At 43.3% G+C, this 106036-nt stretch overlaps 1 protein-coding gene and 1 pseudogene across 7 annotated transcripts; one reads left to right on the forward strand and one right to left on the reverse strand.

Annotated features, from left to right (window-relative positions):
• Window positions 1–42617: 42617 nt before the first annotated feature.
• LOC124004443 lies at window positions 42618–42667 on the reverse strand (annotated as a pseudogene).
• A 13751-nt stretch (window positions 42668–56418) lies between these two features.
• Window positions 56419–103974, forward strand: slc8a1a (solute carrier family 8 member 1a). Of its 7 annotated transcripts, none has more exons than XM_046310904.1 (11): window positions 56419–56548; window positions 65121–66973; window positions 90739–90845; window positions 93300–93320; window positions 93749–93766; window positions 93868–93882; window positions 97832–97900; window positions 98745–98872; window positions 99798–99897; window positions 101685–101957; window positions 102294–103974. In XM_046310904.1, exons 2-11 carry the CDS (start codon window positions 65160–65162, stop codon window positions 102668–102670), a joined length of 2922 nt encoding a protein of 973 aa, XP_046166860.1. In that variant the 5' UTR covers window positions 56419–56548; window positions 65121–65159; the 3' UTR covers window positions 102671–103974. The 7 variants fall into 7 exon arrangements, with proteins under 7 accessions (XP_046166860.1, XP_046166865.1, XP_046166866.1 ...); XM_046310907.1 differs by lacking the exon at window positions 56419–56548 and adding an exon at window positions 56564–56640; XM_046310908.1 differs by lacking the exon at window positions 56419–56548 and adding an exon at window positions 63244–63330.
• Window positions 103975–106036: the final 2062 nt, after the last annotated feature.

Here is a 106036-nt window from a genome sequence, read left to right on the forward strand (position 1 = left end):
ACACGAAATGTACATTAACCTGTATATTGCAGTGGTGGTTTTGTTGTATTGTGCGTCACACGTATCAGGTGCATTCTTATCTCTCTTAACAATCTTATCTCTCTGGTCCTCCCCATTTCTAATAACAGGTACACCACACCACCTAGTACTGTTTCCCACTGCAAGGCACTGGTATATGCAGTCAGAGTGAGACAGGTGTCATTACCTAAGATAGAATAACATTATTCACAAACATATTACATCCGCAATATCATTTGGTGATATTTACTACGGTAGTGTAACATATTGGATTTCAAAGTGTGACATACACCCACTGATAAAGGTTAACACATTCACTAAATTAAGTAATAACACATTTTTTTACCCTGGAGCTTGTTAAATTACATTGTGCACACAAACATCACAGGTGTTGTCCAGCGTTGCTTGCAAATCTTGTAACACTATTGTGTCAAAGACAAGTGGCTGTGGAACAAGAATAGGTGCTAAGTAGTGTTTTAGTCTAGATACAATCAGGTGGGGATCAGTATCTTTCTGTAAGAAGGCGGGGTGACTCATGGCCGGCTCTAGTATGAAACCAGAATAACCTGAATCCGAATGCCCTGGCAGAGGGCGTAAATAAAGTTTGGCCAGGGGCAGGGTGGCTGGGACACACATGTCATTGGGACCCATTGGAGCAAGCATGCCACACCCACACACACATAGATACACAAGCACACCAACATTTTTGAGTGGGCAGTAACTACTCCCATCAGTTAAAGAAATTAAAATCACCAAATGACTTGTTTATATTATACACCATGACTCAGGCTGTTGCCATGAATTAGCATTGCTATTTGGCTGAAATTTTGACTTTACTGATTGTATGCCCATGAAACACACAGGTTCACTTACATACAGTGAACCAGAGAGCTAGAAATTGTGAAAAACAATGAAAATGTATAACCATTGCTACTAGATTTTATACTTTCATCCATTTGTGACTCATTAATTTATTTTATCCATATGATACAGACAGGTTAATTTACATAGTGTGTCAGAGGACTAGAAAAGGTGAAATACAATGGAAAACAGTATTTAAATTAATAATCACTTATTGTACTGAAAGTGAACCACACACAAGGCATTGCTTCATCTGTCATCATGAAATGTCATTATTGATATATTAGTTCTTGTAAAATAACACTCAAGCACCACCATGTGTTAGCCCATCCACATTACATGAAAAAACAGACTCAGAGGAGAACTCTGCTTTGGGATTAGGTGAGTAAGCACATTAAGCCACACACATTTTTATTTGATTTATTTCACCTTTATTTAATCAGGTAGGCCAGTTGAGAACAAGTACTAATTTACAACTGTAACCTGGCCAAGATAAAGCAAAGCAGTGTGACAAAAACAACACAGAGTTATGTTTACATACTGTTTATAGCCCCCACGTCCACAAGCTTTGTAAAGGGAGAGATTGAATGGATGCCAGTGTAACATTTGACTTAATTGTTCATTTGCTAATTATTTTCGTTAAAAACAAATGTTTATAGAGTAATGTAAACCGAATCTACTCTTCCAATTCTATTTGTTACTTTAGAGGTCATTCAGGTCAAGAATGCACCAAAGCCTAAAAAAAAAGGCTACAATGAACATGTCAGTACAGTAACATTTTGAAACAGATTCATTTGAAAATAATATGCTCTGTGCTCCCCTCCCCCCAAAATATGATTTATTGACTCCTTCCGGCACTGGAAACAAACCACCACAAACCACAATTCCCAAAATATCTTTGGTGTCCAGAGAGTCAGTAGATAGGCTACAGTGGTTTGCGCCAGTGGGCGACTGATGATGAACTACATGAGCACGGCCATTTGTGCAATGTCATCTGCTGTGCTGTAACACCACATGAATACAAATGTACCATCCCCTCCCAGTTTCAGATGTACCGTCTCACACTGTCATTCAGTGAGAGTCCTGAGGTGCAACATCTGACAGCTGTATTTTATCCTTTGATGAGATGTAATATATAGTTGCCTACAGGGGTATTAAATCGAGCACACAGCCATGCAATCTTCATAGACAAATATTGGCAGTGGAATTGCCTTGCTGAAGAGCCCAGTGACTTTCAAAGTAGCACTGTAATAGGATGCCACATTTCCAGCAAGTCAATTCCTCAAATTTCTGCCCTGCTGGAGCTGCTGCGGTCATCTGTAAGTGTTGTTAATGTGAAGTGGCAATGTCTAGGAGCAACAATGGCTCAGCTGCGAAGTGGTAGGCCACACAAGCTCACAGAACTGGACATCAGAATGCTGAAGCGCCGAGCATGTTAAAATCTTTTGTCCTCAGTTGCAACACTCACTACCAAGTTTCAAATTGTCTTTGGAAGCAACATCAGCACAATAACTGTTCGTCGGGAGCTTCATGAAATGGGTTTCCATGGCCGAGCAGCCACACACAAGCCTAAGATCACCATGCGCAATACTAAGCGTCAGCTGGAGGGGTGTAAAGCTTGCCGCCATTGGCCTGGAGCAGTGGAAAAGCGTTCTCTGGAGTGATGAATCACGCTTGACCATCTGGCAGTCCGACAGATGAATCTGGGTTTGGTGGATGCCAGGAGAATGCCAACTGTAAAGTTTGGCAGAAGAGGAATAATGGTCTGGGGCTGTTTTTCATGGTTGGGGCTAGGCCCCTTAGTTCCAGTGAAGGGAAATCTTGAAGTTACAGCATACAATGACATTCTAGACATTTTAGTGCTTCTAACTTTCAGCAAGACTATGCCCCTGTGCACAAAGCCAGGTCCATACAGAAATGGTTTGTTGAGATCGGTGTGGAAGAACTTGATTGGGCGCACATAACTCTTACCTCAACCCCATCGAACACCTTTGGGATGAATTGGAACGCTGACTGCAAGCCAGGCCTAATCACCCAACATCAGTGTCCAACCTCACTAATGCTCTTGTGGCTGTAGTGGAAAGCCTCCCAGAAGAATGGAGGCTGTTAAAGCAGCAAAGGGGGGACCAACTCCATATGAATGCCCATCATTTTGGCGAGCAGGTTTGACGAGCAGGTGTTCACATACTTTGGTCATGTAGTGTATATCAACCCTAAATGAGAATGTTGCCCCAGTGATACCATTGTAATTCATTATTGCACACAGTTTGGCAATATCAGAAATGAACTTGGACCCAGGGTTTTAATAATAATAATAATAATAATATATGCCATTTAGCAGACGCTTTTATCCAAAGCGACTTACAGTCATGTGTGCATACATTCTACGTATGGGTGGTCCCGGGGATCGAACCCACTACCCTGGCGTTACAAGCGCCATGCTCTACCAACTGAGCTACAGAAGGACCACATATGATGTTCAACATTATGTTGAACAATTTGCCCTAACCAACATTTCTATATTTTTCAATAATTATAAAATATGTTTTTGAAATCCAAATACTACTCATATTAGAGAACAAGTAGAACAGCTACATTTGACACCCATTTAGTTGGTGTCTTAAAGGAGACCTGTGCCAGGCCAAAATGTCACAAATCTTCAAACTTCATTAAAAAAAAAGTTCAATTATGCTTGAAGATACATTTAACATTTAAGCCATTTAGCAGACGCTCTTATCCAGAGCGACTTAGATACATGTCAACAATGCTTCCTCCAAAGGACCCTTATATCGATTACATTTCATGAAAATCTAAAAAAAATATTTAAAAAAAAATATATTTAAAAAAAGAGTCATTTTTTCCCTAGTTTCGTGAGGAATCACCCTTTTGTGTAATATAGCATATATCCATTATAGCTACTCAGAAATACATGATTACATGCGCCTTACTTGAATGCCTCTCTAGAAAGGATGTCTGCACAAATCATTCTGTAAACCACTTTTAGATCAATGCAGAAACGCATGTTTTGCAACAACTATTGTACACATAAATTAGGCAACCTCCAAAGGCGTTAATGCAATGTCAGAGGACAAAAATTCATACCTATAAAATAAACTGGCGTAAGCAGCGATCAGGCCGTTTAAATTGAGCATAATGTCAGCCACAGCAAGGTTAAACACAAGAAAATTACTGGGAGTTCGCATTTGCTTTACGCTAATATAGGCCAATATTGAAATGGCGTTGAGGAAGAATCCAAGAAGACCTAAAACACACATAGGAAAGAAAGAAATCATCAAGGGAAACAACTTGTGACAGATTCCATGATATAAACAGACTAAATGGAGGTTTAACATTTCAGTCAAGTTACACGTATTGTACATGTCCGAAATTGTTGAATTTTAAGCACACATACTTTTATTTCACTTTCACATTTCAACCTTACAAAACATAATCTTACAATTCTAGCACATAATATCAATTATCACATTAACATACATGGAGGATTTGAAGTTGCCAAATGGCTGTCATTACTTGAAGAATCTTCAAAGCATTTCTCGGGCCAAATAATTTTTGTTTTGTCCGACTTTAAATTCTTTAGGCCTATCCATTTCAGATCCCTTTAAAAGCCCACAGGGCGCCATCCTCTGGCAGCCGTTTCTCTAGTGCAAATAAATAAAAACTTTCGTTTCAACATATTTGGCATAAAATATCTCACTTACCCCCAACAAGAAGAGCTGAACCGAATGCAAACATGTCAAAATCGGAGAATCCCTCCGGTAATGTGTATGCTGCCATTTTTTAATGGCTACTATAATTGTCGGGACACTACAGATAATTCCTCTACGTTTATTTTCGCTTCTAAAAGTGCCATTGTAGAGCTTGTAATTCAATATTAATCGCTCACATATATTGGAGAGAAAGAGAGAGAGACAGCTGCATGTGAGCTCTCACACTTTTCAGCATTTTTTTTACAAAATGATAGATTTGGAGTTATATAAACTTAGATTTTTCGGCAGGGGCGTATGCAGGATGCTACCCTCCACAGAATGTTCTTCATTCCAGATCAAAACTCCATACCTACAACCTAATTTTGGCCAAAATTAACCGGAGAGATTGCTGCTACCAAGGTTTCCTTTTCTCTAAGCTATACAGAGGGTGCTCTAACAAACAAACAGCAGAGACCTGAGGACAGCATCCAACATGGAACTGAGTAAGTAGTGTTTGATCTGATAAAAAAACATTTATTTGATGCCCCCTCCTGCTGTTCAGAGATCATCCACTGGCATTTTCTACAATAAATCTGCCTCCAGAAATAAATGCTTCTCCCAAGTTGGTGTGACATCTACTGCCGTTGCCTGCTGCACTGCTGCTTGGATTCCACCTGGCGATCTGTTCACCGTCTGCCCTGTCCTGTCTCCACATGTCTGGTACTACACACTCCCCCTTCTGTCCCGAGCTTTCACTTGCCTCTAGCACACACGCGCTGTTTGGGCGAGTGACTCTGAACTTACAATGACTAGCCCCAATGGCTTTCTTGATGTCTATAGTATTCTCTCTGGTACGCAATCTGGTTTCCGCTCAGGTGTCACTGCAATGTTAAAGGTCCTCAATGATGTCACCATTACCCTTGATTCTAAGTAACGTTGTTCTCAGTAATACTGCTATTTTGATTGACTTGGCCAATGCTCTTGATACATTAGACCATTCCATTCTTGTGGGCCGGCTAAGGAGTATTGGTGTCTCCGAGTGGTCTTTGGCCTGGTTTGCTAACTACCTCTCTCATAGAGTGTATAAAGTCAGAAAATCTGCTGTCTCAGCCTCTGCCTGTCACCAAGGGAGTACCCCAAGGCTCGGTCCTAGGCCCCACGATCTTCTCAATATTTATCAACAACATAGCTCAGGCAGTAGGAAGCTCTCTCATCCAATTATATGCAGATCGTACAGTCTTATACTCAGCTGGCCCCTCCCTGGATTTGTGTTAAATGCTCTACAACAAAGCTTTCTTAGTGTCCAACAAGCTTTCTTAACCTTGTTCTAAACACCTCCAATATAAAGGTTATGTGGTTTGGTAAGAAGAATGCCCCTCTTCCCAAATTTGTGATTGCTACCTCTGAGGGTTTAGAGCTTGAGGTAGTCACCTCATACAAATACGTGGGAGTATGGCTAGATGGTACACTGTCCTTCTCTCAGCACATATCAAAGCTGCACGCTAAAGTTAAATCTAGACTTGGTTTCCTCTATAGTAATCACTACTCTTTCACCACAGCTGCCAAACTAACCCAGATTCAGATGACCATCCTACCCATGTCAGATTATGGAGAAATAATTTATTGATCGACAGGTAAGGGTGCTCTCGAGTGGCTAGATGTTCTTTACTGTTTGGCCATCAATGCTCCTTATAGGACACATCACTGCAATCTATACTCCTCTGTAAACTAGTCATCTCTGTATACCCATCACAGGACCCACTGGTTGATGCTTATTTATAAAACCCTCTTAGGCCTCACTCCCCCTTATCTGAGATATCTACTGCAGCTCTCATCCTTCACACATACAACACTTGTTCTGCCAGTCACATTCTGTTAAAGGTCTTAAAGGTCCCCAAAGCACACACATTCCTGGTACACTTCTCTTTTCAGTTCGTGGCTGCTAGTGACTGGAATGAGCTGCAACAAACACTCAAACTGGACAGTTTCATCTCTCTCTTCATTCAAAGCCTCAATCATGGACACTTACTGACAGTTGTGGCTGCTTTGTGCGATGTATTATTGTCTCTACCATCTTGCCCTTTGGGCTGCTGTCTGTGCCCAATAATGTTTGTACCATGTTTTGTGCTGCTACCATGTTGTGTTGCTACCATGTTGTTGTCATGTGTTTTTTGCTACCATACTGTGTTTCATGTGTTGCTACCTTGCTATGTTGTTGTCTTAGGTCTCTCTTTATGGGGTGTTGTCTCTCTTGTCGTGATGTGTGTTTTGTCCTATATTTATATTTGATTTATTTTACATTTTTAATCCCATTCCCCATCCCCGCAGAAGGCCTTTTGCCTTTAGGTAGGCCGTCATTGTAAATAAGAATTTGACTTAAATAAAGGTTAAATATTTGTTTTTATGCTAAAGTTTACTATGGTGTACTACATAATTCTATAGAAAGTACTGTATTATTCTATCGTAAACTATGTTATTTTTAATGTGGGTATGAGGGTGTTAACCTTGATTTATTTCCACAAATTAAATGATCTTATTCATTATATGCGTTTTCAAAATGCAGTTGACCCCTGACCGGGAGTCCCATAGGGCGGCACGCAATTGGCCCAGCGACGTCCGTGTTAGGGGAGGGTTTGGCCGAGGGCGGGGGCTTTACTTGGCTCATCGCACTCTAGCGAATCCTTGTGGCGGGCCGGCACCTACAGGCTGGCCTTGGTCGTCAGTTTAAAGGTGTTTCCTCTGACACATTGGTGGGGCTGGCATCTGGGGTTAAGCGTGCTGGTGTTAAGTCGTGATTGGTGGGTCATGTTTCGGAGGATGCATGACTCGACCTTTGCCTCTCCCGAGCCCGTTGGGGAGTTTCAGCGACGAGACAAGACCGTAATTGGATCACAATTGGATATCACGAAATTGGAGAGAAAGAGCTGGTAAAAATGTTTGGCCTCTCAGTCCCACCTTTGATGCAACTGTACTCACCTTGCCTTCTGGATGGTAGGAGGGTAAACAGGCAGTGGCTCAGGTGGTTGTGGTCCTTGATCTTTTTGGCCTTCCTGTGACATCGGGTGCTGTAGGTGTTTTGGAGGGCAGGTAGTTTGCCCCTGGTGATGCGTTGTGCAGACCGCACCGCACCACCCTCTGGAGAGCCTTGCAGTTGAGGGCGGTGCAGCTGCCATACCAGGCGGTGATACAGCCTAACGTGATGCTCTCGATTGTGCATCTGTAAAAGTTTGTCAGGGTTTTAGGTGACAAGTCAAATTTCTTCAGCCTCCTGAGGTTGAAGAGGCGAAGTTACGCCTTCTTCACCACACTGTCTGTGTGGGTGGACCATTTCAGTTTGTCTGTGATGTGTATGCTGAGGAACTTAAAACTTTCCACCTTCTACACTACTGGCCCTTCGATGTGGATAGTGGGGTGCTCCCTCTGCTGTTTCCTGAAGTCCACGATCATCTCCTCTGTTTTATTTATTCCTCCCTGTAGGCTGTTGTGTCGTCTGCAAACTTGATGGTTGTTTTGGAGGCGTGCATGGCCACGCAGTTATGGGTGAACAGGGAGTACAGGAGAGGGCTGAGCACACACCCTTGTGGTGGATCAGCGATGTGGATATGTTGTTTCCTACCTTCACTACCTGGGGGTGGCCCATCAGAAAGTCCAGAACCAAATTGCATAGGGAGGGGTTGAGACCCAGGGCCTCCAGCTTAATGATGAGCTTGGAGGGTACTATGATGTTAAATGCTGAGCTGTAGTCAACGAACAGCAATCTTACATAGGTATTTCTCTTGTCCAGATAGGATAGGGCAGTTTGCAGTGTGATAGCGGTTGAATCGTTTGTGGACCTGTTGGTGTGGTATGCTAGCCCCCGAATAGCAACACTGCAGAAACTATTACACTCAACGGAACGACTTGATTAGTGTAGTGTCAACAACGCACCCACTGCCAGCTGGCCTACTTCAGCAGTACTGTATCATTTTAATCATTTTAGTCAATAAGATTCTTGCTACGTAGCTTAACTTTCTGAACATTCGAGACGTGTAGTCCACTTGTCATTCCAATCTCCTTTGCATTAGCGTAGCCTCTTCTGTAGCCTGTCAACTATGTGTCGGTTTATCCCTGTTCTCTCCTCTCTGCACAGACCATACAAACGCTCCTCACCGCGTGGCCGCGGCCACCCTACTCTGGTGGTCCCAGCGCGCACGACCCACGTGGAGTTCCAGGTCTCCGGTAGCCTCTGGAACTGCCAATCTGCGGTCAACAAGGCAGAGTTCATCTCAGCCCATGCCTCCCTCCAGTCCCTCGACTTCTTGGCCCTGACGGAAACATGGATCACCACAGACAACACTGCTACTCCTACTGCTCTCTCTTCGTCCGCCCACGTGTTCTCGCACACCCCGAGAGCGTCTGGTCAGCGGGGTGGTGGCACCGGGATCCTCATCTCTCCCAAGTGGTCATTCTCTCTTTCTCCCCTTACCCATCTGTCTATCGCCTCCTTTGAATTCCATGCTGTCACAGTTACTAGCCCTTTCAAGCTTAACATCCTTATCATTTATCGCCCTCCAGGTTCCTCGGAGAGTTCATCAATGAGCTTGATGCCTTGATAAGCTCCTTTCCTGAGGACGGCTCACCTCTCACAGTTCTGGGCGACTTTAACCTCCCCACGTCTACCTTTGACTCTTTCCTCTCTGCCTCCTTCTTTCCACTCCTCTCCTCTTTTGACCTCACCCTCTCACCTTCCCCCTACTCACAAGGCAGGCAATACGCTCGACCTCATCTTTACTAGATGCTGTTCTTCCACTAACCTCATTGCAACTCCTCCAAGTCTCCGACCACTGCCTTGTATCCTTTTCCCTCTCGCTCTCATCCAACACCTCCCACACTGCCCCTACTCGGATGGTATCGCGCCGTCCCAACCTTCGCTCTCTCTCCCCCGCTACTCTCTCCTCTTCCATCCTATCATCTCTTCCCTCCGCTCAAACCTTCTCCCACCTATCTCCTGATTCTGCCTCCTCAACCCTCCTCTCCTCCCTCTCTGCATCCCTTGACTCTCTATGTCCCCTATCCTCCAGGCCGGCTCGGTCCTCCCCTCCCGCTCCGTGGCTCGATGACTCATTGCGAGCTCACAGAACAGGGCTCCGGGCAGCCGAGCGGAAATGGAGGAAAACTCGCCTCCCTGCGGACCTGGCATCCTTTCACTCCCTCCTCTCTACATTTTCCTCCTCTGTCTCTGCTGCTAAAGCCACTTTCTACCACGCTAAATTCCAAGCTTCTGCTTCCAACCCTAGGAAGCTCTTTGCCACCTTCTCCTCCCTCCTGAATCCTCCGCCCCCTCCCCCTCCTCCCTCTCTGCAGATGACTTCGTCAACCATTTTGAAAAGAAGGTCGACGACATCCGATCCTCGTTTGCTAAGTCAAACGACACCGCTGGTTCTGCTCACACTGCCCTACCCTGTGCTCTGACCTCTTTCTCCCTCTCTCTCCAGATGAAATCTCGCGTCTTGTGACGGCCGGCCGCCCAACAACCTGCCCGCTCGACCCTATCCCCTCCTCTCTTCTCCAGACCATTTCCGGAGACCTTCTCCCTTACCTCACCTCGCTCATCAACTCATCCCTGACCGTTGGCTACGTCCCTTCCGTCTTCAAGAGAGCGAGAGTTGCACCCCTTCTGAAAAAACCTACACTCGATCCCTCCGATGTCAACAATTACAGACCAGTATCCCTTCTTTCTTTTCTCTCCAAAACTCTTGAACGTGCCGTCCTTGGCCAGCTCTCCCGCTATCTCTCTCTGAATGACCTTCTTGATCCAAATCAGTCAGGTTTCAAGACTAGTCACTCAACTGAGACTGCTCTCCTCTGTATCACGGAGGCGCTCCGCACTGCTAAAGCTAACTCTCTCTCCTCTGCTCTCATCCTTCTAGATCTATCGGCTGCCTTCGATACTGTGAACCATCAGATCCTCCTCTCCACCCTCTCCGAGTTGGGCATCTCCGGCGCGGCCCACGCTTGGATTGCGTCCTACCTGACAGGTCGCTCCTACCAGGTGGCGTGGCGAGAATCTGTCTCCTCACCACGCGCTCTCACCACTGGTGTCCCCCAGGGCTCTGTTCTTGGCCCTCTCCTATTCTCGCTATACACCAAGTCACTTGGCTCTGTCATAACCTCACATGGTCTCTCTTATCATTGCTATGCAGACGACACACAATTAATCTTCTCCTTTCCTCCTTCTGATGACCAGGTGGCGAATCGCATCTCTGCATGTCTGGCAGACATATCAGTGTGGATGACGGATCACCACCTCAAGCTGAACCTCGGCAAGACGGAGCTGCTCTTCCTCCCGGGAAGGACTGCCCGTTCCATGATCTCGCCATCACGGTTGACAACTCCATTGTGTCCTCCTCCCAGAGCGCCAAGAACCTTGGCGTGATCCTGGACAACACCCTGTCGTTCTCAACTAACATCAAGGCGGTGGCCCGTTCCTGTAGGTTCATGCTCTACAACATCCGCAGAGTACGACCCTGCCTCACACAGGAAGCGGCGCAGGTCCTAATCCAGGCACTTGTCATCTCCCGTCTGGATTACTGCAACTCGCTGTTGGCTGGGCTCCCTGCCTGTGCCATTAAACCCCTTCAACTCATCCAGAACGCCGCAGCCCGTCTGGTGTTCAACCTTCCCAAGTTCTCTCACGTCACCCCGCTCCTCCGTTCTCTCCACTGGCTTCCAGTTGAAGCTCGCATCCGCTACAAGACCATGGTGCTTGCCTACGGAGCTGTGAGGGGAACGGCACCTCAGTACCTCCAGGCTCTGATCAGGCCCTACACCCAAACAAGGGCACTGCGTTCATCCACCTCTGGCCTGCTCGCCTCCCTACCACTGAGGAAGTACAGCTCCCGCTCAGCCCAGTCAAAACTGTTCGCTGCCCTGGCCCCCCAATGGTGGAACAAACTCCCTCACGACGCCAGGACAGCGGAGTCAATCACCACCTTCCGGAGACACCTGAAACCCCACCTCTTTAAGGAATACCTAGGATAGGATAAGTAATCCCTCTCACCCCACCCCCCCTAAGTTTTAGATGCACTATTGTAAGTGACTGTCCCACTGGATGTCATAAGGTGATTGCACCAATTTGTAAGTCGCTCTGGATAAGAGCGTCTGCTAAATGACTTAAATGTAAATGTAAATGTAAATGTAATGTATGAAAACTGAAGTGGGTCTAGGGTGGCATGTAAGGTGGAGATGACATGATCCTTGACTAGTCTCTCAAAGCACTTCATGATGACAGAAGTGAGTGCTACGGGGCGGTAGTCATTTAGTTCAGTTATCTTTTCCTTCGTGGGTACAGGACCAATGGTGGCAGCAGACTGGGATGGGGAGTGATTGAATATGTCTGTAAACACACCAGCCAGCTAGTCTGCACATGCTCTGAGGACGCGGCTAGGGATGCCGTCTGGGCCAGCAGCATTGCAAGAGTTAACACGTTTAAATGTCTTACTCATGTCAGCCACGGAGAAGAAGGGGGGGGGGGTACAGTCCTTGTTAGAGGCCCTCGACGGTGGCACTGTATTATCCTCAAAGCGGGCAAAGAAGGAGTTTAGTTTGTCTGGAAGCGAGACATCGGTGTCCGCGACGTGGCTGGTTATCTTTTTGTAGTCCATGATTTCCTGTAGACCCTGCCACATACAGTGGGGGAAAAGTATTTAGTCAGCCACCAATTGTGCAAGTTTTCCACTTAAAAAGATGAGAGAGGCCTGTAATTTTCATCATAGGTACACTTCAACTATGACAGACAAAATGAGAAAAGAAATCTAGAAAATCACATTGTATGATTTTTAATGAATTTATTTGCAAATTATGGTGGAAAATAAGTATTTGGTCAATAACAAAAGTTTATCTCAATACTTTGTTATATGACCTTTGTTGACAATGACAGAGGTCAAACGTTTTCTGTAAGTCTTCACAAGGTTTTCACACACTGTTGCTGGTACTTTGGCCCATTCCTCCATGCAGATCTCCTCTAGAGTAGTGATGTTTTGGGGCTGTTGCTGGGCAACACGGACATTCAACTCCCTCCAAAGATTTTCTATGGGGTTGAGATCTGGAGACTGGCTAGGCCACTCCAGGACCTTGAAATGCTTCTTACGAAGCCACTCCTTTATATAAAAATAATAAATAAATGCCATTTAGCAGACGCTTTTATCCAAAGCGACTTACAGTCATGTGTGCATACATTCTACGTATGGGTGGTCCCGGAATCGAACCCACTACCCTGGCGTTACAAGCGCCATGCTCTACCAACTGAGCTACAGAAGGACTGGGCGGTGTGTTTGGGATCATTGTCATGCTGTCATGCTGAAAGACCCAGCCACGTTTCATCTTCAATGCCCTTGCTGATGGAAGGAGGTTTTCACTCAAAATCTCCCCATTCATTCTTTCCTTTACACGGATCAGTCGTCCTGGTCACATTAGTGATAATAGCTAATTGTCTTTAATATAGCTAGCTCTTTTCAATGACCCAAAGTGTTTGTAGCCTCATAGACCAAACAAACAATAAAATGGGTAACCAGTCTATCTTTAGTTTCGGAGTTGACAGCTGTTAATGACAAAATAGGGTCATGTTTCACCTCCAACAGGGTTCCATTTCAAGCCACAGGGGATGTCTGATATTGACACTTATACATGTTTCATCAGGCACAGTGTTTGGTGAATCAAGAACGCAGCTTCATTCTAATCTCTTTTTCCCCTGAGAGTGTCATGCAGGTGAAGGAGGACCCAAACGCGACTTAACAGAAACAGAGTTTATTAATGCTCAAAACCGAATAACTGAAATCCTCTAGATAGTAGAGGGGAAAACAACTGGAGAAGCGGCCACAGACTGCAGGTCGCTTCGGGTAGGCGCAGGCCGTAGTCAACTGAGACACCTGCTCACACGCAGCGTCTGAAGAAGGCACAAAACACGACAGGACAGGGTGATACACAATCACGGCAAAAACACGACAGGACAGGGCGAAACGCAATTACAGCATGGAATACAAAACAAGGAACCGACGGAACAGGAACGGATCACAAAGGAATAAATAGGGAGTCTAATCAGGGAAAGGATCGGGAACAGGTGTGGAAAGACTAAATGATGATTAGGGGAATAGGAACAGCTGGGAGCAGGAACGGAACGACAGAGAGAAGAGAGAGCGAGAGAGTGAGAGAGGGAGGGGGAGAGAGAAGGATAGAACCAAACAAGACCAGCAGAGGGAAACGAATAGCATGGGGAGCACAGGGACAAGACATGACAATGAATGACAAACATGACAGTACCCCCCACTCACCGAGCGCCTCCTGGCGCACTCGAGGAGGAATCCTGGCGGCAACGGAGGAAATCATCGATGAGCGAACGGTCCAGCACGTCCCGAGACGGAACCCAACTCCTCTCCTCAGGACCGTAACCCTCCCAATCCACTAGGTATTGGTGACCCCGTCCCCGAGAACGCATGTCCATAATCTTATGTACCTTGTAAATAGGTGCGCTCTCGACAAGGACGGGAGGGGGGAGGGAAGACGAACGGGGGTGCGAAGAAAGGGCTTAACACAGGAGACATGGAAGACAGGATGGACGCGACGAAGATGTCGCGGAAGAAGCAGTCGCACAGCGACAGGATTGACGACCTGGGAGACACGGAACGGACCAATGAACCGCGGAGTCAACTTACGAGAAGCTGTCGTAAGAGGAAGGTTGCGAGTGGAAAGCCACACTCTCTGGCCGCAACAATACCTTGGACTCTTAATCCTGCGTTTATTGGCGGCTCTCACCGTCTGTGCCCTGTAACGGCAAAGTGCAGACCTCACCCTCCTCCAGGTGCGCTCACAACGTTGGACAAACGCTTGAGCGGAGGGAACGCTGGACTCGGCAAGCTGGGATGAGAACAGAGGAGGCTGGTAACCCAGACTACTCTGAAACGGAGATAACCCGGTAGCAGACGAAGGAAGCGAATTGTGAGCGTATTCTGCCCAGGGGAGCTGTTCTGCCCAAGACGCAGGGTTCCTGAAAGAAAGGCTGCGTAGTATGCGACCAATCGTCTGATTGGCCCTCTCTGCTTGACCGTTAGACTGGGGATGAAACCCGGAAGAGAGACTGACGGACGCACCAATCAAACGACAGAACTCCCTCCAAAACTGTGACGTGAATTGCGGACCTCTGTCTGAAACGGCGTCTAACGGGAGGCCATGAATTCTGAATACATTCTCAATAATGATTTGTGCCGTCTCCTTAGCGGAAGGAAGTTTAGCGAGGGGAATGAAATGTGCCGCCTTAGAGAACCTATCGACAACCGTCAGAATCACAGTCTTCCCCGCAGACAAAGGCAGACCGGTAATGAAGTCTAAGGCAATGTGAGACCATGGTCGAGAAGGAATGGGGAGCGGTCTGAGACGACCGGCAGGAGGAGAGTTACCCGACTTAGTCTGCGCGCAGTCCGAACAGGCAGCCACGAAACGGCGCGTGTCACGCTCCTGAGTCGGCCACCAAAAGCGCTGGCGAATAGACGCAAGAGTGCCTCGAACACCGGGATGACCCGCTAACTTGGCAGAGTGAGCCCACTGAAGAACAGCCAGACGAGTGGAAACAGGGACGAAAAGGAGGTTACTAGGACAAGCGCGCGGCGACGCAGTGTGCGTGAGTGCTTGCTTAACCTGTCTTTCAATTCCCCAGACTGTTAACCCGACAACACGCCCATAAGGAAGAATCCCCTCGGGATCAGTAGAAGCCACAGAAGAACTAAACAGACGGGATAAGGCATCAGGCTTGGTGTTCTTGCTACCCGGACGGTAAGAAATCACAAACTCGAAACGAGCGAAAAACAACGCCCAACGAGCTTGACGGGCATTAAGTCGTTTGGCAGAACGGATGTACTCAAGGTTCTTATGGTCTGTCCAAACGACAAAAGGAACGGTCGCCCCCTCCAACCACTGTCGCCATTCGCCTAGGGCTAAGCGGATGGCGAGCAGTTCACGGTTACCCACATCATAGTTGCGCTCAGATGGCGACAGGCGATGAGAAAAATAAGCGCAAGGATGAACCTTATCGTCAGACTGGGAGCGCTGGGATAGAATGGCTCCCACGCCTACCTCTGAAGCGTCAACCTCGACAATGAATTGTCTAGTGACGTCAGGAGTAACGAGGATAGGAGCGGACGTAAAACGTTCTTTTAGAAGATCAAAAGCTCCCTGGGCGGAACCGGACCACTTAAAACACGTCTTGACAGAAGTAAGAGCTGTGAGAGGGGCAGCAACTTGACCGAAATTACGAATGAAACGCCGATAGAAATTAGCGAAACCTAAGAAGCGCTGCAACTCGACACGTGACCTTGGAACGGGCCAATCACTGACAGCTTGGACCTTAGCGGAATCCATCTGAATGCCTTCAGCGGAAATAACGGAACCGAGAAAAGTAACGGAGGAGACATGAAAAGAGCACTTCTCAGCCTTTACGTAGAGACAATTCTCTAAAAGGCGCTGTAGAACACGTCGAACGTGCTGAACATGAATCTCGAGTGACGGAGAAAAAATCAGGATATCGTCAAGATAGACAAAAACAAAAATGTTCAGCATGTCTCTCAGAACATCATTAACTAATGCCTGAAAAACAGCTGGCGCATTGGCGAGACCGAACGGCAGAACCCGGTACTCAAAATGCCCTAACGGAGTATTAAACGCCGTTTTCCACTCGTCCCCCTCTCTGATGCGCACGAGATGGTAAGCGTTACGAAGGTCCAACTTAGTAAAGCACCTGGCTCCCTGCAGAATCTCGAAGGCTGATGACATAAGGGGAAGCGGATAACGATTCTTAACCGTTATGTCATTCAGCCCTCGATAATCCACGCAGGGGCGCAGAGTACCTTCCTTCTTCTTAACAAAAAGAACCCCGCCCCGGCCGGAGAGGAAGAAGGCACTATGGTACCGGCGTCAAGAGACACAGACAAATAATCCTCGAGAGCCTTACGTTCGGGAGCCGACAGAGAGTATAGTCTACCTCGAGGAGGAGTGGTCCCCGGAAGGAGATCAATACTACAATCATACGACCGGTGAGGAGGAAGGGAGTTGGCTCGGGACCGACTGAAGACCGTGCGCAGATCATGATATTCCTCCGGCACTCCTGTCAAATCGCCAGGTTCCTCCTGAGAAGTAGGGACAGAAGAAATGGGAGGGATGGCAGACATTAAACACTTCACATGACAAGAAACGTTCCAGGATAGGATAGAATTACTAGACCAATTAATAGAAGGATTATGACATACAAGCCAGGGGTGACCCAAAACAACAGGTGTAAACGGTGAACGGAAAATCAAAAAAGACATAGTCTCACTGTGGTTACCAGATACTGTGAGAGTTAAAGGTAGTGTCTCAAATTTGATACTGGGAAGATGACTACCATCTAAGGCAAACATGGGCGTAGGCCTGTCTAACGGTCTGAAAGGAATGTTATGTTTCCGAGCCCATGCTTCGTCCATGAAACAACCCTCAGCCCCAGAGTCAATCAAAGCACTGCATGTAGCACCCGAACCGGTCCAGCGTAGATGGACCGACATAGTAGTACAAGATCTAGATGAAGGGACCTGAGTAGTAGCGCTCACCAGTAGCCCTCCGCTTACTGATGGGCTCTGGCCTCTTACTGGACATGAAATAACAAAATGTCCAGCAACTCCGCAATAGAGGCACAGGCGGTTGGTGATCCTCTGTTCCCTCTCCTTATTCGAGATGCGAATCCCTCCCAGCTGCGTGGGCTCAGTCTCAAAGCCAGAGGGAGATGGTTGCGATGCGGAGCAGGGAAACACCGTTGATGCGAGCTCTCTTCCACGAGCCCGGTGACGAAGATCTACCCGTCGTTCTATGCGGATGGCGAGAGCAATCAAGGAGTCCACATCTGAAGGAACCTCCCGGGAGAGAATCTCATCCTTAACCACTGCGTGGAGTCCCTCCAGAAAACGAGCGAGCAGCGCCGGCTCGTTCCACTCACTAGAGGCAGCAAGAGTGCGAAACTCAATGGAATAATCCGTTATGGACCGTTCACCTTGGCATAAGGAAGCCAGGGCCCTGGAAGCCTCCTCACCAAAAACTGAACGGTCAAAAACCCGAATCATCTCCTCTTTAAAGTTCTGGAATCTGTTAGAGCAATCAGCCCTTGCCTCCCAGATAGCTGTGCCCCATTCTCGAGCCCGGCCAGTAAGGAGTGAAATGACGAAAGCAACCCGAGCTCTCTCTCTAGAGTATGTGTGGGGTTGGAGAGAGAACACAATCTCACACTGCGTGAGAAAGGAGCGGCACTCAGTGGGCTGCCCGGAGTAGCAAGGTGGGTTATTAACCCTGGGTTCAGGAGGCTCGGCAGGCCAGGGAGTAACAGGTGGCACGAGACGTAGACTCTGGAACTGTCCAGAGAGGTCGGAAACCTGAGCGGCCAGGTTCTCCACGGCATGGCGAGCAGCAGACAATTCCTGCTCGTGTCTGCCGAGCATGGCTCCTTGGATCTCGACGGCAGTGTAACGAGCGTCTGAAGTCGCTGGGTCCATTCTTTGGTCGGTTCCTTCTGTCATGCAGGTGAAGGAGGACCCAAACGCGACTTAACAGAAACAGAGTTTATTAATGCTCAAAACCGAATAACTGAAATCCTCTAGATAGTAGAGGGGAAAACAACTGGAGAAGCGGCCACAGACTGCAGGTCGCTTCGGGTAGGCGCAGGCCGTAGTCAACTGAGACACCTGCTCACACGCAGCGTCTGAAGAAGGCACAAAACACGACAGGACAGGGTGATACACAATCACGGCAAAAAACACGACAGGACAGGGCGAAACGCAATTACAGCATGGAATACAAAACAAGGAACCGACGGAACAGGAACGGATCACAAAGGAATAAATAGGGAGTCTAATCAGGGGAAAGGATCGGGAACAGGTGTGGAAAGACTAAATGATGATTAGGGGAATAGGAACAGCTGGGAGCAGGAACGGAACGACAGAGAGAAGAGAGAGCGAGAGAGTGAGAGAGGGAGGGGGAGAGAGAAGGATAGAACCAAACAAGACCAGCAGAGGGAAACGAATAGCATGGGGAGCACAGGGACAAGACATGACAATGAATGACAAACATGACAGAGAGTCTATTTTGTCAAGTCAGAGGACCTAACAAAAGGGTCACGGATCTCTGGGACACGAAATGTACATTAACCTGTATATTGCAGTGGTGGTTTTGTTATATTGTGCGTCACACGTATCAGGTGCATTCTTATCTCTCTTAACAATCTTATCTCTCTGGTCCTCCCCATTTCTAATAACAGGTACACCACACCACCTAGTACTGTTTCCCACTGCAAGGCACTGGTATAGTGCCTTGCAGTCAGAGTGAGACAGGTGTCATTACCTAAGATAGAATAACATTTTTCACAAACATATTATATCCGCAATATCATTTGGTGACATTTACTACGGTAGTGTAACATATTGGATTTCAAAGTGTGACATACGCCCACTGATAAAGGTTAACACATTCACTAAATTAAGTAATAACATAGGAATTTATTTAGAATCTTTGAACCTGGGACTTGTTAAATTACATTGTGTACACGAACATCGCAGGTGTTGTCCAGCATTGCTTGCAAATCTTGTAACACTATTGTGTCAAAGACAAGTGGCTGTGGAACAAGAATAGGTGCTAAGTAGTGTTTTAGTCTAGATACAATCAGGTTGGGATCAGTATCTAACTGTAAGAAGGTGGGGTGACTCATGGCCGGCTCTAGTATGAAACCAGAATAACCTGAATCTGAATACCCTGGCAGAGGGTGTAAATAAAGTTAGGCCAGGGGCAGGGTGGCTGGGACACACATGTCATTGGGACCCATTCAAACAAGCACCGCACACACACACACTCACACAAACACACACTCACACTCACACTCACACTCACACTCACACTCACACTCACACTCACACACACACACACACACACACACACACACACACACACACACACACACACACACACACACACACACACACACACACACACACACACACACACACACACACACACACACACACACACACACACACACACACACATTTTTGAGTGGGCAGTAACTACTCCTGTCAGAGGTTAAGGAAATTAAAATCTCCATATGACTTATACACCATGACTCAGGCTGTTGCCATGAATTAGCATTGCTATTTGGCTGAAATTTTGACTTTACTGATTGTATACCCATGAAACACACAGGTTAACTTACATACAGTGAATCAGAGAACTAGAAATGGTGAAATACAATGAAAATGTATAACCATTGCTATTAGATTTTATACTTTCATCTATTTATGACTCATTAATTTATTTTATCCATATGATACAGACAGGTTAATTTACATAGTGTGAGTCAGAGGACTAGAAATGGTGATACACAATGAAAAACAGTATTTAAATTAATCGTCACTTAATGTCTTGTAAGTGAACCACACACGACAAGGAGTTGCTTCGTGTTTCATCATGAAATGTCATTATTGCTATGTTAAATCTGGTAAAATAACACTCAAGCACCACCATGTGTTTACCCATCCACATTACATGAAAAAACAGACTCAGAGGAGAACTCCGCTTTGGGATTAGGTGAGTAAGCACATTAAGCCACACACATTTTTATTTGATTTATTTCACCTTTATTTAATCAGGTAGGCCAGTTGAGAACAAGTTCTAATTTACAACTGTAACCTGGCCAAGATAAAGCAAAGCAGTGTGACAAAAACAACACAGAGTTATGTTTACATGTATAGCCCCCACGTCCACAAGCTTTTTAAAGGGAGAGACTGAATGGAAGCCAGTGTAACATTTGACTTAATTGTTCATTTGCTGAGCATTTTAGTTTAAAAAAAACAAATGTTATAGAGAAATAGCTAGGTTTCAAACATTTTCTTTAATGTAAACAGAATCTAGTCTTCCAATTATATTTGTTACTTTAGAGGTCATTCAGGTCAAGAATGCACCAAAGCCTCAAAAACAAAAGACAAATTAGAGAATTAAAAGTTATGAAAGGCTACAATGAACATGTCAGTACAGTCACATTTTGAAACAGATGCATTTGAAAAGAATATGCTCTGTGCTCCCCTCACAAAAATGTATGACTTATCTACTCCTTCAACAAACCACCAGCTTTGCCCAAAATATCTTTGGTGTCCAGAGAGTCAGTAGATAGGCTACAGTGGTTTGCGCCAGTGGGCGACAGAAGACGAACAACATGAGCACAGCCATTTGTCATCTGCTGTGCTGTAACAACACGTGAATTCAAATGTACCTTCCCCTTCCAGTTTCAGATGTACTGTCTCACACTGTCATTCATTGTGAGTCCTGAGCTGCAAAATCTGACAACTGTATTCTATCCCTTGATGAGATATACTATACGGTCGTGGCCAAAAGTTTGGAAAATGACACAAATATAAATGCTGCCTCAGTTTGTATGATGGCAATTTGCATATACCCCAGAATGTTATGAAGAGTGATCAGATGAATTGCAATTAATTGCAAAGTCCCTCTTTGCTATGCAACGGAACTGAATCCCCCAAAAACATGTCCACTGCATTTCAGCCCTGCCACAAAAGGACCAGCTGACCATGTCAGTGATTCTCTCGTTAACACAGGTGTGAGTGTTGATGAGGACAAGGCTGGAGATCACTCGGTCATGCTGATTGAGTTTGAATAACAGACTGGAAGCTTCAAAAGAAGGGTGGTGCTTGGAATAATTTTTCTTCCTCTGTCAACCATGGTTATCTGCAATGAAACACGTGCCATCATCATTGCTTTGCTCAAAAAGGGCTTCACAGGCAATGATATTGCTGTCAGTAAGATTGCATCTAAATCAACCATTTATCAGATCATCAAGAACATCAAGGAGAGCGGTTCAATTATTGTGAAGAAGGCTTCAGGGCGCCCAAGACTGTCCAGCAAGCTCCAGGACCGTCTCCTAAAGTTGATTCAGCTGCAGGATCGGGGCACCACCAGTACAGATTTTGCTCAGGAATGGCAGCAGGCAGGTGTGAGTGCATCTGCACGCACAGTGAGGCGCAGACTTTTGGAGGATGGCCTGGTGTCAAGAATGGCGGCAAAGAAGCCACTTCTCTCCAGGAAAAACATCAGGGACAGACTGATATTCTGCAAAAGGTACAGGGATTGGACTGCTGAGGACTGGGATAAAGTCGTTTTCTCTAATGAATCCCCTTTTCGATTGTTTGGGGCATCCGGAAAAAAGCTTGTCCAGAGAAGATAAAGTGAGCGCTACCATTATTTCTGTGTCATGCCAACAATAAAGCATCCTGAGACTATTCATGTGTGGAGTTGCTTCTCAGCCATGAGAGTGGGCTCACTCACAAATTTTGCCTAAGAACACAGCCATTAATAAAGAATGGTACCAACACATCCTCTGAGAGTAACTTCTCCCAACCATCCAGGAATAGTTTGGTGACGAACAATGCCTTTTCCAGCATGAAGGAGCACCTTGCCATAAGGCAAAAGTGATAACTAAGTGGCTCGGGGAACAAACCATCAATACTTTTGGTCCATGGCTAGGAAACCCCCCAGACCTTAATCCCATTGAGAATTTGTGGTCAATCCTCAAGAGGCGGGTGGACAAACAAAACCCCACAAATTCTGACAAACTCCAAGCATTGATTATGCAAGAATGTGCTGCCATCAGTCAGGATGTGGCCCAGAAGTTAATTGACAGCATGCAAGGGTGGAGTGCTGAGGTCTTGAAAAATAAAATCTAATTTTATTTGTCACATACACATGGTTAGCAGATGTTAATGCGAGTGTTGCGAAATGCTTGTGCTTCTAGTTCTGACAATGCAGTAATAACCAACGAGTAATCTAACCTAACAATTCCACAACAACTACCTTATACACACAAGTGTAAAGGGATGAATAATATGTACATAAAAATATATGAATGGGTGATGGTACAGAACGGCATAGGCAAGATGCAGTAGATGGTATAGAGTACAGTATATACATATGAAATGAGTAATGTAGGGTATGTAAACATAAAAGTGGCATTGTTTAAAGTGGCTAGTGATACAGGTACTACATAAGATGGCAAGATGCAGTAGATGGTATAGGGTACAGTATATACGTATGAGATGAGTAATGTAGAGTAGAGATGAGTAATGTATGTAAACATTATATTAAGTGGCATTGTTTAAAGTCGCTAGTGATACATTTTTACATCAATTTTTCCATTATTAAAGTGGCTGGAGTTGAGTCAGTACGATGGCAGCAGCCACTCAATGTTAGTGCTGGCTGTTTAACAGTCTGATGGCCTTGAGATAGGAGCTGTTTTCAGTCTCTCGGCACCTGCTTTGATGCACCTGTACTGACCTCACCTCCTGGATGATAGCAGGGTGAACAGGCAGTGGCTCGGGTGATTGTTGTCTTTGATGATCTTTATGGCCTTCCCGTGACATCGGGTGGTGTAGATGTCCTGGAGGGCAGGTAGTGTTCCCCTGTGATGTGTTGTGCAGACCTCACTACCCTCTGGAGAGCCTTACGGTTGTGGGTGGAGCAGTTGCCGTACCAGGCGGTGATACAGCCCGACAGGATGCTCTCGATTGTGCATCTGTAAAAGTTTGTGAGTGCTTTTGGTGACAAGCCGAATTTCTTCAGCCTCCTGAGGTTGAAGAGGCGCTGCTGCGCCTTCTTCACACTGCTGTCTGTGTGAGTGGACCAATTCAGTTTGTCTGTGATGTGTATGCCGAGGAACTTAAAACTAGCTACCCTCTCCACTACTGTTCCATCGATGTGGATAGGGGGGTGTTCCCTCTGCTGTTTCCTGAAGTCCACAATCATCTCCTTAGTTTTGTTGACGTTGAGTGTGAGGTTATTTTCCTGACACCACACTCCGAGGGCCCTCACCTCCTCCCTGTAGGCCGTCTCGTCGTTGTTGGTAATCAAGCCTACCACTGTTGTGTCGTCCGCAAACTTGATGATTGAGTTGGAGGCGTGCGTGGCCACGCAGTCGTGGGTGAACAGGGAGTACAGGAGAGGGCTCAGAACGCACCCTTGTGGGGCCCCGTGTTGAGGATCAGCGGGGAGGAGATGTTGTTGCCTACCCTCACCACCTGGGGGCGGCCCGTCAGGAAGTCCAGTACCCAGTTGCACAGGGCGGGGTCGAGACCCAGGGTCTCGAGCTTGATGACGAGCTTGGAGGGTACTATGGTGTTGAATGCCGAGCTGTAGTCGATGAACAGCATTCTCACATAGGTATTCCTCTTGTCCAGGTGGGTTAGGGCAGTGTGCAGTGTGGTTGAGATTGCATCGTCTGTGGACCTATTTGGGCGGTAAGCAAATTGGAGTGGGTCTAGGGTGTCAGGTAGGGTGGAGGTGATATGGTCCTTGACTAGTCTCTCAAAGCACTTCATGATGACGGAAGTGAGTGCTACGGGGCGGTAGTCGTTTAGCTCAGTTACCTTAGCTTTCTTGGGAACAGGAACAATGGTGGCCCTCTTGAAGCATGTGGGAACAGCAGACTGGTATAGGGATTGATTGAATATGTCCGTAAACACACCGGCCAGCTGGTCTGCGCATGCTCTGAGGGCGCGGCTGGGGATGCCGTCTGGGCCTGCAGCCTTGCGAGGGTTAACACGCTTAAATGTCTTACTCACCTCGGCTGCAGTGAAGGAGAGACCGCATGTTTTCGTTGCAGGCCGTGTCAGTGGCACTGTATTGTCCTCAAAGCGAGCAAAAAAGTTATTTAGTCTGCCTGGGAGCAAGACATCCTGGTCCGTGACTGGGCTGGGTTTCTTCTTGTAGTCCGTGATTGACTGTAGACCCTGCCACATGCCTCTTGTGTCTGAGCCATTGAATTGAGATTCCACTTTGTCTCTGTACTGACGCTTAGCTTGTTTAATAGCCTTGCGGAGGGAATAGCTGCATTGTTTATATTCGGACATGTTACCAGACACCTTGCCCTGATTAAAAGCAGTGGTTCGCGCTTTCAGTTTCATGTGAATGCTGCCATCAATCCACGGTTTCTGGTTTGGGAATGTTTTTATCGTTGCTATGGGAACGACATCTTCGACGCACGTTTTAATGAACTCGCACACCGAATCAGCGTATTCGTCAATATTTCCATCTGACGCAATACGAAACATGTCCCAGTCCACGTGATGGAAGCAGTCTTGGAGTGTAGAGTCAGCTTGGTCTGACCAGCGTTGGACAGACCTCAGCGTGGGGGCCTCTTGTTTTAGCTTCTGCCTGTAGGCAGGGATCAGCAAAATGGAGTCGTGGTCAGTTTTCCCGAAAGGGGGGCCGGGCAGGGCCTTATATGCGTCGCGGAAGTTAGAGTAACAATGATCCAAGGTTTTACCACCCCTGGTTGCGCAATCGATATGCTGATAAAATTTAGGGAGTCTTGTTTTCAGATTAGCTTTGTTAAAATCCCCAGCTACAATGAATGCAGCCTCCGGATAAATGGTTTCCAGTTTGCAAAGAGTTAAATAAAGTTCGTTCAGAGCCATCGATGTGTCTGCTTGGGGGGGGATATATACGGCTGTGATTATAATCGAAGAGAATTCTCTTGGAAGATAATGCGGTCTACATTTGATTGTGAGGAATTCTAAATCAGGTGAACAGAAGGATTTGAGTTCCTGTATGTTTCCTTCATCACACCATGTCCCGTTAGTCATGAGGCATACGCCCCCGCCACTCTTCTTACCAGAGAGATGTATGTTTCTGTAACTTAATTTAGGAAAATAAGAACAATCCGAAATTCCTTTTTGATACTGTCGCAAAGCTAACTAAAAAGCTGCATTCCCGAAGAGAGGATGGCTTTCACTTTAGCAGTGATAAATTCATGAACTTCTTTGAAGAAAAGATCATGATTATTAGAAAAATAATCATGCAAACCCTCAAGCTGCATACTGGACCCTATTCCAACTAAACTACTGAAAGAGCTGCTTCCTGTGGTTGGCCCTCCTATGTTGAACATAATAAATGGCTCTCTATCCACCAGATGTGAGACTGCACATGACTCCTCTACACGGACAAGTTCTGGTCTGGTTTAGATCTTATCTGTCAGAAAGATATGAGTTTGTCTCTGTGAATGGTTTGTCCTCTGGCAAATCAACTGTACATTTCGGTGTTCCTCGAGGTTCCGTTTAGGACCACTATTGTTTTCACTATATATTTTGCCTCTTGGGGATGTTATTCGTCAGGGGGGTTACTGAATCTGACAATTAATCTTCTGCCAGCTTTTTTCCATCTACGTAAGTCGTTGCCTCTCCTTGTTTGGGTGGTGCTCCGTTTGATCATATTACTGCAGTGCGTCACCGGTCTTCTAGCCATCATTGATCCTTTTTTCCATTTTTCCATTGGTTTTGTCTTGTCTTCCCACACACCTGTTTTCTATCCCATTCATTACCTGTTGTGTATTTAACCCTCTGTTTCCCAGTGTAGTGTGATTGTTTGTATAGGTGCGCGTCGTGTCCTCGTACCCATGTTTTGTTTGTTTGTTTGTACATTTATTGTTATGGAGCATACTCTTGGAACTTTATTAAAAGATTCCATATTTACACACCAGTTGACTCTCCTGCCCCTGACTTCCCTGCCACCTATTACACCTATGCATGACAGAATCTCTGACCAATATATATGAAGTCAGCAGGAGAAGACACTATACCCATGGACCTGGAGGAACGCGTTCAGGAACAAGCGAGGGAGCTTGACTGTATCAGCTTCGTCATGGAGCACATTGTCCAGAAAATGGATCACTGGGAGAGACAGGGAGTTTCTCCAGCGCCACCACCACCACAACCGGAATCTCCCGTGAACGTTTTTTCCTCTCTGGAATCGAGGATCCATTTATCACTACCCACGGGATACAATGGAGATACTGCCGGCTGACAGGGTTTCCTCCTCAAGCTAAACTTATATCTAGCCACGACCTCCCCAGTACCATCTGACCGTGAGAAGAGTTACGCCCTCGTCTCATGCCTCACCGGGAAAGCCCTGGAATGGCCAGCGCTGTGTGTAGAAGGGAGGATGCGACGTTGGACCATTTTAAGGAGTTCACCCGCCAATTCCGGATAGTATTCGATCACCCACCTGAAGGCAAAGCAGCGGGTGAGCTCCTCTATCATCTGAGGCAGGAGACGAGGAGTGCACAGGATTTTGCTTTGGAGTTTAGGACCTTGGCTGCCGGCGCTGGATGGAGCAACAGGGCCCTGATCGACCATTACCGTTGTAGTCTACGCGAGGACGTCCGTCGGGAGCTGGCCTGTAGAGACACCACCCTCACCTTTGACCAGCTGGTGGACATGTCCATCAAGCTGGACAACATGCTGGCTACTCGTGGACGTCTAGATCGGGGTCTTGTTGTTCCATCCTCCCGCACCCTCTCTTACCTCACAGCTAAAGGGGGGCCCGGTGCGCTTGCAGTGGTCGGCTGAGGCGAACAGGGCTTTTGAGCAACTGAAGACTCTGTTTACCTCAGTGCTTGTGCTGGCTCATCCGGATCCCTCTTTGCCATTCATAGTGGAGATGGACGCATCCGAAGCTGGGATAGGAGCAGTGCTCTCTCAGCGTTCGGGTACGCCACTGAAGCTTCGCCCCTGTGCTTTCTTTTCGAAGAAGCTCAGCCCAGCGGAGCGAAACTATGATGTGGGGAACCGAGAGCTGTTAGCTGTCGTAGAAGCCTTGAAGGTGTGGAGGCATTGGCTTGAGGGGGCTAAACACCCTTTTCTCATCTGGACTGACCACCGCAATCTGGAGTACATCCGGCAGGCGAAGAGATTGAATCCTCGCCAGGCAAGGTGGGCCATGTTTTTCACTCGTTTTGTGTTTACTCTTTCTTACAGACCAGGCTCCCAGAACGTTAAGGCAGACGCATTGTCTCGGCTGTATGACACAGAGGAGCGGTCCATGGATCCCACTCCCATACTCCCAGCTTCGTGTCTGGTGGCGCCGGTAGTGTGGGAGCTGGACGCGGACATTGAGCGGGTGTCACGTGCAGAGCCTTCTCCCCCTGAGTGTCCAGCTGGTCGTCTGTACGTTCCGTCTGCTGTTCGTGACCGATTGATATATTGGGCTCACATGTCACCCTCCTCTGGTCGTCCTGGGAAAGGTCGGACGATGCACTGTCTTGAAGGAAGGTACTGGTGACCCACTTTAGCTAAGGATGTGAGGATTTATGTTTCTTCCTGTTCGGTGTGCGCCCAGTGCAAGGCTCCTAGACACCTGCCCAGAGGTAAGCTACAACCTCTACCCGTTCCTCAACGGCCATGGTCGCATCTGTCGGTGGATTTTTTGACTGATCTTCCACCTTCACAGGGTTACACCACGATCCTGGTCGTTGTGGATCGGTTTTCAAAGTTCTGTCGTCTCCTCCCTTTGCCCGGTCTCCCTAAGGCCTTACAAACTGCAGAGGCCCTGTTTACACACGTTTTCCTGCACTATGGGGTGCCTGAGGATATAGTGTCTGATCGGGGTCCCCAGTTCACATCAAGGGTCTGGAAGGCGTTCATGGAGCGTCTGGGGATCTCGGTTAGTCTTACCTCAGGTTTTCACCCCGAGAGTAATGGGCAGGTGGAGAGAGTTAACCAGGATGTGGGTAGGTTTCTGCGGTCTTATTGCCAGGATCGGCCGGGGGAGTGGGCGAAGTTCGTGCCCTGGGCAGAGATGGCTCAGAACTCGCTACGTCACTCCTCCACTAACCTTACTCCCTTTCAATGTGTATTAGGGTATCAGCCGGTTCTGGCTCCTTGGCATCAGAGCCAGACCGAGGCCCCTGCGGTGGACAATTGGTTTCGGCACGCCGAGGAAACCTGGGAGGCAGCCCACGTCCACCTTCAAAGTGCCATAAGGCGCCAGAAAATTGGCGCAGACCGTCGCCGCAGTGAGGCCCCAGTGTTCGCACCAGGGGACAGGGTCTGGCTCTCGACCCGAAACCTGCCCCTTCGCCTGCTCTGCCGGAAGCTGGGTCCGTGCTTTGTGGGGCCGTTTAAAGTCCTGAGGAGAGTGAACGAGGTATGTAACAAGTTACAACTACCCACTCATTACCGTATTAATCCCTCGTACCATGTGTCTCTCCTCAGGCCGATGGTGGCTGGCCCGCTCCAGGAGGCTGAAGTGCGTGATGTTCCTCCGTCTCCTCTAGACACCGAGGGGGTTCCAGCGTACTCTGTTCGATCCATTTTGGATTTGAGACGTCGGGCGAGGGACCTTCAGTACCTCCTGGACTGGGAGGGGTACGGGCCGGAGGAGAGATGCTGGGTTCCGGTGGAGGACGTGTTAGATCCTTCCATGTTATCAGAATTCCACCGTCTCCATCCGGATCGCCCTGCACCTCGCCCTCCGGGTCTTCCCCGAGGCCGGTGTCGACGCGCAGCTGGAGCCGCGGGTCAGGGGGGGGGGTTACTGTCACGACTTCTGCCGAAGTCGTTGCCTCTCCTTGTTCGGGCGGTGCTCGGCGTTCGACGTCACCGGTCTTCTAGCCATCATTGATCCTTTTTTAATTTTCCATTGGTTTTGTCTTGTCTTCCCACACACCTGTTTTCTATCCCATTCATTACCTGTTGTGTATTTAACCCTCTGTTTCCCCTCATGTCTTTGTCAGAGATTGATTTGTTGTCAGTGTAGTGTGATTGTTTGTATAGGTGCGCGTCGGGTCCTCGTACCCATGTTTTGTTTGTTTGTTTGTACATTTATTGCTATGGAGCATACTCTTGGAACTTTATGAAAAGGCTCCATATTTACACTCCAGTTGACTCTCCTGCGCCTGACTTCCCTGCCACCTATTACACCTATGCATGACAACGGTCACAAGACGCAGGCCTCCTAATTGTCCCTAGAATTTCTAAACAAACAGCTGGAGGCAGGGCTTTCTCCTATAGAGCTCCATTTTTATGGAACGGTCTGCCTACCCATGTCAGAGACGCAAACTCGGTCTCAACCTTTAAGTCTTTACTGACGACTCATCTCTTCAGTGGGTCATATGATTGAGTGTAGTCTGGCCCAGGAGTGGGAAGGTGAACGGAAAGGCTCTGGAGCAACAAACCGCCCTTGCTGTCTTTGCCTGGCCGGTTCCCCTCTTTCCACTGGGATTCTCTGCCTCTAACCCTGTTACAGGGGCTGAGTCACTGGCTTACTGGGGCTCTCTCATACTGTCCCTGGGGGGGGGGGTGTCACCTGAGTGGGTTGAGTCACTGATGTGATCATCCTGTCTGGGTTGGCGCCCCCCCTCTTGGGTTGTGCCGTGGCGGAGATCTTTGTGGGCTATACTCAGCCTTGTCTCAGGATGGTAAGTTGGTGGTTGAAGATATCCCTCTAGTGGTGTGGGGGCTGTGCTTTGGAAAAGTGGGTGGGGTTATATACTTCCTGTGTGGCCCTGTCCGGGGGTGTCCTCGGACGGGGCCACAGTGTCTCCTGACCCCTCCTGTCTCAGCCTCCAGTATTTATGCTGCAGTAGTTTATGTGTCGGTTATATCTGGAGTACTTCTCCTGTTCTATTCGGTGTCCTGTGTGAGTTTAAGTGTGCTCTCTCTAATTCTCTCTTTCTTTCTCTCTCTCGGAGGACCTGAGCCCTAGGGCCATGCCCCAGGACTACCTGACATGATGACTCCTTGCTGTCCCCAGTCCACCTGGCCGTGCTGCTGCTCCAGTTTCAACTGTTCTGCCTTATTTGTTATTGGACCATGCTGGACCATTTATGAACATTTGAACATCTTGGCCATGTTCTGTTATAATCTCCACCCGGCACAGCCAGAAGAGGACTGGCCACCCCACATAGCCTGGTTCCTCTCTAGGTTTCTTCCTAGGTTTTGGCCTTTCTCTGGGAGTTTTTTCCTAGCCACCGTGCTTCTACACCTGCATTGCTTGCTGTTTGGGGTTTTAGGCTGGGTTTCTGTACAGCACTTTGAGATATCAGCTGATGTACGAAGGGCTATATAAATACATTTGATTTGATGTACACCCTGGCCCATCTACTGTTGCTAGCCCCAATTCTGAATTGTGCTCTGATATCTGCTTCACTGATTTCTGCTCTCGTAAAAGCCTGGGTTTTCTGCATGTTAACACTAGAAGCGTATTACCTAAAATGGATCAATTGAAAGTGTGGGTTCACAGCTCCAATCCAGATGTGTTGGTCATTACTGAGATGTGGTTAAGGAAGAGTGTTTTATGTTAACCTTTCTGGTTATACCCTTTTTCGGCAAGACAGATCTTCCAAATGTGGGGGAGTGGCAATCTTTACCAAGGATAACCTTCAGTACTCGGATGTCTCCACCAAGTCTGTCCCCAAACAATTTGACTTGCTGGTGGTTTTAAGCATTAAGGTTTCAAATAGCTCTTTGTTGACTGTTGCTGGGTGCTTTTGTCCTCTATCAGCACCAGCCTGTACCCTACCTGCCCTAATCTCTCTCCTGGCCACTTACACAAAGTCTGGATTTGTCCTGCTAGGTGACCTAAACTGGGACACGATTAAACGACCTGACCAAGTACTAAAGCAATGGGACTCCCTAAAAATTTTCAGATTACCAATCCTCCAAGGTATGACTCCAAATACCCAGAAAAGGCTACTCTCCTTGATGTTATCTTCACAAATATTCCTGATAGGTATCCGTCTGGTGTTTTCTGTTAAGACCTTAGTGATCACTGTTTTATAGCCTGTGTTTGTCATGACTGCACACTGCACCTGTCCTGATTGGTCGTAGACACTTGCTAAAAAACTTTAATGAGCAAGCCTTCCTTCATGAATTGTCCACTGTAAAATGGTATAGAATCAGCTTGATCCCCTCTGTTGAAGACGCTTGGACCTGCTTTTTTTGACATTTTCACTGGTATTGTTAACAAACACTCCCCCATAAAGAAAATTTGATTTAAAAACCGGTTCAGCCCCTGGTTCGACCTTGAACTTGCAGAGTTACTCCACCTCAAGAATTGCAGTTGGCGAATGGCTAGCTAGTTAGCGGTGGTGTGCGCTAATAGCGTTTCAATCTGGTGACGTCACTCTCTCTGAGACCTGAAGTAGTTGTTCCTCTTGTTCTGCAAGGGCCGCGGCTCTTGTGAAGCGATGGGTAACGATGCTTTGTGGGTGTCAGTTGTTTATGTGTGCAGAGGGGCCCTGGTTCGAGCCTGGGTAGGGACAAGGGGACGGACTAAAGTTAAACTGTTACACATACTGTCTGACTGGCTCTCATTCAGGCAAATGAGAAATAAGTGCACTCAAACTATCAGGAAGGCCAAAGTTAGTTACTTTAGGAGCAGTTCTTTCTCTGTGGGTTAAACTCGAAGAAGTTCTGGAAAACAGTTTCCTGGAGAATAAACCCTCCTGCCCATGTCCCTTAATGTTGATGATGTGGTTGTTACTGACAATAAGCACTTGGTTGAGCTCTTTAATTACCACTTCATTAAGTCAGGATTCCTATTTGACTCAGCCATGCCTCCTTGCTCGTCCAACATTTCCTCATCTCCCACCCCTTGTAATGCAACTATCTTCGATGCTTCTCCCTCTTTTTGCCCTGCCCCCTCCCTGCAGGCAGTCATTGAGTCCGAGGTGCTCCTGACAATTTACCCCAAAAAACATCTGGGTCTGATGACTTAGACCATTTCTTCTTTATTAAAGTTGCTGCCCCTATCATGGCCAAGCCTATCTCCAACCATTTTAACTGTAATGCTCATCTGAAGAAGAGGACCAAAGCACAGCGTGGTACGTGTCATGATCATTTATTCAAACTGGACACTGAAACAAAATAACAAAGTGGAACAAAACTAAACAGTTCTGTCTGGTGCAGACACAAAACAGAAAACAACTGCCCACAAACCCAAGTGGGAAAAAGGCTACCGAAGTATGATTCTCAATCAGAGACAACGATAGACAGCTGCCTCTGATTGAGAACCATACCCAGCCAAACACAAAGAACTAGACAACATAGAAAAAAATAAACTAGAATGCCCACCCTAGTCACACCCTGGCCTAACCAAAATAGGGAATAAAATCCTCTCTATGGCCAGGGCGTGACATTAACCTGTCTCTCCTTTCTGGGGAGGTTCCCATTGCTTGGAATGCAGCCATGGTTCATCCTTTATTTAAAGAGGGAGATCAGGCCAATCCTTACTGTTATAGGCCTATTTCTATTTTGCCCTGATTGTCAAAAGTGTTGGAAAAACTTGTCAATAACTAACTGACTGGCTTTCTTGATGTCTATAGTATTCTCTCTGGTATGCAATCTGGTCTCCGCTCAGGTTATGGATGTGTCACTGCAACCTTAAAGGTCCTCAATGATGTCACCATTACCCTTGATTCTAAGCAATGTTGTTCTGCTATTTTTATTGACTTGGCCAAAGCTTTTGATACAGTAGATCATTCCATTCTTGTGGGCTGGCTAAGGAGTGTATTGGTGTCTCTGAGGGGCCCGGTTTGCTAACTACCTCTCTCAAAGAGTGTATAAAGTCAGAAAATCTGCTGTTTCAGCCTCTGCCGGTCACCAAGGGAGTACCCCAAGGCTTGATCCTAGGCCCCATGCTCTTCTCAATTTACATTAACAACATAGCTCAGGCAGTAGGAAGCCCTCTAATCCATTTATATGCAGATCACACAGTCTTATTCTCAGCTGGCCCCTCCCTGAATTTATGTAAAATGCTCTACTACAAAGCTTCCTTAGTGTCCAACAAGCTTTCTCTACCCTTAACCTTGTTCTAAACACCTCCAATATAAAGGTAATGTGGTTTGGTAAGAAGAATGCCCCTCTCCCCAAAGGTGTGATTACTACCTCTGAGGGTAGTCACCTCATACAAGTACTTGGGAGTATGGCTAGATGGTACACTGTCCTTCTCTCAGCACATATCAAAGCTGCAGGTTAAAGTTAAATCTAGACTTTATTTCCTCTATAGTAATCGCTCCTCTTTCACCACAGCTACCAAACTAACCCTGATTCAGATGACCATCCTACCCATGCTAGATTACGGAGCAAAAATGTATAGATTGACAGGTAAGGGTGCTCTCGAGCGGCTAGATGTTCTTTACTGTTATAGGACACATCACTGCACTCTATACTCCTCTGTAAACTGGTCATCTCTGTATACCCATCACAAGTTGATGCTTATTTATAAAACCCTCTTAGGCCTCACTCCCCCCTATCTGAGATATCTACTGCAGCACTCCTCCTTCACACATACAACACTCATTCTGCCAGTCACATTCTGTAAAAGGTCACTAAAGCACACACATCCCTTGTACGCTCCTCTTTTCAGTGGCAGCTAGCGACTGGAACAAGCTGCAACAAACACTCAAACTGGACAGTTTTATCTTTAGTCTCTTCATTCAAAGACTCAATCATGGACACTTGCTGACAGTTGTGGCAGCTTTGCGTGATGCATTGTTGTCTTCTACCTTCTTGCCCTTTGTGCTGTTGTCTGTGCCCAATAATGTTTGTACCATGTTTTGTGCTGCTACCATGTTGTGTTGCTACCATGTTGTTGTCATGTTTTTTTTTTGCTACCATACTGTGTTTTCATGTGTTGCTGCCTTTCTATGTTGTTGTCTTAGGTCTCTCTTCATGTAGTGTTGTCTCTGTTGTCTTGATGTGTGTTTTGTCCTATATTTATATTGTATGTTTTATTTTTAATCCCAACCCCCGTCCCCGCAGGAGGCCTTTTGTCTTTTGGTAGTCCGTCATTGTAAATTACCATTTGTTCTTAACTGACTTAAATAAAGGTTAACTAAAAAAGGTATCTTTGACATAGAAGTGTGGGTTTTCTCCTTGAGGAAACCTACTGGACAGATATTAAAATAGCACATTTTCCATGACTTTTAAGTAGGAAGGACTGGGTTTCTACTCTTTTTTATAACCTGCAGCGAACGCAATATACAGTATGGTCTATACTTGGTATTATGTTTCTCACTCATGGGTAGCACAATTGGGATAAGGGGAGGGAATACAGTGTGTAGTATAGTATTCCCTACAGTATACTACAATTTACTATGGTGTACTACATAATTCTATAGAAAGTCCTGTATTATTCTATGGTAAACTCTATTATTTTTCATGTGGGTATGAGGGTGTTAACCTTGATTTTCTTTTCAATGCATTTTCAAAATGTAGTTGACCCCTGACCGGGAGTGGCAGCACACAATTGGCCCAGCGACGTCCGGGTTAGGGGAGGGTTTGGCCAAGGGGGTTCTTCACTTGGCTCATTGCCCTCTAGCGAATCCTTGTGGCAGGCTGGGCGCCTGCTGGCTGACCTCGGTCGTCAGTTGAACAGTGTTTCCTCTGATACATTGGTGCGGCTGGCTTCCGGGGTTAAGCGTGTTGATGTTTAGAAGCTCGGCTTGGCGGGTCATGTTTTAGAATGACTCGACCTTTGCCTCTCTCGAGCCCGTTGGGGAGTTGCAGCGATGAGACAAGATTATAGTTGGATCACGATTGGATATCACGAATTTGGAGAGAAAAAAGTGGAAAATGTTTTGGGCCTCTCGCTCCCAGCTTTGATGCACCTGCACTGACCTCGTCTTCTGGATGGTAGCAGAGTGAACAGGCAGTGGCTCAGGTGGTTGTTGTCCTTGATGATCTTTTTGGCCTTCCTGTGACATCTGGTGCTGTAGGTGTCCCCGCACTCGCCCTGAGGTGCGTGTCCCCAGCCCAGTACCACCAGTGCCAACACCACGCACCAGGCTTCCTGTGCGTCTCCAGGGTACAGTACTCCCTGTTCCTGCTCCTCGGACTGAGGTGCGTGTCCCCAGCCCGGTACCACCAGTGCTGGCACCACGCACCAGGCCTACAGTGCCCCTCGCCAGTCCAGAGCGTCCGGCAACAGTACCCGGTCCAGAGCGTCCGGTGACAGTACCCAGTCCAGAGCGTCCGGCAACAGTACCTAGACTGGAACCTCCTACGACAGGCCGCAGACCGGAACCTCCTACGACGGGCCGCAGACCGGAGCCTTCTACGACGGGCCGCAGTCTGGAACCTACTACAACGCGTTGCAGTCAGGAACCTACCACGACAGGTCACAGTCCGGATCCGCCAGAGTCTCCCTCCAGTCCGGATCCGCCAGAGTCTCCCTCAAGTCCGGATCCGCCAGAGTCTCCCTCCAGTCCGGATCCGCCAGAGTCTACCTCCAGTCTGGATCCGCCAGAGTCTACCTCCAGTCTGGATCCGCCAGAGTCTCCCTCCAGTCTGGATCAGTCCGGATCCGCCAGAAACTCCCTCCAATCCAGAGGCGCCACTCACTCCAGACTCAACCATTAGTCCAGTTGCGTCCTCTAGTCCGTGGCTGGCGGTGAGGGTTCCAGATCCAGAGACATTAAGTAAGTGTGACTAGTCAGAAGTGGAGCGGGGTCCACGTCCTGAGCCAGAACCGCCACTTCGGAGTTATGCCCACCCAGACCCTCCCATATAGGCTTAGGTGTGCGGCCGGGAGTCTGCACCTTTGGGGGGCGGTACTGTCACGCCCTGACCTTAGTGTTCTGCGTTTTCTTTTAATATTTTGGTTAGGTCAGGGTGTGACATTGGTGATGTATGTGTTTTTGTTTCCTGTCTAGGGGTTTTGTATGTCTATGGGTGTTTACTAGTCTAGGTGTTATGTATGTCTATGGTTGCCTAGATTGGTTCTCAATTAGAGGCAGCTGTTTATCGTTATTTAGGCAGCCATATTCCTTGGGTATTTCGTGGGTTACTGTCTATGTGTTAGTTGCCTGTGTCTGCTTCACGTTCATTTTGTTGTTTTGTGAAGTTTGTGTGTTCATCGTTTCATTAAATAGGAGAATGTATTCACATCACGCTGCGCCTTGGTCTCCTCCATTCAACGAACGTTACACTACCACATTTTATTGAACAAACCAGAAATGTAAAATGTAATGAAATGTTTTATTTTCTTGTTTTTATATACTTTGCTACTGTAAAATGTTGAAGTTGATGGATCCACGTACTGTGACGTGCTAATGAAGGTGTGAAACATTGTAAGACTACAGCAGGACACATTAGTAATAATAGCTAATTATCTATAATATAGCTAGCTTTTTTCAACGACCCAAAGTGCTTGTAGCCTCATAGACTAAGAGCGTCTGCTAAATGACTTAAATGTAAATGTTAAATGTAAATGGGTAACCAGCCATCTTTAGTTTCGGCTGTTAATGACAAAATAGTGTCATGTTTCACCTCCAGGGTTCCATTTCAAGCCACAGGGGATGTCTGATATTGACACTTATACATGTTTCATCAGGCACAGTGTTTGGTGAATCAAGAACGCAGCTTCATTCTAATCTGCCTTTCCCCTGAGAGTCTATTTTGTCAAGTCAGAGGACCTAACAAAAGGGTCACGGATCTCTGGGACACGAAATGTACATTAACCTGTATATTGCAGTGGTGGTTTTGTTATATTGTGCGTCACACGTATCAGGTGCATTCTTATCTCTCTTAACAATCTTATCTCTCTGGTCCTCCCCATTTCTAATAACAGGTACACCACACCACCTAGTACTGTTTCCCACTGCAAGGCACTGGTATATGCAGTCAGAGTGAGACAGGTGTCATTACCTAAGATAGAATAACATTTTCACAAACATATTACATCCGCAATATCATTTGGTGACATTTACTACGGTAGTGTAACATATTGGATTTCAAAGTGTGACATACACCCACTGATAAAGGTTAACACATTCACTAAATTAAGTGATAACATAGGATTTTATTTTGAATCTTTAAACCTTAAATTACATTGTGTACACGAACATCAAAGGTGTTGTCCAGCGTTGCTTGAAAATCTTGTAACACTATTGTGTCAAAGACAAGTGGCTGTGGAACAAGAATAGGTGCTAAGTAGTGTTTTAGTCTAGATACAATCAGGTGGGGATCAGTATCTTTCTGTAAGAAGGCGGGGTGACTCATGGCCGGCTCTAGTATGAAACCAGAATAACCTGAATCTGAATGCCCTGGCAGACGGCGTAAATAAAGTTAGGCCAGGGGCAGGGTGGCTGGGACACACATGTCATTAGGACCCATTTGAACAAGCACCACACACACACACACACACACACACACACACACACACACACACACACACACACACACACACACACACACACACACACACACACACACACACACACACACACACATTTTTGAGTGGGCAGTAACTATTCCTGTCAGAGGTTAAGGAAATTAAAATCTCCATATGACCTGTTCATATTATACACCATGACTCAGGCTGTTGCCATGAATTAGCATTGCTATTTGGCTGAAAGTTTGACTTTACTGATTGTATGCCCATGAAACACACAGGTTAATTTACATACAGTGAATCAGAGAACTAGAAATGGTGAAATACAATGAAAATGTATAACCATTGCTATTAGATTTTATACTTTCATCCATTTATGACTCATTAATTTATTTTATCCATATGATACAGACAGGTTAATTTACATAAAGTAAGTCAGAGGACTAGAAATTGTGAAACACAATGAAAAACAGTATTTAAATGAATCATCACTTAATGTACTATAAGTGAACCACACACGACAAGGCATTGCTTCATCTGTCATCATGAAATGTCATTATTGATATATTAGTTCTTGTAAAATAACACTCAAGCACCACCATGTGTTAGCCCATCCACATTACATGAAAAAACAGACTCAGAGGAGAACTCAGCTTTGGGATTAGGTGAGTAAGCACATTAAGTAACACACATTTTACAACTTCAATTTAACTTCTATTGTGTGTGCTTTGTGTTTTGCTTCATAATGATGAAACTTGTGGGGGGGGAAATTACTATTGTCAGTTTATTGTCTAATGTAGAGGAAGTGTTGGGTCACAGAAAGTCATTTGAGGAAGTTAATCTTGCATTTTGTCATCAAAACTTGCAAGACCTCAAGTGATATTTTGCCCTCGGGAACATGTATAGCCCCCACTTCCACAAGCTTCGTAAAGGGAGAGATTGAATGAATGCCAGTGTAACATTTGACTTAGTTGTTAATTTGCTAATTATTTTGGTTAAAAACAAATGTTTATAGAGAAATAGCTAGGTTTCAAACATTTTCAAACAAACGTCCAGTCAATAATACAATAGAAAACTCTGTATGTAGTGTGTGCAAATGAAGTAAGGAGGTAAGGCAATAAATAGGCCACAGTGGCAAAGTAATTACAATTTAGCAATTAACATTGGAGTGATAGATGTGCAGATGAGGATTTGCAAGTAGAAATACTGGTGTGCAAAAGAGCAAAAAAATAAAAACAAATATGGGGATGAAGCAGGTAGTTGGTTGGAATGGCTATTTATAGATGGGCTGTGTACAGCTGAAGCGATCGGTAAGCTGCTCTGACAGCTGATGCTTAAAGTTAGTGAGGGAGATATAAGTCTATTTCTTCAGTGATTTTTGCAATTCGTTCCCGTCATTGGCAGCTGAGAACTGGAAGAAAAGGCGGCCAAAGGAGGTGTTGGCTTTGGGGATGACCAGTGAAATATATCTGCTGGAGCGCATGCTACAGGTGGGTGTTGCAATGGTGACCAGTGAGCTGAGATTAGTTGAAGCTTTACCTAGAAAATACTTATATATAACTAGGAGCCAGTGGGTTTGGCAACGACTATGTAGCGAGGACCAGCCAACGAGAGCATACAGGTCGCAGTGGTGGGTAGTGTATGGGGCTTTGGTGACAAAACGGATGGCACTGTGATAGACTGCATCAAATTTTCTGAGTAGAGTGTTGGAATCTATTTTGTAAATCACATCGCTGAAGTCAAGGATCGGCAGGGTAGTCAGTTTTACGAGGGTATGTTTGGCAGCATGAGTGAAGGAGGCTTTTTTGCAAAATAGGAAGCCGATTCTAGATTTAATTTTGGATTAGAGATGCTTAATATTAGTCTGGAAGTAGAGTTTACAGTCTAGCCAGACACCTAGGTATTTATAGTTGTCCACATATTCTAAGTCAGAACCGTCAAGAGTAGTGATGCTAGTCGGGCAGGCGGGTGCGGGCAGCGATCGGTTGAAGAGCATTCATTTCGGGTTTTTTGCATTTAAGAGCAGTTGGAGGCCACCCTCTATTGTGTGTACTTTGTGTTTTGCTTCATAATGATGAAACTTCGGAAAGCACTATTGTCAGTTCATTGTCTAATGTAGAGGCAATGTTGGGTCACAGAAAGTAATTTGAGGAAGTTAATCTTGCATCTTGACATCAAAACGTGCAGACCTCAAGTGACATTTTGCCCTCGGGACCATGTATAGCCCCCACTTCCACAAGCTTTGCAAAGGGAGAGATTGAATGGACGTCAGTGTAACATTTGATTTGATGGTTTGTTTGCTAATTATTTTGGTTAAAAGCAAATGTTTATAGAGCAATAGCTAGGTTTCAATTTTTTTTAACGTAAACAGAATCTACTCTTCCAATGATATTTGTTACTTTAGAGGTCATTCAGGTCAACAACGCACCAAAGCTTAAAAAACAAAAGACAAATTAGAGAATTAAAAGTCATGAAAGGCTACAATGAACATGTCAGTACAGTCACATTTTGAAACAGATGCATTTGAAAAGAATATGCTCTGTGCTCCCCTCCCCAAAAATGTTTGACTTAGCTACTCCTTCCGGCACTGGAAACAAACCACCAGCTATTCCCAAAATATCTTTGGTGTCCAGAGAGTCAGTAGATAGGCTACAGTGGTTTGCGCCAGTGGGCGACTGAAGATGAACTACATGAGCACGGCCATTTGTGCAATGTCATCTGCTGTGCTGTAACACCACATGAATTCAAATGTACCCTCCCCTCCCAGTTTCCAATGTACTGTCTCACACTGTCACTCAGGGTTAGTCTGTATTACTGCTGTATTTTATCCCTTGATGAGGCACACTACATATACAAAAGTATGTGGACACCCCTTAAAATTAGTGGATTTGGCAAATTCAGCCACACCCATTGCTGACAGGTGCATATAATCGTTCACACAGCCATGCAATCTCCATAGACTACTATTGGTAGTAGAATGGCTTTACTGAAGACTTTCAATGTAGCACAGTCATAGGATGCCACCTTTCCAGCAAGTCAGTTCTTCACGTTTCTGCCCTGCTAGAGCTGCTGCGGTCAACTGTAAGCGTTGTTATTGTGAAGTGGAAACATCTAGGAGCCACAATGGGTCAGCCGCGAAGTGGTAGGCCACACAAGGTAACAGAACTGGACCGAATTCTTCAGAATGCTGAAGCCGTGTCGGGGAAAAATTGTCTGTCCTCAGTTGCAACACTCACCACCGAGTTCCAAACTGCCTCTGGAAGCAACGTCAGCACAAGAACTGTTCATCGGGAGCTTCATGAAATGGGTTTCCGTGAGATCACCATGTGCAATGCCAAATGTTAGTAGGAGTGGTGTAAAGCTCGCTGCCTTGGTCTCTGGAGCAGTGGAAAAGTGTTCTCTGGAGTGTTTTTTTGTGGTTCGGGCTAGGCCCGTTAGTTCCAGTGAAGGGAAATCTTAATGCTACAGCATACAATGACATTCCAGACGATTCTATGCTTCCAACTTTCAGCATGACAAGGCCTCCCATGCACAAGCCAGGTCCATACAGAAATGGTTTGTCGAGATTGGTGTAGAAAAATTTGACTTGGCTACACAGAGCTCTGACCTCAACCCATCGAACACCTTTGGGTTGAATTGGAACACCGACTGCGAGCCAGGCCTAATCGCCCAACATCAGTGCCTGTCCTCACTAATTCTCTTGTGGCTGTAGTGGACAGTCTTTCCAGAAGAGTGGAGGCTGTTATAGCAGCAAAGGGGGGTTAGAGCAGCAAAGAATGTCCATAATTTTGGAATGAGATGTTTGACGAGCTGGTGTCCACATACTTTTGGTCATGTAGTGTATATCACCCCTAAATGAGATTGTTGCCCCTGTGATGCCATTCGTAATGCAGATAGTTTGGCAATATCAGAAAATTTAGTTGGACCCAGGGTTTTCAATCATTGTAGAGCTTGAAATGAAATATTAATCACTCCTATTGAGACATATATAATGTTAAATTCATAAACATCCCAGCACCCTAATTATGAATCTGTCAAAAATAACGATTAAACACAACGACAGGGTTTACCTAAAAAAAGATAATTAAAGCACAGTGTGTAACTTGTCAGCATGGATACCTTGTCACTTGCAGCTCTGGCAAAGTAAAAGAGGCAGCAATGTGATTCTCACTCTATAGTGGCCTTCCAATATCTTGCTGACGACAAAGTGCTGAATGACCAATAAACCAAATAACACTTACAAAGAAATATGTTGTTTACTAAGGGGGATAACATTAGCTTAGAGCATGAGCCTATTGTCACTCCTACTCTGCCCCCTTGAAAGTATTACCTTGCAGTGTATTGATCGAGATAATCCATTTCTTTTTAAAGCAGGATGTATTAATACTGTACTCCATTAATATAACATTAAGCCCCAGGGGTTACAGTTCCTCCAGTTCCCCCATATGGTCTTTGGGAGCTGCTGCTTTCTGTCTTGAGTAGGTAATATATAAGTTACAATGGTGGTTTCTTGGCATGAGCATGTTGTATCCCAAAAGGGACCCCATCCCTGTATAGGGCACTACTTTTAAACAGAGCATGGGAATATTTAGTGTACTAAATTGGGAAGTACCCTCACTATAAAAAGTAGGAAAGAATTATCTCACACCGGCATTTTAGAATCAGCTTGGTCACCCATAGACGTTCACATAAAGCCAGCAATTCATGGATTCATGGATATTAAACACACCTAGATTGCCTACCAATAATGAAAACTTTGACTGACTAATCAATATTATGAAGAGATCTGTGAGAGCCTGCCAACATGAAAAAATACTATAGCATACTATGGTATAAATGCTGTTGTATTACTAAGTTTATATACTGTAATATTCACTGTAGTGTTTTTGTGGACTTGACTGTAGTATTCACTAGGTTTTGCACAAAAACAAATGGCTGTAGTATACTGTAGTATTTACTGTAGTGTTTTTGTGGACATGACTGTAGTATACTGTAGTGTGTACTATAGTGTTTTTGTTTTATTATCTTTGACATAGAAGTGTGGGCTTTCTCCTTGAGGAAACCTACTGGACAAATATTAAAAAACACCTTTTCCATGACTTAAGTAAGTAAGACTGGGGTTTGAATGGATAGTGTCACGCTCGTTGAAAGGAAAGGACCAAGGCGCAGCGTACATTTGAGTTTATTTATAATGTCACCAACAAAACAAGAAATAACAAACATAATGCTACGTAGTGCTCACAGGCCACTACACATAGACAACTACCCACAATCACAGGTGGGATAAAGGGCTACCTATGATCCCCAATCAGAGACAACGATAGACAGCTGCCTCTGATTGGGATCCACACTCGGCCAGAAACAAAGAAATAAAGAACCTAGAATGCCACCCCCCCAAATCACACCCTGACCAAACCAAATAGAGACATTAAAAGGCTCTCTAAGGTCAGGGCGTGACAAATAGGTTCAGAGTTTATACTCTTTTCTATAACCTGTAGCAAACACAATATACAGTATGGTCTATACTTGGCATGTGGGTTTCTCACTCATGGGTAGCACAATTGGGATAAGGGGAGGGGAATACAGTGTGTAGTATATTACTCCTTACAGTATACTACAGTTTACTACAATGTACTACATAATTCCATAGAAAGTACTGTAGTATTCTATGGTAAACAATATTATTTTTCATGTGGGTATGGGGGTGTTAACTTTGATTTATTTCCATAAATACAATTATCTTACACATTCAATGAGTTTTCAAAATGTAGTTGACCCCTGACCAGGAGTCCCATAGGGTGGCACACAATTGGCCCAGCGTTGCCCGGTTTAGAGTTTGGCCAGGGGGGGGCATTACTTGGCTCATCACACTTTTGCGAATCATTGTGGCGGGCCGGGCGCCTGCAGGCTGACTTTAAGTCGTCAGTTTAATCTGTCTAGGACTGGGGAGCGGAACCCCGTTCCACTAGCGTAACCCCTCGCCAGCAGCCAATGAAATTGCAGGGCACCAAATACAAATCAACAGAAATCTCACAAATCAAATTTCTCAAACATACAAGTTTTAGGCACCATTTTAAAGATTAAATTCTCTTTAATCCAGCCACAGTGTCTGATTTCAAAAATGCTTTACAGCGAAAGCTCCACAAACGATTATGTTAGGTCACCATCAAGCCACAACTAAACTTTACGGAAAAAATCATAATCTGAGTACGGCGCTCAGAGCACAAACCAGCCAGAGAAATATTTGCCATGTTGGGTAGTCAACATTATTCATAAATAGCATTATAAATATTCACTTACCTTTGATGATCTTCATTCGAATCCACTCCCAGGAATCGCAGTTCCACAATAAATGCTTGTTTTGTTCGATAATGTCCATCATTTATATCCATTTATGTCCAATAGCTTCTTTTGTTAGGGCGTTTGGTAAACAAATACAAAAGAGCGATCTGGTCCAGTCAGACGAAACGTTCAAAAAGTTATATTACAGGTCGAAGAAACTTGTCAACCTAAGTATAGAATCAATCTTTAGGATGTTTTTATCATAAAAGTTCAATAATGTTCCAACTGGAGAATTCCAATGTCTGTAGAAAAGCCATGGAACGAGAGCTAACTCTATTGTGACCGCGCGTCATTGGGCTGTGACACTCTGCCAGACCACTGACTCAAAGAGCTCTCATCCGGTCCCACTTCACAGTAGAAGCCCCATTCAAGTTTCTAAAGATGGTTGACATCTAGTGGAAGTCTTAGGAAGTGCATCTTGACCCATATCCCACTGTGTATTCGATAGGGCGGAGTTCAAAAGCATCAAAGCTCAGATTTCCCATTTCCTGTTTGGAATTTTTCTCAGGTTTTCACCTGCCATATGAGTTATGTTATACTCACAGACATCATTCAAACAGTTTTAGAAACCCCAGAGTGTTTTCTATCCAATACTAATAATATGCATATATTAGCATCTGGGACTGAGTAGGAGGCAGTTCACTCTGGGCACGCTATTCATCTAAATGTGAAAATGCTGCCCCCTATCCCAAAGACGTTAAAGGTATTTCCTCCGACACATTGGTCCGGCTGGCTTCCGGGTTACGCATGCGTGTGTTAAGAAGCGTGGCTTAGCGTGCCATGTTTCGGGGGACATATGACTCGACCTTCACCTCTCCCGAGCCCCCCATTAGGGAGTTGCAGCAATGAGACAAGATCGTAATTGGAACGGCAACTGGATATCACAAATTTGGGGAGAAAAAGGGGGTAAAGACAAATAAAAGTACTTGCCTTCTCCAAACACAAATACGTTAATGAAAACTATATAACACCATCAAAATTGCAAATACATTCATCAAAAGAACATGTCTGCCTGAAAAAAGATTAATGCAACCATACTTATCTCTTGAGTCCAAACAGACAAAACAGAAATGTATTGTTTTAAATATTCAGTAGATCAATACATTTTCTTTCCAGTCACTAAATCATGATGATCAAAATTAGAAGTACAACTATCCAAAGGTGCAGTATTATGGGCAATTACTCTCCTTTTATGCATATTTAACCAAACGTTTGCATACACATCAAATCAAATATTATTTCTGATGCATTCTTTAAATCAAAATAAGCACATTGTGTGCAGCATTCATTCATTGGTATTATCACAATCCAAATACAGTACATGTGTTCAATACAAAGGTTGGTTTGCTCATAGATTTGTAGACGTTCCATTGGTGCACAGAACATAATCCACAGTAGAAATAAAGAAAGGTGAATATAATGGAGGAACACAACTGTTATGAGTGCATTCAGAAAGTATTCACACCCCTTGAATTGTTCAAGATGTTGTTGTGTTACTGCCTGAATTTAAAATGGATTAAATTGAGATTTTTTTTGTCACTCGCCTACACGCAAAACCCCATAATGTCAAAGTAGAATAATGTTTTTCAAAAGGTTTACAAATGTATTTCAAATGAAAAGCTGAAATGTCTTGCGTCAGTAAGTATTCAACCCCTTTGTTATGACCAGCCTAAATAAGTTCAGGAGTAAACATTCACATAATAAGTTGCATGGACTCACTCTGTGTGCAATAATAGTTTTTAACATGATTTTTTAAGGACTACTTCATCTCTGTACCCCACACATATAATTATTTGTAAGGTCCCTCAGTCGAGCAGTGTATTTTTAATAGATTCGAGCACAAAGACCAAGGAGTTTTTCCAATGCCGTGCAAAGAAGGGAACCTATTGGAAGTTGGGTTATAATTTAAAAAGCAGACACTGAATATCCCTTTGAGTATGGGGAAGATATGAATGACACTTTGGATGGTGTATCAATACACCCAGTCACTACAAAGATATAGGCGTCCTTCCTTTTGTGCAGTAGTATTTACTGATTGCCGGAAACAGTCAATGCAATTGCACATTTTTCTCTTCTGATGAAAACAGTTCGCTAATATTCTGTGAACAAAACACTTAATAGTGAATTTTGTATTCACTGATGACATTTGTATGTCATGTTATGCGAAAGGTAGCCTAAGATATGCCTGTCAGGTACTAAGGAAAGAGAATTATCAGATGTTTGATCATTGCTTTTCCGCTATAGATTACATTTCAACACAGATCTAAAATTGCTTGTACACTATTGAGAAAAACTGTAATGACTGAAAAGTACAGTGTGTAGTGTATTCTACAGTATACTATGCACTTCTATAGTAAGGAGTAAACAATTGAGGGATACTGCAGGGTGTAGTATAGTATTCTACAGTATACCACACAATTCTATATGAGAGATCACCATGATATCTAATTATAACCACAGAATAAGACTTGATAGGTCTGCTGTCATGCTAGAGTTTACTCCAGACAGTGGAAGTAGCAGTGTTTATTGTTGAATTAATTCAAGTGAGTGTGTGTTGTCATACAGGGGTTGTAGCAGGGTTGTGACTGTTCTACTGGATGTCATAAGGTGAATGCAACAATTTGTAAGTCGCTCTGGATAAGAGCGTCTGCTAAATGACTTAAATGTAATGTAAATGTAATATCACAATAGCATACAAATGTAGTTCTGGGTGAAGAAAGTTGCGGTCTGTGCATGGTTGTGCTCTGTACTTACAAATCAGTAATCGCATAATTTAGTTGACAGTACAGTAAGGAGCTGACAATAATATGAATCATTGTCAATGTCTCAGTGCTATTTCATGGTGTAATCTCACAATTATCTAGCAGATGACGGTAGTGAGCCACTACCTCTATTACCTGGCTATGTGAAGTTAGTGTGCCTCGTTGGTTCGCAAGTGATGACGTGGATAGAAGTCACTGAACCTGAAGGAAGTCGTTTGGGGAAGTCCCCCACACGGAGATGGAATTCATGTCGGAGGCCCGGGTGAGGAAAATGGCGGATGGCGAGAAGAAGCGAGGCAGAAAGAAGGATGTGAGGTTCAAACACAAACCGACATCTGCGAAATACAAGCCGAGTACTTTCTCTTTTGACTCCAGTACAGGAGAGATAATTCCGTTACGCTTCTGAAAACCCTGAAATGTCACCTGACATTTGTGAAGAGGAAGAACATGTGCCGTCAAGTGAGGTGAAGGCTTCCGAGCCTCACCCCAACGATCAGGAAAATATGATTTGTGGAGAAAGTGGATCCATGCTTTTTCGAAGATCCGTTTGTGGTGTCAGGCTGGGTGAGGCAGAATTTGGGTTCTGTCAATTCGGTCAAAATATCCAGAGCTGGACTTGTGTTGATTTTTTGTGTGTCTGCTGCACAGAGGGAAAGGGCACTACGTGTTTCGTAACTTGGGACGAGTAGTAAGGTTGGCTTCTTGGTGCTTATTGCTATGGTCATTAATTGTACAGCACAAATAGAAAGGAAATCTCAGAAGATAGAATTGGTTGTAGTAGCCAGACAAGTGGATAGCCAGGCTAGCTAGTACACTTTCTGATAACCTCGTAGCCCCACCTCAGCAACTCACATATGGCAGACTATGGAACCAGCATCGGGTAAGAAAATATTTGTGTGCTGATGTAGCTACCAAGCCAGCTTATTCATTGAAATGAGGGTTGTCTTCGCTTGCTAATGTTACATGACTGACATCTGCATTCATCCATGCTTGCTGGCAAGATAGCCAATGCAATGGCTGAGGCAGGGACAGCTAGCTAGCTACCGCACCAACTGGCAAGCAGCCTGTTTTCATTTGGTGTTCCAATAAGATAGCTGAACAATAACGAGACAATAACTGAAACACAGCTAACTAGCTAGTCAAATCAAATGGTTCGCTAGCTAGCTACTTTTTTTGCATACAGTCATGCTGCATAGTGCCGATGGGTGAAGATAGGATAAAAGATACTGTGAGATCATTGTCGCTATTTTCATAAATGGAACAGATCTATCCAACATTGCAATTAGGGCTAGCTGGCTGGATATCTATGTATTTAGAAAATAAATGCATACAAATACATGGCTCTGGCTAGCATACAGTACAGGTCAGCTGCAACCAAGGCAATGTTGCTTTTGTACCTAGCTAGAAATTTGAAGGCTTGATAACAAGAGAGTAGCGCTGATGATTATATAGACATTTTAGAAACCAAAGTCTATTAATTATTTGTTAGATAATCTAGAAAGTCTGGCGGTGGTCTGCATATGGTTTCCTATGCATTCCTGGGTCCACCTTTCTGACGCTTGCAATGCGGAACTACCAGAACGACTTTGTTCACGAACATTCTGATTTGGTCTATAGAATACTACAGTGTAGTATACAGTATAGTACTCTACAGTATACTACTGTTAATGGGATTTATCTGATAATTGAATGATTAGAATATTCCACCCTGAAACCATAAAATTGTATGGAATTGATTAGAATGTATAAAATTATAATCAATAAATGTGTAGTTATAGTCAGAATTAGGGTCTTTATGGTATTTTAAACACAGACTGTCTGAGCAAAATTGGCGCCGACCTGACTAGAGATTTGGGAGAGAACGGGAAGTACGTCTCAAGGTCAAGGTCTCTCTGATCTCTGTCGGCTGGGTAGTGAGACAGTATGTGCGTAGGATATCTTCTGTTTGTGTGTATGTATATGCTTAGGATATCTACTGTTTGTGTGGAAGTATGTGCGCAGCTATAAAATGGACGTCTTTGTATTCTTGACTTTAGAATGTTTTCTGAATAAACTGTACTAACCTGTACTAGTCTTTGACTAATTATTATTATACCCATGGTCTTACAAACCTCGGGATTGGTCAGAGCTATTGATTGTCAGTTATTATCATTGGGATAGAAAATTCTCGTGACAACTTGGTCCTTCAACCGGATTTTCTCATCTTCTCATGGGAGCATCGAAAACCGTGCACGGACGGATCAGAGATCCGTAAGTTAAAGACCTGGCCTCTGGAAATTGAGGTTCCGTTTCAGGCCGGTGGCAAACTGGTAAACAACAGAAAATGGTGACGAAATCCAACCAACTGCCATGCCCTGGCCTTAGTATTCTTTGTTTTCTTTATTATTATTATTATTATTTTGGTTAGGTCAGGGTGTGACAAGGGTGATTTATGTGTTTTTGTCTTGTCTAGGGGTTTTGTATGTTTATGGGGGTGTTTACTAGTCTAGGTGTTATGTATGTTTATGGTTGCCTAGATTGGTTCTCAATTAGAGGCAGCTGTTTAACGTTGTCTCTGATTGGGAACCATATTTAGGCAGCCATATTCCTTAGGTTCTCTGTGGGTTATTTTCTATGTCTAGTTGCCTGTGTCTGCACTATTATATTATAGTGTCACGTTTGTTTTGTTGTTTTTGTAAGTTTGTTTAGTGTTTTCTTCATTAAATAAGTATGTATTCACATCACGCTGTGCCTTGGTCTCCTCCATACCACGAACGTGACAGAATAACCCACCATAAAAGGACCAAGCAGCGTGAATGGGAGGAACAGCGCTTAAGGGAGAAATGGATCCGGGAGAAGGACGAGTGTGTAACATCCTGGGAGGAGATTGAGAGGTGGTTGATCGATCCAGGGAGAGTGCCAGAGCCTGCATGGGATTCTTTGCTACAGTGCGAGGAGGGATACAGGAGAATGGAGGAACGGCGAAGATGTAAAGGTACACGGCTAGCACAGAAGCCTGAGAGGCAGCCCCAAGATTTTTTGGGGGGAGGCCCACGAGGAGATTGGTTGAGTCAGGAGGGATACCCAAGCCAACTCCTCGTGCTTATCGTGGGGAGCATGTAACTGGTCAGGCACCATGTTATGCAGAGATGCACATGGTGTCTCCAGTGCGCTATTCTAGCCCGGTGCTCTCTATTCCAGCTCCTCGCATTGGCCGGGCTAGAATGGGCATCCAGCCAGGAAGGAGGGTGCCGGCTCAGTGCTCCTGGTCACCAGTACACATCATGGACTACATTGTCTCCACGTGGTCCATGTCTAGAGGCATCGATACAGACAATGTAACGCAAAAGTTGTACAAACCTTCCATACCATTTTGTTACCATCTCACAGTATGCATCTTTATTTTATGGCTAAATTGGTCTGTGAGAGGAAGCAAAAGTTATGAATCACCATGGATATTACTGGTATGTGTTGGTGGTATTATGTTATCGTTGTTATACCATTATTATATTGATACAATTTGTTTGCGATGAAATGATTTATCAGCCCCCGATTCAAATGTTTAAGATATGACTGCATCAGTCCTCGGACCCCATACCGATCCAAATGTAACATGCATTGGTCAGAAAATCAATTCAATTGTCAACACACCAGGCTGGTCTGCGCATGCCCTGAGGACGCGGCTGGGGATGCCGTCTGGGCCTGCAGCACTGCAAGGGTTAACACGTTTAATTGTTTTACTCACGTTGGCTGCAGTGAAGGAGAGTCCGCAGGTTTTGGTAGCGGGCCGTGTCAGTGGTACTGTACTGTCCTCAAAGCGAGCAAAGAAGTTGTTTAGTGTGTCTGGGAGCAAGACATCCTGGTCCACGAAGGGGCTAGTTTTCTTTTTGTAATCCGTGATTGACTGTAGACCCTGAGCCGTTGAATTGCGACTCTCTATACTGACGCTTAGCTTTTTGATTGCCTTGCGGAGGGAATAGCTACACTGTTTGTATTTGTTAATGTTTCCGGTCACCTTGACCTGGTTAAAAGCAGTGGTTCGCGCTTTCAGTTTCACACGAATGTTACCATCAATCCACGGTTCCTGGTTCAGGATTTTAAAATTATTGCTGTGGGTACGACATCACCGATGCACTTGCTAATAAACTCGCTCACCAAATCAGCGTATTCGTCAATGTTGTTGCTTGACGCAATACGGAACATATCCCAATCCACGTGATCGAAGCAATCTTGAAGCGTGGAATCAGATTGGTCGGACCAGCGTTGAACAGACCTGAGCGCGGAAGCTTCCTGTTTTAGTCTCTGTCTATAGGCTGGGAGCAACAAAATGGAGTCGTGGTCAGCTTTTCCAAAAGGAGGATGGGGGAGGGCCTAAAAAGATGCTAAATCTAGCAACAAAATTGCTAGTTAAGCATCACTGGTTGGTGGTGCGCGCTGGGCTATATTTGGCTGTAAGAGAGGGAGGTCTGAATAGTTGAATCGTAAAAGTTTTGTGATAGTTTCTGGTTATTGATTCTTGGATTGATTGTTTAGGTAACACCAGTGAAATTGAACAGGAAGTTAAGGTATACTAACATTATAACATTCATATCAAGCATTTTGAGAGACTGTTTGTGCTTTCATCCCCGATAACACAGCTCCAGACGGTGACCAAGGACTGGGCAGGGTTAACCATATTAGCTCATGAAGTAGCAGAGAACTCTGGGGTTGATAATGCTCTAACAAATTGGTTTGATAGTGTGTTTGGGAAATGGGAAAAAAGTCATAATCATGGTGTTGTGGGCAATTTTCACCTGTATGAGTGTTTTGGTTCTGTATGGATATTGTTTGATTCCGTGTATGAGAGGGTTGGTTACCAGGACTCTGGAGGGGTCAATGACGCAATTGATGGTGAGGTACGGACCGATTCTGAGCTCCGGCCAGTGGGATGATGAATACAGGCCTCCAGGCCTAGGAGATGGCTCTGTTTCTTTTAACTACGAGGAGCCAATGTTGGCCCCCAGTCCTGGGCCCGCTACGAGGGTCCCCAGTCCGGGGCCCGCTATGAGGGTCCCCAGTCTGGGGCCCGCAACGAGGGTCCCCGCACCAGAGGTGCCACCAAAGTGGGGTGAGACTGTGGTGGAGCGGGGTCTGCGTCCCGCACCTGAGCCGCCACAGCGGATAGATGCCCACCCACACCCTCCCCTATAGGTTCAGGTTTTGCGGCCGGAGTCCGCACCTTTGGGGGAGGGTACTGTCACGCCCTGACCTTAGAGATCCTTTTTATGTCTCTATTTGGTTTGGTCAGGGTGTGATTAGGGGTGGGTATTCTATGTTCTATTATTTGTATTTCTATGTTTGGCCGGGTAGGGTTCTCAATCAGGGACAGCTGTCTATCGTTGTTTCTGATTGAGAACCATACTTAGGTAGCCCTTTTTCCCACCTGTCTTTGTGGGAAGTTGACTTAGTTTATGGCACATAGCCTTTAGCTACACGGTTTGTTTGGTAGTGTTTATTGTTTTGTTCGGCATCATTTCTAATAACGCTCACCACGCCGCACCTTGGTCCTCTTCATTCAACGGCCGTGACAACTGCCGTTCTTCTTCCCGGAGAGTTCTTTACTCCTGTGCGATGTACTGAGAACCCAGCTGGCTGTATGGACGGGGGTAGTATATCCAGAGAGAACCATGATTCCATGAAACAGAGTATGTTACAGTCCCTGATGTCTCTCTGGAAGGAGATCCTCGCCCTGAGCTTGTCTCCTTTATTGTTCAGACACTGAACATCAGCAAGTAATATACTCGGAAGTGATGGATGGTGTCCAGAAAATAGACGTAAAATTCTACAAACACCTAAAAGGAAGCGATTCCCAAACCTTCCATAACAAAGCCATCACCTACAGAGCGGTGAACCTGGAAGAGTCCCTTAAACAAGCTTAGCAACACAATTAGACATAACCAAATCACGAGAAAACAAAAAGATAATTAATTGACACATTGGAAAGAATTAACAAAAAACAGAGGAAACTAGAATGCTATTTGGCCCTAAAAAGAGAGTACACAGTGTCAGAACACCTGACCACTGTGACTGACCCAAATTTAAGGAAAGCTTTGACTATGTACAGATTCAGTGAGCATAGCCTTGCTATTGAGAAAGGCCGCCGTAGGCAGACCTGGCTCTCAAGAGAAGACAGGCTATATGCACACTGCCCACAAAATTAGATGGAAACTGAGCTGCAATTCCTAACCTCCTGCCAAATGTATGACCATATTAGAGAAGCATATTTCCCTCAGATTACACAGACCCACAAAGAATTAGAAAACAAACCCAATTTTGATAAACTCCTATGTCTATTGGGTGAAATACCACAGTGTGCCATCACAGCAGCAAGATTTGTGACCTGTTGCCACAAGAAAAGGGCAACCAGTGAAGAACGAACACCATTGTAAATACAACCCACATTTATGTTTATTTATTTTCCCTTTTGTACTTGAACTATTTGCACATAATATGACATTTGAAATGTCTGTATTCATTTGGAACTTTTGTGAGTGGAATGTTTACTGTTATTATTATTATAATAATAATACGTTTTCATTGTTTATTCCACTTTTGTTTATTATCTACTTCACTTGCTTAGGCATGTTTCCCATGCCAATAAAGCCCCTTAAATGTAATTAAATTGAGAGAGAGCGAGAGTGAGTGACCAAGCATGCGTGACAGTTCCGGATATGTTTCTTGAATACATTTCCTGTGAGGCCTTAATAATCATACTTGACAAAATGTACATTTTGTGCTAAATCACAAGAGATAGCATATATTGTTGACACTTGCATAGCAACACTGTTGTCTTAAGAATGATCAGTAATTAGGCTACAGTGCTTCTGACATCTGAAACAACTGTACTATGAGGCTTGCAACGAAAGCGCTAAACCACAATTCCAATCATTAACATTCGGCGCATCATAATAGTCCAATCTAACAACTTTTTGCTTTTTGTGGGCCTTTATTCATTTTTTTTTTAAATGGACCTTTTGTAGTGTTTCTTTCTGACAGCTTGAGCTATTCTTTGATGGGTCCTTTGTTTTTGGGATCACTTGAAATGTGGTTCATGTAAGACTCTTTCTCCTGAGCATCAGTAGCGTCGAGCAGCTCCAGCAAATCCCCTGTCACATGAAAATCTTGCATCCCGTCACGGGCGGCAAGAATGAGATGGCGCATTGGGTCCATTGCAATGATTTCCTGTCTTCCATAATTATTTGAGTGAACGTGTTATTGTCTCTGTATACTCAAATGATTTACCCTCACAATAAGAAACTGTATTCGTATGGGCATTAATGTCTTAGTTGAGTTTTCAAAACAAATTGCATTGCAATGGGTTTGAATCCCCAAAGCAGGTGTAATTGAAATATAAATGAGAAGAAATCCACATTAGCCTTCATAGTTCTTTCTGTCAGTCTTCACCAAGTTAACTCTTGGATATGAGGGGAATGAAGCATATGACTGTCTATTAATTCAAGTACTTTTTTATTTTTACTGTCAGTTGACTCAAGTCAATCAGCTTGTGATTCAAATCCTCTAACACTCAATTTTCAGTTGCAGCAAAGTACAAGGCCACGACCTAAAATTATATTATGTACGTGTATGTAAGAAAAGCAATGCATTTCCAATGTCTCAAACAAGACTGGCTGGAATTCAATCATTGCAGATGATAGTTTTCCACACTCCCCTTTACAGCAGCAAGTCCGGGCGAGAAGAAGTTGACACTTGATTTAGGAATTGTCAGTGCTGTTGTGTGCCCTGGGTGACTTCTCAGCCAAGTTTGCCATCAATACTGAACAGTTCACAACATGAGACTGCCCCTTTCTAAATCACATGTCAAGTTCTTCCTTCTGAGGTAAATGCTGTGCAAATCAAACACACTTCTGAAAAGGCAGAATGGAAAATGTAACATCTGCAATGATTGAATGCCAGCTTATGTCTCAAGACTTTTGACTAGCTAATATCTTGTAGCATTGTCCTCCAAAATGGTTAATGCTCCATGATGTAAGTTACGCTCAAAACCAAAATAATGTATTTTGTGATAATGGGCTATTTTGTAGAAACATTATCCATGATTATTTAAAGAGGAAAATATTTTAAAAAACAGAGGAAAATAGTGGCAACTTAAGTGGCAAAACCAAGGACCAATTCACTAGGAAAAAGATAAATAACATTTCCGAACATAAACGCTACCAAGACACCGTCTGAGCTCGTCCAATAGCACCACTTATTTATGCTTCAAAAGCGATTGCTCCCACTTGAGGTTAATGTATGCCTCGTCACTCTGTGTGGAACAGACGTTTGGCATGACTTGAATTTTCCAGCTTGGATTATGATGTCGATGGAGCACAAAGGCTAGTCCAGTAAATAGAGCAGCGTGCTGCTTGGGGCCAAATGAAATGGAGCTCAGGCACAGATTCTGTGCCACAGACGGGGAGAGATAAGGCTTCTATTTCAAGGAAAGCGAGGAGGGAGCATTGTCACTGCAAATAAGTCACGACTACGACTCGATTGGAGAGGAAAACCAAAATGGTGTGAAAATACCTACGACATTTTGCTTTACAAAGCTCAGCTACATGCATCGTATTGTTTTATAACACTTAGCATAGCAGAATATAGGGTATGTAACTCCCTCATTGATTTAGATTCATGCCTGCCTATAAAGTGCATGAGGGCTAAAATTGCAGATTATGCTAATCAGCTGATTATGGGTTCAGATATGCAGATATGTCAATCATTTTGTCTGAGAGAATGAGTCCTTGTTTTACAGTAGCTTTAATGAGCCTCAACCCCTTTAAGCCTGCCACCCTTCCTCTCAATATCTCTTCTCTTCCACCAGATGCTAGTAGACGATGGTTGATATCTGTGCGCTCATGACAAAGACAGATATCAGTTGGGTGTGCTATCTTCTTCAAATAATCACTGCCTTGCTCTCACCTCAGTTTTGATAGGGAGTTTGTTGGCTTCACACTGGAAAAGGGAGGCACATAAGCCATATGGAAATGGCTATTTGAATGCCTCTGGTTTATTATCAATCATAATGCATTTGGCAGCAAGTGATCATAACTTTGAAACTAATGTTTACAGACTGTACAGTGTCTTAGAGAGTAAAATGATACGATGCATGTAGTCCGTCACACACTGTGAACACGTGTAAAAGGGCTGAACACATACACACACACACATTCAATAAAGCTTGCAAGTGATGGGAAATCACACAACGTACCCCTATCGTTCACATCTCTGTTACAACGCTTCCAAACGTATCGACAGACTGAAACCTTGTCACTTTGATGAACACATTGGGGAGAACTGAAACACTACTAAGATCCTCTTTTTTTCACCTCTCCTCTACGGATCCACCTCTAATCCACCCATCCCCTGGATCCATAATATGGACTTCAAGACAATTAATGGAGATATCCAATCTCCATATACCACCTCCACGGTCAAAGGGCCTGGAAGCAGTGGAAAATCACCCTGGAGGGAACCACTTATCCACCACATTCCTCCACTGGTGGGTGAGTTCTACATTGTCTAAAAAGTACCCACCATCCAAATTACCCACCATCCAAACCCTTTATCTCCCATGTGTCGGTGGCGACAAAGAGCTTCCAGATAGCCGGCCTACTCCAGAAGCCCAGAGTGACAGGCTCTATCAGCAGAGTCCTTGTATGGCCATGGATCGGGCTGAGGAGGACGATAAGCAGCAGCCAGCCCAGCTATGCGGCCCATGTTTAGAGAGACACCTTGGGACCGGGCATCCGCGGGAACAGTCTGTTTCTGTTCAATTTAGAGTGGTTATCGCACACCGTTCTTCCCGCTAGGCAGTACGTCTTTTTCTCAGCTCCATTGGGACTAACAGAGGTGAGTAGAGGGGTTTTTGTTCGGTTGGTCATCTCGTTCATCTTTGACAAATTGGAAATGTATTTGTCACCAATGGAGTTTTTTCAAACATGGTGAGATGTTTGGCTTTGTTTTTTTTGACTGTGTGAGGTGCATGGATGGTTGAACTTCCATGAATGTCGGTCACCTTGGAAAGAATGATGGTGCAGTTGACTAGCAGATGGGGAATCATCATGTGTCATCATAATTCTATGTTTTTGCATGATTGTCTTAGTGATATGATAGTCTTGTTTACAGCAGTGAGTATTACCATTATAATATGGATTATGGGATATTCAAATATTACATTAGCAAACCATACGATATTGATTTTCAACCCTTGTATCCATTTGGTGGCAGAAGCACCTGAACAAGTCCTCTACATTCAGTGAGTAATTGGACTTCCCGGCAAAGGGGGTCAGATAAATCTTCATTCAGACTTAATTAACTGGTGCAGCTCATGGAGCGGGGAAGTTAGACCACAAATAATTACAAGAACATAAATAAAAAATAAATCCATGACATACATTTTATATGACATTTAAAGAGATAGTTCTCCCAATTTACAAATGTGTATGTTTGCTCCTTTACCCAGAAATCAGATTATGGACAAGGAGGGCCCTGCAATCCACACTTTGGTTTGGTTGAACTTTTGACTGCCACCAACAGCGATGGGACAAGACTGTAACTACCAATTGGATACCACGAAATTGGGGAGAAAAATGGGTATAAAAATAAAAATAGAAATAGAAATAAGTGAATATTAGCATTTTCGTACCGAAATGTAAGTTGATGTCCCACAGTTAACATAATTAAAATGGCATGCAGTTAACAGACCCGGATACCCGGCTGCTACACTTTTGTCCTCCCAGTTTTTGATTATCTAACGTAATGCAATGCATGACCATGGCTGAATATATCACTGTGCTGCCTATTCTCTGAAACTAGGAGAACATGAATATACAGTCGCTGAAAGTGTACACAACCCTCGCACATTCTTCACATTTTGCCACCTTAAATTTAAATCTAAGAAAGGATTAAATTCACATTTCTTCCCCTATCGATCTACACAAGCTACTCAAAATGTTCAAAGTGAAAGACAAATTTTAGATTTGTATTATTTATTATTAAGTTGCGTTGACTGCGTATGTCTTCAGATCCCTTTAGGTGGAAGAACCTTTGGCAGCCATTACAGCTGTGAATCATTTTGAATAAGGTTCTACCAACCTTGCACAACTCTTGGGGCAACATAATGGGCATTTGCAAAGTATTCAGATGCCTTTACTTTTCCCACATTTTGTTACATTAGTCCTATTCTAAAATGGATTAGAAACATTTATTAATCCTCATCAATCTACACACAATACCCCATAATGACAAAGTGAAAACAGTCTTTAGATTCCTACATTTTAAAAAGTTTTTTATTAACAAATACCTTATTTACTTAGGTAAGTATTCAGGCCCTTTGCTGTGAGACTTGGAATTGAGCTCATGTGCATTCTGATTTCATTCATCATCCTTGAGATCTTTCTGCAACTTCCTATGAGTCCACCTGTGGAAATTCAATTGATTGGACATGATTTGTAAAGGCATTCACCTATCTATATAAGGTCCCACAGTTTACAGTGCATGTCAGAGCAAAAAAACAAGCCATAAGGTTGAAGCATGGTGGTGGCAGTGTTTTTTCAGCGTCAGGGAGTTCGAGCCTAGTCAGGACTGAGGGAAAGATGAATGGAGAAAAGTACAGAGAGATCCTTGATGAAAACCTGATCCAGAGCACTCAGGACCTCAGACAGTATTGTGTGTAGATTGATGAGGGGAGAAAAAACAATTTAATCTATTTTAAAATCAGAATACTTTCCGAATGCACTGTATATCAATTGATTTTGTTAAAATTGCTCAAGCTCAGTAATTTGGGTGGGAATCATTGATAGACAACCATTTTCAAATCTTGTCTCTGATTCTCAAGCATATTTCAATCAGGACCGAAACTGGACCATTCAGGAACACCTATTGGAAAGACATTCTGATGTGTCTTTGGCATTAACATTTGTGCTGAAATTGTCCCGCTGAAAATAAAACTCTGTCCCTGTGTTAGGTTTTCAGAAGACCACGGCGGGTTTTCCTCTAAACTCCCCAGTCCCTGCTGGTGACAAACACACCCATAACATGATGCTGCCACCACAATACTTGAAAATACAGAGGATCAACAACATTGCATTGTATTTTTGTTTTTAAAAAGGAGAAAGAATAGTGTTGAAGCCCATGGGCCTGTTATTATGATTTTTGAGCAGATGGATCATCATTTGACTAAATAGTCTGCAGTAACATTTTACAGACACCAGTCCCAAAGTAGTTTAGTGGAACGGCCCATCAAACAATAAATGCATACACAAAAATGGGATGGTGTGGAGAAATGCTATGGGAGTGATTTCTGTTCCCAATCCATACTTGGCCTTACAAATGTGTACACTCTACCATCCAAACCTAACTTTCATTCAATTAAGCAGCAAACTATCCATGAAAGCTTGCATTCCTACTATATCAATACCTACTTTAGATATATCGTGACTGCTTATCACATCTTTCACTTAGTATGTGTCATATGACGAAGCAAAGGACTGTTTAAGGACTAAGGGAGTACAAGCAAAGACTGGCCAAGTGCCTGTAAGCCAAAATAACCCTTTAAGCAAAAATAACTGATAGTAAAATCATGAATGACTAACTATCTGACTGACATTCAATAAAGTGTGTCCAGTCTGCGTGAGCCAAGAGCAAAAACATGACTGACTCAACTGTGAGTTCACCTCAACTCTCCCTCTCGCTTGATGATGAAGTTATTTGAGGTGAAAGCTTCCCAGCCCTACAATATCCGTCATTAAAACTCCACTGACTCAGAATGGAGTCAGGTTCAACTGCAGGCTGTGTCTCTGCCAAGGGACTGTGCATTTACATTGTTTCATAAGGAAACAAATCACGCACTGCGCATTTGATGAAACTGTGAAGGAAGCACTCTCGCCTCTCCCATAAGGTGAAATTCTTTCCAAGTCAAAGCTTCAAATAATTAAAGGTAGTCACTGTGTAACCTAATGTAGTAGGCGTAGAAAGAAGCCTGAGCAGAGGTCCCACTTCCATTTTTCAGGGGAAACGGAAGTTAGATTGAAAATATTGTATCCCTGAAAACCGAATGTTTGGGTTTTCTGGTGACTCTGCATAGGCTAGTGTAGTGCATTTGGAGCACCATGGGCTAATTCAAAAAGTGACTTGCAGCATCATCTGACATATTATTCATATCTGTCAGCTGGTAAGCTAGCCTTCTACCGGAGGCCTGGAGATAGAGTGGGCTAACAAGGGGGGACAAAAGATGTCAGAGAGCTCAGCATTGGGTAACTTGACCTGACATGGCATTGCAGTGATTCAAGATTACAAGCAGGAGCAGAAACTCTTTTCTTTAGTGAGTTATAATTGACCTCAGCTTATCTGACAGGCTGGTCTCATAGACTCGACGTAAGATAGTAAACGGAAATTGGGAACACGCAAATTAGTATGATATGTTATGTTTGGTGGGGTTACATAACACATAGAAACCAAGAACCAAAACTGAAAGGAGGGTGGTTGGTCAGGTGGATAGGTAGGTGTATAATGAGAACATCTAGCAACCCAAGGATTGCTGTGTGTTTGAATCTCATCATGGACAATTTTAGCTAATTTAGCAACTTTCCAACAACTTACTACTTTTTAGCTACTTTTTAACTACTTGGCATGTTATCTAACCCTTCCCCTATCCCTTAAGCTAATTCTTAGAGATATACATCTTTCCCTTTCAAGACAATTTGACAAGTATCTAGATACATGGGCTTCAATACTATACAGGAATGATACATTTTAGTTTGAAATGATTCAGTGTGATTCAGTTTGATTAGAGGAATAACGCAAATGTCTCGCAGCCCAAAGGTTCTGTGTTTGAATCCCATCATGGACAACTTTAGCATTTTAGCTAATTATCAACTTTGCAACTACTTACTACTTTTTAGCTACTTTGCAACTACTTAGCATGTTAGCTAACCCTTCCCCTAATCCTAACCTTAAACCTTTATCCAAACTCCTATGGTGTGAATCTTTCTCTTTCAAGACGATTCGATACGTATCTAAATACACAGCCTCCGATACGATACAGGAACGATAAGTTTTATTTCGAAACGATTCAGTGCAATTTGGTTTGATTAGAGGAACGAATCGCTGAGATTCGGTTCGATGAGATACGATTCGATGCACTAACATTTGTTACATAAATACATTCATTTTCCATTCCAAATTCAAATCTGCTGTTCATGAGCTGGGTCTCTCTGAGATGGATCTGTCTACGCTGACTTCTGTGTGTTGGTGTGCGTGTGTGCGTATCTATGGTGTATGTAGGAACCTAAGTTGAGTCATAAGGGAAACTAGATATCTACCACCCCACTATCAGTGACCTGAAAGCATCCACTTATTAATTTGTCATTTTTGCAGATTCAAAGTGTTAAGAGCTAGTAATATATCAATATTTATCTTTAAAAATGAGCTATGATATAGCCAATGAATATATAGCACAACTTTGGATTTCAACCCCATCTCATAATTTAACAATTTAGACCGTTTAGAAGTTTTGAAGGACTTGGAGCTTCTGTTCTTCTCCTGCTTCGACCATGCAGTGCGGGTAGCAAAAGTGATTGCTGTCTTTGTTATGAAATTATCAAATTTCCCCTGATTGTTTCAAGCAAAATTACCAAAACTATTCCTGATGGTGAACAACGAACAAAGATTGTATTTACAAATGTAAGCCTCGATCAGCATACATTATAGCCTAACTATAACAAGATGAAAGTTGTAGCTTAGGCTGGTAAAACACCATTTTCAACAGTGCATTTCATCAAAATAACCTACCAAATTACATTGATTTTCACTCAACTAATAAAGCCTAATAATGCGCAAGCCATTTTACAAACATTTGAATGCTGAAGTTAACACGCAGATGTGCCAGATCGAAAATAGGCCTACCTCTAGTTGGTCAGCGCATGAAGCTGCGCACAGCACGCAGTTTGAATATAGTAGGGTACTGATATTGCCTGGGGTTGTTTAGCATGCAAAATGACTGGAAAATTAATGACCATCAACATAATTACATGCTTAGTTCGACACTGAAGGAAAGGACACATATTTTTGGAAGGAACTCTTTTGAGCAACAACCCTAACCTTAACCCCTAACTCCTAGCTAATGTTAGTGTTAGCCACCTAGCTAACGTTAGACACAGAATTTGTAACATATCATACGTATTGCAAATTCTTATTATATTGAATGAATTGCAATTCGTAACATATCATACGAAATAGATGAAGGACATCCATAAATTAATACATACCATACCAAATGTAACATACTAATTTGAGTGTCATATTTTTATTTATTATCTTACGTCTACCTCTGAGTCCAGGTTGCATTGGGGCTTCTCTGTAAATACTCAATGAAATAAATAGCTTGGGATCAGACTCCTGAATTGTCCAAATGGGTAAAAAAAAAAAAAAACGTAGGCCTATATCCTGTCAAACATAACAATATTGCAGTTGGATAAGGATGCTACCATTTTTTTTTCAATTTTCGCCTAAATTGATATACCCAAATCTAAAGCTGCTTGTAGCCCAGGCATTGAAGCAAGGATATGCATATTCTTGATACCATTTGAAAGGAAACAAACTTTGAAGTTTGTGGAAATGTGAAATTAATGTAGGAGAATATAACACATTAGATCTGGTAAAAGAAAATACAAAGAAAAAAACAGCTGTTAATATTTTTTTTTACCATCATCTTTGAAATGCAAGAGAAAGGCCATAATGTATAATTCCAGCCCATGCACAATTTAGATTTTTGCCACTATATGGCAGCAGTGTATGTGCAAAGTTTTAGACTGATCCAATGAACTGTTGTATTTCTGTTCAAAATGTTGTATCAAGACTTCCCAAAATGTGTAATTGGTTGATGAATAACTTTTCAAGTTCATAACTGTGCACTCTCCTCAAACAATAGCATGTCATTATTTCACTGTAATAGCTACTGTAAATTGGATAGTGCAATTAGATTAACAAAAATTTAAGCTTTCTGCCAATATCAGATATGTCTATGTCCTGGGAAATTTCCGTGTTACTTACAACCTCATGCTAATCGCTTTAGCCTACGTTAGCTCAACCGTCCCGTGGAGGATCCACTGATCCTGAAGAAGTGTTAAATATTTATTGTATAAAGGATATCAAAAAATAGCATTATGGCAAAACAAAATGGAGCATATCTACGTTTGCATTAGGCCTAGGTTGCATTAACCTCCAATACTATATTAATAATGTGCCACCTCAAGTAAGTGCTTCTAAAATACATGAGATGAAGATACAGTACTGATTTGTTCAAACTTGATTCATGTTCAAGTTTTGGTTAGATATAATTAAACTAATCCTAAAATAAGCTGTTAGAATAAATGCATTATTTTTTTCTCAAGACAGCAAATCAAATAATATATGGAAAGGAATTGCTTTGCATCAGTATCGAAAAAACATTATTACATCACTTGGGAGATGAGAGCATGTACATTAAAACCAGGAGGAGAGAAGAGAGAGAGGGGGAGGGGGAGACAGAGCAAGAGAGTGAGAGAGAGCAGTCCCGAGGAAGCGCGCGTTGAGAGCCCATGATTGTCTCTAGTCGGCTATCTACAGTGTGGCAGAACATTTCGATTTTTGGGGTACGAAGGGTTTACCTATACAACAATTCAAGATTTATTGACGATGGCGCAACTTACATCATTGTTTTATAAAGGGTTGGAAATTGAGGATTTCTCAAGTACTTCTGTATCCTTTCTTCAACCTCAAATGATTTTTGAGTAGTTTAGAAATTTCGTTCCCCATTACGTGGATTAAAACGGTAGGCTAGCATTCTGGGCAACTACTGTCACTTGAAATGTTACACATTTTTGTAGGCTACTTTATCAGCTAGTTGTCTTTAAATCTTACCTGTAAAGAACATGTGAATGGATGTACTGTAAATTGCGGACTAGATTGCTGTCAGCTGTCATTTTCTGATACTGTATCTTTGTGATTTCATGTTGCAAATGAGAATCATGTAATTAGGACAACTGTTGCCTAGCCTTTCTCAAAAGAATAACCTATGTAAAGAAAGATAAGATGATGAAAGACATTTTACTATCACCAGCTTAAGTCAGCCCTAGCCTTCTGGGGGCCCTAAACAAGATTGGGTTGGGGTGCCCCGACTTCGGGCAAACATTTTATTGACTCCCCTCTTGATGGTGGAGAGAACGTTTTTTGTTTTTAAGTTCATTTCCTGCAATTCTACACATTTTGTCATGGGGGTAAATAAAATGTTTCAGTTTTAAAGCAAGTTCTCTGCAATTCTACACATTTTACCATGGGGCAAAGAGAGAACTTTGCCATTTTACACCAAATTTCCTGCAATTTTACACATTCTGCAATGACTTTGCAATGTTAGTATGATATCTGAGGGAGAATGACTAACAAACTCAATGTGGCCCCCATGAATGTCAGAGCCCCTGGACACATGCCCTGTGTGCCCAGTCGGGATTCGGCATGATTACTATAAGTTTGGATGTCTGGCTAGACTAACTGCCAATCTAAAAATATTTTGCTGACATGGCTAATTGAGTGACTGTCAGTGACTGACATAACAAGAGAAAAACTGCTGATGCACCACCAAATTTCAAAATTGCACCTGGTGTATTCTACTGTTCTTACTCTCAATAGTAAGTTAGACCCCAACTGAGTAACAAAAACATATATAATATGTCAATCAGAACTAGACGTTGAATTGGTTTGAATCCCCGAGCCGACTAGGGGAAAAAATCTGTCAATGTCTCCTTGAGCAAGGCACTTAACCCTAATTTGGCAGTATGTCAAGAGGACAATGTAAGAGAAATGTAATCATTGGTGCAATTTTCCCATCTAAACCAGTTATTCAAATGATACAATGCAGGTGATCACTCTCTAAGTAACACACACACACACACACACACACACACACACACACACACACACACACACACACACACACACACACACACACACACACACACACACACACACACACACACACACACACACACACACACACACACACACACACACACACACTCAGAGAGAGAAGTGTGTGGTACACTTGTGTGGTTGTCAGGTTATACCAGTGTTATTTTCTTGATATTATTTAGGAAGTGTTTCTCCAACCAGGTTAGCCAGATTCCCCTTCTAACCTGGTACCTAGCCCAGAGAACACCTGAAGCACACCCACATCTGACAGAGAGACATTTCCTAAAATAATTTAGCTTCAATTGGCTTCAATACTGAATGTGTGATGTGTGCATTGGAGGAGGCTCTGGGGGATGTTGCTTTATATCTACTGTAACTTAGGGAAACACTGGAGTTAGGAATATTGTCATTTGTAATTTTTCAAATTTGTACAGTTTTTGGTAGTTCTGTTCTCATCGATCCCTTTTTTTTTGCATAGGTGAAAGGAAGAGTTGGCGCATAACACCTCGTCAGAATCATGGGTCAAACTGGGACATCATCTTTCCTCTTTTGCACTCTTCAACTCACAGTGTTGTTGGCAGTTTTTTCATCTGAAATTACATTTGTTACAGCGGTGAATTCAAACCCAAGCCTCGGAACAAACTCTTCCATTGGCAACCAGACTAACAAGAAGTGTGATTCAGTGGGTACTGAATGCAAAGTGGGTGTCATTCTGCCCATATGGTTACCAGAGAACCCATCCTTTGGAGATAAACTGGCAAGAGCCACAGTTTACTTTGTGGCCTTGTTTTACATGTTCCTGGGGGTCTCTATCATTGCGGATCGCTTCATGGCATCCATCGAGGTAATTACATCACAAGAGAGGGAGATCACCATCAAGAAACCAAATGGTGAAAAAGTGACAACCACTGTGCATGTATGGAACGAGACAGTGTCCAACCTGACCCTTATGGCCCTGGGTTCCTCCGCCCCGGAGATTCTACTGTCCGTCGTTGAGGTGTGCGGTCACAACTTTGACGCAGGTGATCTGGGCCCGAACACCATCGTTGGTAGTGCTGCCTTCAACATGTTCGTTATCATTGGATTCTGTGTTTCTGTCATTCCTGATGGAGAGCACCGGAAAGTCAAACATTTGAGGGTATTTTTTGTTACCGCCACCTGGAGTATATTCGCGTACACCTGGCTTTATCTCATCTTGGCTGTCATCTCACCGGGCATCGTACAGGTGTGGGAGGGCCTTGTCACACTGTTTTTCTTCCCATTGTGTGTAGGGATGGCTTACGTTGCGGATCGCAGACTTCTTGTCTATAAGTACATGTACAAGCGCTACCGCGCAGGGAAACGAAGGGGGGTGATCATTGAGACGGAAGGGGAGGCTCAACTTCCTTCAAAGATGGACATTGAAATGGATGGGAAAATGCTCAACTCAGAGGGCTTCATGGACGTAGCGATGGGTTTTGATGAGAAGGACCTGGATGAGGAGGAGGCCAGGAAGGAAATGGCCCGGATCCTGAAGGAACTGAAGCAGAAGCATCCAGAGAAGGAGACAGAGCAGCTGATAGAACTCGCCAACTACCAGGTATTGACACAGCAGCAAAAGAGTCGCGCCTTCTACCGATGCCAGGCTACCAGGATCATGACGGGAGCAGGGAACGTACTGAAGAAGCATGCAGCAGACCAAGCCAGGAAAGCTGTTGGTGCATACGAGATCCGCTCCGAAGTTTCGGAGAATGACTTTTCGTCAAAGATCTTCTTTGACCCCTGTACATACCAGTGCTTGGAGAACTGCGGTACAGTGGCCTTGAATGTAGTACGCCTTGGTGGGGACTTGACTAACACTGTTTCAGTGGAATACCGTACCGAAGACGGCACAGCCAATGCCGGCTCGGACTACCAGTTCACTGAGGGCGTTGTGGTGTTCAAACCTGGTGAGACTGAGAAGGAGATCCGGATAGACATCATTGACGATGACATCTTTGAAGAGGATGAGCATTTTCTGGTCCACCTTAGCAATGTGAAGGTCATATCCGAGGGCACTGGCTACGGACAACCAAGGGCTAATCACGTGGACACTTTGGCGGGCCTTGGCCTGCCCTGCTCAGCCACTGTGACTATCTTTGACGATGACCATGCCGGGATCTTTACTTTTGAAGAACCGGTAATGACCGTGAGCGAGAGTATCGGCATGATGGAAGTAAAGGTTCTTCGTACCTCAGGAGCACGGGGACTAGTGGTCGTACCATACAAGACCATTGAGGGTACAGCAAAAGGAGGGGGAGAAGACTTTGAAGATATGCACGGAGCGCTGGAATTCCAGAACGATGAGATCTTGTAAGTTACATACTTGCTTTTAATGTTGTCATGTTTGTATTGTTGTCATGTAAATGAGGTGAGGCCCACAGCACATTGACGTTCAATTTTGACACATTTTATGTCTAAGTTATGCCAATGTCCCTGTTTCCAGTTTGTCCCACAGAAGCAGCTTTCTGTCTCAAAAAGAAAATAGTTGTATTGTTATCGACTAGCACTAAGAGACTTTCCACTGGGCACAGACGTCAACTTATTTTAAAAATGTACACTTGGTTTCGTTGTCAGCTAATGTGAATTTAATGTGAAATCAACAAAAAAAATGTCATCATGTCATTGGATTTGGGTTCAAAGTTTGGTAAAAAAATATGAAATTCCCATAAAATTGATGACTTTTTGCAAATCCAATCAGTTTTCCACATTGATTCAATGTCATCTTTTTTGTTTATGACATGGAAACAAAGTTAATTCAACCAGTTTTTGCACAGTTGGTTGTACTTTGTATGGCCTGTTGACCTCGTCATTAGTATCCATTCGTCTCAATGTGCTGTCCATTCCTATTGTTGTTTTAATCTATTGTCTTAGGTTACATTTTCTCAGGGGATGTAAGTGTCTCTGGGGTTCAGGAAGGAATCCTGTCTTAAGTTTCTATCTGTCCACTGTACTTCATCCTTTATGCTTCACTGTCTTGTGTTCTTTTTCTCTCAGCTTTGCCCTCACTGCCCCTCTTGTTTTAATCCTTCATGTGAGCATTCAATTGACTGCCTGACTAGCGCCTGTCTACAAATCTACCAATTAGTGTTTTGCATACCGTATGTAGAGATACTGTGGACTGTAATAGTATTGCAGAACTGGCTTAATTTCATTTCAGTTAAATGGGTTTTTCTGCAATTTCTCCTCCACTTTCGCTCAACACCAGTTGGATATTTTATGACTTGCAGTGCTTCATCGTAGAACATACTGAACAATTGAGAGTATTCAAGTGTACCAAATACCGTGGTGTATCTCACTGAAGACGGGACTTGATGACTCACTGGTGCTGTAAAAAAAGAGGGAAAACACATCAAGAAATCATCATTGTGATGATAATGATACATTAGCATGTAGCATGAATAGATTAGGTATGGAATATGTTGGAGCCCAGAGGCAGCAGCTGTTCTTTGGCTGTTCATTTTGTGTATGCGATGTAAAAACACTGGAATACCTTCCTGATAAAGATAAAACAAATATATAAACACTAACAAGTGTATCAAAATATGTAATGGACTCTAAACAGCTGGCAAACAGTTACTATTTATGAAGAGCTCCCAACAACTACTAACCTAATTTTACTACGTTATAGGTTCCAGAGAGATACGAGTAGAGTCATGAACATGAAACAGTAGGACTCCTACATGTTCACTCCACATGTAGTTTACATTCTAGCTAAAATCATTTGGATCTTGAATTGCTCCGCAGTCTATCCTGTCTTATTTAAACTCAAAACAAACTCCTCAAAACAAACGACCGCCGAGTGCCCCCCGGACATGGAGAGGGGCCACCTTCGGTGGAAGTCGTGACAAATGCAGCTGCCATCGATGCAGATTTTCCATATCAGTGTGTCCATCATTTATAGGAACCCACCAGAATAGAATGTGAGTAAGGCCTTTTTGCCCTTTTTCAATGGGAAATCCAGCAACAATTTTATCACTCCCCTCTTCAAACTGGAACTCCCGTAAATGATATACTGGTATAGTCAGGTATACTGTACATAACTAAAATAGCAGTTGGGCCAGACATTTTCCATGGATTGTGGGGTGGGGGATATAATGATATAATATATATAACACATGTATTCCATCATCATCATTGCCAGTTTGAGGATAGCGCCAAATGGAGAAGGTCCTGTGCTTGTTTTAAGTTTGAAGACATCCACACATTTATACAGAGGCACACGGATCGCTTTGAAGTGAGCAGTGTAAATCTCCTCAGCAAGCTTTGCATAGAGAAGCAGCACCATATATAGACAAGGCAGCAGCCTCTGTTGGGAAGTCGGTTCTTAAGTTTGGAAAAATGTATTAACGTTGGCATTGACACATTTGAGAGGATGCAGTTGCAAGTTATTTCCAAATCTATTTTAAGATGCGTGCAATGTCCGTTGGAATGTAAACATTTATTTATGTTTCTGCGCATATCATTCACTTATGCTACAGACAGAATATGATTGATAGTAATTCCATTTTTCACTGGAGCAAGAGGCCTGGTTACTCTCAACCATGCTGTATCCAGGTAAGGGGGGTTGATTAGTCAAAGATGATCTAGTTATATCATTTACAAGAAGTTACACGGTCAGGACCATGTTCTTTTGTTTTGCTAGTAGGAGCAAGTGTTAGTTGTTGTGATGATATTGGTAGACATTAATGTGTACTAAGGGCTTCGCTTCTGACTGAGCCAGTATAGGTGTTAAAGAATCAGAACCAGGTACTCCGCCAAGGACCTTTCAGCCACCTTTGAAATGTCAAACTAACAATGTTCTACAAAGTACCCATTTCAGTTCAATTTCTACTGGATCTATTCTCAAAAAATGTGGTTTAGTCCACTGTAAACTATACTGAATGATGACTATGCTGTAAATGTCCTTTTACATCACAATTTATTATAGCCAGAATGTGTCCTTTGTGTCCTACTGTCCTTATCAGACAAGATCATATCTGCTGCCCTCAACCGTAGAGAATGATGGTTCAACCATGCCTTTTTTTTGTTTTGACAAGACCCACCCTCTGGTAATATAGATATTATTAACTTTGCTGCCTACATGTAGTGAAATTAATGACTTTGCTTTGACTACACACATTGACAAGCATGAAACTTGACAGGGGGTTACTTTGGGCTTTAGGAGGAGGTACTATTTTAAACAACTAATTAAATCGTTTTTTTTTGTTGCCTATGCTAATTTTGCCCTCTCGACTCTGGCCTGCTCTCGCATGAGGACTGACCTCGTGCTCCTCCTCAGACCACTGTCATGATCCAGGGGTAGCGTAGCTGCCCCCGCGGCCCAGTGGCGGCTCTGGCCTATGGATCACATGGCTGGGGGAGTGACGTGTTCCCTTGGGCTGCATGACAGCGGGGCTGTCACCACCGCTTCATCAGACAAGCAACAGACAGAGGCAGGAGACCAAGGCACTTTGGACCATAGAGGAGCAAGAAGACCAAGGGTTCAAATCATGTTTGAAATCTTTCAAATGACTCCAAGCTGTGCTTGATTGAGCTTGCCTGGTGCAGGCTCAATCAAATGCTTAAAGTATTTGAACGATATCAAATGCTGTCCAAACCCAGGCCTATCCAAACCCAACCCCCTCAACCTCTGTCTAAATACGCCTCACGTTTTCCCTTGCAGCCTTTGGATGTTTTTGAGGGGGTTGGTCAGTGCAGTGCAATGTCCCAATTTCTGGGGAGCTAAACACTTCAGGGGTGATGGACGTATTTGTGTCTTTGTTTTCTGCAGGCAAAAGAGGACCCTGTTGCCTGAAATGTTTATCAGGCTTTCTACATGGCTGAAATAATGTTTTTCAGGCCTCTAATTGGCTGAGACACAGAGACTGGGAGCAGATAATAGCAGACGTGTTACTTACAAAGCACAGTTTGATCAGTCACTATGGCCATCTCGTCTGTGCTGACGGATTCTCTTAGCGTTGTATCCGATTGTATACTTGGTGCAAAAACCGGTCACACTTACGACCTTGGCTGCTGCTCAAGTAAGCACATCAATGAAGATGCCATGAAATAAACATACCATATCATAGCAAAATACATTTATTTTCGTGGAAAGACACTCAATATAGGACACACATGCCCGATAGTCAGAAACAGCATAGTTACATTCTGCATCTCAGCCCCTTAGGAACACTCGGCTGCCTCTCTATCAAGTTACATATTTGTACACACAAGATTACAGTCTATAGGTTATGAATAGCTGTAAGAAAAACTGTGACAAGTGACAAATTGTAGAATTATTTTGACATTTTTGGTAGCTTTGCTGATGTAATACCATAGGACTTCTTCCCACCCCAAGAGGGATACTTAACATTATGTACACTTACACATAGGGGAACCCATATCTCTTTGTAAATCAATTTCAATTCTGAGACCGCATGAACTCAAATGACATTTTCCATGCTTTAACAGGGAGGAATAAAGGACAAAGAAAACCTTTCAGTGGGCTGCATTGTATATTTTGTGACGGAAGCAGCCATTAGCATTGCAAACTGCCTATCTTTGTGAAGCCGTCTTTGGTGTGTAATTTGAATTGTATGATTTACAAAGAGGAAATAGCTTATTGGGGCATTTAAGATGGTAAAATGTGACGAGAAAAATGTATTAAAAATCTTGGAATACGGTTTTCAAGCCTCCTATTCGGCATCTTTCGTACTCCTGCTTCCAGCCCTATGCATGAATAGCAAACATATAAAAAAATATGTTATGTAAATTACTTTACAGACAGTGTACATTTTTTTCAGTCTGCACGAAAATATTCAACCTAGTATTACATAGATATCAACAGAATAATGGGCGGCAGGAAGCCTAGCGGTTAGAGCTTTGGGCCAGTAACCGAAAGGTAGCTAGTTTGAATCCCAGAGCCGACAAGCGAAACATCGGTCAGCATTTTTCATAATAAATCTTGTTCTAGAGGCAGCTCTGCAGAGTGGTCATTAGCTGGCAAAGTCACAACATCTGATTCTAATTGTAACCACACTGCTAACCCTAACTGTTAACATTAAATGAAGACCAAAGAGCAAATGTTTGTTGTCATTCATTTGTACATTATTCCCAATTTTGACTTTACAGCTGGCAGAAATCGCAGAAATCCCTCAGATCTGCATCCAGGGTAAGATTCATGACAATAAATATCAAACTGCAGCAAAATCTGTCAATATGCCGTTTAGCAAGGCACTTAACCCTAATTGCTTGTGGGTTACCGTTGATAATGGCAGACGCTGGCCATGACACCACTCTCGGAGGTGTTACCTAAGCTTGAGTTGAGATATGCACATTTTGTATTTTGCCATCATTTTACCAGGTTAAAAAAAACACATTTCAATTCACACATGCTTATTAATACACCTGTACATGTGTGAAATAGGGCAAATAAGCATCCACCAAATTATTATTATTATTTTATAAGCCTCCCTCACTTTATGAGCTGTCTGTCTTCTTACTTACCTCAGTCTTCACGTTCACAAAATCTGCAGATGATTTCAAAACCACTGGCATAAGGATCTTATAGCAGAGCCAGAAAAAGAACATTAATGTGAGGCAGGAAAAACGAATTATATTCATGGTAGGGAAGGCAACTTATTGGTCTGCCGGCTCTTTTAGGCACCTAAAGAAAATGACTCCTGACAGAATCCAATGAGAGACAGACTGTAGCCTACTTTCTGCATGGAAGTATGATGTACTACTGTATGTGGTTGGAAGGTTATAATTGAGTATGTCGCGAAGGAGTTGGTTAATAGAGTTCTTTCATTAGGGAGTTTTGCTCCTCGGTTACAGTCACTGATAGAGTGGAGTCGCTGAGTCAGGCCTTGTACAGTATTCTCCTCTAGTTAATCACAGATACTGCCGGTCCAGCTGGAGGGCTTGAATGTAAAGGCTAAGCTTAAGTGTATTGGGACTGCTACTCTGTTGTCAAGACTCGCTCTCAGTCTCCTTTTGTGTGGCTGGGTCTGAAGACTAGACTGTTACTGGTTGGTGTTAACTTTTTCCCTGTTAGAATTCTCCATAACAAGGTATGATAACCTGGGAAGAACCAAATACACTGAAAGCAGAGCCAGGTAAAACCAGGGTTCCTAATCTGATGTATGTGGCTCTTTGGAGGTTTTCCTCTGTCACCTCTTGGTGTGTCATATCTATTAAAGCCAGAAATGCATGGATGTGTACGAAAGCATCAGATCTTTAACTATTTAGAAAAGTGTTATTTCCTCTAAGAACCAGACCAAACACAGAAGGTGGGTTGCACCAACATGGTTTACATTTATCTAGGATTAGAGCTAATCTAAGTTTTGTAAATCTAGATTCATAATTAATCAGATATGTGTTGCACCACTTAATTTTAAATCTGGATCAGTAAATCTGTTTTAAACAATGATTAGTGACATGTTACACAAATATAAGAGGTATTTTGTGAGTTGAAACGAAGTAGCTAGTCGATTTGACAAATGAGGCCACAAAGTTGCTGTTCCATGATAAAATAATAACAATGTAACGTTAGAACTACTGCAACTCCATCGTGAAAGGTTATCATGGGTTGGTTGATTTGAAATAAAAATCAGTTATTTGCCAGTACTAGACAGGAAACTAATTTGTTAGCTAACGTTACAGTAGTTTATAAACCAAGCTAGATAGCATAATATAATAATATATGCCATTTAGCAGACGCTTTTATCCAAAGCGACTTACAGTCATGTGTGCATACATTCTACGTATGGGTGGTCCCGGGGATCGAACCCACTACCCTGGCGTTACAAGCGCCATGCTCTACCAACTGAGCTACATAAAATATGATTTATTATTGTCATTATTTAACATTATTTTGCCATTTATTATTTGTCCTTTAGCCACCTGATCATGGCATTTAAAAAGTTCTAATTTCTCCACTTATGACAAAAAACTATTGTCGGACCTGATAGAGGCCTATAAACCAGTTACACTGTTAGAGCTGAGGCGCTGTGCAATAGTAGGAAGACCCCTTTATGCAGCTCACCCTGCACTATCAGCTCCAATGTAAATAACATGAGTAAGTCTACCTCCGATAAGCTTCCCAGTAAAGCATTAAAAACAATCAAGCAATGCAAAAGCGTGCTACAAATAGCCCATATTAACATATGTAGCCTAAGAAACAAGGTTCATGAAGTCAATAACTTGCTTGTAACAGATGACATTCATATTCTGACTATCTCTGAAACTCACTTAGATAATACCTTTGATGATACAGTGGTAGCAATACATGGTTATAACATTTACCGAAAAGACAGAAATGCCAACAGAGGCGGTGTTGCGGTCTATATAAAGAACCACATTCCTGTAACACTTAGAGACGATCTAACGTTAAATACTGTTGAAGTAATATGGCTACAGGTTCATCTGCCTCACCTAAAGCCCATTCTTGTGGGAAGCTGCTATAGACCACCAAGTGCTAACAGTCAGTATCTAGATCATGTGTGAAATGCTTGATAATGTATGTGATATCAACAGAGAAGTATATTTTCTGGGTGATTTAAATATTGTCTGGCTATCATCAAGCTGCCCACTCAAGAAAAAACTTCGAACTGTATCCAGTGCCTGCAACCTGGTTCAGGTTAGTTACAAACAGCACAGGAATTAAATCATCAACATGTATTGATCACATCTTTACTAATGCTGCAGAATTTTGCTTTAAAGCAGTATCCAAATCCATAGGATATAGTGATCACAATATAATAGTCATATCTAGGAAAACCAAAGTTCCAACGGCTGGGCCTAATATAGTGTATAAGATGTCATACAATACATTTTGTAGGGATTCATATTTTGATGATGTAAAGAATATTTGCTGGTCTGTGGTGTGTAATGAGGAGCAACCAGACGCTGCACTTGACGCATTTGTGGAACTAGTTATTCCAGTTACTAATAAGCACGCACCCATTAAGAAAATTACTGTAAAAACTGTTAAATCCCCTTGGATTGATGAGGAATTGAAGAATTGTTACGGTTCTCTTCTTCCACCTCCTCTGAAGAGGAGGTGTAGCAGGGATCTGACCAAAATGCAGCATGGTCATTTTGATACATGTTTAATAAACAAATAAACACGAACAATACAAAACAAGAAACGTAACGTGAAAACCTAAACAGCCTATCTGGTGCAAACAAACACAGAGACAGATACAATCACCCACGAAACACTCAAAGAATATGGCTGCCTAAATATGGTTTCCAATCAGAGACAATGATAAACACCTGCCTCTGATTGAGAACCACTCCAGACAGCCATAGACTATACTAGATAACCCCACTAAGCCACAATCCCGATACCTATACCGATACCTACAAAACACACACATAATAAACCCAAGTCACACCCTGGCGCGGTCCACTTGCATCGCGTCGTTTGATTGGCGACCCTTGCTGCCGACCTTGGTTTAGTAACCCTCACCAAGGGCCCCACTGGACTGAGGGGCAGCTCGGGACTGAGGGGCAGCTCGGGACTGAGGTAGCTCAGGACTGAGGGGTAGCTCGGGACTGAGGGGTAGCTCGGGACTGAGGGGTAGTTCGGGACTGAGGGGTAGCTCGGGACTGAGGGGTAGCTCGGGACTGAGAGGAAGCTCAGCACTGAGAGGAAGCTCAGTACGGAGAGGAAGCTCAGGCAGGTTAATGGAACTGGCAGATCCAGGCTGACTGGTGGTTCTGGCAGATCCTGGCTGACTGGAGGATCTGGCAGATCCTGGCTGACTGGTGGCTCTGGCAGATCCTGGCTGACTGGTGCCTCTGGCAGATCCTGGCTGACTGGTGGCTCTGGCAGATCCTGGTTGACTGGCGGATCCTGGCTGAATGGCAGATCCTGGCTGACTGGCGGATCTGGAAGATCCTGGCTGACTGGCGGATCCTGGCAGACTGGCAGCTCTGGCTGCTCCATGCTGACTGGCAGCTCTGGCTGCTCCATGCTGACAGACGGCTCTGGCTGATGGCTCTGGCTGCTCCATGCAGACTGGCGGCTCTGGCTGCTCCATGCATACTGGCGGCTCTGGCTGCTCCATGCAGACTGGCGGCTCTGGCTGCTCCATGCAGACTGGCGGCTCTGGCTGCTCCATGCAGACTGGCGGCTCTGGCTGCTCCATGCAGACTGGCGGCTCTGGCTGCTCCATGCAGACTGGCGGCTCTGGCTGCTCCATGCATACTGGCGGCTCTGGCTGCTCCATGCAGACTGGCGGCTCTGGCGGCTTCTTGCAGACTGGCAGCTCTGGCTGCTCCTTACAGACTGGCTGCTCTGGCTGCTCCTTACAGACTGGCAGCTCTGGCTGCTCCTTACAGACTGGCAGCTCTGGCTGCTCCTTGCAGACTGACAGCTCTGGCAGCGCTGAACAGGCGGGAGACTCCGACAATGCTGTAGAGGAGGAAGGCTCCGGCAGCGCTGTAGAGGAGGAAGGCTCTGGCAGCGCTGGACAGGCGAGGCGCACTGTAGGCCTGATGCGTGATGCTGGCACTGGTGGTACTGGGCCGAGGACACGCACAGGAAGCCTGGTGCGGGGAGCTGCCACCGAAGGGCTGGTGTGTGGAGGTGGCACAGGATGGACCGGACCGTTAAGGCGTACTGGAGATCTTGAGAGCAGGGCTGGCACAGGACGTGCAAGGCTAGGGAGGTGCACAGGAGGCCTGGTGCGTGAGGCTGGCACAATCTTCACCAGCCGACTAACACGCACCTCAGGACGAGTATGGAGCGCTGACCCAGGTGTCATCAAATCCCCGACACGCTCCGTCAGACGAATTCCGTGCCTCATGCACCAACACAGCAACTCCCTCATAACTCTCTCCTCCAATTTCCCCATTAACTCCTTCACAGTCTTTGCTTCGCTCACCTCCAACACCGGCTATGGTTCTGGTTTCCTCCTTGGCTCCTTACGATAAACAGGGGGAGTTGGCTCAGGTCTGACTCCTGACTCTGCCACACTCTCCCTGTGCCCTCCCCAATAGATTTTTGGGGCTGACTCTCGGGCTTCCTTCCACGCCGCCGTGTTCGTCTATCCAACTCCATTCTCCTATAACCCTCTTCGCACTGCTCCAGGGAATCCCAGCCGGGCTCCGGCACTCTCCCTGGGTCGACCACCACCTGTCTATTTCCTCCCAAGTGGAAAATAATGAAGACTTTGTTGCTCCTGCTGCCACTACCTGTCAACCCCCCCGCTTGGGAGGGATGAGGCAAAAATGTATGGCAATTAAGTCTGGCATCCCAACTGATTGGCAAACATACTGCAAATTAAGAAATCTAAACTACATAAAAATAATCAAACTATACTATGAAACAAATATAAATGATATAAATAATGATAGTAAAAAGCTTTGGGGCACCTTAAATGACATTTTGGGAAAAAAGCCAACTCGGCTCATTCATTCATTGAATCAGATAGCTCATTCATCACAAAGCCCACTTATATTGTCAACTACTTTAATTACTTTTTAAGCAAACTTAGGAATGCCATGCCAGCAACAAACGCTGACACATTAAAACAATTTTGTTGTTTATCAACAATGACAAGCCACCGGGGTCTGACAATCTGGTTGAAAAATTACTGAGGATAATAGCAGACGATATTGCCACATCTTCCATTTAAGCCTACTAGAGAGTGTGTGCCCTCAGGCCTGGAGGGAAGCTTAAGTCATTCCACTACCCAAGAATAGTAATAGCCGACCAATCAGCCTGTTACCAACACTTAGTAAACTTCTGGAAAAAAATGGTGTTTGACCAGATACAATGCTATTTCACAGTAGACAAATTGACAGAATTCCAGCATGCTTATAGGGTAGGACACTCAACAAGCACAGCACTTACACAATGACTGATGATTAGCCAGTGCAGCTTTTGACATTATCAATCATAGTCCGCTGCTGGAAAGACTTATGTGTTATGGCTTTACACCCCCTGCTATAATGTGGATAAAGAGTTACTTGTCTAACAGAACCCAGAGGGTGTTCTTTAATGGAAGTGTCTCAAATATAATCCGATTAGAATCAGGAATTCCCCAGGGTGTCTGTTTAGGTCCCTTGCTTTTTTCAATTTTTACTAACGACATGCCACTGACTTTGAGTAAAGCCAGAGTGTCTATGTATGCGGATGACTCAACACTATACACGCCAACTACTACAGCGACTGAAATGACTGCAACACTCAACAAAATACTCACTAAACCCTAAACCTCAACTAAATCTTGTAATAAATCATGTTGAAATTGAGGAAGTTGAGATGACTAAACTGCTGGGAGTAAGCCTAGATTGTTAACTGTCATTGTCAAAACATATTGATGCAGTAGTAGCTAAGATGGGGAGTCTATAATAAAGTGATGCTCTGCTTTCTTAACAACACTATCAACAAGGCATGTACTACAGGCCCTAGTTTTGTCTCACATTGACTACTGTTTAGTTGTGTGGTCAGGCGCCACAAAAAAAGGAATTGCAATTGGCTCAGAACAGGGCAGCACGGCTGGCCCTTGCATGTACACAGAGAGCTAATATTAATAATATGCATGTCAATCTCTCCTGTACTACATAGAGCCATGACTACATGGAACTCTATTCCACATCAAGTAACTGACGCAAGAAGTAAAATTACATTTAAAAACAGATTTTAAAAAACACCTTATGGAACAGCGGGGACTGTGAAGCAAAACAAACATTGGCACAGACACATGCATACACGCACGCACACACACACACGATAACAAACACAATATACATACACATGGATTTAGTACTGTAGATATGTGGTAGTGGTGGAGGAGGGGCCTGAGGGCACACAGTGTGTTGTGAAATAGGTGAATGTATTGTAATGTTTTTTTAAATGGTATAAACTGCCTTAATTTTGCTGGACCCCAAGAAGAGTAGCTGCTGCCAATGGGGATCCATAATAAATACAAATCAGATGAAAGCGTGCTGGGAAAAAAATTAAAGTGAAAGCCAAAAAGGATGTGGCAGAGGAGAGACGGGGGCTATTTCAGACCCGAGACGGAGTGGGGCTTCCATCCAAAGGAATTGATCACGTAGAAAATATGCGAGATGATTCCCCAGCAGTTTGCCCCTCTCCATAAGCCCTATGATGACGACGGACAACTCAACCCACCAATATTTAGTAAGCATAAATAACTTGTGAATATCAATGCCTATAATGCACATTAAAACTAACGGTTCACTACTATTACCGTTATCACGTCTGTTACAGCATGTTGTGTAACGTCATCACTCGTATCAAGGCAGGGTATATCATAAGCCCCTGTTCAATTGTTGTACAAAATGGGCACGTAAATAGCCTACTAATAATGAGTTAATTATCAAACTCAACAGGATTCAACCTGTCTCTAATTATTCTCTGAGGAACTCTGTCGTTTTGGTCTCTCCACAGTAGATATGCTTCCATTTTATCAGTTAAGCCACCTCGTGGCAGTTTAGAATTAACCACCAATCTAAATTGATATTAGATTGGAGGCTAGATTTAGATTTAAGCAACAGGCTTAAAATTAATCTAGGTTAAAAGTGAAAACTAAACTTAGTGTCACGTTCTGACCTTTATTTCCTGTGTTTTGTATTTAGTTAGTATGGTCAGGGCGTGAGTTGGGTGGGCAGTCTATGTTTGTTTTTCTATGTTTTGGGCATTTCTATGTTTCAGCCTAGTATGGTTCTCAATCAGAGGCAGGTGTCATTAGTTGTCTCTGATTGAGAATCATACTTAGGTAGCCTGGGTTTCACTGTGTGTTGGTGGGTGATTGTTTCTGTCTCTGTGATTGCACCAGATAGGACTGTTTTCAGTTTTCACATTTATTGTTTTTTTGTAGTCAGTTGTTCATGTGTACCTTAACGTATTAAAAAGAACCATGGACACTTACCACGCCGCGCATTGGTCCTCTGATCCGTTTCGCCTCTCCTCTTCGGAAGAAGAGGAGGAAATTCATTACACTTAGATTAGAGGAAGGACTTAATTTAACTAGGATTAATTTAAAACTAGGATTAAAATTTGGTGCAACAAGATTCATTGATAAACCTTGATTTAACCCAGTTTAAGAGCTAATCCATGTTGGTGCAACCCACCCAGGGAGCTATACTGCAAAAGTTGCAATGATGTCATTATGAAGTCTTTGATGGTCAGGTTGTATACTAATAGGATGTTTTGTAAATGTCTTTATAACAACCAGAATGATTTTTTTTTTTATGTGATTGAATATGAAGTCTTAACCATAATGTCTTGATGTCGTCATGAAAAACACATAACCGGTTGTAACAGATGTATTCTGATTCTATAACGTCTTCTCTTGGTTAAATCTGGTTAATGCAATTATCCATAGTCAAACAGTTGAAGACAAGTGGTCGTAACCGAGCTCTACGCAAAGCAGAGGCAGAAATAACAAATCAAATCAAATCAGAATTATTTATATAGCCCTTCGTACTTTAGCTGATATCTCAAAGTGCTGTATAGAAACCCAGCCTGAAACCCCAAACAGCAAGCAATGCAGGTGTAGAAGCACGGTGGCTAGGAAAACTCCCTAGAAAGGCCAAAACCTAGGAAGAAACCGAGAGAGGAACCAGGCTATGAGGGGTGGCCAGTTCTCTTCTGGCTGTGCCAGGTGGAGATTATAACAGAACATGGCCAAGATGTTCAAATGTTCATAAATGACCAGCATGGTCAAATAATAATAATCACAGTAGTTGTCGAGGGTGCAGCAAGTCAGCAACTCAGGAATAAATGTCAGTTGGCTTTTCATAGCCGATCATTAAGTGTATCTCTACCACTCCTGCTGTCTCTAGATAGTTGAAAACAGCAGGTCTGGGACAGGTAGCACGTCCAGTGAACAGGTCAGGATTCCATAGCCGCAGGCAGAACAGTTGAAACTGGAGCAGCAGCACGGCCAGGTGGACTGGGGACAGCAATGAGTCATCATGCCAGGTAGTCCTGAGGCATGGTCCTAGGGCTCAGGTCCTCTGAGAGAGAGAAAGAAAGAGATAATTAGAGAGAGCATACTTAAATTCACACAGGACACAGGATAAGACAGGAGAAGTACTCCAGATATAACAAACTGACCCTAGCTCCCGACACATAAACTACTGCAGCATAAATTATGGAGGCTGAGACAGGAGGGGTCAGGAGACACTGTGGCCCCATCCGATGATACCCCCGGACAGGGCCAAACAGGAAGGATATAACCCCACCCACTTTGCCAAAGCACAGCCCCCACACCACTAGAGGCATATCTTCAACCACCAACTTACCATCCTGAGACAAGGTTGATTATAGCCCACAAAAATCTCCACCACGGCACAACCCAAGGGGGGGCGCCAACCCATACAGGAAGATCACATCAGTGACTCAACCCACTCAAGTGACGCACCCCTCCTAGGGACGGCATGAAAGAGCACCAGTAAGCCAGTGACTCAGCCCCTGTAATCGGGTTAGAGGCAGAGAATCCCAGTGGAAAGAGGGGAACCGGCCAGGTAGAGACAGCAAGGGTGGTTCGTTGCTCCAGAGCCTTTCCGTTCACCTTCACACTCCTAGGCCAGACTACACTCAATCATATGACCCACTGAAGAGATGAGTCTTCAGTAAAGACTTAAAGGTTGAGGCCGAGTTTGCGTATCTCACACGGGTAGGCAGACCATTCCATGAAAATTGAGCTCTATAGGAGAAAGCCCTGCCTCCAGCTGTTTGCTTAGAAATTCTAGGGACAATTAGGAGGCCTGCGTCTTGTGAGCGTAGTGTACGTGTAGGTATGTACGGCAGGACCAAATCAGAGAGATAGGTAGGAGTAAGCCCATGTAATGCTTTGTAGGTTAGCAGTAAAACCTTGTAATCAGCCCTTGCCTTGACAGGAAGCCAGTGTAGGGAGGCTAGCACTGGAATAATATGATCACATTTTTTGTTTCTAGTCAGGATTCTAGCAGCTGTATTTAGCACTAACTGAAGTTTATTTAGTGCTATTACCGGGTAGCCGGAAAGTAGAGCATTGCAGTAGTCTAACCTAGAAGTAACAAAAGCATGGATACATTATTCTGCATCATTTTTGGACAGAAAGTTTCTGATTTTTGCAATGTTACGTAGATGGAAAAAAGCTGTCATTGAAACAATCTTGATATGTTCGTCAAAAGAGAGATCAGGGTCCAGAGTAACGCCGAGGTCCTTCACAGTTTTATTTGAGACGACTGTACAACCATTGAGATTAATTGTCAGATTCAACAGAAGATCTCTTTGTTTCTTGGGACCTAGAACAAGCATCTCTGTTTTGTCCGAGTTTAAAAGTAGAAAGTTTGCAGCCATCCACTTCCTTATGTCTGAAACACAGGCTTCTAGCGAGGGCAATTTTGGGGCTTCACCATGTTTCATTGAAATGTACAGCTGTGTCATCCGCATAGCAGTGAAAGTTAACATTATGTTTTCGAATGACATCCCCAAGAGGTAAAATATATAATGAAAACTATAGTGGTCCTAAAACGAAACCTTGAGGAACACTGAAATGTACAGTTGATTTGTCAGAGGACAAACCATTCACAGAGACAAACTGATATCTTTCCGACAGATAAGATCTAAACCAGGCCAGAACTTGTCCATGTAGACCAATTTAGGTTTCCAATCTCTCCAAAAGAATGTGGTGATCGATGGTATAAATAGCAGCACTAAGGTCTAGGAGCACGAGGACAGATGCAGAGCCTCGGAATAAAAGGTTATTTACCACCTTCACAAGTGCAGTCTCAGTGCTATGATGGGGTCTAAAACCAGACTGAAGCATTTCGTATACATTATGTGTCTTCAGGAAGGCAGTGAGTTGCTGCGCAACAGCATTTTAAAACATTTTTGAGAGGAATGGAAGATTCGATATAGGCCAATAGTTCTTTCAATATTTTCTGGGTCAAGGTTTGGCTTTTTCAAGAGAGGCTTTATTACTGCCACTTTTAGTGAGTTTGGTACACGTCCGGTGGATAGAGAGCCGTTTATTATGTTCAACATAGCAGGGCCAAGGACAGGAAGCAGCTCTTTCAATAGTTTAGTTGGAATAGGGTCCAGTATGCAGCTTGAAGGTTTAGAGGCCATGATTATTTTCATCATTGTGTCAAGAGAGATAATACTAAAACACTTGAGTGTCTCTCTTGATCCTAGGTCCTGGCAGAGTTGTGCAGACCCAGGACAACTGAGCTTTAAAGGAATACGCAGAACATTGCCAAATGTCTGTCTGGAACTTCAGGAAAGTGCCAGATGCTTTGTGTTTGCATGCAGGCAACTCAACAAGTCATAGGGAGGGAATGGATCCCTTGTGCCTTGGCCTATGAGGTTGGGAGATGTGTATGTGAGGGGAATCCCAAGATGGCACTGTCGTAAGAGATGCTTAATGATTTTAATTCACAACCTGTTTGTGGGTTATCTTTCACACACTACTTCAACTTGAGCTTACCATGTATCCTGGCTGTCCGGAAGGCCATGGTTGTCCCCTAAGGCCAAGAGGCCTTGTTCCTAAAAGTTCTAGGACTGAAACCCAGAAATTCCTAGAAAGCAGTGATGTCAAAGAGAGCATGTTTGAAAAATAAGATTGTACCACACTGAGCCAGGTGCATCCCAGTAGTTTTAAAGATGTTATGCTGACTGGACATCATTTTCTATTTGGTTTCGTCTCGTTTAGCATGACTGTTCATGTTCTTATAATAGTACTCATTTGGGTCTGGTCAACTCGATGGCTTTGCTAAGCTATTCTTTAGCACTTAATGTGTCTCCTTTTGATTTACTCAATTAGAATAACTTGAAAATGGCAGATCTTGTCATTGATAAGCACCTTAATTGGAACGCAATGGCTGTAGAGTAACGTGCTATACATGACTTCAGAGCTCAGGTTCTCCGCTTCACAGCGCTGCGTGGGTTTTGACTGACAGCCATTATAAACTTGAGCACTACACGCGACAACAAGATGTTCCCATCCCTCCCGCTAATAGGGCTACTTTTGCACATTTGTTGTTGTCTGAGTGAGGGAAATGCTGTAAATCAAGAGGAGTTGATGTGTTCTGAAAGATGAGACATTGAGGGTTATAATAAATATCGCTTTGATGTGTGCTTCACATTTCCATATTTGAACACATACATTTACAGTATCAAGCTTTATGAGCGCTGTTTGATCATAGTTACAAGGACGATATGCGTTATACCCTGGGTTGTCCTGAACACAATGAGCTTATGTTTGTCGTATTGTGAAGAAAATTAGATGCGAACACGCACTTAAATACACTAATTCTATATGCACCAAAATTACAATCTGTTTGTCTGAAGTGCCTTTTCAAAGCCTAACAATGTACAATCTTATTTTATAACTTAGCCCGCCATGTTGTCAATAAAATAAGCTTTCAAAAGATGCCCACCTGACCCAGATTGCAATTCATAATGGAACGTAATTGTGTGACGGTGCTGTGTTCCAAACAGAAGACTATAAGTGGGCTTGCTTCAGTTCCTCAATGGCAAAGCTAGGAGAGCTCAAAGAACACCTTATAGTTGATGGCTCTTTCCTTGAGTCATAAAAGGGCATTGAAATTACTTAGGAAATGTGCAGTTTGGAGAGGTGTGTGGCCACCTGGAAACACCAGTTCGACCTCTCACTCAAACCCTTGTCATTGTTTTTTTCTTAGTTTGCGCCAATCCAACATTTCAGTGAACATTCTTAGTATGTTACTGAATGTAACCAGAGTATTTTCAGATTTTGTTATTGACAAAGACTGTGAAAAGTACAGCAAATGTAAAATGCACATAAAATCAACAGTGTAATGTTTGTATTCAGTCTCATGTCCTCACCTCTGGTTTATTATTTCCCCATAATCTCCAGTGTTCTCTTTCAGTTGCTACCATTGTCCTGCATATGCTTTTTTATAGTTCTGTTAGACACATTTAAATGTAGCCCTAACCAAATAGGCCAATTTCCACAAGTGTAAGGGTTTTTAAACCATTCATTTTTATTCAATTCTGGTCACAGTAAAGCCTACTCTGAACTTGAGTCTTTCGCAAATCGGACATTAAAGTATAACTATCTGGGGCTGTCTTTCACTGGAAATAAAATTGTCAAGGAAGGTAACTGACGTTGACAAGGCCACTGGTGTTGACATTCAGTGGCATTGTGACCGTTGACACTGCCTGTTTTGTGGGATGGATGCCTTTGAGTGGGAGTATGGAAGTGCTGAGGACTGGGGAGATGCTGGCTCGCAGCTGGTGGTTGGCCCTGAGTCAAACAGCGCATCGGCTGATTTGACTCAGTTGGAGGGCTGGCTCTTAGGGATATGATTGACACGGGGCTAAGAAGCCAGAGGAACATTTTCTCTCCTCCCCTTGTCCCCATGTCCTCTTTCTCTTACTCTTTTTTTTCTCTCTCCCACTCTCTCTGTCGTTCGCTTCTCTTTTCCCCTTTATGTCCTCTCTGCCCCCTCTCTCTCTCTCTCTCTCTCTCTCTCTCTCTCTCTCTCTCTCTCTCTCTCTCTCTCTCTCTCTCTCTCTCTCTCAATTCAATTCAAGGGGCTTTTCTCTCTCTCTCTCTCTCTCTCTCTCTCTCTCTCTCTCTCTCTCTCTCTCTCTCTCTCTCTCTCTCTCTCTCTATCCCTCTCTTACTGTCATTGCCATTCAGTCGCTCTGTCATGACTCACCCATTGTCAGTCAGTCTCCCCCCCTCTCTCTCTTTCTCTGTATCTCTCAGTTAAACTGCTTGTACACTTGGCTTCTGCAAAAGTTACATCCAGAACTTGCCTTTGACAAAGCTGTGAGGAAGCTGTCACATGTAATCCTGCTCAGAGCCAACACTAGAAATAGCCCCTCCTTTTTCAAACCGACTGCTCAACAGGGTTGTTTTCCTCCAACTTTAACTTTGTTGCGCATCCTTGACAAAGGGGACTTTGTCTCTTCAATAGCCAGTTGAAATGTGGAGACATTCCTATACCCGGTTCCCCTTGCTTGTGAGAGTAACAATGGCTCACTAGGGGGGTCTCTCTGTTGATTTTTGCAGATTAGAGCCACTGAATAGGTTTTGTATCCCAAGCCGTCTGAATTTGCCAAATGAGTATTAGTTTGCAGGCTGTACCTGTTTGAAGTTACTGTTTCAGACTGTGGCTATTTGATCATAATGTAGGCCTACTAGAGTGGCCTACCATCAAAAACAATGGAGAAAATGCATCCATAACATTTTAACATGGAAATAGCTGTCAGCTCCTTGTCTGAAGGACAAGTGGATGAACAGGTTAATGCCAAGCCTACATTGAACACCACACATTGGCTGCTACTGTAAGCTTATGAACCATCCCTCCAACTGAGTCAAATCAGCCGATGCACTGTTTGAAACAGGTTCATGTCAAGCCTCACATGTCTTTTTCAAAAGTCAAGGAATGTAGACCTACATTGAACACCACACATTGGCTGCTACTGTAGGTTGACAGTAGCAGTCAATGTGTGGTGTTCAATGTATGCTTGACATGAACCTGTTTATCCACTTGTCCGTCAGACAAGGAGGTGACTGCAAATGTTGTTGTGCTGTTTGATGCAAGAAACCACTTTACAAAATAAAATGCATTATCATTCCCATTCCATTATTACAGAGAATCAGAGAAAGTATGCTCCCCTCTGCCTAGTGGCTGCTTAGCTTATTCAAGCCTGTTTCAAAATACAACACTGCTCCTTTAAGACAAAAAAAGCTCTTTACCGGACTCGCTTTTCAAAGATGTCTAAAAATGTACACGTTTTGTGCTCTTGTAGGAAGCTATCACACCCCCATTGCTGACAACAAATGATATATGACTGGGCTAATAACTGACTAACTAGCAAAGGATGCAGCTCTTGCTTTGATCTCAAAACAAACGCATCTACTCACGACGATATGTGAAAGGGAAAGACCTATTTGCATTGTAGGTCTGCAGCAGCTCTGATTGTTTATGCCATACAGGTCTGTGTAGAGAACGGCTGAGTCATGCATGTCACTTCAATAGAATCCTACTCAGATGCGTTCTGCCTTTGCATTCTAAGTCTTGCGCAGGTCGTTTTGTTTCAGTATGTTGAATTGAAAGTGGCTAATATTGTGTTGATTCGATCACAATTCCCACAGTTGATAGTGTTAACTAAGGGGGAGAACTGTAGAAAGTTGAGTAAAGTTCAATCTCGTGCTTCTCTGTGTGGCAGTCTTGGGGGAGCTGCGCGGGGGGATTTAAAATAACTAAAACCAAATCTAAACTGTGTAGAAATGATAGTGGACCTACAATGTATTCATATAGTTTATTGACTGTCCAGCTCACTAATAATTACTGTGCACAGTCAATAGACCTACACAAGCGTTCAAAAGTTTGGGGTCACTTAGAAATGTCCTTCTTTTTGAATTTTTAATCAGAACAACAGCTTTCAGCTGTGCTAACATAATTGCAAAAGGGTTTTCTAATGATCAATTTGCCTTTTAAAATGATGAACTTGGAATAACTAACACAACGTGCCATTGGAACACAGGAGTGATGGTTGCTGATAATTGGCCTCTGTACGCCTATGTAGATATTCCATTAAAAATCAGCCATTTCCAGCTACAATAGTCATTTACAACATTAACAATGTCAACACTGTATTTCTGACCAATTTGATGTCATTTGAATGGACAAAAAATGTGCTTTTCTTTCAAAAACAAGGACATTTCTAAGTGACCTCAAACTTTTCAACGGTAGTGTACATTAGTACAGTTTCTTGACTGTCCAAATCTCTAATAATCGCTAGACAGTCAGGAAGCATCGAAAATTCCCAAAACGATAGAATTTTGATGGCAAGGAAGCATAACCAATTTTCAGTGCGGCCCACCGGACCTCGTAGAAGACCGAATGTGGCACCTGGGGCTAAATTAATTTGACACCCCTGGTTTAATCCATGACACCCAGGGCTGCTTGAAGGGGGTGAATAGGAAGTGTCACAAGAGGAAATGACTGACTCCCTGTTATGTCACCTAAGGACCCACCCAGCAGGACTCTTGCTATTTCCTTTCACCAGAGACTCATTCACTTCTGTGGCACCAAGAGGCCGTTGATCAATAATTCATGTTAATCTTAGTCAATCACGTGAACATCAGCTTAATGAAGCTATAAAAAGGTCCTCTGTCACTTAGTAGTTGACTTTGAGTAATGGGCAATTCCAGCGTGATTGATGTGACATTTCCACACCAAATCATAAATTACATTTCTCACAGAATAGACAAACAAAACATTAATTAAACTGTTGCATGCTCAGGTTGACTATCCCACATAATTGCCCTAATTCTAATCAGTTTGGAGGTTCCAATAAATTTGAACTAGTTTGTGATTTGGCAATCCCTCTCTAGCTTCCACCTAATGAGGTTTTGAAAAAGTAAGCAAAGTATTTGGGTTCCCGAGTGGCGCCGCTGTCTAAAGCACTGCATTCCAGCACTAGAAGCGTCACTACAGACCCTGGTTTGTTCCAGGCTGTATCACAACTGGCCGTGATTGGGAGTCCCATAAGGTGGTGCACAAATGGCCCAGTGGCGTCCGGGTTAGGGTTTGGCTGGGGTAGGCTGTCATTGTAAATATGAATTTGTTCTTATCTGACTTGCCTAGTTAAATAAAGGTTGAATATTACATTATTACTGACAATTCACCCTTACTGTATTCACACTGTGTAATATTAGCTTCCAGTCATCTCGTAGCCTCTAACCCAAAAACCATGTAATGTTAGGAACAATGTAAGAGCAAAACCAGCATACCTCCAATATGCCTATGAGAATATACCTACAAATCACTGTGGAACCCACGTTTGCCAGCCTGGTCTCATAGAGTAGACGTAACATAGTAAATGTAAATCCAAGATACTCAAATTAGTATGAAATGATACGTTTGTTATGGTTATATAAGACAGATGTTGACTTACTGTGGTGGTTGGTCAGGGTGGATGGTAGTTCCATATAGCTCAGTTGGTTGAGCATTGCGCTTGCAACGCCAGGGTTGTTGGTTTGAGTCCCACGGGGGACCAGTATGAAAAAAGTATTTAAATGTATGCACTCACTACTGTAAATAGCTCTGGATAAGAACGTCTCCTAAATGACTAAAATGTAAAATGATGGGTTGGCTTATAATGTGAACATCTAGCAACCCAAAGGTTGTGAGACCAAATCTCATTACGGACAACTGTAGCTACTTCACAACTACTTAGCATCTTAGCTAATACTGAACCTTAACCCATAGCCTAGCTAACATTACCCACCTAGCTAGAATTTCTAACATGTCATATGTTTTGGAAATGTGTAACATATTGTACATTTAGCAAATTTGTAACATATAATATGAATTGTAATTATTAACTTATCAAACTAAATGTGTGATGGACATCCACAAATTAATACTTAACATACAGAATAGAATGTAACATATCATACTAAATAGGAGTGTCTTGGATTTACATACAGAATAATATGAAATGGTCTGAGACCAGGTTGACTATACAGCATGTGTTTATTTTCTATGGCAATTTTCCCTTCCAAAAGTTTTTGACATTTCCAGTTGCTACAAAGCAGCACTGTTTTATCAAGGGACAGTGTAATTCCATTCCAATTAATGACCCTGTTTATCCCACACTCTCTGAATATGTGTAAGCAATTAATATCGCACCAATGTTAACATAATGCCATTAGGACTCGTAATCAGTGTTTAGCCTACCTTTAATAAAGGAAATACATGTCAGACCATGGACATGTTCTGTTATTAGATGCAGTTAACTGCCCGATTTAAATGGTCCATCTTGTAAGGGGTGAAATGTGGCAAACACAGCAGTCTTGAAGTATCGTTCATCAACCATCACATGGATTGGCGGTTTATTTAATTAGGACGATAAATTGTCAACAAATCGTGGATGCATTTTCTCCATTGTTTTTGATGGTAGGCCACTCTAGTAGACCTACATTATGAACAAATAGCCACAGTCTGAAACTTGTCATAATCTGTTGTGATTATTTGCTATTATTTCAAATCCAACAGCAAATGGCAATCTGCTACAGCAGCTAGTTTCTGCATTATTCAACATTAGCAATCAGACAATTAATAACTTAGAAATTGGCAATGTCATCTCCTGTTTAGGGTCAAGGCAAGTAGAAAGACTTTTCTTTCAAAGCTACCTACATAGTTTTTTGTCATTACTTGTATATTTTGTCCAAGTTTATTAGTAGTGTGGTGTTTGGAGATATGTTCAGACATGTTTGGCTAGCTGTTAGAGCGAGAAGCCTGTCGTCTCCCTCTCACCTTACCCCTGGTCTGGTCTGGTCCCAGATCTGTTTGTGCTGTCTTGCCAAGTCCTATGGTCTTTGTCATGAGTTGGATATACAGCACAAACATATCTGGGATCAGGCAATAATTTCCCCCTGGTTTAGTTTATAAACAATATGCAAGAGTGCATCTTCAACCCATGGGTGCTCTGTTTTTGTCTTGGAGAGTTGTTTTAGTCTCCATATTTGGGTAGCATCGCTGTTGAGAGTATCCTGGTCATTCTCAAACATGGGCCTGAGCCACAGTATAAGACTATAAAATAGACTGATAGACTCTCTAGGCCTTATTATAACTTATAATAATTTATAACTTGACCTATTGTTGAGAAGAAGGAGGGAAAAAATGTCCACCATGCCTGTCTGTACATAGTGTTCTTATAGGCCACAGGCCCTAACAGTACAATACAGCACTGCAAAGTCACATTCTATAAAATATTTGTTGTGAATTGTTGTGTCCCTCATTTGTCTTAAAATATTTTCATTCAGAACTTAAATTTCGTGTTTTGATGAAGCGATATATGGGGGTGTTTTCATTTTTCCATTACATTTTTGTATAAAATACATTCATTTCATTGTTTGTGATTTATTGTTTCCCCCCACCAGAATCGCTTAATGTCACCCTACAACCCATCCTCCCATTTTGTTTTTGTGCTGTGAATTGTGTCGTTTGGCGATGCATGGCCCGTCGTTCTTCTTCCCTCATGTTCGCACTCTCCATACGCTGTTCTATCTGCAACCTTGTCTTCTTTCTCTCTCTTCCTCTCTCTCTCTTTGTTTCAGCAAAACTATACAGATCAATATAATCGATGACGAGGAATATGAGAAAAACAAGAACTTCTTCCTTGAGATGGGAGAGCCTGAGCTGCTGGAGATGAGTGAGAGGAAAGGTGGGGCGTTCCCTTCCCAGGCTTTGGTCCCAACCCTGTACCCCTTAACCCCGCCCCCATTCCATTCACCATGTATGGCGTCCCCTACTGGATCCATCCACTATTACTTTGTGCTTGCTTGCCCAGACCTACTCAATTGGGTATACATAGATAAACGCCACATTTCCATCCTCCATGGAGCATTTTCCCAATTCTGGGAAAATTGAGAACAGAGGAGAACAGTTATAGGCAGGTTTTCCTACCCACTTATCTTTTTCATTGTTACCTTTCAACCATATTTGTGTAATGGTCAGGTGTATATTTCTTAATTATAAATCCCAAGATTGATTGGAGCCGAAACCAGCATACATAGTGGTCCTCCAGGACCAGCATTGATCCTAAAACAATTTTAGTCAGACCTAGACTACAGAGCACTTGTTCTGAGTAGTCACTGTTTTTTAGCTGTGACCTTTTATTTACCTCAGCACCTAGACAAAACAATATCAATGTTATGAGAGGTAAATACCAGGACATAACAATATCAAATGCACAGACAGAGCAATATTGATATTATGATCAGAGGTGAAGATCAATGAAGACAGTTGAGGTGAAAAGTTTTCATCTTTAAACTCAAACTGAGATTCCAAAAAGAGTTCCAACTGTCCCTCCATGTATGCACCACGAGGAGGTACGGGTGGGCAACAGAGCACGACTTCCCCCTGCCCCCGAACCCCGACAAACTGTTCCATCTGTACATCCATGGATGGCCCGGTGGATATCGAATCCAATCCAAATCCTTTTTGGTGTGTGTGTGTGTGTGTGTTGTGAAACTTGCACAATCTACCCTTCCCCCTTCCCCCACCACCCGCCCTCGTCCTTCACCTTGCCCTTTTTGTTTTGTACCTTGTCTTGTGTCCCCTTGCAGGAAGACCATAGCGGTTAGAATACTTGACCACGACGAATATGAAAGACAGGCCACATTCTACATAGAGCTGCAGGAGCCCCATTGGAAATGGCGATTGACAGGTGTGAGAGTAACTGAAAAGAGTAGAAGATGGGCTCAAGCTTCTGACCTCCTCCTCTCCTTCCTCCCACTCCTTCCTTCTTACGCTCCTGTTCTTTTTCTTCACCCTCTTCTGCTCCCTCTCGTATTTCCTCTGCTGTCGCAAGGCTACCTACCCTCTCCTCTGGTTTCTTGTATTTCTACTTCCCCTGGTCAACACCGCTGTTCAGTCGGGGTGGGCTGAACAGGATTTGAGCAGAGTCAGAGAGTTTCTTTCCCATCCTATGAGGCGTGCAGAGCGACAATAGCTTTTTGGTTGATAAACAAAGGTGGAACGTTGAGTGGTAGTGGTTGTATGCTCAAGAAGGTTCTGTAGAAATGTGTACCTCCACATGTTCTAGCCCTTGAGGGTCTTGTGGTCTTCAGCCAAACAAATGGTCCGAGTTTACCCTTTTCTAACCATACCCCGTGGGCACTAACTGTGTTCCACTGTTTCTGTTTGTGGTGTTGCTTGGAACACACACTAACAATACTCAAGAACGTTATGAGTTTTGCAGTGTGCATTTTGGACTTTGATTAACTCCTTACTGTAGGATTTTGGAAGAAACGCCATAATACAATATTATCGTCTATATATGGTACCAATACATGTACTGAATCACCACTCTCAATGTATGGAAATTACTTTTTAACATATTTTCATTGTGCTAATGACAAAATGGAGTGTTGCAGTGGTTCAGTTATTAGGCACATTTTGCCATCATAGAGAAGTGATTGCAGTACATGTTTATTGTGGGCCCATTTCATTTAATATTTGTTTCATGTTGACCTCCAAATTAAGCTATGCCAGAGCCTAAGGCCCTGTTTCCCAAAACCCTCGTAACATTACATTTCCAAACATTAGGGACGGTGCATCGTTAAAACGCTCTTATGAGACTTCTCAGGAAACTTGGCCCAGAAGAGTACACTGCAGGTTAATGTTAGCACATCATTTTGACAATAATCTGTTTTGACTTATTCAGTGTGCGTTTAGGCATCAATTGTCATTGTTTAAACTTTCATCCAGTGGAAACATTTAGCGTGTAACAAATACCACTATTAAACCCTTATTTTTATTTCAGAATGTGTTACATCTTTAAATACTCCTAGATATTGGGAATTTAAATTGTGCTTCTGAGATTTGATTGGCCCAAGTCTTTTATTGTCATTTAGTGTATAACATTTTGAGTCGTAAAAGCCTGATTTGAAATTCAAAAACTTGCTAGACATGTCTAGTCTGTAGTGAACAACAATCTAACCATGACATCTATATATTATAACTAACTTGCCTGATGGCTATAACTGTTTTCCACCAGCTTGTGTATATTCATTCCTCTGTTTTCCTCGTTACTTCTTTCCATTATCTCATGTTTCTCATCTCTCGTTTCTCTCTGCTCAACTGTCTCTTGTCTCATCTGTTTCCATCCTATCAGCTGTGTTGCTTCAAGAAATTGGTAAGCAGTCTACATTTTCTCGCTAGTCTGCTCTGGTGTGCTGTCACACTCTTTGTTTCCCTCGCTTCTGAAGTCACTTATTACTTCAAATGTCAATCATTGTCTGTTACTGTTGTCGTGACATGTCAAGCGTGCAAACACTGGCAGTCCCTGTACATGGTAACCTTCTACGGAAGGGTAAATACATTTCCTAAATGATGTTCTCAGTTGCAAGTAAACATGTGTAACTGTTCTTATTAAAGAGTGATTTAGAGTGAATTGGAAGTAGGCCTATACAGTATTTTTATTCCTAGAGTTTAATTATCATTTGCTTTTTCAAAATGTGTCATTAATCAATAATACTATTAAGATACTTCATTTAAAACTAATACCCACTCACAACAAAAGGCATGCTTTGATTTATTTTCTTTATTTTTTTATGGTTTTAGGTGGATTCGTGAAGACAGGTATGGTATATTACTATTGCAAAAATAGTATATTATTTGGATTCCATGTATATATTGATTGATTGATTAATTAATGGGTCATTTTTTATTAATTTTAATAGACAAAAGGCTTTATGGTAAGAGACGATTCAGTGTTGCAATTGGTTGCTTTAAATCGTTGCAGTTTAAAGCAAGTCAAATTCAAGTAACATATGTGTCACCTTTGTGAGAATCGTGCGTTCTCCTACCCACTACTAATGGCACAAGCCTTTCAGGCTACTCTTTCATTGTTTAGACTATCTTTGTAAATATGTCTATTTACACAGAGACATTTATAACAAACCGATGTAATATATTGATTATATTGAGAATGCTCTGATAGACTTTAGTTGATTTGAGCATGGCATATTTTCAAATCAAATATACTCCAACGACAGCACTGAGTACACTTGAATGGATATGTTTTGTGTACTACTGTAGTACTACTATAGTATTTTCTTTGGTGAGTACTAGAAATGTAGTTTGTTTGGTTTGCACCTTGGTTTGTGGCACTTCCAGGCATTCAATGTGTAGGCCTATCCTATCACTGAATGAGTCACACTTCACTGTGTGCGAAAGAGTGTGAAAGATGATGAATGCGTGTGTGCGACCTCACTGTGTGTTCATGTAGACGTGTACCAGTGGGGTGAGGGGAGGACGGCTCATAATAAAGGCTGGAATGGAGTCAATGGAGTGGTATTAACCGTATGGAAACCACGTCTTTGATGTGTTTAATACCATGCCATTGACAGGGTCGGGGAGCAACGGATTACATGTAATCTGTTACATGTAAGGGATTACAAAAAAACTGGTAACTGTAATCCGTTACATTACCAGAAAACATTGTGTAATCAGATTACAGATACTTTTGAAAAACTAGATGATTACTTTGAGGATTACTTTTCAATTCAGAAAGGATGTTTGCGAAAAAATATCTTTGACCTTTCTCTGTTTTGTCAATGACATTCAACTCAGCATTGAAAAAAGGCGCACGTTTAAATTTGTTCCACCTGAGCGAGTCTGACCACTATGATGACACACCAAATGTGTTTGATGGATCATGGGAAAAGAGCAGGAAAAGGCTTTTGTAGGCTAGTCCAAGCTATGTCTTCCGATGGTGTGACTGCTGTCGGCATCCAAAGACTATCCCATTTGAATAAACGCTTGAAGGTAAGGATGACAGCAGTGTAGTGTACGGCGATACGGATATCATGTATTATTGATATCTACATAGCGCATTGATGTGAATCACACTGCTGCTCTCTCATTTAGCTATTTGCACCTTACGAATTGTGGTTGTTGTGGATAGCTGCTCACAAATCTAAATGTGTAATGGAACCCAATAATGGTTGAATTCAAGAAGTTCAAGCTGCCTATCAATCATTGTTTTTGAAACCAGTCAGTGAAAAATGTATTCTTGCAACAGCTGCATAGTGCAGATCCCAGCCTATGGAATAAAAGTGGGGCTTTTACTGCTCAATCTAATTCTTTCGGATAAAAAATGGACATACTGAGCGCATTCTGTGGTCCTTTAACGGTTGGGTCGTGAACCGTTAATGGTAGGGTCACACTATTCATCAGGGTTCAATCAAGTCTTTTGGGAATGCAATTTCCACAAACACTTTGTACTTACTCAACGGTATACAGTAGGCTAATTGCAGATAAGGTAAATACAACAATGTAATGAACTAGCTCAATTCTGGTTCAAATCTTTTCATGTCTCCAGAAACTTGAGTTGAATTCCCCCTATTTTACAAGGAAATAGAAATTCATAAAGCTTACACACTTGACACACTTTAATCATGGTAATTTAGGTATTACAAATGATTCATGAATGGTTTATGAATGTGTTCTTTGTTGTGTAAGGTGTGACCAGTTGTAATACCATCTAACATGCCTGGCGATTACTGTATGTGCTGTAGTACAGTTGAAGTCAGAAGTTTACATACACTTAGGTTGGAGTCATCTAAACTGTTTTTTCAAATGTCTTGTTAACAAACTATAGTTTTGGCAAGTCGGTTAGGACATCTACTTTGTGCATGACACCAGTAATTGTTCCAACAATTGTTTACAGGCAGATTATTTCACTTATCACTGTATCACAATTCCAGTGGGTCAGAAGTTTACATGCACTAAGTTGACTGTGTCTTTAAACAGTTTGGAAAATTCCAAAAAATTATGTCATGGCTTTAGAAGCTTCTGATAGGCTAATTGACATCATTTGAGTCAATTGGAGGTGTACCTGTGGATGTATGTCAAGGCCTACCTTCAAACTCAGTCCCTCTTTGCTTGACATCATGGGAAAATCAAAAGAAATCAGCAGACCTCCACAAGTCTGGTTCATCCTTGGAAGCAATTTCCAAATGCCTGAAAGTACAACGTTCATCTGTACAAATAATTGTACGCAAGTATAAACAACATGGGACGACACAGCCGTCATACCGCTCAGGAAGGAGACACATTCTGTCTTCTAGAGATTAACGTACTTTGGTGCGAAAAGTGCAAATCAATCCCAGAACAAGAGCAAAGGACCTTGTGAAGATGCTGGAGGAAACAGGTACACAAGTAACTATATCCACCGTGAAACGAGTCCTATATCGACATAACCTTAAAGGCCGCTCAGCAAGGAAGAAGCCAATGCTCCAAAACTGCCATAAAAAAGCTAGACTACCATTTGCAACTGCATATGGGGACAAAGATCGTACTTTTTTGAGAAATGTCCTCTGGTCTGATGAAACAAAAATAAAACTGTTACGCCATGATGACCATCGTTATGTTTGGAGGGAAAAGGGGGAAGCTTGCAAGCCGAAGAGCATCATCCCAACCGTGAAGCACTGGGGTGGCAGCATCATGTGTGGGGGTGCTTTGCTGCAGGAGGGACTGGTGCACTTCACAAAATATATGGCATCATGAGGTAGGAAAATTATGTGGATATATTGAAGCAACATCTCAAGACATCAGTTAAAGCTTGGTCGCAAATGGGTCTTCCAAATGGACAATGATCCCAAATATACCTTCAAAGTGTTGTCCTTAAGCCATTTTGCCACAAAAGCCAAGTTGTTGGAGTGGCCATCACAAAGCCCTGACTTCAATCCCATAGAAAATGTGTGGGCAGAACTGAAAAAAATGTGTGCGAGCAAGGAAGCCTACCTTCCTGACTCAGTTATACCAGCTCTGTCAGGAGGAATGAGCCAAAATTCACCCAACTTATTGTGGGAAGCTTGTGGAAGGCTACCCAAAACGTTTGACCCAAGTTAAACAATTTAAAGGCAATGCTACCAAATACTAATTTAGTGTATGTAAACTTGTGACCCACTGGGAATGTGATGAAAGAAATCAAATCTGAAATAATTCATTCTCACTATTATTATTCTGACATTTCACATTCATAAAATAAAGTGGTCATCTTAATTTACCTAAAACAAGGAATTTTTACGAGGATTAAATGTCAGGAATTTTGAAAAACTGAGTTTAAATGTATTTGGCTAAGGTGTATGTAAACTTCCAACTTCAAATATATATCAGTGGTCACTCCGGTCCTGAAGATGTATTGAGTTTGCAGGCTTTTGTTCCAGCCCAGCAATAACACAGTTGATAGCACTTAGCCTACACACTTCAATCAGCTCTTCGGTCTGGGCTGAGATTAGCTGAATCAGGTGTGTTAATGATGGGCAGGAACAAATCTCTTCACATTCAGTTACTCTTCGGGAGGAGTGTTTGGATCCAATGCTATATGAAAAACAATCTTTTCAATCAAACACAGTCACTGGTTTTCCCCGGATAACTTTAAAAACATATTTCCTCTAGAGCTGCAACTTTAACAAAAGTCTCAAAGCAAATGTACTCGAACTCATGTACTCAACAAAGTAAAGTTTACAGTGGGATCAAAGAATCTCAACAGCTTTTCATTTGAAACGTGCGTTCCTCCACCATAATATTGTGAAATATATTGGATAGTGTTTTTGACTTATCCGGAAAACTTTGAAACTGTTCTTTTTTAATCTAATGGGGGCTCTTTGTGCAATGAACTGTGAACTTGTCCCTCAGGCAGGGACGTCTACCGGAAAGTGCAGGGTAGGGATAACCCTGTCCCCGCCACCATTATCAGCATTGCAGGTATACATCCTCCCTTTGTACTCTCCATCCTCCCCTCACTTCTCTATCGCCTCGCTCTCCTCTATCCTCCCTCTCACCATCCATGTGCCGGTGTTTTGTCAAAGGCTGTACATACGCCACTGTGTGACTCACGAGTTCTCTGTCACGGTCGTCTCAATACTGCCTCCGGCTGGAAATCTCTGCGAAATAACAGTCTGCTATTTTATTTCCAGTGTCACTCTGAAAGAACACCCTTTCTCCATCAGCTCCGTATGTCTCTGCTTCTGCTTCGGTGACTAGCTTTGGGCCAGTCAAATGGCTAGATTGTCACAGCAAAGCTAATAGTCAGTATCATGCAGCTATTGCACATTTGCCTCTTTCACACACCTTTGTGGCTTCTCCTACCACAGATCGTTTATGTAGCCTGTGAATGCGCATTCTTCCTCGTCCTCACTTTACCATTGCTCAGTTAGCATAAACAGAGCACAAGAAGGTACACTGCAACAGTAACCTGGACTCAAGTGACATTTTCACACTTATGAGCCTCTCTAAACATAGCCAAGCTGAACTGTTATGCTCTGGCCAGGTTATGCATCCACCACAGTAGCTGGAACTGTGCTAGAAAGGATTATGGGAAAATTAAATATCCAAGGCAGCATAGTATTTAGCACAATATTTTGAAAAGTGTAAAGGTTTTCAAGAGCAAGTGTTGAACAGTCAACAGCTACCTTGACCACTCACAGAAACACAGGAATGGCCTCTTATGGGTATCGTCCTTGTCATGGCCGCTAACCACCCAAATGTGTTCTCTCGTCCCTTCCTCTTCCTTTCTCCATCTCTATCTTTCTCCCCCTCTCTCCCTCAGAGGAAGGGGACGAGGAAGCTCTCTCCAAGAAGGAGGAGGAGGAACGGCGCATCGCTGAGATGGGCCGGCCTACCCTCGGGGAGCACGTCAAACTGGAAGTTGTCATCGAGGAGTCGTATGAGTTCAAGGTACGAGACCACACTTCCGCTTTGGTCTGTTTCTGAGGCGCTCTATTTTACTAGATTAATGACTACCTTTTGGTTTCTTAGAAGTTTCCTGGTTACTAAAATGTTCCCCTGATTTTAGTTTTAGTGACACAAAAAGCAATGTACAGTGTAGATAATCATTGCAATATCTAAAACGCTGTGAAATATATTTGGATTAACCCAAAAGATTGTATTTTCAACTCGTGAAGCTGACGTACAAAACTAAAACACAAAATAAGCAAAAACGGAACTTCAAGAGGGGAAGCATAGCATACCGCACAAAGAACTGATCTACCGCGTACCAGACTTGCTTTCAATGAGAATGACGGATCATTAACTCTCATTTATATCTGAAATCTGCCGTGTCGCGCAAAAACCTGCAAATTGTACCTTTAATAACAGTAAATCACAGCTTTGATAGGACCGTAAAACAACTAGAGGACTATAAAACCACCCACTCCACCACCTGGAAAGGGAGTAAGACAATCAGCTGCACTTGAGATTGTATTTACCATTACTTACAGTAAGTCATACCTCTGTCTTAAGTGGTATCTCCCATCTTGTCAATCCAAAAGGTGCACTGATACTGTAAGTTCCATATTCCACATGAAAGAGACCAGGATGAACATTTCAGGTTTTGAGCATTAAAAATGTCTTTGTAGTTTGGGGTAGTTTTAGGGGTAGGAGTCAGGGTATGTTTTGAGGTTGATATAGTGGATGTGAAATGGTTTAGCTCACAGTCTGCCCTGATAAATCAAACTGGTTTGTCTTTATTGTACTTTATAGATTTGTACATCATGTTCACCGCCAAGGTGTATTCACTGGGCATGTATCTGTGTTTGTGGAATGCTAAATAAGCAGGATTGAGGATTAATAGACTGAAATATTATCTTCTGGTGCCCCACAGAACACAGTGGATAAGCTGATTAAGAAGACCAACTTGGCTCTATTGATTGGAACCAATAGCTGGAGGCAGCAGTTTATGGAAGCTATCACAGTCAGCTCCGGTAAGCAGATAAATCAACCAATCATTTCATTGGCAGCCTATAGAGCTTTTTTTAGAAAATTGTTTGTAACAAATTGCCTAACCAACAAACCAGGCCTAAACCCCAAAAGAGCAAGCCACAACTAGAGTGGCAGGGGAAAACTCCCTAGGTCTAGGAAGTGCAGGGTAGCCTCTTAAACATAACACCACCATGCGTCCCAAATGGCATCATATTCCCTTTATAGTGCACTACTTTTTGACCAAGGCCTATAGGGCTCTGTTGAAAAGTAGTGTACTATAGGGAGTAGGTTGCCATTTGGGACGCAACCTACATTCTGATTCTTGGACAACAATACGGGATTATGTATTCAGAGCTAGATCAAATCTTGTCCAAAAGATGTTATTTTCCTTTCATATCACATTTGTCTTAATTGGCTACACAATCACCCTAGCCACAATGCCATCCGAAGCACATTCCAATGCACTGTTGATTTATCAGCGGAGCAGCGCCGAAGCACAACGAACTCATCAAGCAACACATACTCACACACACACACACAAACTCACACACACACACACACACACACACACACACACACACACACACACACACACACACACACACACACACACACACACACACACACACACACACACACACACACACACACACACACACACACACACACACACACACACACACACACACACACACACACAATCACATATACACACATCTCACACACACACAAAGTTCCACTGAGAGCCTGAGTGAAGAAGACAAAGCTTGTTAGACATGGGGGTGCACTCCAGAGGAGATTCCTCCAGGGCTAGTAATGCGATCATTAAAAAGTCCATGTAGTGAATTAGTCTGCTCGTGGGGTTCTGAACTACATGTGTGTGTGTGTGTGGCCGTGTGTTTGTGGCCATGTCCAGAATCAGGCTTTCCTACTACTTACTTAAACTGCATATTGTGTGCTAGTACCACATACTGTTTAGAAAATAAACAAATTCAGTAAGCAACACATATCAGCATACTAGGCTCCTGAGAATGCATCATGTAATGAGCAATCACGTTTATTCCTGCCTTTCGTTCTTTTTGGTACAGCACGTCCCCTCAGCTGATTATCAGCTGAAGATTATCTTCCTCAAAAGTGTACGGTGAATTCTACTAGCTGACAAGCTGAAATTAGTATGGCATCCTGCCATTTAAAGCATCCAAACATTTTGAAATGTCACATACTATAAAACACACACGCCCCCACGCATGCATAGAAACAAGCATTGAAACAGGTATTGAAATGCAGGCCTATGTCTTGAGACATACTCATGGACACGACATGTATTGTATTAGCAAAAATACACACAAACACAGACACACACACATTAACACACAAAATGTGACCATTTCCTGCTCCCATGCAGAGAAACGCATTCAGATGGATTTTGCCCATCAGCTATTTTAAGCCACGCTGTCAGTCACCCTAATGAACTCTCCCATGGCTTCAATGAGTAGAGATGTGGCTCACTGTCCCGACTTGATGTGATAAGAGGCTTCATTATTTGTGTAATGTGGAAATTCAGCGTTAGTGGGGCTAACGCTACTAGGACTGCCTGAACGTCTGTGTTTTAATTTAGAATGGACTAGTGGTGGCTAGTTTCTCCTGGTCCACTCACAGTTTAAGACTTGTTTACTTACATTGCAGAGAAACGTAACATTGTAGCAGAGGTTTTAAACATGTTAAATGTTGAAATTCAACTACGAAACTGGGGTTACAACACATCTGTCCTCCCCTCGAAATGTCTCAGGCGATGATGATGAGGACGAGTGCGGCGAGGAGAAGCTGCCCTCCTGCTTTGATTACGTCATGCACTTCCTCACCGTCTTCTGGAAGCTCCTGTTTGCCTTTGTGCCGCCCACCGACTACTGGAACGGCTGGGCCTGCTTCGTGGTCTCCATCAGTATGATTGGCCTGCTCACCGCCTTCATTGGAGACCTGGCCTCCCACTTTGGCTGTACCGTGGGCCTCAAGGACTCCGTGACTGCCGTGGTGTTTGTGGCGCTCGGGACGTCTGTGCCAGGTGTGTTCCATACATGCCACAATACACACAGACATGTATACACACACGGTGGGTCTTATTAGGACTCTGTCACCGATCTAGTGTTTGCGGCGTTGGGACGCCAGGTTAGTAACATACACCATCTAACTCTGAACTCTCATGACAGGGTTTTATCACAATTAGGCATTGTCACTCCTAAAAGCAGTGCTTTGTATGAAGTGTTCTTGAGTAGTACACTATGTCATATCTCTTGTCATGCATGGACATCTAATTTTGGATCCATGTCACCCTACCTCCATTCACAATTCTTATTTTTCTTCCTTTCCCTTTCTCTTTATCTCTCTCTCACTCCCCCAGACACGTTTGCCAGCAAGGTAGCTGCAATCCAGGACCAGTACGCCGACGCCTCCATCGGCAACGTAACAGGCAGCAATGCCGTCAACGTCTTCTTGGGGATCGGCGTGGCCTGGTCCATCGCCGCCATCTACCACAATTCCAAGGGAAATGACTTCCGGGTGGATCCGGGCACCCTGGCCTTCTCCGTCACCCTATTCACCATCTTCGCCTTTGTCGCCGTGGCCGTGCTGATGTACCGGCGCCGGCCTGAGATTGGGGGCGAGCTGGGTGGGCCCCGGGGCCCCAAAATCGCGACCACCTGTCTCTTCTTCAGCCTGTGGCTCATGTACATCGTATTCTCCTCCCTGGAAGCTTATTGCCACATCAAGGGCTTCTAACTTCTCTATAAAGGATCTGAAAGCAAGATTCAAAAAGCAATATTTAAAAGATCTTTGAAAGCTTTAGCTTCTAGAGTCTTCAAAAGCTTCAGAAAGATCTTCGAAAGCTTCTTAGTCTTTGAAAGCTTCTAAAAGGTCTTTATAAAGCTATTCAAAAGTATTTGAAAGCTTCTAAAATGAAATTGAAAGATTGAAAAAAATAATAATAATTATCGCTTTCATCCAAGACCTCTGAACTATGTACGATTAAATCCAAGGGTTTTGGAGGCATTGGCGTGTCACATCCAAGGTCTCCTACACCATTGACTACCACGTCCCGTTGTCCTAAATCTAACATCCATGACTTCCAATGCTTTAGCCATCTACTGCCACATCCAAGACATGTGAAGAATCCACTACTACAACTAAAGGCCTCTAAACCAACACCAGCAGGATGGTGGCCCAAAGAAATTCAAACGTGAAAACGTTTTTCTAACTATTAATTTAGTGTTTGTCCTCTAGCTCCTTCAATCCTGTTGTTGCAGCTTTATTTTAAATGGAAGCTCTCTGTTGACTTTCATTGGATCAAGACTCCTAAGGCTGTGTATCCACAAATGTAATTTCAGATGAAGCAAAAAACTTGCTTGTTTGGTTATACAGAACTTCAAAGCTATGCCTAAAAGTGCTGCTGGCTGGCGTCCACGATTTCGATTCAGTGCCCCCCCCCCCCCCAAACAAAAAAATACACTAGACAAATATGTCATAATATTCCTGTAACACAGAAATGTGAGTGGTTGTTTAAATGCGAAGGGCATATGGATGATAAATACATAGTTACCGAGGTAAATACCTAAATGAGACTATAACTCCTGTTATGTCTTCACAGTACAGTTGCAGTCATGACTGCATCTCCAATACTTCATACACTAAAGAAACCTTTCCTTACTAGAAGAATGTCTTGATATAAAATGTCACTAATGCACATGTTATATATTTTTAGGAATTCCCCATGAAACATTTATCAGCGACAATACTATTACACTAGACAAGTCAATAAATTATGAATTAGAGGTGTGTAACGGGATTCTTCTGTCAAAGGAGAGGAGGACCAAAATGCAGCGCGGTTGAAATTCATGTTTGTTTTTAATAAGAAAACTATACATGAATAAACTACCAAAAAACCAAACGTGTAAACCCCAAACAGTCCCATGTGACACTAACACTGACACAGGAGACAATCACCCACAAAACCCAACACCAAACAGGTTACCTAAATATGGTTCCCAATCAGAGACAATGACTAACACCTGCCTCTGATTGAGAACCATATCAGGCCAAACGCAGAAACAGACAAACTAGACACACAACATAGAATGCCCACTCAGATCACACCCTGACCAAACAAAACACAAAAACATACAAAGCAAACTATGGTCAGGGTGTGACAGTGAAATAAGCACTAAGGCTTTGTGAAATGTATTTACTGTATATCCTATAATGTCTTCTATGATCTTTCTTTTAATTGTGTTAAACATATTTCATTCAGTCGGCTTTGTCTGCTAACAGACCATTTTTACAATGAAGAGATTGTGAGAATGTTATATAGTGGAGACAAGTGTAAAAGATGAGAATATCACAGAATAATACACAGAGATGTTTTGTCAAAAGGGGATCTGAATTTTCACTAAAATACATTTAACACAATTTACTAATTAAATCTCATTGTAAAACAAAAACTAAACAATGTAAATTGAAATCAAGTTTTATCAACAGAAAATATATAATTGGAAGGAATGAGCTTAGATATCTTTCAGTGAAAGCTTTTTGAAAATGTTTTTAGGAAAATGAATCAACCTTTTCTAGCGTGGTTAGTTGAGTTGAAGCTCTTTTGATTCTTATCAGACCTCTTATGACAATAATTATATCATAAGACAAGGATACAGTATGGATCTTCCAAATTTGGGTGAATAGGACTTCCATCGTAGTAAGACGATAAAGTCCAGAAAATGTATAATATGCCTTGGATGGGCAACTTCCTTGGATAGGCTTGCGGACCAATATATAAAAATAAATAAATCAATTCTTAGGAGCTTCGTTGGAGTCTCAATTTACAGTTGAGAGTTAGAATAATAGGATACACAAGGTGCAATTTCGAAATTTGGTTGTGCATCAGCCTCCACCCTATGGCAAAATTGGTAGAATTGCATGAAATTAGCTGTAAAACTGCAAATATTTCTCTCCGCCCCATGGCAAAATTAGTAGAACTGCATTAAATTAGTTGTAAAATAAAAAAATATTCTCTCCGCCCTGTTGCAAAATGTGTGGAATTGCAGCAAACTTGCTTTAAAACGGCAAAATTTCTCTACACCCCATGGCAACGTGTAGAATTGCAGGAAATTAACTTAAAAACTTTAAATGTTTCTCTTCGCTATCACGAGGGGTTCGCTAAAATGTTTTGTTCACGGGAGGGGGGGGGGGGGTGGTATTGATGTGGGTACGCAGACCCACGAGCTACTGCAGTCCCTCATGATGAGGTCCATTGCTCATCCCTGTAGTAAGCTATCAAGATCTCCAAGACAGAGACTGCCAATCCCTTTATATATTTGATGTCCCTAGCATCTTTCATTTAGTCTGTTAACTACTGCAGGTGACAGAGAAAACAACAAAAACTCTACAGTTGTGCTTCTTTCATAGAAAAGTCAAGAATTTCTTGTGTGTCAAGTTTAGTCATACATTGTTGTTGATTCTTTGTCCAGGTGTGCGGCGATGTTCACTTTAGCACTGTGGTGAGCATAGTGTGCTAGTGTTGTCTATACCTCGTGTTGTCTATGTCTGAATAATCCTCAATGTTGGATTATCAATGTGCTACTTGTAAACTATATGCATGAGTGTAAACATAACTGTATATAATAAGCCGGAGTTATCATTAGCATTAGGGGACACATTTTGACAATGAGTAGTAATGGATTTGGGTTCATTAAGTTTGTTTTTGTGTGTCTGCTCCTGGAACAATGTCATCTGAAAGACTACACTCTTTAAAGTAATGTGAACAAATCATTTTCTTATTTGTATGAAAGGCAATATCTCATACTCTTGTGTTGATGATAGTTATTCGTACTGTCCAAAACGACATTGCTCTGCTTGAGTTCGCTGATGTCAAGTTTGAGGAAAAGACGAAGCAGTACTTTGTCTGTGTTATCTTTTTTTTGTATATAGTGTACAGTGTTGTCAAAGTGAGGTAGTTGGCCTCAATGTTGAAAATATAAGATTCAAGCTATTTATTTTCCTACCCTTTGGGGACACAAGAATAGCTAATGTTACCTTCCAGGGGAGCTGCGTTTTTGAATGGACTTTCACCCCTCTTTTCCTCTATAGTTCTGAATGAGT

This window comes from Oncorhynchus gorbuscha, linkage group LG18, assembly GCF_021184085.1.
Source record: "Oncorhynchus gorbuscha isolate QuinsamMale2020 ecotype Even-year linkage group LG18, OgorEven_v1.0, whole genome shotgun sequence".
Classification (NCBI taxonomy): domain Eukaryota; kingdom Metazoa; phylum Chordata; class Actinopteri; order Salmoniformes; family Salmonidae; genus Oncorhynchus; species Oncorhynchus gorbuscha.

What these genes read in the sequence shown, in the direction of transcription:
- slc8a1a (XM_046310904.1), top strand. Translation starts at nt 65,160, where the DNA reads ATGGGTCAAACTGGGACATCATCTTTCCTCTTTTGCACTCTTCAACTC. An exon ending in CACCATTATCAGCATTGCAG is followed by an intron (nt 97,901 to 98,744) that starts GTATACATCCTC and finishes TCTCTCCCTCAG; the next exon opens with AGGAAGGGGACGAGGAAGCT. An exon ending in AGGAGTCGTATGAGTTCAAG is followed by an intron (nt 98,873 to 99,797) that starts GTACGAGACCAC and finishes GGTGCCCCACAG; the next exon opens with AACACAGTGGATAAGCTGAT.